The sequence below is a fragment of the Trachypithecus francoisi genome, unplaced genomic scaffold (assembly GCF_009764315.1).
Source record: "Trachypithecus francoisi isolate TF-2019V2 unplaced genomic scaffold, Tfra_2.0 Lachesis_group7, whole genome shotgun sequence".
In the NCBI taxonomy this organism is placed as follows: Eukaryota; Metazoa; Chordata; class Mammalia; order Primates; family Cercopithecidae; genus Trachypithecus; species Trachypithecus francoisi.
In genome coordinates this window covers 48,429,836-48,574,014 of record NW_022681472.1, presented here as the reverse complement: position 1 = coordinate 48,574,014, position 144,179 = coordinate 48,429,836, and the positions used below count along the sequence as shown (strand labels likewise).

Genomic DNA, 144,179 nt, shown 5'->3' with positions numbered 1-144,179 from the left:
TAATTATGTTTCCCTGCAAATTGCACAGTGGAGGTGTAGCTGCTAAATGAGGGGCATCTTCTATTAAAATGGCACAGGAAAGATGTAGGGGCAAAGGGAATGGCCCTCATGACTCTTTGAAATGGATAAAAATACTGTTGCCTTGCCATAGTCAAAATGCTCTGGGACCAGCTTTAGTAATGTAAGACAAAGCCAAGAAGATTGAATTTTTCTTGCTATTTTCACATATGATATGTACATTTTTGGAAATATTCCACTTATGTTAATTTTTCAATACATTAAATATGAATTCAAATGATTGAAATGTAGAAAGTCTTTTGCATTATATTTGAATTTCAGAACCATATGCGTCACTAATTTCCAGCCATACAAAAGGGATTAAAGAGGCAAAGCAGCTTGAAATTATGCCTTCTTTTGTTAAAAAACAAACAAACAAAAAAAGAATCCTAGGCATAGTTTTTTGTAATCCCCAAGGATGAAAATTTTTCTTCTTTTTAAAATAGAAAATATATGATGATTTTCTATCTCTTAATAGTTGCTTGACTACCAAAGGCTAATTTACATGATGACATGTATTTGATTGTGTTTGTGTTAAATATTAAAAGTTGCTTAAAAAAAAAAACTATAGTCAGGGGAACGAATGAATTGATCACCAGTCCAATAAGATTAATGTAGGGTATCTGTATTATTAAGTACGTTTTGATGATTGATATTATAAATCCCAATAGTATATATTGCCTAAACATATATTCTCTATAGATGCAGACTAGGTAAAATAGATAATTTGATCTATATTTGTTTTAGAATATTTAATAACATATTATGATATAATTTATTATTACTATTACTATTATTGCTTTTGCAAGAGTGTCAAGAGATTGATTATCTCAATATTCATTTCCCTGAAGCACACAGAATTTTAAAACATGTTATCATTTGGGGGGTATAATACTTAGAGAAATAGGCCTAATTAAAATAAACATTACAGAAGTTTGTGTTCCCCAAACTCACTCAGTGGAATGTTCTCTTCTTTCTTTGCTTTTTCTTCTATAAGCTGGAGTCCTTTCCTAGAATGAAAGCAAAAATAGCCTTTCACTCTTGAGCAAAGTAAAATCCTGGCCCAATATTTTCTAACTTGTCTAAAAATAAAATTAACTCACACAATTGGCATTTCTTTTGACACGCAGACCTCTGTAGTATGATGTTCTAGTCTTGAGAATTACCATGCATTGTAGCAGACATGTTTACATATGAAATAAGTGAATTTGTGATCATAGAGGGGACACTCTTGCAACTTGTCTGTTTTATGAGCTGTATATAAATGTCTTAGGAACAAACACTAAAGCTTTTTCTGTAGGATCTTATTATTTGCTAATAGTTGCTTGACTACCTAAGACTAATTTTTAGGAAGGCATGTAGTTCATCATGTTTGTATTAAATACTTAAAATTGTCATTTCAAAAAAAAAAAAAAAACTGTGGTTAAGAGAACCAAATGAATGATTGCCTGTAAAATGAAATTGATAGAGTACCTATGTTGCTAAGCGTTTATTGATGATTGATACTATAAACACTACAGATTTGTCGCCAGTATATTTTAACCTCAAATTAAAAGCACTTTGCCTTTTTGCCTTAAAGTTGTAGATGTAGTCCATTAGTTTTTCCTTAAATAATGATTTCAGAATCTTGCCAGGTGTTGAAGGTGTGCCTACATAACTATATAGAGGGGAAAATTGAATGAATCGTTTTCTAATTCAGTGGAAACGTCTAAAAGTAACAAAAATCGGTCTTCTAGGGTCAATGTTTTATTATAGCCCATCTCCATTGGCTGAAAGTAAGAATGAAATTTTCAACTTTAGAGATTTTATTGGCTACATTAGCTTGTTACAAATTCTCAAAAAATTTACATTTAATCAGTTGATTTTGTCTTAATCAGAATGCATGTGTATCAGGGCCCTTCATATGCCATTATATTTTCTGTTACATTTATCAACATACCACAACTTAATAGGCATAGCTTGCAAAAAATGATTTGTAGATTATTTGTTTAAATTGTGGTCATTGGGCTGATTGACTGGCTGTTCTAGAATAAATGTGCCCAGATAAATTACAAACAGAGATGTTCATTAGTAAATTGGGGGCATGAGGGTAGAAGAAGTAAAACCAGCTGAACGCACAGAGCTTAGCTGAGTACGAATGTACTCAGGTACTAACATCTGTTACCTACTCACTAATCTTGAATGAGCATCTTTTTTTCACTAAGTAGCAGTAGAGAAGTCTCCATTTTTATGGCATGTAAGAATGTGCTATATACATAGTGCTATATGTATATATGCATTAAATTGCAAAGCTTTCTGCGTTCCATTGCCACTGTTTCTAAATACTGTATAAAATAAAATGATTAAAATGTCACTGGATCCACATGCATTCCATTTTTGCAATAAGCATTTCTTTCTACAAAACAGAAATGCTGTTTAATTTCAATGTGATTGTGAATTTTGTAAAATGAGGATGTAATAGCATTTTACTTAAACTTATAGCATCTTCTGCTCATATTGTGTTTCAGAATAGTTCCTTCATAATTAAAGTGTCAAAAAACACATTTGTAACAAGACTGATGAAATTCATTCTGAATAATCCGTCAGCAAATAATAACCTGCAGTTTCTGCTCTCAAGCAGAATCATTTAATACCTTGCAATCATTTGGTTCTTCCCTCTGTTTTCTTTTTTTGTTGTTGTTGTTACTCTTAGAAAATAACTTCCTATAATAGCTTAAAACTATTTTGGGGGCTTAATAGAAGTTTTTCTTTAGCTGGAATGTTATATGGTTAGCAAATGTTTCAATAAATATGTAAACTGCTCTTCCCAACTCCCCACTGGATGCCTCCCAATCTAGAGCTTTTCCAAAACAATAAACAAGGCAAACAAAGAATGCTTCAAAATAATCAAACTTCTCATTTCTACCCCCCCAACGTTGTCCATTCACTTTTCTACTTTATTGATGAAAACAGAAATTATATTGGGTGAAGTATTCCTATTATGTTGAAATAAAGTCAGGTTGACATTTAAGTGCCATATAGCATATTATGTTTCTGAAATATTGAAGGAGCAGATCAGATTATTCCATTGAAAGTTTTTCCTTCTAATATCAGGTTTGTATTGTTGCCTTTTGAAAATGACATTGATTTTATGTTTACTCTTAAAAAATTTTAAGTTAGAAAATGTAATATTTACATATATATATATATATATATATGCATGCCTGCCAGAGATTGTAATAAAATGCAACTATGAATAAGCAAGAAATGTCCATCTAAATAACTTAGCCTATATCATGAGAATTGGTATTCTCTTGGCTTAATATGTCCATACTGTATGTGCTTGAAACTTGGCTTTTGGAGAATTTTTGGATCAGGCACTCTTTGTCAAGATGATAAACATATGCATATAGCACATCAATAGTGTGTTTTTGAATATATTTTCTTTGCATTTAGGTTATTACAGTATTCAGATGGTAAAAAGCAAGGAACCATAAATTGTTTTATAATCTATCTTACGATTTTACCCCAATACAGGTCAAGCGTAATTGTAAGAGGGAAAAAGGAAATCTTTTTAAATAATTTATTCTTTTTAAAATGCTTGTGCCATCTACTGCAGCTGCAAAACCATAATGCTTTCATTAAGGATCACATCTGGGCTGAATTAAAACAGGAGCCTTTCCCAACCCTGGAGTGTTTGTCAGGTTGAAAGTTTTTCTCATGGCTCCTGAAGCTTTTCCAAAAATTGAGGGCTAAGACAGAGAACAGACCTTGTCACGAGCTGGTACCGGGTTTTAAGTACATTCCTGCTATGTTATTCACCGTCTGGCTCTAATTTGGAGGTACATCTCCCTTGTGTTCACTTTATTAACTTACATATGACTAGCTCTTTTGTTTAATATGGAAATAAAGAAAACAGGGTTTGTTGGAGAATACTGCTGTAGACTGAGGCTCTTATTTTTCCACACATTTCCTTTTTTCTCCCTATATGTTTGCTCTTTAAAGCAATTTTCATAATAATTTGTAAAAAGATAAATAATTTAGGCAATTCATAATGGACCTTGGTTTCTCCTCCATTTTTTGGAACGGATGGGGGAAACCACACAGATACTAATTCATGACATTTTTTCCATGTCTCTTATCAATTTTGTCTTAGAACTACAAAGAAAAAAATGTCTATTAGTGTTATTCATGGATACATGATATGAAAATAAAAGTATATGAATTTTGGAGAAATTACTTCAACGGTGTATTGTAAAGTTGAATAGAATGTCAGAGAAATTTTGAGATATTATAACATTAAATAAAGAATAGAGATATTTTTACAAAGCTTTCAAAAAATTCTAAGATCTGTTAGGACAAAATAACCCACTAACCAAAGAGAAAGGGAGCTTTAAAAAATGTATTCAGAATATTTTCTGATGACTAGAAAATGTTAAAAGTCCAGATTATTAATGTATAAAATCATTCATCAACTTGTGCAATGCACACAGCTTTATTAAAATCCCACTCTGTTCCAATCTTGGGGCAAAAGGAAAACACAAATTCTGTGAAGCTAAAAATATCCTAGGGGATACAGAGAGGTGAACAAATAATTATAATGCTTTGTGATATGTAGAAGGAGAGGTTAAGTGCACAATGAAAGCAATGATTAACTACGCCTGAGGAGGTCACCTTTGAGCTGGTCTTTGAAGGATGAATAGAAGTTCACCAGACCTAAAATGTACACAGATTTTTAGCAAAAATCTTTAACTGGAATTACCAGTGGATATCCTTTTGAGATTAAGAATGCATCTTGCCATTGCATTAATTTAATTTCCACTCCTATTATTGATCCCCAAACTAAGATTATTCTGACAGATCATTTTCCTAAGTGCCTTAATAGTATTAGATATTAATTATAAGATTGTTTTGCTTTTCCTCCCTGTATGAAATAGAGCTTACTTTCATCAGATACAGCAGGAAAAAAACAAACAAATTAGAGTCAAATTTACCCAGATGATACATGAGAATGACAATTTAATTAATCTCTCTGAACCTTAACTTTCTTATTTAAAATGATGGGAATAATATCTATCTCATGGAGTGATGAAGGTAAAATGAAGTGATTTATTTTGCATAGTTTCTTCCTTATAATAGGATGAATAAACATTGGTTGAAACTAATTCTTGTTTCTAGCTTACTAATGCAGTATTTCAGACTATAATGTAATGTATATATGATAAACATTAATGCTAACAATTGAACAAATGAGTACAAATTGATGATTAGCATGACATAAAATAGATTAATGGAAGAACACAATAAATGATAAAGCCTTCTCTAATTTAACCATGTACATGTTTAGAGTTAATTACTTGATGGGCAACAAGATATGTTCATTTCCATGACTTATTCTTCTCAGTGAAAAACTGTATAAGCTTCCTCAAGTGTAAGACTTGCATCTTCTATTGGTTTCATAGCCGCCTAGTAAATACTCCATCAAAGCCTAGTAGCTAGTAAAATACTCCATCAAAGCCCCTGTGTTCCATAGGTGTTTGTTACATTACTGCCTCTTGTTCTCAAACTCAGACTTAGGATTTCCCAGAGAGCTTTAGCACACGTTTTTCTTGTAGGAAAGATGGAAACCAGAACTTCTAGGTTGAGTCAAGTCACCTGTGTCTATATGTAAAAACATCATGGTTTGTAAAATGTTAAACAAACAAAAGTTTCAAATGTAAAGCAAAAAAATACTCTAGCACCCCTGAGTAATACCTAGGAAATGATATGATCAACCTCCTAGTTATGTGAAATGTATACATTTAAGAGAATATAGGTTGGAAGCCAGATTTTATTCTTTCTCATTCACTGTTCTTTCACTGTACTTCTTTATTAGACTGTGAAGGTAAAAGGACCTGTTTTACTTAACAAAGCCAGCTAGCTGTTTTTATGGAAATTCTTTTTCAGTTTATAACTCATGTAAATGTCAATGTCAAAGTAACAACAGCGCCACTGGGATAAAAGACTCCTGGTCAGATGAAGTTCTCTTTCCATTAAGATTTACCCTTCATGTTTTCCATTAAGTGTTGTCAACTCAGCTTCTTTCTTCATTGAAAGTAGCCAGCTGATGGATGCTTATATACAGTACAGTGCAGGATAGGAAAATATTTCTATTTCCATGTGCTTTTAAAATCATTTTATGAAAAATTAAATTTGACAGTATTTCTAGGCAACATTGTTTTACACATAAATTGTGAAATAGCTCATTTATTAATCATATTTTTGATGGTACATACATATGTGTATATATACTTATAAAAACAATTTAATCTTTTCCATGATTCCATTTGTTTGTAGAGGCAAATATTATACTCTATTCAACCTTACCTTGTATAAAATGCTTGATTTATAAGACTGGATAAATTTCAGAGCCTTGCAAGCTCAGGCTTAAAAACACACTTTAAAGGTGGGATTGGAAACTAAAAAAAATAAGTCCATAATTTAGCACAATTTATTTGCATGTATGCTTCAAATTTTTTCCAGCTTATGAATAAAATACTTAGAATAAAATATTACTTAGAATGAAATGCTGAAAAAGAAAGATTAAACGTTACTTTCTGGAGAGTTAATTTGCCTTTGGTGTAATGGCAATGGGCCTGTGGTTCTATCAACTTCAGTACTAATAATCAAATTCAGAACATGACATTTAGAAATGGAATTTTTCTATAATTAGAATTACAAGAAAAGGTCTATTTCGTTTCTTAGTCAAGAATTGCACTTTTCCTTTTAACAAGGAAAATCTTAAATACAATCTCTGATTATGCTTGATCAGCTTTTGGACTCAAAATTTAATGATGTTTAAAATGATTTTCCATTGGGAGATTGGAAATATCATCAGGAACTATATATTTGAAAATTAAGGAAAATTATATCACATACGATGTTTTGGAAATATGTTTAATCCTATGATGTATTCATGAATATTAAATACATCTGTAAAATCATTCAAAGACACTTAAATAACAAAAGTAAGGGGGCATATTTCTTGTAACTGCAGGAGTTTAGAAAAATAGTTAAAAAGAAAATGTTTTCTTCCTTCTTCAAATTTTCCTAGGATAAATTAGTTACATACTTAGGATAGAATAAAGTATATTTTACTCTAAAAAGATAATAATTAAAGAAATAAACCTACCAAATCAAGGAAAACAGGAAAGCCAAGAAAGAGATTGTTGTAGAAATCTTGTCAAGAGAAGGTGGTAGCTGGATAAACAAGGAAGGACTTAAGAAGTATCTTAAAGTAAATAAACTTTGTGATGTGTTAGATTTGAGGACTTAAAGAGTCGATACAACAACAAAGCTGGCAGCATTGGACACCTGGGAAACCCTGATGATTATGGAAGAAGACCCTCCCTGGGTGCATGGTAGGTGTCCCTGACTGTGAGTTCTCCTTTTCCCTACCCTCCATCCTTGGTTAGTTGCCAAAGAGAGCTGATTTAAACACCTGTATGTTTCCCAAATCTGTCCTTACCTGTTTAGCTTTATAATCGCCACCTGAAATGGCCTTTAAACTAGTCTTCCCTCTTCTATACAGATTCAAGTTTAAGAACGACAACACTGCTGCAGATACTCCAATTTAGAAAATCTAGACATGTCACATCACTTCAGTTGCTCCCCAGGGTCATCAGGACAAAATCAATTTCTTTTCCCTGATCAAAACAAACAAACAAACAAAGAAACAAAAAACCCTTCAGGGTCTCTACCTACTTTCTTGGTTCTTCAATTTCTTGCACTTCCCCAGATACCTAAGGTGATTTTGTAGCTTCTTCCTTACCCATGTGCTACTTACCTCTTAACACCCCTTCCTCAGCCTTCTCCTGGTTAAATGCTATTTATCTTTACAGCGTGATTAGAATATTCAAGCATCATCATTCCCTCTCACCACACCGACCCTGAGCCCTTCTCCCAGCTGGTCTAGGCACCCTCCTCTGTGCTTCTTTATCTTTAGTCACTGACACTGCATTCAACATAGATCAGGATTCTTTGTGTTTTCAAGATAATGAGCTCCTCAAAAGCAGGGACTGTATCTTTTGCATTCCGCAAACCCATGCTGATGTCAAACTCAAGACTTGACCACCAGTGAGTGTTCAAAATATTTATTATTAAAAGCATTTAATGCACTAACTAAGGAATGAGTGACTTGCTGATTAATTACAACACATTTAAGTCAGGGACAATGTGTTTATACGTATTTTCTTATTAGGGTTCATGGGCAGTGCTGAGCACATAAATGTTCAGTACTATGAAGAGAAGGTGTATTTTGGAGACACAAGTTAGGTCTACATGGCATTTTCAGTTTGAAAGTTTTATTCTGTGTAAGGAAAATAAAATGATGTCAACTTCTGCTGTTACCAGCCCTTTGATTCATTATGTTGTTCTGATAAGGCCACGTCATTGTTCAGTGCTTTATATTTCCATCTTGAGAAAGTATACTAATAATTTCAGATTTATTATTTCCTTAAAATAGTGTAATTAACAAATTATGTAGTCTAGTTTTCTGAAAAGTCATGTATCTTTATATATTTTTATATAAAGTACAAATTTATATAGCTAAGTAATAGTATTAATTTCCTGTCATACTCTTATTATTTCAGAACTTCCATCAATCTCGATTGTCTTCCAATGTTTCCTATCCCAGTAAAGGGTATCGCCATGCACCAAGTGCCCCCAACAAACATGACTTTTATTCCCCCTTCTTCATCATGTATTATATTCATTCACGGAGTCTCATCTACCCTATACCCTAAACCATGCTCACTGCCAACTCCCTAGCCCAGGCCTTCATGTGTTCTTAACTGAACCATTGCAATAGACTTCTGATTCCCATGCATCCAGTCATACTCTTTTCAAAAATACTGTTTTCGCTGTAGTCAGAATGACTTTCTAGTAGTCACAGTTTGTATTACTCTATTTAAACCCATTCAGTGGGGTCAATGGCTTCTAATTTCTAAATGGATAAATACCCAACTTTTAAAATCTAACCCTCATCTCTGACATCTCCTCACTTTGTACTGTATACTCTTACTAGATAAAACATTTTTTTCTTGAAATTTCCACCCTCTCTGGAGGGTGGATTTGGGCAGATGCTGTTTCTTTATTCTGACACACTGTTCCTCTGTCTTTTCACTGGACTGACATCCACTTATCCTGTGGTTAGGAGTTAAAACTTCTTTTCTTCCAAGATGCTTTCTGGTTGCTGAACCTTTAGCTACTCAATCTTAGAGAACCTTGTATGTCTCATTAACACTTAGTACACTTCATTGTAATTGCTTGTTTTATATCTATCTTTCTGGATAGACTATAAGCTCCATGAGGACAATGCTCTTTTTCCAATGCCTAGCAAAATGCCTGACACATGAAGTGTACTCAACAAACATTTGTTTATTGAATAAACAAATGCTTAATCAATATGGTGAACTGATTCCATATACACACAATGTTCTTTTTCTGCATTTAGAAAGACTATATAAGTCAGTTGTTTTAGATAATATTATTCACTTGAGCTGGGCATGGTGGGTCACATCTGTAATCACAGTACTTTGGGACGCCAAGGTAGGAGGATCGCTTGAGTCCAGGAGTTCAAGACCAGCCTGGGCAACATAGTAAGATGCTGTCTCTGCAAAAATTAAGAAATCAGCGAAAGCAAATGGCACACGGCTATAGGCCCACCTCAGGAGGCTGAGGTGGAAGGATCACTTGAGCCCAGGAGTCTGAGGCTGCAGTGAGCTTGATGAAAGCCACCACACTGGCATGGAAGACAGAATGAGCTAGATGCCATCTCTAAAGAAGAAAGAATATATATGTTCTTGAATTAGAAGGATAATGATACTTTTATTAAATATCCAGCAAAATGTTTGGTTTCTTGCTGGGAATCAAATACAAAATAATGAAATAATCAACAATCCTTGAGTCCCTGTTGCTTAAGATTATAAGTAATAAAAATGACATTTAAAAATTAAAAATAAAGTTAAAAATATGATTTTACTTAAAAGTGACCCAGCCTTTATACACTGTAGACCCATTATGTATAAAAGCAATTAACCCTGTAGCTTTGAGTACCTACACCTTTTTTTTAAAACTAACTTTTAAATCTAAATGCGTTGACCTTGTTTTCTTTTTTCAAATTGAATTTTGCTTAAGGCGAACTCAAATGCCGAATTATGGTGTGGTGCTCAAACATTCTCCAGTAGTTTCCTTAAAATTCATTCCTACTAGTTTCTATCTCATTGCAACCTCTTTGATTGCAGTGACTGCAAATTACTGAAAATGACTGATCTCCTTCTCTCTGCTAATATTGTTAGAATGAAGCAACAATGGGACCTATCAGGATAACCAAATTAGAACAGTTCACATAAGGCAGACTAGCATACAAATGTACTTATGTAACAAATGTATCCCTCAACAGGAAAATGACAGCCATTCAGATAAAATGCTTTTATTATTTACTTTCAACAAGTATCTATGGCTGTGGCATGACTATTGTTGAATCATTTCAATAATCTTGTTATAGGGCTGGTAATAAAAGAAAAAGCACTTCAGTAGAGAGAAATGACCTACCCCACAACATCTTCAGAGGAACCGGATGACAGTGATATGTAGATTACTTTTCTGTTCAAACAAACAAGAGCATTGCCAGACCTTTTCTAACTTAGTTTATTTCCTTAAAGCACTGACAAGGAAGACAGGAGGCTACTCCTGCAATTTCACCACTGCCAGTAGGTGTAGCAGTTGGTGTAGCTTGACATGGGAAGTAGAAGAGGGAAGCATCTTTGGAAAAAGCTTTATAGTTACCAAAAAATGTAATGACTTCTGAAAAGTCTTCTGTGTCAATCTTCTCCATATAAACAAGCACTGATGAATAACGACGCTTGAAAACATAAAAGGATTTCGACCTTATTAAATTAGCAAGGACAGATATCTCACTATTTATGTTTATACTTTGCCGTTTGAAGCCTAGTATATAAGTATTTTATCCTATAGTGATAGCTGATAGCTGAACGATGGGTGTTTCTTTATCATTCATATCTATACATATACAACTAGGAAGTTTCAAGAAAATTAGCCAATCCTAACAGGTGCAAATTGTATCATTTCCCCCTACTGTCCAATGAGGCCATTATTTCTCAGATAATTTTGATATCAAAAAAAATGAGAGAAACAACTTATGTCATTTTTGTCTAACCCTCCTCCACCCCCAGTAATATTACACTGTTCTAATCAATACATAAAATATTGTCATGTTGAAAAATTTGAAGTCAAGGACCAGTAGAAATGAAACCAGTGCTATCAGATAAAAATCCAGAGCAACAAACAAAAAAGAAGGAATCAGGGAGTTTAAGGTTGCATAACTATGTGTTTGTTTCTTCATTCTTTAAAACATAATGGCAACCAACTCAAAATATACCTCAGATTGAACATTTCCAATCGAATTGGTTCTTGAATATTTATGCTTTATAGCACGATCTAGTCTCCTCATTGCACACACGAAGTAAGTTAATAGTTGGCAAATTGTGATTGCATTCTCCCAAGGCTCTTCTCTGAAACTGTGTCTGCTGGAAGGTTAATTAGCTGAGTGAAATGTCCTTTCCCAAGGCCGGGTTTATAGGTGGGTGAACATAACTTGTCCATAATGGGAAAACAGCCATACTGCTGTAGGAAAGCAGAATAAGTCCAACTAAGAAGTCAGGGGTCAGCCCTAAGGTTCTCTACCATATCTCAAATATTTCTCACTTTCTATATTATCATATTGCATTGTTATTTTATAACAAATATTTTATTTTTGCCTAGTAGAACTATGACTCATAAGATAATGATTTCTCCCAGTATGAGATTTTGAGGCATCTGATCAAGACAAGTCTCACTTAAGAGACTAGATTCCAATATTGCCACACTCGAAGTCAGAAAACTTGGGTTTGATTTCAAGTTTTGCTATTTACTGCCTGTATAATCCTAGGAAGGTCACCATAGGCTCTCTGGGCTTCAATATTTTTTCAAAGGTAAGATGAATACAACAAAATTTTTATGAGGATTAAATGCTATCATTAAGTACATTGTATAGGGTTACACAAATGGTAATTGCTATTATTATTATTACCAAAGTTATTGTGAGAGTGTTAATTCTAATTACATTGACACTCCTTACTGTAAACCAATTCCCCTTGATGGGATTTGTGATTTAAGAAACAGAGGAAGAATATTAAGTTTTACTGGGCACAACCTTGTTCTACAGGCTGTGGTAGTTTCTTTAGTTCTCACGTATTTTTCACAACACACTCCCCCACCCCCAAGTAGATTTTTTTGAGGTGTCGTTTATTTACAGGGAAAGAAACCTAGACCTAGAGTATTCAGTTGCTTTTCTAATCACAGATATACTAATTGATAGAGCCAGGTATGGGCCTCAAAATTTAAGCTACCTTAATTATCTCCTCCTAAATAATAGCCATTCAAGCAGTTGATGAAAAGTAACATGAACTAAAGTGAGATTAACTAGAATAGGTACGTGAACAGTCTTCACTGGAATATTTCCACCAAAAATGCATTAGAGTCCTGACAAATGACTAGTGGAGAACTGATGGTAGACTCACATTATAAGACGGTGTTCTAAAATATACTATTATGCATTATTGGTTAGCTTATATTTCAGCTATTTTATAGCATTAAATAGAATGTTTTATCTCAACTATGAACATATATATGTGTCTGTGTGTATGTATATATGTATATCTAGAGTTATATATACATATATTTGTGTGTGTATATATAATGTATATGTGTGTGTATACATACATATCTATGTGTATACAAACATATCTGTCTGTATACATATACACATATATTTACAGGGAAAGAAAGCCAAACCTGGATCATTCATATATAGAACTCTCTCTACACATATATTGTATACATATATGTGTGTATAATACATATATATGCACACTATGTATGTATATATATAAAATTGTATTTACATAGCAATAAAATATCCAATGCATCTACACAATGGAAAATTATTATTTATATGTTCTACTTGGTAGGTGTTTATTACTGATAGGTGCTTATTAAAATTGAATTATATTAAAATAAAGGTAAGAGATATTTAACATTTATTTTAGTTATTTCCTAAAACTTGAAGTGACTTCATGATGAAGCTACATGTATAAGGAGCAAATCATCTTATTTTATTTGGAACATACTGGGTGGAAGATTGGTGCAGGAACTGGAGCTTTGAGAATATTACGAGATTCATGGCAGGTTTCTTAAAAGGTACTATGGTCTTTCAATTGAACAGCAAGAAAATCTATCAAATTCATATCTTGACCTCATCTGTCTTTCTCTAAGAACATGACTTCATGACTTTTTTTTTTTTAAAGACGGATTCTGTCTCTGTCGCCCAGGCTGTAGTGCAGTGATCTCAGCTCACTGCAAGCTGCCTCCCGGGTTCACGCCATTCTCCTGCCTCAGCCTCCCAAGTAGCTGGGATACAGGCGCTTGCCACCATGCTCGGCCAATTTTTGTATTTTTAGTAGACACTGCGCTCGCCGTGTTAGCCAGGATGGTCTCGATCTCCTGACCTCGTGATCTGCCCGCCTCGGCCTCCCAAAGTGTTGGGATTACAGGCGTGAGCCACCGTGCCAGGCCAGAACATGACTTCTTATGGGAACTCTAATAGGAAGAGCGCTCGTCTCCACAGAGTAAACATAATTACAGCATTAGGAATAACAATTATCTAGGCATGTCCCATGAGCTGGGGATCTAAATGCAAAAGAGATTCCTGAAGTGGCCATCATTTTATGACTTGGGATGCTGGTGGTGTCTCAGAATCCTCCTGTCATAGGGATGTGACTTTATCAGTGACATTGCCAGTTGGAGGCTGTTTTCTCCATCCTGTGCCTGTGCCTTCAGTGTCTTTCCTCACTCACTTGCCTTCCTATAACTCATGAGTAACTTGGCTTTTGGGCCACACTTGGCTGTGTTACTTGAATTTTCCAACCCTGGCTTTAGAGACCAGCTTCTGGAATGTAATAATGGCTTCCCACCTCAACCCTTGTCCCCTATGCTCGTTGCCAATTTGCACTTGACTTCATTTCTGGACTGTCCTCCTTTGAATTAGGCACCCCGGCCTTTTAGTACAAGGAGGATAAGAGGTAGCCCTGCCTCAACCGATGTTACTGCTCAATAATTTTGCACCTGGACCCACCGGTAAAAAGCAACATATTGAAATGAAAATTATCAATACAGTATGTACTGTTTATCTTTCTTCACACAAATCCAGTTAAAAATAGTAATTATAATTTTTTTAAATTACTATCATTTTTGTGCATTTACTTAATAGATTTTAGTCATTGTGTTGAGTGCTTTACCTAAATTAACATTTAATCTCTGCAATAATCCTATATATGGGTACTATTATTGGAGTAAACCGTATGAAACTGCTGATATTTTACTACTTTTGACTTTAAGATTGGTGACTTTCATATGGATGATGCGAATATTAGCCCTATTTGACAGATGAGAAATCTGAGGCATGAATAAATTAACTTTCTTAGGTTACAGTTAGTAACTGGCAGAACCACAAAATGAAATGTATAATGGCTATAACCCCTTCTTGCCCCATCTGATCCATGGTTTTGTAGCATACCAGCTTAACTATATGAACACCCCTCCCCAATTTGAAATTACTTCTTTGATCAACTATGTGGAGCCAACAATCAGCTGTCAAACATGTAATTCCCTCAATGTAAGCAACTTTTACACTGATTGGAATAATTTATGTGGGAAAGAACCATGTAGAGTGGGGCAATTTAACCAACTCAGCAATAAACAAGCCATAGTACCACATATATTGGCTCAAACTATTTCAAATATTCAGCATGTGGGCCATAAATATAGCACTTATTCTAAAAATTAGGAAAAACAGCTATGTAATTTAAACACAGTGTAGATTAGCCAAGTTAGACTATCCCTAATGAGTGAAACGAAATAACTTTCAGCTATCTCCACATGTTGGTAGCAGACTATAAAGTAATTTCCCCTTTGTTGAGAACTTTGAGCACACATTTTCTTGTCAGACTTCCTGACTGTACAGGTTGGAAAAGGAGTCCGACTGAGAATTCTGCAGGTGACGCAATTAGTGTGGGGCACTGTGGTGTCTTTACAGAACTGCCAATTAGCACTTAAAAAAATAATTTGCTTCTGGTACAAAGACAAAGTGATAGACAATACATTTGAAAAAGCTCTCACTGTATTTGAGAATCTTACACTTTGGGAACAAATGAGATATTTTCAGGCTTTCAAAGCTGGTCCTACTAAGTCATATGAATTCAATCAAGTCTCTAGTGTATCTTTAGATAGAACTCACTTGATACAAGGTGTGGTTTTGTTTATAGATTATCATCAAAATTCTTTACACGGGGGTTAAATTTTCCCTATTTATATGCTATAATGGAAAGCTTATAATTGCTTAAAATAATCACAGTTACCTTTTCTGGTATGCAAAAGAGCCATGCTTGTCCTTTTTATCATACTTTCTCCTCTGGCCACATAGTATTTTGTCTCTTCTCAAGAAAGTATTACAAAGTTGAGTCATTCATATGCCCCAAAAATCTGATACTCATGATACATCTAAATATGAAAATGAAAATGAAGTTATCAGTATCCTTCACTAACCTGAATCAACCAGTGACTGAAGTGAAGATCCAAAGCCAGATTATAGTGATTGGATCATTATTTGTTCTTATTTTGTTCTTTAAAAAACGTTTTTGAGGTCTTCAAATAAGAGTCAGATCAGACAATCCCTCCCCGAGGCAGGAGTTCATTGTAGCTTTACCCATTGGCTAGAAAACAGTGCTAATGAAGTTAGAGTCATGGATTTGATCTCGCATGAGTGGGTGTGGCTATGTTTTGTTCTAACTCTATGCTTCTGATAGCTTTAGTAACCAAATTTGTAGACGTGTTGCTAGCTATAGGAGTAGCATGAGAGAGAATTCATGTTTATCAGAAAACATTGTCAGTACTAAAACAAAAGTCACTCAAAGAACACATCTCACTGGTGGTAAGCATCACCTTTGCTTCTGAAGTATTCACAGCTCATAAACTTCCAGAGTGTTTTTTTTTTTCAGAGTGTTTTTTTTAAGTTAGGTGATAATTTAAAATTTACAAGAATCTCTGAGAATTAAGGCAAATGAAGAATTTTATAGTCTTTATTTTTGAGTCAACCATTAAATCATTCTATTTGAAGTATGTATTCATACTTGAATTCATACTCTATTCACACTAATGAATAGAAAAAGTATCCATTCATTAATTTTTACTCCATTATATGTACTGTTTCATTATTGCCTGTTACTTCCTTTTATGAAAAATAAGGAAAAAATACTAAACTCTTCCTTCTTCAATCCCAAAGAGCCTATACTTCAGATCAGCTCTGTAATTTTCAATTAAAATACATTCAAGGAGCACAAAATGTTTTATATTTAATATTTTTCAAGTTACCAAATAATGCCATTGGAATATGAGTACTGTGTACTTGTAAGGAGCTCTGCCTGAAAGACGGGTGCACCTCAAGAAGTTGATTCCAAATCTTATACCCCAAAAGTTTGACAAGGAAGGCAAATCAATATTACATCAATTGTAGACTAATATATGTTGATTGTCAGAATACAGGTCAGCTGTGGAATATTATTCATATTTGTAATAAATAACATCCCTTTCTTTGGATGAAATCCAAGTGCTTCTCAAATCTATTGGAGTTAATTGCATAGACAGGAAACCTAGAGATCAGATTTCTAATCAAGTGACCATTTCACCAAGCCTCCTTTAATTTTCTATAGTTTTAATTAAATTCAATGTTTACTTCAAAAATAGAGCATAATACTGAAGGTTGTGCTCACTGCAATTTATACTAGCCAATAAAAATCCCTGTTATAGTTTTGTGCAATTTCCTTCAAACCCTACCATGAGACAGGAAATCATTTTTCTTGTTAGATATTGAACCAGGCTTTTGACTTGCATATATCCTCTCTTGGATTGATTCTGTGGGATAGATATTACTGCTTACATTGCCAAAATAAGGAAGTGGGCTACAGATCAGGCAACCCATCAGTGCCAAGCCCGAATTTGAATGTAGTTTACTGGAAGCCCCACACTCATTTCTCCTCCATGGCATTGTTCTCTTTCTTTGATAGGTCTGGCATTTCATCCACAACTAGACAGAACCTTGACACTGTCCAGTTCCTATCAACATGCTGCCCACTGGGCCTGCAGTCTGCTGTGTATTATTAATAGTACAGTCCTGACTCGGGTAGTACAGCGGAGTGAGAATATGCAGCACAGTAGTGAAAAACCTAGAGTAGGAGTCAGATCTACTTGAATTTGAATCCTAGTTTTGCACATATTATAAAGTGTAAAATGAGACCAATGAAACCTACATGATAGGTCTGTGGTGGTTCAAAGCCTGGCAAATAGTGGGTTCTCAATGAATGTTTTCTTCTATTAGTATTTCTAATTAACTAATGATAACTAGTACTGATGCTCATTTGACTTCAGGCTTTTTCTTCCATCTGCATTACTACTGCAGTTCCCTACTCACTATTTTGGTCAACCTGAAAAAACTCAATGCTTGCCTGGATCTAACTTTGTTTGCTGTTATTTCCTTTGCATGGAACGACCTCTGAGGCCAGGATGCTCTCCCCGAGTCTCTGCATTATGCTTTCTGTGAGTCTCTGCTTTTCTGGCGGAGCCGTCCTCCTCTTACCCACAGGTCTGGACTTCTAGGCTCCTGCACATCCAGGCCTTGCCTGCCTGATTCATGAGGTTAATCAGCATATTAATGTCCTATGGCTACTGTAACAATTTCCCACAGTCTGGGTGGCTTAAAAGAACAGAAATACATTCCTTCACAGTTCTGGGGGCCAGAAGTCTGAAATCAAAGTGTCAGCAGAGCTGCCCTTTCCCTGGAGGCTCTGGAGGAGAGCTGGTTCCTTTTCTCTTCCAGTTTCTGATGGCCACCTGGCATCGCTGGCCTTCCTAGGTTTGTGGCTACATCTCTCCGATCTCTGCCTCAGTGATCACATTGCCTCCTTCTCTCTGTGTTTGTCTCAAAATTCCTTCTACCTCTGTCTTAGAGTATATGGTTGCATTGAGGGCCTACAGGCTAATGCAGAATAAATTTCTCCAGTCAAGATCTTTAACTTAATCCCATATCTTTTATTATAATAAGGTAATAATCACAGGTCCTGGGGGTTAGGATGTTGACAAATCTTTTGGGGGACCACCATTCGGTCCACTATATCTAGCTTCAAAAAATGTTGAAAAACAAGTGCCAAAAGTCTATTATTTAGTTCATCCAACAGTTATGAAATACCTACTAACTATAATCCTACATAGCATAAGCTACAAATTCCCTCACATGCCCAAGTAAGAGAACTCAAACCACACACGACACACATGTGTGCATGGTGCATGCACAAACACATTTGTTGTTCATTTCTCACAACCACATGTTGGACTGAGAAAAGAATCTGTCGGAGATGAAGAGAAGGAATGACAGACATAAAAAACCTTTTCTGTGTCCTTTAGGCTGACAGTCATTTGTTATAAGCCCTGGACATGTATTATCTTGGTTATCAGAGTGATGCACATTGAAGAACTGTTTTGGTTTTAAAAACAGTCACAATATTAATCCATGTGGACAGCATATGTGCATGTGAAGCCCATGGATTTGTGCATAGAATACCCTTAACACATTAAATACTGTAGCCCTGATCATTCATTAAACGTGTTTTGACAATCGATTGTAAATCAAAGCAAGGGCTATAAATCATAAATGTGGAAGTTGATGTTGTGTCAGAAGATTCTGGCAAGTGAAAGAAACAAAAAACAAAAAACAAGGTTTATTCATTCTGCCATAAGAACTATGTAAAGAAAAACAAAGCTTTTTTTTTTTTTTTTTTCCTTTCCCAGAAGAGAGAAAAGAGAGAACTGGCAAAGAAACAACAGTGTAATGAAGACAATTTCTGGGCCACCCAGCTGCCTAATTACTGGCACCATCTCTGGATTTTTACAGCAGGCCTCTTGTGACACCACCCTTTGAAAAGAAATAATCTTGCATTGCAACAAAAACAAACAAAAAAAATACATACGCCATCACAGAAAAGCAACCCTAAACCTTCTAAGTAGAATAATTCAGCAAAGGATTTCATGTCATGAAAGACAAAGCAAAAGAATAAATAATTACTTTGCAATTTCCGCCCCCTACACACACTCTAGTGTTTTGAGAAGCCTATCCCATGTGTTAAGTTGAAACACCACTTTTTACATTTTAAACTTATTGCAATTTAATCCAGCAAGATGAAAGCTTTGAATATCCCATTTCTTTCAACATTTTATTTAGAAGGACAACAGTGGTGATATTCACATTGTTTTATGCAAAACAAAATACAAAACACAATGAAAAAAAAAAAAAAACAGTGGTCTTATGCAGCCTAGCACTTATGATACTCAAGCAGAACTACTGTGGAATTATTTAGCAATTCCCCTAGGTGTTCTCAGCAATTTCTTATAACGAATTCCTTAACAATATTATTAAAACTTGAGAGGAGGTAAATGGGCTATAGCTGTGTCCCTGTGGAAGCATCTCTGAAAAGACAAAGCAACAGTGTATGCTTCACGGCGACAGCTAGCATGTATTAACATGGCTTCGTGTAAGTTGTAGAGCTTGTTGTTTATTGGCCAGATACCCTCTCCAACAGTGCTTACACACATCTGCAATAAATGAAACAGATGTATTTGATTAAAAAAGCATCTTTTGAAAAGATTTTATTTTGTTTTTAGAATTGTTGGATATTGCCTTATCTTGTCATTGTGGAGGGGGTAACAATATTGTGGCTACTACCTGGAGGAAGCATTGGTGCATGCATTCATTCAATCGTGCATCAGACATTCGAGTAGCTTCCCTGGGTAGATCCTGTGAAGATTCTAGAGACATGAAGGTAAGTATGATGTGCTTTCTATCCATGAGGAGTTTTCAGCCCAGAGATAAAGATAAACATAAAAGCAAATGTTTGCTACCCAACGTTAACCTTGCCATATTGGCAGTAGGAACAAGATAATTAAGCAGCACTGAGGAGGAATGGCCACTTGCTAGGAGGATGAGGAGAAAGTTTGGACCAGAGTTTGGGAAAATCACCGAGTAAATTGTTCTAGACAGAGAAGAAAGTGTATTTTCTTTGGTAACATACCATGTTTAGTAACAAACACACAGAGAAGGAAGTTTTCTTTCACAGCCTTTTTCTTTTTTTTTTTTTGAGACAGAGTCTCACTCTGTCACCCATGCTGGAGTGCAGTGGCATTAGCTCGGCTAACTGCAACCTCCACCTCCTAGGTTCAGGAAATTCTCCTACCTCAGCTTCCCAAGTAGCTGGGATTACAGGCATCTATCACCATGCCCTGTTAATTTTTGCTTTTTTGGTAGACAGGGTTTCACCACGTTGGCCAGGCTGGTCTTGAACTCTTAACCTCAAGCGATCTGCCTGCTTCGGTCTCCCAAAGTGCTGAGATTACAGGTGTGAGTCACTGCGCCCGGCCTCTTTCATAGTCCTTTAAAGCATCAAACCTCTATCATGTGTTGATCTTTTAAAAGGTCAAGTTTCTCATTATCTAATTTTAAGTGCCACATATAGCCTGATCCCGAATATACACTACTTGAGAAAGAGGGAGAAAAAAGGTGATACATGGTATAGGTCTCCTAAGGATAAGAGGCAGGGTGACATAGAGTTTAAAGAATACAACTCTGAAAGAAGACTGCCTTGGTTTGAATTCCTACTTCGGTAGTTATCAGCTGTGTGCTCTTGGGTAAATTACTTAACTTCTCTGTGCCTCAGTTTCTTTGTCTATAAAATAGGGTGGTAATTTTATTTTCTACCTCATAGAGTTGTTATGAATAATGCTTTCATGGTGCATAATAGGCTTTTAATTAAGGTTTACTCTTACAATTTTAATCCCAGATTTTCTATCTTGCTAATCATTCACTGAAAATATTATGGATGATAGAAGATTCTACTGTCTCTTTCGAGATACCGGTAATATATTAGATCCAGTTTGCTTAAATAAACTAAAAGAATTTGTTTTTTATTTTCTGAAGTAGTAACTTTAAGGAGTATTTATATTTATCAATTTGGTACAATGGTCTGTATTTTCTAAGGCAAAAGGGATAAAAAATTAGGCTGATAAATATAAAAGCTCCACATACTTATTAGGGATAAATCCTTAATGAGCACTTTTGACCTATCGGGCTCAGTAAAGTTCCCACCACCTTCTTTCACTAGTAAAATGAAATCTTGATGCTCTCACTCCCAGAAAGTCCTTTCATTCACTAAAATGCATGTTGTCACTCCACGTAGTTTATTGTTGGACTTGGAAATTAAAAGCTTCACTGCATCATACATCCTAGTACAGGCTCTCGGTCAAGTCACAATGTGGGTGATAATTTCCACAGTTCGCAGGGATCTTCACCACACTTTCTCCTTCCCTTCCCGCTATCATAAGCTACTTTTGAATCTTTTTTTTATGCTAAAGCATAAAATAATTGATGCCTATTTAAACTAATAGATTGTCCGTGGGTCATTTGCCTCTTTGATAAGTTGCCATCCCGTAGGCCGGGTGTCCACAAACCCTGGCCCTTGGATAAGATCAGAGATCCAGCTTGTTTCTGTAATTAAAGTTTGTTTGAAGCACAGACACACCCATTTGTTTATATATTGTCTGTAACTGCCTTTATGCTGCCAGGGCAGAGTTGAGGAGTTGAGACAGAGACCTTATGACCCACAAAGACTAAACTATTTCGTATCTGGTCTTTTGCTAAATCCTTTTCTGATTCCTGCCATAAATTCTAGAGTTAATCCTCAGAGGGGAACTTTCAGCAAGTTAGACATAGACTTCCCTATTTGCCCTTTAACATTCTCTCTCTCTCTCCCTGTGTGTATGTGTGTATGTGTCTGTGTGTGTGACACACAACTCCAAGTACATGTATCCCACCTAGTCATAAACTGTATGTCTGGAGCTAAATTAAGAGTTATCATTAGCCAATTGAATGTTCTTAAGAATCAGCTTATTTATTAATATATGGCATGACTAGAAATATATCACCACCATTTTTACCTTTTATTTTAGTATAAAATTGAACCTTCTTTTTTTATATTTTATACTAATACTAACCCCCTTAGTCTGTGGCCTCCTCTATGGTAGGCAGTGGTCATACTGTCTTCATTTTTGGTTCCAGAGCACCCAAAAGGTAACAATATAATACATGTGTTTAAGAAATGAATGGAAAAAGGGGCTGGTCATGGTGGCTCTCGCCTGTAATCCCAACACTTTGGGAGGCCGAAGTAGGCAGACCAGTAGACATCAGGAGTTTGAGATCAGCCTAGCCAATATGATGAAACCCTGTCTCTACTAAAAATAAAAGATTAGCCTGTCATGGTGGTGGGCACCTGTAATCCCAGCTACTCAGGAGGCTGAGGCAGGAGAGTCACTTGAACCCGGGAGGCGGAGGTTGCCGTGTGCTGAGATCATGCCACTGCACTTCAGCCTGGTGACAGAGTGGGGGGAAAAAAAGATAAGGAATAAATATAAACTTTTAATTTCTGTTTTTGTTTTAATCTAAAAATGGATTTGAAATCCATTTTTTAAAAAATCTAAGTATAGGTGTAGGTGAAAAACAAAAGTAATTCTTAATTGCTGATGGACTATAAGCACCTTTTGACATTATCTAGTAAATCTAAAGATATGGGTTACACATAGTTTGAGGAGTAGAATTTTACTGTTCAGTATTTTTACATTCATGGTAAATATCAAAGCCAGGATAATTTCAATTCTGAATGATATTGATCTCTCTAGTTAAGACAACATATAAATGTTGCATACTTGGGTTGAACAGGCAGAAATTCTAATCATCATAGCCAAGACAGTTTCTATTACATCACTATTCTTTAGTTATTTCAATTGCATCATCTCTCTAGAATCACATATGTCTTTCTGTAACAGTCCATTCTCATGCTGCTATAAGGGCATACCCGAGACTGGGTAATTTATAAAGGAAAGAGGTTTAATGAACTCACAATTCAGCATGGCTTCAGAGGCCTCAGGAAACTTACAATCATGGCAGACGGGGAAGTAAACCTCCCTTCTTCACATGGCAGGAGCAAGGAGAAGTACAGAACAAAAGGGGGGAAGCCCTGTATAAAACCATCAGATCTCTTGAGAACTCACCCACTTTCATGAGAACAGTATGAGGGTAACTGACCCCATGATTAAATTACCTCCTACTGGGTCCCTCTCATGACACGTGGGGATTATGGGAACTACTGTTCAAGATGAGATTTGGGTGGGGACACAGCCAAACCATATGACTTTCATACTTTAAAAATTTGATATATTAGACTTTTAAAATATATATGTAGATGGCCAGTTTTAGACAAGATGGGTAAGGAACTGGGATTACCATTCTGCCTGAAACAGTTAAAAAAGCAGACAAAGTATTAAAAAATAGTTTCCAAGATATTTGGATATTAGGTTCTCAAGTGAACTACAAGAGACAGGAAACAAACAGAGTGATGCTGTGATTGTTCAGCTGATTCTCTTAGAGAGTTTCCCAGCATTGGCTCAGCAAGGGAGAGCGCGGGGGCTGGTGGGAAGACCCTTTCAGATTCCCTGAGTTGAGGAGGTGAAACTGAAAGGTTGGCAGTAAAAGTGGCCATACTTTTTAGGGCAAAATGTAACTGAAGAGTGAGCTGCATGGAGAGAAAATTCTTGAGATCTGAATCAGGTGTCTCTTGAATATTCAACAGAGTGCTGATCAGCACATTTACATGAAGAAACTAAGACTGGGAAAAGAATCAAGTGAAATGGTTGGAGGGAAAGTACAGGAAATGCAAACAGGGCTGAAAATAGCCTGCGCCTCACAGCAAAACTGGAAAAACTAATAATTCATAGGACATTGCGTAGAGTAGTCAGGAGGGTCATGCCTCAGCCATGGGGAATACTTAGCCCTAGACTAAACACTACTTTGATCCCACCTAACAAATCTTAAAAGCAATGGTCAAAATGTTTCCAAGTAACTTAACTACATATCAGAAACAAAACTGAAGATATTTATAGAAATACAAAAATACTCAGCACCCAACAAGGTAAAATTTACAATGTCTGGTATCTGATAAAAATTTACAGGCATGCAAAGAAGCAGGAAAATGCAACCCATAATGAGAAAAATCAATCAATTGAAACCAACTCAGAACTGAGCAAGAGAGAACCTTGGAACAGTTTTTATAAATGCATTCCAAATATTCAGGAAGCTAAGGAAAAGATTTAACAGGTTAAGTAAAAACATGAATCATATATATAGATAGATATAGATATAGATAGATATAAATTATATTTCACCAATTGAGATTAACAACAGATTAAGCATTGTTAAAGAAAATAGAAATAAAACTACATAAACACATGGAGAGAAAATTGAAGAAAGTTCTGAAACAATTTCACACATTCTAAAATACATATAGTTTCAGTTATTGAAGGAATGTTTAGGGGGAAATACATGTGAAGAAATGATGGCAAAAACAATTCCAAATTTGATGAAAATTATAAACATATGGTTTCAAGAAGCTCAATGAGCCCCAAGCCCAAGAAATGCAAACTACAAAAGGGCACATCATAATCAAGTTGCTCAAAACCAGTAATGAGAAAAAAATCTTAAAAGCAGCCAGAGAAAAAACAGCACATTAGGTAACAGAGGGACAAAGATAAGAATCACAATAGATTTTTTTTGGGGGGGGGTTTAGAAACAATGTAAGCAACAAACAGTAGAGCAACATCTTTCAAGTGTTGAGAAGAAATATAACACTAGAATTCTATGCCTACTGAGAATATATTTCAAAAATGAAAGGGATGTAAAGACCTATAAAATTTGATATAATTCATCACCAACAGAACTACACTATAAGAAATGTTAAAGATAATCTCTCAGGCAGAAGGAAGATGATACCAGATAAAAATAAGAACCTATGCAAAGTAAAGCCTTAGAAATGTTTACTATGTGGGTATATATCTAAGTTACTTTATTATTTTAAAAAACTCATTAAAAGATAATTGACTATTTAAACAAAAATAGTAACCATGTACTGCAGAGCTTACATCATATGTAGAAATAAAATATATGACACTATAACATATGGCCAAGAGAGAAGAAATGGAAGTATACTACTGTAAAGTTCTTATACTATATGGGAAATGGCATAATATCACTTGAAGGCAGACTGTGCACACTATAAACCCAAAAGCAACCATTAAAATAATAAAACAGGGTTATAGCTAATGTATTAAAATAGATAATATAGAATAATGAAAGATACTCAATTGGAAAACAGGCAAAAACTTTAAAAATAGAAAAAGGAAAACAAAAAGCAAGTAGAAAACAAAATTATAGATTTAAACCTGTCTAAATCAATAATCATGTAAATGGTTACAGTAGGCATAATCCCAAAACGATCCACAAGATATCTCCCCGATAATCTATAGGACTGTGAATATAATGAGATCATAAAATCAGGGATTATATTAAATTATATGGCAAAGGGAGATTATCTGGGAGGGCTTAATCTAATTACTGAACTCTTTAAAAGCAGAAGATTTTCTGCTGGGAATCAAAGATTTAAAGCTCGGAAAAATTGGATATGCCATGGCTGGCTTGAAGACTGAGGGGACCATGAGGTAAGGAACCTGGGCAGCCTCTAGAAGTTGAAAGAAGGTCTTGGTTAACAGCCAACAAGGAAATAGGGACCTCAGTCCTACAATCATAAGTGACAGAATTCTGCCAACAACTGATGACCTGGAAGTAAACTCCTTCACAGATACTACCAGTTAGAGCCCAGCACAACCAACACGTTGATTTTGACCTTATGGCACTAAGCAGAGAAGCCATCTGAGTGCACATGGACTTCTCAGGTACAGATCTGGGATACAGTGAATGGATACTGTTTTAAACAACATTTCTAGTAAATTGTTATGCAGTAATAGAAAACAAATACAAGTGTAAGGGCATCAACACCCTCAAAAAACGGAGATTGTTAAGTCAGATGAAAAAGCCGATACTACCTATATGATGCTGACAAAAAGTGCAATTTAAACATAAAACATTTTTACCATGTAAACACTAATCAAAAGAAAGCTATTGTGCCTGTATTAATTTCAAACAAAGCAAATTTTAGAGTAAAGAATAGTGCCAGGAATTTAAAAAAATTATCTCATAATAAGAAAGAAATAAATTCATACAGAAAATATTATAAACTGAAACACTTATGCTCCTAAAATCAGAACTCCAAAATACAAAGAAGAAACCAAAAGGGAAATTTTAAAATGTTCTGAACTGAATGAAAATGAAAATACACAATATAAAAATTCTGGGATTCCACTATAGCAGGATTTAGAGGATAATTTATATTATTAAACACAAAAATTAAATCAATTATAGAACTAAATGTAAAAGCCAAAGCTATAAAAGTTCTAGAAGAAATACAGCAGAAAGTTTTTAGCTCTAGAGTTAAGCAAAGATTTTTTAAGACATATTACCAAAGGTATAATCCATAAAGAGAAGGCTCTAGTTTGAATTTCATAAAAATTAAAACTTTCTGCTCTTTGAACAAAGCCATTAAAAGAATGAAAGGGAAAGAAATAGACTGGCACATAGTGTTTACAAAATCATGTATCCAACAAAGGATTTGTATCTCGAACATGTAAAGAACTCTCAAAATTCAATAATGAGATAATAAGCAACCCAGTTTAAAAAATGGGCAAAACATTTAAACAGATAATTCATCAAAGAAGATATATGTGTAGCAAGTAAGGACATAAAAATATGGCCAATGTCATTAGTCACTCAGGAAGTGCAAATTAAAACAGAAAGGATATATCAGTTAATATCTATTAGAATGGCTAAAATGAGAAATATTGATCATATTAAGTGTTGGCAAGGATGGCAATTGAAATTTTCATACCTTACTAGTGGGGACATAAAATGGAACAAATATTTTGACAAAAAAATTGGCAATTTCTTAGAAAATTAAAATATGCCTTCTATACTATCCAGACACTTCATTCCTAGGTAATGAAAACATATGTCCATGTAAAGGCTTGCACCTGAATGTTCATAATCACTTTCTTTTTAATAGCTCCAAATTGGAAACAGCACAAATATCCATCAATATAGTTGAATGTATAAAGAAACCATGATCTGTACGTACAATATGTTCAACTTATCAAATTTTATCTTTTAAGTATATGCAGTTTCCTATATGTTAATTATATCTCAATTAAGCTGTTAAATAAATGTGAAAAGGTAAAAAGGTTTACTTGAAGAAAATTTGAACTTCAATTTCAATAAACTATAAAATCAATAAACAGAACACACAGATATACTTGCTCTAGCACATTTTCTGTTAAAATGGAATCTTGCTGGTGTCACTGGGAGTAGAGTGGATTTAGGAAAGAAATTTACCTTGAGATGTGGACACATTTTCTTAAGAGACTTATCTGCATCTCAAAAATAGCTTTAGGATCAGATGATATGGTAGTTGCTATGGAAACTGCGTATTTGAGGCAGAATCACAGTGTGTAAAAGTTGTAAGTTAAAAACACCTTATAGTATAAATCCCTGCAGTTTCTCTCACCCATCCTCCTGCTTTGGGAAGTAAAAATCACTTCTTAATGAACTTAAGAAACGTTTAAAATTATTTTTTCAAAACATTCTTATCTGCTAACTCTATCCCTTACTAGAACTTGACACCTCTGGGTGCATAAGTTAAAGGTAACTAACGTTTTAACTGACAGGAAATGGAGATTTTGCAATTATGAACCATTTACAAGGAACTAGTGTGGAAAATTGCAGGCAACTTCTCTCAGACATGACCAATAGATAAACGACGATTTGATGGTAGTTCGACTTATCCTAATGAATGGGAAAAATGGGAAAGCAGCTAGGGCTTCCATGAGCCTTCCTGCTACCTCCACTCAGATTTCATTATTTTCACCACATATGTAAGAATTAGTTTTCCTCTGGATATTTCACATAAAAATAGGAGTGTGCTTAAGATTGCTATATTTAAGAAGCCAGCAAAGAACCTGCATTCTTAAACCTTAAAAAATAAAGTAGTGACTTTCTGAACCACAAGAATTTCTCATTGTATTTCTGCTGTATCACACTCCAGTCCATATATTTATTGCAGAATCTGTAGTCTTTTTGGCTAGACATCAAACGTAGCCTCAATCAGAGATATTTTTACCACTTGGTTCATTTGCTTTAATTATACCAGGTGTCTGGGATATTTTATTTTATTGAATCTACTAGATTTTCTGAAAGCCACATTAAAAAAAAGCCTATAAAATTGAACTTAAACATGAGCTCATTTCTAATTTTAACAGTTTCAAATTGTCTCTGTTTTGCTAGTTAGGTTTGTTTCATTTTTAGGGGGTAATCAAATTAGAATTTTGTTTAGAGTATTCTGTCTTCAAGTTATTTGCTTGTGATTATGGCAACATGAATTAATATTTTTTATCTTTCCTCTACGGAAAATTCAGCCTTACACTTTCTGCATTTGATTCACACTGTGAAGGCAAATTTCATACTGGGAAAAGTGTGCTTCCTTTCTCAGACCACATTCCCTCTAAAGGATCATACTAAAATGTAAACAGAGCAACTTCGAACATCCTCCATGATCTGTGCAGTTCTTACCTATTTAATTTTCATCAATAACCAGCTCCTCACTGCATATTATCTTAAATAATCTAAACACATATGGAATGACATATTTCCTCAAATCTGTCCTACTCTTTGCTGAAAGACTTTGCACAAGCCCTCTCTGAGAACATTTGACCCCTTTTTCTAAATCTAGAGAATTCCTGAGTGTTTCCTCCTTTGAAGTTTTTTTCTGACTTCCTCAAGGAGAGCTCATCACTCCCACTTACCTCTCTATCTATGCACATACCTTTATTAAAACATTTACTATAGTGTATTGCACATACGCATCCCTTTTACCAGACTGTCAACTCTCTGAGGGCAGGGCTCACTTACCCACCTTTGTACTCTGTCTAAGAGGGAGCTCAGCCCAGGTCATCTACCATCCCTAGTCTGACTCCCCAGGTAGACATTGATTAGAAATATAATTGTTGGCCGGGCGCGGTGGCTCAAGCCTGTAATCCCAGCACTTTGGGAGGCCGAGACGGGCGGATCACGAGGTCAGGAGATCGAGACCATCCTGGCTAACATGGTGAAACCCCGTCTCTACTAAAAAAATACAAAAAAGTAGCCGGGCGAGGTGGCGGGCGCCTATAGTCCCAGCTACTCGGGAGGCTGAGGCAGGAGAATGGCAGAAACCCGGGAGGCAGAGCTTGCAGTGAGCTGAGATCCGGCCACTGCACTCCACCCTGGGTGACAGGGTGAGACTCCGTTTCAAAAAAAAAAGAAAGAAAAAAAAAAAGAAATATAATTGTTAGTTTTCTACTTTATGTGGTGTTTCAGTCAAGGCCACAAAAATGCTAGAATCTTCCCCTATCAGTTTCCCAAGTCATCCTATATTATGCTGAAACAAGAGCAGGACATAAATCAGAGAACTTTAATTGCTATATAAGCACCTGACTCCTAAAAGAATTCTGGTCCAAGACTCTTTTGGAATGCATGGCTTTTACTTAAGGTCTAAGTGAGATCTCTTACTTCCTTCTGACACTTCAGCAAGAAAGCAGTTTAAGACAACAGAGGCTGAAAATTCAGCCTGTCTCCCCACCTAGTTTTATGTAATGGTTGAGAACCTTATTAGTGTAACTGGAGTCCAGTCAATCCGGTCTTTCCTTAAAAGAAATAGGACAGTCTAGGCAGGGAAGACAGAGAAAGAGGCTGGAAAATTAACTCCTCCCTACTCTGTGTGCATTATGAGGTGGCTGCTGTAGTTAACAATACAGTGCAGTTAGATTTTTCTGTCATCTCAGGCCACACAACTCTAATGCCCAGCACTAGATTTCAGTTATTTTTTGTGAACTTCTTGCTGCATCAGGGTAGCAAAAACACAATAAAAATAATTTCCAACTGAAAATAATAGCTAATCTTTAGCAATTCCCATGTGTCTGGCACTTATAGTGCACACTTCGTAAAGATTAACTCATTTAATTCTCACAATAATTCCATGAAATGAAAACAATTATAACCACAATTTTGGGACCAAGAAGTTAAGCAGCTTATCCAAAGTGACACAGGTAGTAAATAATAAAACCCTGGTGGCTTGCTTTGCAGGCCTGGCCCTTAACCACTATATGCTTACTATAATGCACATAGCTGAGCAGCTTCTCAGAACCAGCTACTGCTCTAGTTCCTGGAGACGCGTGGGGAACAACTGAGACATGGCATTGATCCTCAGAAGGCTCACAGTCTAATAAGGTGTATAGGTGGTATAATACAATGTGATAGTAGCACATCGGAGGTTCCCAAACCCATACTTTGAGGAGCAAGTTAAGGTTTGTGGAAGAATTCAAGTTTGATAGGCGGACTAGTTCGGACAGTGTAAGTCAGGAAGGGTTATGGTCCTGTCATTAACAAAGGCCCTGGGGTAACAGAAAGCATGGCATATTCAAGGCAATAACGTTAGAAGCAGGAATACTACAGCCCCCTAAGTCATTTTAACGGGTTTGGATATTATTTTGACATGTTTAGTTTGAGATGCCTGGGGGACATCCAAGTAGAGATTTGTGTCCATAATTCAGAAAAATATGTGGGCTGCAAATATTTATTTGGGAGTTATTAGTATGTAAGTGGAAATGTAAACCATAGGGTGGATGAGAATGTGTGAAAAGAAAGCATACATTAGCCTGAGTAGCACCTCAAATTAAGGAATATCAGTAGATGAGAAACTCAGAGGTTGGGAACACAAAGGAGTCATTGAGAAAAAAGAAGAGAAGATGAAGAACATGATACCAGTGAGGCCCTAGGGTCCCAGAGCATTCCAAGGAGCAGCGAACAGTCACCAGTAGCCAATGCTGCAAACGTAAGGACTGGGAAGTTTTACCGGATTTAGCAATAGGTGGTTTAACTAGATAAGAACAGCTAGAAAGAAATAATGGACATGTAAGCCACTCTACAGTGGGTTGGAAGGGAACGGGGAAATGGGAAGTGAAGACTGTAAGTAGCAACAATTTTCTCAAGAGGCTTGTCTCCCCATGTGGATCGAGTAGAAGGGAATAAAATGATGTAGTCCTGTGGTTCGCCATCTGAACTAAATTATAACCTTACTGAAAGGAAAGATTATGCCTTCTCTTTCTTTCAAACACAATACTCGGATAGTAACCTGCATTCATTAGATACTAAATAAACTTGAAGATGAATTTTGTTTTCTTTTGTTTTTGTCTTTGTTTTTTAAGACAGGGTCTCACTCTCTCACCCAGGGTGGATTACAGTGGTGCGATCTCAGCTTCCTGCATCCTCCGCCTTCGGGGTTCAAAGGATTCTTGTGCCTCAGCCTCCTGAGTAGCTGGGATTACAGGCGTGGATGCCACCATGCCTGGCTAATTTTTTATGTGTTTTTCAGTGGAGACTGGGTTTCGCCATGTTGCCCAGGCTTATCTTGAACTCCTGGCCTCAGGTGATCCACCCACTTTGGCCTCCCAAAGTGCTGGGATTACAGGCATGAGCCACAGCACCCAGCAAAGATGGATTATTGATGGCAATAATTTGTTTTACTAAAAAGCAATATCTAACATATATGATAGTCTTTTTACATTATAAACCTATTGGGTTTTTACTATAATTTTCTATATATCCTATGTGTACATTAGCCATATTGTAATTAATATTGATGATATCCCCATGTTAAGAAAATAGAGACTTCACAAAGAATAAAACATAAGCAGTGTTGGTGTTAAAAATTATAATGCATTCTTTTTTAATTTATAGGTAAAGTGTAATTCAGTTAACTGGCATATTTAGTAAAATAATACTTAATTTCCTAACCTTTTCTAAGGAAGGGAATTGAACTCATATCAATATTTTGTATTTTGAGGATTTGGCAGTGAGAAATTTTAGTCAATATAATATAGTGTATGTGTGACTTGAGAAATTACAATGGTAAGAATCCAACTCATATGTCTAAACTGAATCTTAAAATTCAGAGGTTTGAATATTTTATTTATAAGGTATTGTTTTTATGAGAAAAGTTTGACAGATCTTTGTAAATATAATGGAAATCACTTTGATCTACAATGATAGGTAGGTAGTTTTAATAGAGTTTTTATGACTTCAGATTAAGTTTTTGGTTAACTTACACATATATTATTATTTTCTCCATTTGATGTTTTATTCCATTGCTTTTAAAATTAAAAAGAACTAAAAAGCAAATATATTTGTGAGCGTTTTATGCAATCACTTACTAAATGAGGAAATTGCATTTCAGGCAATCCTCTGCTTATTGAAAATTAGCCAATACAAATGATAGCCCTGGTTGTAAAGACCACATACTGTGTTTTTTAGTATGATGATATGTTTATAATCACATTGAGTCCATTGCTTATGATATTTTGGCTTACAGACTAACTTGTGAAAAGTTACAAGCTGATTACAGTTGACCCTTGAACAACACAGGTTTGAACTGCATGGGTCCACTTACACATAGATTTTCTTCTACCTCTGCGGTCCCTGAGACAGCGAGCCCAACCCATTCTTTTCCTCCTCCTACTCAGTCTATGCAACATGAAGATGATGAAGATGAAGATTTTTATAATAATCCACTTTCACTTAGCGAATAGAGAGAAAAGAGTAAATGTCTTTTCTCTATGATTTCATTAATGATATTGTCCTTTATCTGGCTTACTTTATTATGGGAACACAGTATATAATATATATGAAATACAAAACGTTGTTTATGTTATGGGTAAGGATTTCGTTCAACAATAGGACTATTAGTAGTTAAGTTTTGGGGGAGTCAAAACTTATACTCAAATTTTCTATCCCCACATTGTTGAAGGGTCAACTGTACTTGTATTTCCTAAAAAAAGTTTTGATTATATAGAGAGAGTGCTGATTTTCAAAGAATAAAAGTAACTTAAGCCAAAAAAAAAGTACTACTGAACTTTACAGGGGTTCTAAGGGGAAATAATAGAACTATTCTAAGCTCTCCCTTACTTAAATTATTTCTCTGTTAGCTAATTTTTGCTATGTTCTATTGTGATAATAAATAGCTCAAAATCTCAATAGCTTAAAACATCAAAGACTTGCTTTTTGTTTCTGCTACATACTGTTACATGTATTGGTTTTGTTTTGTTTTGTTTTTTGAGGTGGAGTCTCGCTCTGTTGCCCAGGCTGGAGTGCAGTGGCGTGATCTCAGCTCACTGCAAGCTCTGCCTCCCGGGTTCATGCCATTCTCCTGCTTCAGTCTCCCGAGTAGCTGGGACTACAGGTGCCCACCACCACGCCTGGCTAATATTTTTGTGTTTTTAGTAGAGACGGGGTTTCACCATGTTAGCCAGGATGGTCTCAATCTCCTGACCTCGTGATCTGCCCCCCCTTGGCCTCCCAAAGTGCTGGGATTACAGGCGTGAGCCACTGTGCCAGGCTGCTGTTACATGTATTACATGTTCTGTTACATGTTAAGCTCTGCTTCATATATCTAAGTTTTTTTTTTTTGTCACCCATCTAAAGTAGTAGCCCCTATTTTAGTTTCAAAGCAAATAAAATAAGAGAAATAGCCTATATTATTTCATTTTCACTCTGCTAATAGAGACATACTCAAGACTGGGTAATTCATAAAGGAAAGAGCTTTAATTGACAATTGACTGACAGCATAGCTTGGGAGGCCTCAGGAAACTTACAATCCTGGTATAAGGGGAAGCAAACATGTCCTTCACATTGTGGCAGCAAGGAGAAGTGCAGAGCTAAAGGAGGAAAAGCCCTTTATAAAACCATCAGATCACATGACAACTCACTTACTATCACGAGAACAGAACAGTCCTTCTGCTGAAAATGACTCTCTGCTATTGAAAGTGTCCCAGGCCAGGCTGGGTGCGGTGGCTCACTCCTGTAATTCCAGCAGTTTGGGAGGCCAAGGCCAGAGACTCATTTGAGCTTGGAAGTTCAAGACCACCCTGGGCAACATGCTGAGACTCTGTCTCTACAAAAAATTTTAAAAAATTAGCTGGGCATTGTGGTGCACTCCTCTGGTCCTAGCTACTCAGGAGGCTGGAGTAGAAGAATTGCTTGAGTCTGGCAGGTTGAGGCTGTGGTGAGCTATGATTGTATCACTGCTCTCCAGGCTAGATAACAGAACAAGACCCTATCTCTAAATAAATAAATAAGAAAAAAGGAAAGAAAGTGCATCAATGATCTGGCTAGAAAACAAAGAATTATCAGAGGCCAAAGTAAAAGGTAAATTAAAGTGGGAACCTAGTATGGTGAGCAGAGTTCATATTCTGAGGGTGCTGCTAAACCAAAACCAACTTTCCCAGATTTTTAGGGCGTCATCGGGGGACAGGCAGAGGAAAGAGTCTAGTCCCACCTGGTAGAGCTCATCATAGGGAGCCCACAAAGAATCCGCTTTCAAGAAAGGATGACATAGTCCCCTGAAGACTGAGAAAAGAAAGTTGCCTATTTTGACATTTCCCAGTGGAGGGGAAACAGATACTTCTGAAGAATCGGTAATCACTTCTTCATCAAGTTTGTAGGAACAGTTCACACTGATTGGCTTAACTAGCAAACCTCTTATTCCTCATGCTTCAATATGGTCTGTCTGTTCTCTGGTTCTAGAGTTTGTCTTCATTACTCTACTCTCCTTCTTCTGGGTCTTAAATCCCATAGTGTGTCCTCGTTCTTGCTTTACTCCCTCATTTTGCTGAAGTGTAACTTTCAATAATTTTCTAAGAACCGATCATTGAAAGTATATATGCCCATCTTTGTTGGGCAAAGACGACTGCTATTTGTTTACTGAAGTCCATTTCCTCTTCTTTCTAAGTATATGGTTATAATTCTTATCTTCCATGTAGCTCAATTATGTTCAATGGAATGTACAAAGTGATATGCCACTTCCAGACCTGGCTTGTAAAAACCTCTCATGCGTGGCCCCTCAAGTTTGTTCCCCCTCTGTGTCCTCTGTGTACTTGTTGGAGGTGGCAGTGCCTTTTTGGCCTGAGTTCCCTGAGTGGCCACATGAAGAGCAACATCTAGTAGCATGGATTGATACCATGGTCCATTAGAAGAGCAAGAAATCATCTTCAAATACACACACACACACACACACACACACACACACACGTTTACATATGTATATATACACATCATAATAGTATTCCTTTATTTTAGCATATGCTGCTATCCTACTAATGTTATATACTTTGCATGCTTACAAATATCTTTATCTTTACATTTTGGCAATATATTATACAGAATTTTAGGTTAAAAATATTTTTTTCCTTAGAATGTTGAAGACCTGACTACATTGTCTTCTAGGATCCAGCATTGCTGTTGAGGGGTCTGATGTTATTTGATTTCTGTTCCTCCTTTGGAGACTACTTTCCTCTGGGAGCTTTTCTTGTAGAACATCCAATTCTGAAATTTCAAGGTGGTGTCATTTAGATTCATCCTTTTATTTTATTCACTTTTTTGTGTACTTAGTGAGCTAGTCAAATTTAAGGGTTTATGTCTTTTAGCTTTAAAATTATTTATTGGATTTTATATGTGATAATTCTCTCCTCTTTATTTTCTCTGTTCTCTTACTAGAAGTATTACTCTAAAGATATTGGAAATGTTTATTCCTTTTTATTTTATATTTTCCATATTTTTGACTTTTTATTTTACCTTCTGTGAGGTTTCCTTGAATTTTTATTGTAAATATAATTTTCTATATCAAGATTCATATTCGGTAAGTTTCTAAAGTCATTATTTTTTTCCTGTTCTATTTTCCAAGCATCCTTCTCCTCCTATTATTGCCCTGGTAGATTAATACAATTTGAAACACATTTACTATTCTTTTAGCAGGGGTTTGGTAGAAGAAATAAATCTAAAATCCATCCGATATATTTGGTAAGGAGATCTTTATGAACAAAGTAGAAGGTAAAATACAACTAGAAATTGGGTATCACTGAAGCCTAGTGATGTTATGTTTACAACGAGGTAATTTCAGTGTTTATACTGCTCAGTGCCACTCACCCAGAGAGTTCCAGGGCTATGGTAAGAGCCACAGTAAAGCTGTGGACAGTTTCTCTTTGTGTTATCTAAGACATCCGGTGTCAGGCCCTTCATGGGTAACATTAGTTATACATAATAACCTGTATTAAGTTCAGAGAACCAAGCAGCAGTATGCCTGGCTTTTAAAACTACAGGCTGTAAAGTGATGAAGAACTTAGTTCAAATCCTGCTCTGGTATTTCCTAACAGTCAGACTTTGGTTACGTTTCTTAATTTCTCTGAGCTTCTGAATTCTCATCTGAAACATGGAGATTAATTATTGTCCCTACATCCTAGGCCTGTTGTGAGGATTAGTTGAGATAATGTATGTGATATAGTTAGCACAGTGTCAGGTATAGGAGGTTCTGAATGAATGACAGTTATTCTTATTTTAATGGTACATCATTACACATGAACACAAGCTGTAACATTCCACAAATTAGGATCATCTAGAATGAATTAAGATATGCATGTACTCTTGAAATGAAGAAATATAATAACTATATAAAATATTACTTGCTTACAATAAGTATTTAATTTGTAGTGAAAGAATTCACCAGAAAATAAGAGGCTTGAAAGATTTACTCAAATTTATAGGTGTGCCAAAGGTCCTGGAGAGAAGCTGAAAGACCCTTTACTGATATGTATAATTTATATAATGTGAAGGCTTAAACCTATTGTAAATAAATAATAAGTTTTGATAAATCATTTTTCTTTGATTCCTTCTTATTTTAATTTCTATGAAACCTGGTTTCATTTTTTTATTCACAGAAGTAAGCAAACATTTTCCTCTAATGTAGATTCTTTAAACAAAAGTTGCAAATGAATGTAGCCTTCATCTATTGTAAAATTAAAAGTAGGTAATTCATTATATTAACACTCTTCTCCTAGTATAACAAAAACAGAAGGATGTATTATATTATAATTACACTTTAATAACCTTCTCCACTTAAATCTCACATCAAAATAAATGAAATATTTTAAACACTTTTTTAAGCACAAAAGAAGAGAAAATGTAGAATTCAGTTTATTACCCTGAATAAACTGTGTCCCCACAATTGGAGCCATGCCAGGGATGAATATTTTTAAATGTTTCTTCTAGAAGAGGCTATTTTGAAGCCTTGAGGGTTGTGTAGGCATCTAGAAGCAACAGAACTCAACTACAACAAATGAAGCCTTTATTATATGTGTGTATGTGTGTGTTTGTGTAGGTGTGTAAAGCTTATACTTTTAATTCCTCAGTAATATTTAATTGTATGAATATAAAACATTTTGTTTATTCTTTCATTGGTTGATAGACATTTGAATTGTTTTCACTCTTTGGGTATTATGAATAATGTGAATAATGGTGCTATGAATGTCCGTGTACAATTCTTTGTGAGGAAATGCGTTTTTATTCCCCTTGGGTAAATATATTGAAGTATAACTACTAAAATATATTGAAGTATAACTACTCATAGAGTAGGTATAGATACAACTTACTAAAAACCTGTCAAATTGTTTCCTAAAGTTCTTAAATTTTCACCCTACCAGTGATGTCTGAGAATTGCAGGTCTACCGCATCCTCCTCAACATTTGGTGTTGTCAACACTTTTCGTTGTAGCCATTCTAGTGATGGGAAAGGGAATCTCTTTCTGGTTTTGGTTTGCATGTCCATCATTACTAATTATGCTGAGAACTTTTCATGTATTAACTGTTGATATATCTTCCTTTGGATGCCAATTCTTTTGTCCATTTGTAATTGATTATTTGTGGTTTGGTTAATTATGTGCAAGAGTTCTTTACTTATATATAAAGATTATAGACATATAATTTGAGAATACTTTCTCCGAGTCTATGTATTGCCATTTATATTTTTATGGAGTGTTTTTTAGCTAATTTTGGTTAATTTTGATGAGGTAATGTTTTCTAGTTGAATTTTAATTTTGATGAGGTACACGTATCTCTTTTTATGTTAATATGTTACTATTTTATGTTAATTTTATGTTACTACATGTCTTTTTAAAGAAATCGTTGCCAAACATAAGGTTACTAAAGTGTTTTACTATGTTTTCTTCTAGAAGTTTTATAATTTTAGCTCTCATATTTAGGACTGTGATACATTTCAAATTAATATGTGTATATGGTGTCAAATAAGGATTGAAATTCATGTTATCCAGTTATTGCAATAACATTTGTTGAAACAATTTTCCTTTCCCCATTGCATTTAACTTACATTTTTGTCAAAAACTAACTGCCTGTGTATATTTGGGTCTATTTCATTTAATTTTTGTCTGTCTTATGTCAATATCACGTTGTCTTGATGCTGTAACTATAAAAGTAATTTGGAAAACAGGCATTGTGAGTCATTCAAGTTTGCTCTTTTTAAATATAGTTACAACTATTCTTGGTCTTTTGTTTTTTTATAACAATTTTAAAATTAATTTCTCAATTTCTTTAATAACATGCCTGTTGGGATTACACTGCATCTATGGATTAATTCAGGAAGAATCGATGTGTTAACATTATTGAATCTTCTACTCTTTGAACATGACATTATTGCATTTATATAGGCCTCCTTTAATTTCTCTCTGTTTTTTATTGTAGAGGTCTTTCATATCTTACGTTAATTTTATTTTTAAGTATTTTATGGTTTTGATGTTATAAGTAATCTTGCTTTGGAAATTTTATTTTCCAATTATTTTTTTCTAATAATGTGTAGAAATAAAAGTGATTTTTAAATACTGATTTTTAATTTTGCCACATTGTGAAGTTCTCCTGAGTAGTTGTATTGAGGATTCCTTAGGATACTCTGTATTGTCTATGAATAGAGGCAATTTACGTCTTCCATTTCGTTCTTTATGCATATTAATTCTTCTTCTTGCCTTATTGCACCCTCTAGGACATCACTAGTGAAAGCAGGCCATGCCAATCTGATCCTCAAAATCCTTAAATGAACCTTTATAAAACTTAGAAAAGAATCCAAAGTCCTTGCCTTAGCCCACCAGATCTGGTCCTAGCTCCCCTTTTCTGTCTGATACCACCAGTGGTACCGTCTAGTGAGTCTGGCCTTTCGGATTCAGAAGGAGCCACACTTCCTGCTGCTACAGGGCCTTTTCTTAGGTTTTTCTCTGTGCCACCAACTCTTGGGCTGTTTGGCACTCCCTCATCTCTTCTGAGATGCCCAGAGCTATTGTCTTGACCAACCTATCTAAAACAGAGAGACTATAGTTTCTGCAGAACTTGTATCTCAATTTGTAAGTATACATTTACTTTCTTGTGTAACTGGTGCACTGAACCAGCAGAAAGCATCTTGTTTCCTACTGTGCCTTTGATTTGCTAATTTTCTCTTGCTTCTGGACGAAAAATTTGGCAGCATCCATATCTCTTAAATGATAAAAAAGACCTGTGATCATCATGTTAAGGCACAAAACACAGGCTAAACTTGGTACCATCAGCTCTCCTTATACACAACCCTCACGCCTCTCCTTCACCTGCCTGATGTGGCTCCTGACCCCAACAGAAATGAGGCTGATGGTTGTGCTGGGAAGGGAGGAAGGATGAAAGACAAGGCAGCAGTGTAGTCTTCGTTGGCTGGTACTGGGATAAGAGAACTTCATAGTTTGTGGGCCTGGAAGCGGTTTAAAGCTGACTCTTTCTTGGACTCTTTATTTTTTTATTTTTCAGGGTCTTCCTCTAGGGACATTCCCTGAAAAGTCAGGATTAGGGTGAGGAAAGTGAGGCAGGGATATGTAAGTCCAGGGTTGAGTACTGTCTTAAAGAAATAACATTTTGTTCATCATAAATTCTTTGGCATTAATTCTGACTTTTTTTTTTTTGAAATGGTGCATTAAAATTTTACTTATCTTGATTACTGAATTTTTGCTTTTTGGTGCTTCTTAAATTTTGTGCCTAAGATGAGTATTTTATTCACATCACCTAGTCACAACCTTGTACTTCTTGTGACATAGGAGATTCATTTTTCTCTTGCTAGTCATACATACTTCAACTCCTCCTTCTTTTTTCTACAGCACATAAAATATACCTTTGGGTTCCTGTCAACCTCCTAGATTGTCCTCTAAGGTAGAATTTAAAACAGCTCCGGGACAGCTCTCGCACCTTCTGCGTGCGTCTGGTTCACTGAAGTCTCAGTTTCCTTTACTGGACAAATTCTGGAAGAACGGACCAATCCGAATACAGAATCAACTCTTCTTTGTTCTGTTATAGAAACAGCTGGCTGGCCTGTTTCCGCAATTTAGTTTTCTAGGTTGTAGTTAGACATCGGTTCATTGCATCTGAAGGACTAAGATAGGGGGGCAGCCACACTCAAATGCTCACTTTTTTTTTTTTTTTTTTTTGTCTGGGGAACTCATTGCATAACATTATTTGAAGGAACCCTTCCAACAAAGCTTTTTCCAGTCTCCAACATGATAGTTGTCACTGTGGATGAATGGCTTTAAGGGTGAGGAAACTTTGGCTGGATCACTTATGTTTTTATTAAGAGATGCTTTATTCATTAGTCATCAGGAAAATGAAAATCAAAACAACAATTACATACATTTTAAACTCATAACATTGGCAGAATTTAAGTCTTGCAATATGAAGTGTGGGCACAGATTAACATAACTCTTCTATGTTGTTGGTAGAAGTATAAGTTGGTACAAGCATTATGGAGAATGATTTGGCAATATGTTGTAAATTAGAATGTGTTCATGCTGTAATGCTAAGCAATTCCATTCCTGTGGATGTGTCTTAGAAAACTCTTTGTGTAAGTGCACTTGTGTATTTGCACAGAGAAACAAGTATAACAATGGTATAAGAATATTATTTGTAACATCATTTGTTAAAGGAAGAAATTAGAAAAAATATTGCCCATTAACAGAATGGCTAAATTAATCATAGCCTAGTCATCATGCAATTCTGAAGCTGGCGTGTGGTATGAGCTCAAGAAATTTTAGTTTATACTCCCCACTTAGCATCAACATATGGCTAAATCATTTATTAATTCCGCTTGTGATCTAATACATCCTGTGAAATGCAGCATTTAATATACTTTGGTACTGTGGTTAAAATTCCAATGTGATACCCAGTTTCTCTGCCTCTCCATTGAACCATAAACTTCATGAAGGCAGCGATCATTTCTGTTTTGATCACTCTTCTATCTCCTGCACCCAGCACATTGCCTGGAAAATTTCAGAGGCTTCATAAAATTTTGTTGATGGAACAATTGAGTAAATATATGAACCCTTTTTCCATAACTGTTGTAAAGCATATCCGAAAATAACGAGCTATTTAATGTATTTTATTATTTTGTAACAACATAAATTCTCGCTTTGTAATACTGATGAAGAGTTAGGAATACAGAGTGGATCGTAAAAGACATTGGGAAAAAGTAAAATGCATGTGATTCAGCAAAGATCAGTAAGAAATGTTCAATGAAATGAAGTCTTGCTTATATTCTCCAAGTCAGAACATGAAACGCTTTAGAAAATAGCATGGAAGTGGCTAGTGGCAGGTTTTTGCTATATTCTGTAATAGCCTCTGCACCTCTCTATCCTGAAACGATAAACCTTATTCTCTGTGGATTTACCTGGATGAAAACCAATCAGGCAACTGTACAAATACTACAAACACCTGCACATCAGAAAAATTTAACAGTGCCAGCACCAAATAGTTCTTTTAGTTTATCTCAAAGAATGTTCCCAGCTAATCCTCTCTTGGGGACATAGATAAACACTCTGAAGCTAATACAATCTTAACATAAATTAAAAATAATGCAGAAAAGACATTTTAGAGAATACAGTATTTTGTTACCTTTGGATTTCTATTCCCATTTTGTGAGTCTCATTGTTGAAAAGAAAACATTTTCATATTATTGTTCTGAAGAGGCCAGTAACCTCAGCACTACACACTGTGGTAGATTTTTTTCCTTTTTCCTCCCTTGGTAACAACTTAGAAAACCCAGATGCTAAGCTATGGAAGAGATTCCCACAAAGCACCTGGCTTCTTGGCAGATACCTCAGGTAGCTGGGCGGGTAGCTGCTTTTCCATCTGAATTTTTTAAAGTTGGTTTTAGATCCAAGATTTACTTCTAAATTTAGAATATCTAGATTCTTGTCATATTGTCATTTTAAAACATTGAAATTGTAGTGAAATGGTATCAAAGTAAAATTACGTGTAAAAGTATATACTATATTATTGTATAATATATCAACTATGATATATAGTACAAATAATATATTTGCCTCCTAATGTATTTTTCTTGGGTTTACTTGCATCATAACTATAAAAATAATTCCAGGGTTATATTTTCAATAAATATTTTTCTTCTTATAATAATCTAAAATAGCCATTTTCTCTAACATTGCTTCTAAAAATACAAATTTAATCAATCAAGCATCTAAGTAAGAGTTATCATTTCAGAATATCTCCTAATTAATTAGTGATTGCTTATATCCTGCCTAATCTAGAAGTGATTTGAAATAAGATAATACAATCTACAAGTTCTGTTTTTGTGTATCTCTCCCAATGTAAGAACAGTTTTTTACTTACCTTTTCTATGATTTCTAGTTTATTTCTGTACATTTCTAAAATTCTGCACCAATGCTATTTGAAAGGCTTTTTGTTAGTAACTCCATTTATCTCCAAAATATCTTGACATTTTGAGTGACTCTTTTTACTAGAACTCTGACAATGTTTTCTTTTCATCTCATGTATATCTAAATTTTGATATTATTTTTTTCATTTGTTATTTTGTATGAAATCTATTTTTCTTTTTCTTTGCCCCTACCACACTTTAGTAATACTACCTTCTTAAGCCATGCTTAACTTTCTAATGAGTGTTTAGGTTTGTTTTATATATATAAAGCCATATAATATAAATTTCATAGATTTTTTCCCCAGAGCCTAAATGGTATATTTCTAGCACATTTCTGTTGTCCTGTATTTCAGAGAGTTTCACTCAAGAGCATCTCAATAACATAAACATATTTGGTTAGATGCAATAAAGATTTGCTGTCTAACTGCATCCAATTGGAATCTTATACTCTATAAAGTAAGAAGAAATTAATTTGAATGGTTATGTAACTTCACTACTGAGTTTGCCTCTTCCTTCTGTTTATTGTATGTTAGCAATTGAATGTTTGCCACTGCTTCTTACCCTTAAACATCAACACATAGCTCTTATTATTTTTAAAATGAGGCAATATGGTGATTTAAAAAAAAAGCTCTTATCTTCTGGCAATAAAGAAGCAAGATAAGAATATTCCCCAAAGTGATCAAATTGCATCTGGAAATAGACCATCCCATGAGTAGAAAAAGTAGGAAGAAGCACTCACAGGGCAAACCGTGCAAATACCGAAAGATTGGGCTCACTTTGTGTCTAAGAACTTTCCAGAATAAACATCCTAGCTTGTGTAACCACTACCCACACCAACCTTAGCCCTTCTTCATGGTGTAGAGCACTCAAAATGCCTCAAACAAGCACAAAATATTATTGGATTGATTTGTCACTGTTGCTAAATGCTCATAAAATGTACTTTAAATATCTAATTTTTAACTTGACATTATTTTATTTTTAAAATACATATTCTGAAGCTCAGAACACTGAAGGATGACTACAGTTGTGAAGTTTCACCTTGGGCAATATAAACTATGAACTGTCATTTGTTATCTTTGACTCTGATCGAACTATGTGGCCTTTCTTGTCTGCTTTCCTCAAACACGCTTTAGCTTTTTTTCAGTCGCATAATAACTTTGCGTAGCTTGTAAGCTAAGAAGTCAATCCAAGGTTAAGCTGTTGCTTGATGGAGAAGAAATAAGTAATTCAATATGAATGTTGTGTGTGACAAGGGCATGTGATTTCAATAAAAGTGACTGGGATATGTGATATAGATCGATTCTTATTCCAGAATCTTTGAGAGTTCTAAGACTAACTGAAGCAGATCCTGAGAGGGAGCTGTCTGTAATGCTGCTTTTTGGTTTTGAAGATCAATGTCTATGCTGGTGGTATGGCTTGCTATAATCAGGCATGTGAGCACCCGTATTGACTCTTTTTATTGTTGTTGTTTGTTTGTTTTTTGCGACGGGGTCCCGCTCTGTTGCTCAGGCTGGAGTGCAGTAGCAGGATCCAGGCTTACTGCAACCTCTGCCTCCTGGGTTCAAGCGACTCTTCTGCCTCAGCCTCCCATGTTGAAGCGACTCTCCTACCTCAGCCTACCAAGTAGCTGGGATTAAAGGCGTCTACCAACACTCCCGGTTACTTTTTATTTTATTTTATTTTATTTTATTTTTATTTTTAGTAGAGATGGGGCTTCACCATGTTGGCCAGGATGGTCTGGAATTTCCAACCTCAAGTGATCCACCCCACTTCTGCTTCCCAAAGTGCTGAGACTACAGGTGTGAGCTACCGCACCTGGCCTCTTATTGCCTCTTAAAGCATTAAGTTGTCTTAGAGAATCACAAAGACAGGAGAACCTTGAAGAAAAGTTAAATAATAAAGTATAGATAAATAAATCTACACTTTGAGAAGACCTATAAATTTGCTACCCTTTCTAAGATCTTCCTGAGTTAATTGGGTTCCATAGGTCTGTAGATGCATAATTTGATCAAGTCCCACTTATTTAGAGAGGGCAATGGTGCTATGGAAATTACGTATGTTTTTATATTTGTGTCACAAATATTTTGTGAATGAATATAGGCACGCATGGCTCTATCAGTAAAAACGTTTAAAAGAAAATGAGAAGCTATGCTGAAATAATCCAACTTGGAAGGGAACCATGTCTTATCTGCCCCTAATCAGCAGCTCACATTCACAGAAACCCGAATCCTGAAGTAGAACTCTTCATTTTCCTGAGACCTCTTTCCACTTTTATTTGATCTTTTTCTTCTTTTCGAATCCCTTCATTTCCTTCCCTGGAATTTACTTCTGTCTCTTCATTATATTTCTATGATCTTCCACTTTCCTTTTTTTCCTCATTGTTTGCCTTCCTTAAACTCAGTAGGGAACTCTCACGTGTTCCTATGTGTTTTATTTTTGTTACAGTAATGATAAAAATGATTCTTAGTTCACTTAAATCTAAGTGATATTATAATTCCTTTTGAATTATTTATATAATTTTAGTAATGAGAATTCCAGTTGATTTTAAACAATTTAATCATTAAGAGATATTTCCTTTGTATCCAATATTCTTCATAATGCTTGCCATTTCTCTAAGCATTGCTGCCAGATTTTTAAATATACATTTTTTTACAACTTTATCAACATATATTTCACATACCATAAAATTCACCTGTTCAAAATGTACAGCTCAATGACTTTTAGTATATTCACAGGGTTGCACAAACATCACCACAATCTAACTTAGAATGTCTCAAACTCCCCCAAAGAAACACACATGCATTAGCAGTCATTCCGCATCCCTACACCATCCCAGCCTCAGGAACTCCCAATCCTTTTATCTCTGTAGTTTTACCAGAGATTCGGATAGTTCTTATGAATTGAATCATACAACACGTGGTATTTTGTGACTGGTTTACTTAGCATAATGTTTTCAAGGTTCATCTTCATTGTAGCATGTATTAATGCTTCATGCCTTTTTATAATATAATAATAATTTTACATTAGTAAGTACAAATAACTTTATAATGTTATTATACATCAATTCTGTCTTAGTCACATAATAAAGCTCAAAATGATTTAAGAAATAACTTCACCTTTAATGATGAAGCAGAGTATGTGAATGTGTATCTCCTAATTCTAATGAATAATTATCTTATTATCTAAATGGGTAATTAAAGAAGAAGAATAGATATGTTCCCTTCTGTCAAAACCAGCTTTCTACTTTTTGTCCGCTGAGTTTCCTCACCTAATATTCTCCTCAAACTTATTGTTTTAGTAAAACTTCCCAGATAAGACATATATTTGTGAGTAGAATAGCTGATATCCTTTTTTAAAAACTTCTGTCTCTTTATAACAAAAATTTCTCTGTTTTGGGAAGAAATGGAAACATATATCTGGTCTATTTCTGTCAGGATGAATTAGACAGCAGAGATATTTCAACTATTAATTTGTTGTAGCACATAATTCAAGTATCAATTGATTAAATCCAGCATTCAGTTACTCCATGAGCATTTATCAATCCTGATGCTCTCATGGAATTAGTTTTGTATGAAATTAACTTTGTGTCGGATGATAAAATTCAAGCTTAAAAATAAACCATAACAAAGACCCGTTATAAAATACCAGATGCTCTTTTCAATTTTTGGTTCTGAAATGGATACATGTCAGCCAAGGCCAAGAGAAATTTTCTCCAGCTATATAAAATTTGTCCAGCTGCAACCCAATAGATGCTTTGTTTCATAATGTTTTTCTATTTGGATAAAATAGTTTTTCTTTTTGGTTTGTCCCTGCAGTCTGGAGTTAAGAAGAAGAATCAGACTTGCCATCTTTCTCAGGTTTCATGAGTTTGCAAGTGTACAGGAACAATTAGCATGTTGATGGCAACACCAGATCAGGAACCTAGAATAGCATCTAAAAATAGAGAAAACTAAAAATGTTTTCAATATGGTGGAAGACTGATTACATTAATGGCCAAATCTATCATGCTGCCTGTAGCTACATCCATTACTGTATAACTGGAATGTCTCCTCACTTGTGGCTCAGGGTTTGATCACATGACTGACTTTGGACAAGGGGATGATAGAAGATGTGATCTAAGCAGAGTATTTCTGCTGGCACTCTTCCCTCTGAAATCACCATGAGAATGTGGCCACATGACCAGGTAGTCCGCTGGTGAATGAGATATGGGAAAAACCCCAGTAGCTACAATCTACCCCGCTATGATGGAATGTGACACTCACTATTAGAGATGTAGGCAAGCTCATCCAATAGCCAGATGTTCCCAGCCAAGTCCAACCTAAATTTCTGACCCACAGACTCATGAACTTAATAAACATTCACTAGTTTGCTAATAAGTTCTTTTGGTCCTTCATAATGTGGCATTATCATAGTAATCAATAATTGATACATGTATAGATTCTCAAAAACTCATCATACTTATATTGTTAATGCTCTCAGAATACCTTCTAGTCTATATAGTAAGGCAGGTAGAATTTAGAAATATTTCATATGTAATAATATCAAATTTATCTGCTGTCATGGTGAATAACATGTTGAATTTTGGATGAGGATTTCTTCAGATCATTGAAACTTAGCATTTAAACATATTAATTAACTTAAAGGTTTAAAAATAAACCTCTGTGTAAAAATTGGGATACTTATCTAAATTTTGTTAAAGGAAGTACTTAAAAATAAGCGTTTATGGTTTTGTTTATTATAAAAATAGAATATTATCATTATGGAAAATTTGAAACACAGACGGAAAAATAAAAGGAAGATAATCGTCTATCGTTCCAACATTCAAAGCTGATTGATGGTTGCTAATATTTTACATATTTTAATGCATTTCTTTCTAGTCTATTTCTTTGCATAGAACTTATTTTACATAGCTATGAGTATATTGTTAGGACAGTTTTGTATAAGCATTTTTAAGTTATTATAAGTTATTAATAAATATTATCATAATGGCTGTTTATCACAGCTTGGAGGTAGTTTTACCATAATTTCTACAAGCATTCAATTTTCATTGGATATTTAGTTTCATGCTTCACTTTATTGAATTGCTAGTATGAGTAATATGTTGGTAAACATTAAGGTACACTGGTCCTTTTTTTATATGAGAATTACTTATTTTAACATAAGAGTCCAAAAAGTGAAATTATAGAGTTAAAAGGTATAATATTTTAAGGCTCCAGGTATATTGCAGAATTATTTTTCCAAAGGGTTATACAAGGTTACAATATAGTGAATACAAAATAGTGAATACAATTCACTAGTAATGTATACTTTTGAAGCCAAGTTATTTGAGTGTGAATTAACCTTTACTTGATGACTCGTGGCCATCGCTATGAATATTCGTTATTGCATAGTACCCAGGGATGATTTCAGGAGCTATTGAGGACTATAAGGCTCTTTTCTCTAATATGTCTCCCCCATCGTAGTTTTAGTTGGTGTTAGTTTCTTTTTTATTGTTTTCTGTCTTTTTACTTTATTTCTATGCCTGAAATCCAAATGAAAATATCCAGTTTTGGGAAGGTAGTCCTTGGGACAATGGGAATTCATGTATAATGTTGATAGGAATATAAATTGATATATTTTAAGAAGTATTATTTGAAACAGTAAGCCACATTCCAAAGCATTTTATACTAAGTATTTATAGTCATGCATTACACTAAGAAATAATATGGGTATAGAGGGAAAATTCATCAACAAGGATGTTTATTAAATAATTTTAATAATAAAAATTCTAAAAAACTAGAGCAAATAATGATATATGTATATGATAGAGTATTACAGATATTAAAAACCATGTAAAAAATATAATAACGTGGGGGAAAATTAAGATGCATTAATGACAAAGAGATATTATAAAAGACGATCTGTACTACATTTATGTATGTATACAACATAGTACCAATGTTATTTTTAAAAATACTATAAACAGTATTCCAAAATTATGCTACAGAGCTATAGTAACAAAAACCGCATTGTACTGGCATAAAAATGGACACATAGACCAATGGAACAGAATAGTGAACCAGAAACAAATCCACACATCTATGGTGAACTCATTTTCAACAAAGACGCCAATTGTATGTTCTTGGCGTCTTTGTTGAAATTGAGTTTGCTGAGGTGAAATACCGTATATGTATATATTATTGTTTATTTGGCCTAGCTTTGAGAGAAAAGGTCTCTTCAATAAATGGTGCTAGGAAAACTGAATATCCATATGCAGAAGAATGAAACTAGACCCCCATATCTTTCCATATACAAAAATCAAATCAAAATGGATTAAAGACTTAAATCTAAGACTTCAAACTATGAAAATGATGCAAAAAAATATTGGGGAAGCTCTCCAGGACATCGATCTGGGCAAAGATTGCTTGAATAATATCCCACAAGCACAGGCAAAAAATGCAGAAACAGACAAATGGGATCACATCAAGTTAAAAAGCTTCTGCACAGCAAAGGAACCAATCAACCAAGTTGAAGAGACAACCCACAGAATGGGAGAAAATATATGCAAACTAACCATATGACAATAACTAGAATACATAAGGAGCTCAAACAACTCCAAAGGAAAAATCTAATAAACCAATTAAAATGGACAAAAGACCTAACTAGACATTTCTCAAAAGAAGACATACAAATGGCAAATGGGCATATGAAAAGATGCTTAACATCACTGATCATCAGAGAAATGTAAATCTAAATTACAATAAGGTATTATTTCAACCCAGTTAAAATGACTTTTATCCAAAAGACAGGCAATAACACATTTTGGTGAGGATGTGGAGAAAGGGAACCCTTGTACACTGTTGGTGGAAATGAAGATTACTACAACCACTTTGAAGAGCAGTTTGGAGCAGTTTCCTCCATAAACTAAAAATAGAGCTACCAGACAACCCAGTAATCGCACTACTGGGTGTGTACCCAAAATAAAGGAAATCAGAATATCAAAGAGATCTCTGCACTCCCTTGTTTGTTGCCGCACTGTTCACAATATCTAGATTTGGAAGCAACCTGAGTGTCCATCAACAGATGAATGAATAAAGAAAAATGTGGTACTTATACACAATGGGGTACTATTCAGCTCTAAAAAAGAATGAGATTCTGTCATTTGCAACAACATGATGAAACTGGAGATCATTATGTCAAGTGAAATAAGGCAGGCACAGAGTGACAAACTTCACATGTTCTCACTTGTTTGTGGGACCTAAGAGTCAAGTCAATTGCACTCAGAGAGGTAGACAGTAGAAGCAAGGTTTTGAGGCTGGGAAAGGTACTGGGAGTTTGGGGTAGCATGTGAATGGTTAATGGATACCCCCCAAAAATAGAAAGAATGAATAAGACCTAGAATTTGATAGCGCAACAGGGTGACTATAGTTTATAATAATTTAATTGTACATTGAAAAATAACCAAAATAGTATAATTGGATTGTTTGTAGCACAATGGGTAAATGCTTGAGGAGATGGATACCCCATTTTCCATGATGTGTTTATTAGGCATTGCATGCCTGTATCAAAATATCTCATGTACTCCATAAATATATATATACCTATTATGTACCCATAAAAAGTAAAAATTAATATAAAACAAATAAAACAGTATTCTGTATGAAAGGATTAGGGATTATTTGTGAAATCTTTGTTGTTCTTTCTAAGCTTTCAACTTGTATAATCTAAAGAATAAATGGGTGTTGAATGAGGGTTTAAGGTATTCACCCTTGAGTAAAGTGCATGAGTTCTAATGTGTGAATATTACGCCGTATCTTTAGGCTCCTCAGATGTTTCTTTATTTCTCTTCACAATCCTAGCCATGTATTTGGGTTGACAAATGAATTATCATGAAATGGCTCTACTATTACTCCTGGGTGATCATACATTGAGTAGCTCTCTTGATGTTTTCAATTGTTCCCCTATATTTCGATAGATGTGCCAATTATAACATATGCCCCATTATTACTCATCATTCAATCAGCTGAATATTTGAGATATAAAATTTATTAAGTGTCCCAGACTTAATGCCCTTTGAGACCAAGGAGTTTATGTAAAATAAAAGTAAAGTAGATTAGCCACTGGCTGAGTAGAAAGAAAACAGCTACCACTTACCATCGTCTGATTATTGGCAGAAGCAACATGAGCCTTGTGATGCCGGCTCTGATGATTTTTCAAGTGAAGCTAGAAATCCAATTTTTAAAGCTATCATTCTACTTTTATATCTTAGCTATTAATTCAAAATGTACAGGCCATAGAAACATGACTGCAAGTTGCATGAGTCCTGTGAGCAGCCAATTTGTGATTTCTGATGTTTAGACATGTCAACACGTCAGATTTGAGGCACCTACAAGCAAAGAATTCTAATATAAAGACCAATAATTTTGCAGCAAATAATCAATTCAGTTATTAAAGAGACATGTAAGCATAATGTGACTGCAAGGTTGTCAAGGTGGCTGAGATGACAAACCAGTACACCAACATTTTTCCGTTTTATACCCAGGATCTGTAAGTGAATAGTTTTAGTTTTCCTACATATGTCCTTTGCGTAGAAATAATGTCGAAATTATAAACCTCAGTGTGTACAATTCTCTATTATCAAAATAAATGGGATTCTAAAGGACCTTGAGAAAGGAAATATGGGAATATGAGCAAAGGGTGGCCTGATTTAGGGTTACTAGATGTGGGGCTATGTGTAGTGTGAGTCTGTGTTCTGGGGCAGGGATATTTTTTCCTAGTGATCTCCAGTGTTGAGATCAAGTGTGACAGGGACACACAAACTGCTTAGAAAGCAAGGAGTTCAGACTTGGGTGCTCATTATTTATTAGGAGTTGTCTAATAATGAAGGGTGACCAGTACCTGGGGACTTTGAGACTTTGGAAAAATTACTTACACCTCCTCTCATTGGGAGGGGTTGTAATTGTCCACATTGATTCTGTGAACAGCTGAATGTGGGTGCAACCCCTACCATGGGGACAAGAGTGGGGACTAATCCCATTTAGAGTCCTCCTAAAAGAAAGGAGCTTGGCCTGGCGCGGTGGCTCAAGCCTGCAATCCCAGCACTTTGGGAGGCCGAGACGGGCGGATCACGAGGTCAGGAGATCGAGACCATCCTGGCTAACACGGTGAAACCCCGTCTCTACTAAAAAAATACAAAAAAAACCTAGCTGGGCAAGGTGGCGGGTGCCTGTAGTTCCAGCTACTCGGGAGGTTGAGGCAGGAGAATGGCGTGAACTCGGGAGGCGGAGCTTGCAGTGAGCTGAGATCCAGCCACTGCACTCCAGCCTGGGCCACAGAGCGAGACTCCGCCTCAAAAAAAAAAAAAAAAAGAGGTGCTTGATCCCATCATTCAGGTAGTTCAGCTTGAGCTTCCAGGGTCACTTGGAAACAATTCTCACTGCACCGCAATCAAAGACCTTCTTGAAGATGGAGTGGGGCTAGAATCTGTTGCAATTTAGGGAAAAGGAAATTCAGTTAAGGAAAACTATCTTTGAGTGGGGGTAGCATGTCAAGTAATTTTAGGTGGCCCTCAGATTTGTTCCTAGAAAAGGTCCACAGACTATAGTTTGAGAAACATTGCTCTGTGTGTGTGTTTGTATGTGTGTATAATATACATAAACATTCAATAGAGTCATATATTCAATACATTCAAACATCTATATCTACCTATCCATATTTGGAAATACCTGTCTGTGACTCACTGTATATTCCGAACAGGTCCAAAATAATCCTGTATGCTATTCCTGAACCTTGACACTTTCTTAGGAAAAGGTACAGTTTAATTCCTTTCTTGAATCTGAGGGGGATGGTGACTTTATTGTAATCAACAGAATGTGGTGGAAGTAATGCTGTATGACTTCTGATGCTTGATAATTGTGAAGATTAATTGTGATGGTTAATACTGAGGGCCAACTTGACTGAATGGAAAGATATGAAGTATTGATCCTGGGTGTGTCTGTGAGGGTGTTACTAAAGGAGAGTAACATTTGAGTCAGTGGGGTGGGAAAGACAGATACACCCATAATCTGGGTGGGCACAATCTAATCAGCTTCCAGCATGGCTAGAATATAAGGAGGCAGAAAAATGTGAAAAGAGAGACTGGCCTAGCCTCTCAGCTTACATCCTTCTCCCATGCTGGATGCTTCCTGCCCTCAAACATCAGACTCCAAGTTCTTCAGTTTTGGAACTTGGACTGGCTCTCCTCCCTCCTCAGCCTGCAGATAGCCTATTGTGGGACCTTGTGATCTTGTGAGTTAATACTTAATAAACTCCTATATATATATATACACACACACACACACACATATATATACACACGTATATATGTATACATATATATATACACACATACGTGTGTGTGTGTGTGTGTGTGTGTGTATTGCATTAGTTCTGTCCCTCTAGAGAACCCTAATCCAGATTTTGGTACCAGGAATGGTGCTAGAGGAACAGAATATGAAGGATGGTGTTCTTTCATTTGTTTTGGGGTTTCTGGAGTTGGCTGTTTAATATGATTAGACCCCAAAATGCTAAGGGTTCTACTCCTAATAATATAGAGAATGCTGATTGTCCTTGGTGTGAACTGCTTAGAGAGTTATGCAAAATAAATGCATTTGACACTCCTGATCCACTGCTCATGAGAGGCAAGGAGTCTAGTGACTCTATACGTAATACCTTTGACCATATGTGGAGAACCAAGGAACATAATGAAGCTGGTTGGTTGCTCCTAAGTTCAGTGGACACAGTGATGAAAGAAAATGATGAAATCAAGGATTCTATCTTCCAGCTTCAGAAGCTTCAAATCTGCTAAGATTGCCTTCAGTGAGAGTCTTACCTCCTGTAGAGAAAGAGCTGAAATTGTGGAAAAACAGACACAAGGTCTTATCATGTTAGTGGCTGACCTGCAACAAAAGGTGCATGCACAGCGTTGCTAGGTGTCCACTGTTAAAGCGAGGGCATTGATTGGAAAATAATGATACTCAGCAACTTGGAATAGGGATATGTGGGAGGACCCTGATGAAGCTAGGGACACTGAATTTGTAAACTCTGATGAACCTCTTTTTGCCAGAAGAAACAGGTTCCCCATCCTCAGTAGTGGCAACATCTTCTCTCTGACCTATGCTGCCATCAGCCTTTCCACCTTTGTCTGAGGAGATAAACCCTGCATTGCCTGAGACAACAGTGATGGCCTCCCCCTGAGGCAGTTGCCCCACAAAATAATGTTGATACTCCTCAGGAGCCACCCCCATCACCCCTGTTTGCTTCTAGACCTGTAACTAGACTACAATTTCAGCAGGCCTCTAGGAGGTGAGGTTGAGAGTGTGACCCATGAAGAGGTTGCATGGTGACTTGATGACCCTACACTAAAACAAAACAAAACAAAACAAAAACTGCTTGAGTTTTCTAATTTATATAAACAGAAATCTGGAGAACAGGCATGGGAATGGATATTAAGGGTGTGGAATAATAGTGGAAAAAAATACAAAGTTGGGTCATGCTGAATTTTTTTACTTGGGCCCACTAAGTAGGGACTCTCTATTTAATGTTGCAGCTTGGAGAGTTCAAAAAGGTTTAATAGTTTATTTGTTTTGTTAGCTGAAATATGGATTAAAAAATGGTCCACGTGAGTCAGCTGGAAATGGCTGACCTCCCTTGATTTAATGTAGAGGAAAGGATCCAAAGGTTTAGGGAGATTGGGATGGTGGATTGGATTAGTCACTGTAGACCTACTTATCCCATCTGGGAGGGTTCAGAAGATATACCCTTGACCAATGCCTTGAAAAATAGATTTGTGAGGGCAGCACCTGCATCTCTGAAGAGCCCTATAATTGCTCTTCTCTGTATGTCAGATCTAACAGTGGGAACCACAGTCACCCAACTACAAAATTTAAATACAGTGGGAATAATTGGATCCTGAGGTGACAGGGGCCAAGTGGCGGCACTCAACTGTCAAAAGCAAGGTGGACGTAGCTACTATAATGGACAGCAGAGGCAAAGCAACAATCAGAATAGTCTGACTCATGTAGAGCTCTGGCATTGGCTAATTAATCATGGTGTTCCTAGAACTGAAATTGATAGGAAACCTACTACATTCCTACTTAATTTATAAAAGCTGAAAACTTCTAGGTGGAATGGAGAAAAGACTAATTTGAGCTATAAAACAGAGAATCACGGCCCCTCAATCAATGTCCAAAGTTGAGCCAGTTTGCAGACCCAGAACCCCTTGAGTGAAGGGAGACCGGGTCCCCTTGAGGAAGGACTCCACTACATTACCAATAATTTATACAATGAATCTTTCTCCCATCCTTACCCAAGAAGACCTCTGGCCTTTTACCAGAGTAACCATGCATAAGGGAAAGGGAAATGTTTAGACATTTGGGGGACTACTGGACACTGGCTCTGAGCTGATACTGATTCCAAGGGAATGAAAATGTCATTTTAGTCCTCCAGTTAAAGTAGGGACTTATGGAGGTCAGGTAATTAATGGAGTTTTAGCTCAGGTCCAACTTACAGTGGGTCCAGTGGGTCCCTGGACTTATCCTATAGTCATTTCCCCAGTATCAGAATGCATAATTGGCATAGACATACTTAGCAGCTGGCAGAATCTCCACACTGGCTCCCTGACTGGTAGGGTGAGGGCTATTATGGTGGGAAGGCCAAATGGAAGCCATGAGAGCTGCCTCTACCTAGAAAAATAGTAAATGAAAAACAGTATCACACCCCTGGAGGGATTGTGGAGATTAGTGCTACCATCAAAAACTTGAAAGACACAGGGGTAGTGATTCCCACCACATCCCCATTCAACTCTCCCATTTGGCCTGTGCAGAAGACAGATGGATCTTGGAGAATGACAGTGGATTATTGTAAGCTTAACCAAGTGGTGATTCCAATTGCAGCTGCTGTGCCAGGTGTGTTTTCATTGCTTAAGCACATTAACAATCTCCTGGTACCTGGTATGCAGCCATGGACATGGTAAATGTCTTTTTCTTCATTCCTGTTCATAAGGTCCACCAGAAGCAATTTGCCATCAGCTGACAAGACCACCAATATACCTTTATTGTCTTACCTCAGGGGCATATAAACTCTTCAGCTTTGTGTAATAATCTTATTTAGAAAGACCTTGACAGCTTTTCACTTCCATAAGATATCACACTGGTCCATTATATTAATGATGTTATACCGATTGGTTCCAATGATCAAGAAGTAGCAAACACACTGGACTTATTGGTGAGGCATTTGCATACCAGAGGATGGGAAATAGATCAGACTAAAATTCAGGGACTTCTACCTTAGTAAAGTTTCTAGGGGTCCAGTGGTGTGGGGCCTGTCAAGCTATTCCTTCTAAGGTGAGGGATATGTTGCTGCATTTGGCCCGTCCTATAAGCAAGAAAGAGGCACAATGCCTAGAGAGCCTATTTAGATTTTAGTGGCAACACATTCCTTATTTGGGTGTGTTACTCCAGCCCATTTATCAAGTGACCTGAAAGGCTGCCTGTTTTGAGTGGGGTCCAGAACAGGAAAAGGCTCTACAACAGGTCCAGGCTGCTGTGCAAGCTGCTCTGCCACTTACTTGGGCCATATGACCCAGCATATCCAATGGTGCTTGAGGTGTCAGTGGCAGACAGGATGCTGTTTGGAGCCTTTGGCAGGCCCCCATAGGTGAATCACAGCAGAGGCCTCCAGGATTTTGGAGGAAGGCCATGACATCTTCTGTAGATGACTACTCTCCTTTTGAGACAGCTCTTGACCTGTTACTGGGCTTTGGGGGAAACTGAACGTTTGACTATGGGTTATCAAGTCACCATGCAACTTGAACTACCTATAGTGAATTGGGTGCTTTCTGACCCATCTAGCCATAAAGTGGGTCATGCACAGCAGCATTCCATCATCAGATGGAAGTGGTATATACATGATACGTCTCCACTCCTGCCACCCTGCCTTCTCTCCCCCAGCCAGCATGGATGGTCTCATGGGGAGTTCCCTATGATAAGTTGGCAGAGGAAGAGAAGACTAGGGCCTGGTTCACAGATGGTTCTGCACGATGTTCAGTCACCACCTGAAAGTGGACAGCTGCAGTACTACAGCGCCTTTCTAGGACAACCCTGAAGGACAGCAGTGAAGGGAAATCTTCCCAGTGGGCAGAACTTCGAGCAGTGCACCTGGTTGTGCACTTTGCGTGGAAGGAGAAATGGCTAGATGTGCAATTATAAACTGATCTATGGGCTGGAGCCAACAGTTTGGCTGGATAGTCAGGGACTTGGAAGAAGCACGATTGGAAAATTGGTGACAAAGAAGTTTCGGGAAGAGGAATGCACATGGAACTCTCCAAGTGGTAAAAAACTGTGAAGATGTTTGTATCTTATGTGAGTGCTCACCAATGTGTGACTTCAGCAGAGGAGGATTTTAATAATCAAGTGGATAGGATGACCCATTCTGTAGACACCACTCAGCCTCTTCCCCAGCCACCCCTGTCGTTGTCCAATGGGCCTATGAGCAAAATGACCATGGTGGCAGGGATGGAGGTCATGCATGGGCTCAGCAACATGGACTTCCACTCACCAATGCTGACCTGGCTACGGCCACTGCTGAATGCCCAATTTGCCAGCAGCAGAGACCAACACTGAGCCCTCAATATGGCACCATTCCTCAGGGAGATCAGCCAGCTACCTGGTGGCAGGTTGATTATATTGGACCTCTTCCATCATGGAAAGGGCAGAGTTTTGTCTTCACTGGACTAGACACTTACTCTGGATATGGGCCTGCCTATCTTGTACGCGATGCTTCTGTCAAGACTACCATTCGTGGACTCATGGAATGTCTTATCCACCATCGTGGTATTCCACACAGCATTGCTTCTGACCAAGGCACTCAATTTATGGTTTAAAAAGTGTGGCAGTGGGCTTATGCTCATGGAATTCACTGGTCTTACCATGTTCTTCATCATCCTGAAGCAGCTGAATTAATAAAATCGTGGAATGGCCTTTTGAAGTCACAATTACAATGCCAACCAGGTAACAATACTTTGCAGAACTGGGGCAAAGTTCTCCAGAAGACTGTGTATGCTCTGAATCAATATTCCATATATGGCACTGTGTCTCCCATAGCCAGGACTCATGGCTTCAGGAATCAAGGGGTGGAAATGGAAGTGACACCACTCACCGTCATCTCCAGTGATCTGCTAGCAAAATTTTTGCTTCCTGTTTCCACGACATTACATTCTGTTCTGCTGGCCTAGAGGTCTTAGTTCCAGAGGGAGAATGCTGCCACCAGGAGACACAACAATGACTCCGTTAAGCTGGAAGTTAAGATTGCCTCCTGGAAACTTTGGGATCCTCTTACCTTCAAGGCAACAGGCTAAGAAAGGAGTTACAGTGTTATCTGGGGTGATTGACCAGGACTATGAAGATGAAATCCATCTACTACTCCACAATGGAGGTAAGGAAGAGTATGCATGGAATACAGGAGATCCATTAGGGCATCTCGTAGTATTACCATGCCCTGTGATTAAAGTCAGTGGGAAACTACAATAGTCCAATCCAGGCAGGACTACAAATGACCCAGACCTTTCAGGAATGAAGGTTTGGGTCACTCCACCAGGAAAAAAGCCATGACCTGCTGAGGTGTTTGCTGAAGGCAAAGGGAATACAGGATGGGTAGTAGAAGAAGGTAGTCATCAATACTAGCTACGACCATGTGACCAGCTGCAGAAACGAGGACTGTAATTGTCATGAGTATGTTCTCTTTCTTTTGATAAAAATATGTTTTCTTCTAGAGATTTTATGGTTTTAGGTCTTATGTTTAAGTCTTGAGTTAATTTTTGTATAAGGTATAAGGAAGGGCTCCAGTTTCAGTTTTCTGCATATGGCTCGCCAGTTTTCAACACCATTTATTAAATAGGGAATCCTTTCCCCATTGCTTGTTTTTGTCAGGTTTGTCAAAGATCAGATGGTTGTAGATGTGTAGTGTTATTTCTGAGGTCTCTGTTCTGTTCCATTGGTCTATATGTCTGTTTTGATACCAGTACCATGCTGTTTTGGTTACTGTAGCCTTGCAGTATAGTTTGAAGTCAGATAGTGGGTTGTCTCCAGCTTTGTTCTTTTTGCTTAGGATTGTCTGGCTATACAGGCTCTTTTTTAGTTTCATATGAAATTTAAAGTTTTTTTAAAAAAAAATTCTGTGAAGAAAGTCAATGGTAGCTTGTTGGGGATAGCACTGAATCTATAAATTACTTTGGGCAGTATGGCCATTTTCACAACACCGATTCTTCCTATCCATGAGAATGGAATGGATTCCCATTATTTGTGTTCTCTCTTCCTTGTGCAGTGGTTTGTAGTTCCCCTTGAAGAGCTCCTTCACATCCCTTGTAAGTTGCATTCCTAGGTATTTTATTCTCTTTGTAGAAATTGTGAATATGAGTTCACTCATGATTCGGAACTCTGTTTGCCTATATTGGCATATAAGAATGCTTGTGATTTTTGCACATTAATTTTGTATCCTGAGACTTTGCTGAAGTTGCTTATTGGCTTAAAAATATTTTGGACTGAGATGAGGGGTTTTCTAAATATACAATCATGTCATCTGCAAACAGAGACAATTTGACTTCCTCTCTTCCAATTTGAATATCCTCTATTTCTTTCTCTTGCCTGGTTGCCCTGGCCAGAACTTCCAATACTATGTTGAATAGAAGTGGTGAGAGAGGGGCATCCTTGTCTTGGGCCTGTTTTCAAAGGGAATGCTTCCAGCTTTTGCCCATTCAGTAGGACATTGGCTGTGGGTTTGTCATAAATAGCTCTTGTTATTTTAAGATACATTCCATCAGTACCTAGTTTATTGAGAGTTTTTAGCATGAAGTGCTGTTGAATTTTATCAAAGGCCTTTTCTGCATCTGTTGAGATAATCATGTGGTTTTTGTCATTGGTTCTGTTTATGTGATGGATTATGTTTATTGATTTGCATATGTTGAACCAGCCTTGCATCCCAGGGATGAAGCCAACTTGATCATGGTGGATAAGCTTTTCAATGTGCTACTGTATTCAATTTGTCTGTATTGCCAGTATTTTATTGAGGATTTTTGCATCGATGTTCATCACGGATATTGGCCTGAAATTTTCTTTTTCTTTTTTTCTTTTTTTTTTGGTGTCTCTTCCAAGTTTTGGTATTGGGATGATGCTGGCCTCATGAAATGAGTTATGGAGGAATCCCTCTTTTTCTATTGTTTGAAGTAGTTTCAGAAGGAATGGTGCCAGCTCCTCTTTGTACCTGTGTTAGAATTCGGCTGTGAATCCATCTGGTCCTGGGCTTTTTTTAGTTGGTAGGCTATTAATTACTGCCTCAGTTTCAGAACTTGTTATTGGTCTGTTCAGGGTTTTGAATTCTTCCTAGTGTAGACTTGGGAGGGTGTATGTGTCTAGCAATGTATCCATTTCTTCTATATTTTCTAGTTTATTTATGTAGAAGTGTTTATAGTATTCTCTGATGATAGTTTGCATTTCTGTGGGATCAGTGGTGAGAAAATCTAGGCAATACAACTCAGGACATAGGCATGGGCAAAGAATTCATTACTAAAAGACCAAAAGCAATGGCAACAAAAGCCAAAATTGACAAATGAAATCTAATTAAACTAAAGAGCTTCTGCACACTAAAAAGAATTATCATCAGAGTGAACAGGCAACCTACAGAATGAGAGAAAATTTTTGCAACCTATCAATCTGACAAAGGGCTAATATCAGGAATTACAAGGAAGTTGAACAAGTTTACAAGGAAAAAACAAACAGCCACATCAAAAAGTGGCTGAAGGATATAAACAGACACTTCTCAGCAGAAGACATTTATGCAGCCTACAAACATATGAAAAAAAGCTCATCATCGCTGGTCATTAGAGAAATGCAAATCAAAACCACAATCAGAGACAGATCATCTCATGCCAGTTAGAATGGCAATCATGAAGAAGTCAGGAAACAACAGATGCTGGAGAGGATGTGGAGAAATAGAAAAACTTTTACACTGTTGGTGGGACTGTAAACTAGTTCAACCATTGTGGAAGACAGTGTGGCGATTCCTCAAGGATCTAGAACCAGAAATACCATTTGATCTAGCAATCCCTTTACTAGGTATAAATCATTCTACTATAAAGACACATGCACACGTATGTTTATTGCAGCACTGTTCACAATAGGAAAGACTTGGAACCAACACAAATGCCCATTAATGATAGACTAGATAAAGAAAACATGGCACATATACACCATGGAATACTATGCAGCCATAAAAAAGGATGAGTTAATGTCCTTTGCAGGGACATGGATGAAGCTGGAAACTATCATTCTCAGCAAAGTAACACAGGAATGAAAACCAAACACTACATGTTCTCACTCATAAGTTGGAGATGAACAATGAGAACACATGGACACAGGAAGGGGAACATCACACACCAGGGCCTGTCAGGGGGTCGGGGGCTATGTGAGGGATAGCATTAGGATAAATACCTAATATAGATGACAGGTTGATGGGTGAAGCAAACCACCATGGCATGTGTATACCTATCTAACAAACCTGAACTTTCTGCACATGTATCCCAGAACTTAAAATATAGTTAAAAAATTAAATGTTAGTTGATCTTTCAAAATCTACATTTAACTCCATGTTTAAGTGATATTGACTTATAGTAAAAATGAGCAGAACAAAAAATTGAAAGAAAAAAAAAGACATGTTTGTGCAGGCCGGGCATAGTGGCTTACGCCTGTAATCCTAGCACTTTGGGAGGCCGAGGTGGGTGGATCACCTGAGGTCATGAGTTCAAGACCAGCCTGGCCAACATCGTGAAACCCCATCTCTACTAAAAATACAAAAAATTAGCTGGGCTTGTGACAGGCACTTGTAATCCCAGCTACTTGGGATGCTGAGGCAGGAGAATCACTTGAACCCGGGAGGTGGAGGTTGCGGTGAGCCATGATCGCAACATTGCACTCCAGCCTGGGCAACAAGAGTGAAACACTCTCAAAAATAATAATAATAATAAAATAACATGTTTGTGCATGTGTACACTTGTACTAAGAAAATATCTTCATTTTATTTCCTTTCTCCTTTATCACATGACATAAGATTTATTGACTTCACATCAACATTTAAGTATTGTTAATTTTATGCAATAGTGTTTGGGTTGGGGATTGGTGCCTTTCCAGTTGTATGAAGGATAGTTGTATTATGTTAGACATAATTATGACCTTATTATTGTCTTTATTTGAAGACTATGTATAATCTCAGGTGATGTGTATATGTTCAAGTTGACAAGGGGAGGACTTTTGATGGTTAATACTGAGTATCAACTTGACTGGATTGAAGGATACAAAGTATTGATCCTGGGTGTGTCTGTGAGGGTGTTACCAAAGGAGATTAACATTTGAGTCAGTGGGCTGGGAAAGGCAGACCCACGCTTAATCTGGATGGGCACAATCTAATCAGCTTTCAGCATGGCTAGAATACAAGCAGGCAGAAAAATGTGAAAAGAGAGACCGGCCTAGCCTCCCAGCCTACATCTTTCTCCTAAGCTGGATGCATCCTGCCCTCAAACATCAACTTCAAGTTCTTCAGTTTTAGAACTTAGACTGGCTCTCCTTGCACCTCAACCTGCAGATGACCTATTATGGGACCTTGTGATCTTGTGAGTTAATACTTAATAAACTCTCTCCTACTTATATATGAGATACACACGATATATCATATACATATAAATATGATATATATAGTATATACTATACACACACACACATATATATATATATATATTCCATTAGTTCTGTCCCCCTAGAGAATCCTGACTAATACAATAATAATAGGCAATAGCTCTTCAGCCTGGGAGCTGGAACACCTGTCCTGGTACACAAATCTTCATTGGAAGCAGTGCTACTGCCGTGAGGCTGACACGCTGTGAAAGTCCAAACTGGTCTATGTGGAGAGACCACATGGAGAATCCCTGTGGTTAAATGAAGAGAGAAGCCCTGCCAGTCCCCAGATGCTGCATTCCTATCACCATCTGACTGCAACTGCGTGAGACCTTGAACCGTTAGCAGCCATCCAAGCAAGTTCTTCTCACATTTATGATTCAAGAACAAATTACTGCTGTTGGTTTAAGCCACTGAGTTTTAAGATGATTAGTTATGCAATGATATAACAGAAGTCACCTTTCTTCAAAGAGAATCTTTAAAAGAAGAGAAATCCTCATGTAGAGATGACCTCACGACCAGATCTACTTGGCCTCTTTCTTTTATCCAAGGCACCTCAATAAGCCCTAAGGAGTGTGTGGAGCAAAGTTGTAATCAAATGGCATTTTTGAAAAATAAGAAAGGTATTGAATCTCTACTGTTTGTAAACAAGTCACAAAGAGAGAAGAAGCAAGAGTAAGAAAAGTGGGATCAATTGGGAGCTCATTTAGAAGGATGAAAAGCAACGGATTTTCTTTCTTGAATAGTATAAGGAGTCACTGCATCTTTCAGAAATACTGATAGGGAAAGCAAAACAAATACCAAGTAATTCATCATGGTTCAGATAAAAAAAAAAAAAAAACTAGGAGTAAGCTCTCACCTGTAAGCCTACCAAGACTTTCCTAGACCCGGATAACTATCTTGGTACATGGAGAAACTGAACCCCACTATGTAAATTAAAAGCATGTTGTTTTTAGAAAATTAATCAGCATTGGTAGCTTTACTACCACGTATCATAGTAATTTATTTACATTATCTCATGCAATGTTTTAAAATTCTTGAAATAGAATTATATTATCTCTAGAGTCCAAATGTGAAAATTGAGACTCCTAGAGATTGAATGTTACAGTGTCACCCAGATAAGAAGGAATAGAAATTTGAACTCGGATTTGCCTCCTGCCAAAGCCTGTGCATTGTCTCCACATTATTGCTCTTCATAATAAGATGCTGTGGGCCTGAAAGAAATTTGGCAGAAAAAAAAAGAAAAAAAAAGAGATTGCTCTAGCTCTGTCATCCATTGCATTGCATAACATGTGATCAGCAAGTTACAATTCTCACCAGCCTGTGGGGCATCAAGGTATATTTCCTTCAGCACCTCAAATCTCTATTCCTTTGCCACATCTATCCCTTTTCACTTCCTGGGTCTGAGAAACAAGTTCGTCAGATATAGCACCACTCCCTTAATGTCACATTAAGACTAGGATGAGTATCTTGTCAATGAGTCCACTTGTCTTTTTTGTTGCCAGACCTCCCAAATCCATCATAGTTTCATATCAATAGAGAGTGGATCCCAGTCTCTTTCCTCCCAGGAGTTTTCAACATGGACATAATTATTAAGAGAAAACACAAAAGTCTCTCTCCGTGGATTCAAATACCTGCTCTGTTACTTCCTGGTCAACTGATCTTAGCTTTGTTTAATGATCTCTGATAATATGGTTAATCAACGAGTGTCAGTTCAAGTACTATGAGAAGACGATGCAAGACATATACAGGTATGCAAGACATTGGGAGAAGCATCTATGTAGCATAAAATGGAGAGAGAGCAAGCATAGCATGGAGAGCCTTCAGATTACAAGGTAAGTCTAACATCCACGAAAGGAGAGTGGGAAGAAAGAATTGTGAAGGAAGAGCCTCATACCATAAGGCACTTCGGAGAAAATCCTGACCAGGCTAATGAGAAGTCCCTGAGCAAATATTGCCCATTAGAAGTATGTTTGACACAGTCCTTTGGCTCTGATGCCCTCAGCTGTGCTCAGTTATTGGGACAGTGTAGCTTGAGAGTTAGCATAGGAGTGGGTTTAGAATGTCTCATGAAAGGAGATCTAAGTAGTGCACACCCTTGCTGTGGCACATATTTATTGTATAATAAGGCTATTGCTATGATGAAATGGTTTTATCCACAAGATGCATTTAGAACAATGCTCTACGCATAGAGAAATTCAAAATAATACAGCAGTTATTATCACCTATAAGGAAACACAAGGATGCACTTAAATGCCTGAGTTAAGTATGTTATCCAGCTTCATCGGGCAGCCTCAAGTCTTCAATTGCAAATGGATACCTTGAAGATTGGATGGGTCTTGAATCCATGAGTCAAAATCCTGCAAAATGTCTATTAACGAATGCTGGAAACTGGACTAGAAACTGCTCAATCTCAGTAGCTATTCATGCATGATCTTCTCTTGGCAGTACTTCAAACCGCAACTTCCTAAAATTACAACTTTAAATCTTTTGTTGGTGTCTTCTTTATTCTTTCCCTGTGTCTCTCACCCTCAGTGTCACCATTGCAATGATTGGCTTGGCACAGATGTCCTATACGCTTAAATTCATCATCCTATTTCAATTTGGCTTAGTGATCATTCAACACCTGACCTGGAGGAATTCAGAATTCAGCGGGGCTGCATTCTCAGCTGGTGAGTCATACTTCTTCTGTCAGATTCTCAGTCCTTTTCTTTTTTTCTGTTAACATCTGCCTCTACTTTGCCTTCACCTAGCACTAGTCCTGTAACTTTGTCTTTGGTGACATCAAGAGGAAATTCTTTCTTTCTTCCTTCCACTATTTTATTTGCCACCAGCTAGAGGTAAGGGTAATAAAAAGAGGCTATTCAAACTACTATTGAATGCAATCTGTCTGAGGGCAGAAACGAAGAAATGAAAAGTAACAAGACAGCCCAATTAAAAGTCTTTCAGGCCTCCAGGAGACATCTCAGACGTGAATTGCAGAATTGTATACAAGTGCAGACAGCCCTCCACTTATGATGGTTTGACTTACAATTTTTCAACTTTACAATATGCATTCGGTAGAAACCGAACTTTGAATTGTGAATTTTTGATCTTTCCCTGGGCTAGCAATATGTGGTATGATACTCTTGCAATACTGGGAAGCGAGTTTTAACTCCCAGTCAGCCATGCGATCATGAGAGTAAACAACCTACATTCTACAATACACTGTGTTGCCAGATGATTTTGTCTAACTGAAATCTAATGTAAGATTTCTGAGCACATTTGAGGTAGCTGGGGCTAATTCATGGTGTTTGGAAGGTTAGGGGTATTTAATGCTTTTCACCTTTCACTGTTTTCAACTTATGATGATGGTTTTGTTGGGACCTAACCCCATCATAAGTCCAGGGGTATATCTGCCACTGTCCCAAGTCCAGTGCCCTGCTCACACTGGCATACGGTGAACATATATTGAATTAGTGAGAAGAAGCACTTATTTAAATCATGTTTATTTAAGTAATAGTATCATGCATGCTTTTTGTTGTGGACTCATTTTCGTCTCTAGCCAAGGAGTTTTTAAATAACACCGATGCCTGGGACCACTCCAGACCAACTGAACCATAATCTGTGTAGGTAAAGCCTATACATGGGTAAGTTTTTTTTTTTTTTTTTTTAACAAAACATCCCTGGTAATACTAATATATGGGCAGATTCGGGCACCACCAGTTTGGATGAGTCAGCGTCCCTTCTGGTATCCACGGTCTGTTTTCCTCACTGAGCTACCCACTCATGGCAGAGTGAAAGGCAGGAACTCCTCCCATGACAGGGTAGCCATGCATGCATGCAGTTACTTGAGTTCTTTTAGTTTTTTAATTAAAAGTTATATTCTTACGATTTCTACTCCATAATACATCCTGTTTGTTTTAGTGTAACATATTTTTCACATACAAAAATTCTTCAAATAAAAAAGTCTTGCGTGATGCACCATGACAATTCTCTGGCTTCTTGCCCTTCAAGCCTACCACCTCTTCCCCAGGAGGCACAGCTCTAGCATTGGATTCAGAAGCTCAAATGTGAATATCAGATATGCCCAGGTTGAGATTTCATCTCTGCCACTTACATTTGTGAGTCCTAAGAAGCCTCTTCACCTCCACAAGGCTTAGTTTTCTCAGCTGTCTAATGGAAGTGTTGTAAGGATTAAACATAACAAAGTGTTTAGATAATGGGTCTAGGAAATAAGTCTCCAGTTATGCTCATGTTGTAATATTTTAATTGATGAGCATGTGTTTTTATTCTATGTTGCCATTGGAACTGGGCACAGCTGGTGCCATCACATATCTGGTTGTATGAAGAGTCTGAAAGAGGTGAGAAGAGGAGGCACTAGAAGGTCAAAGAAGACAAAAATAGTGGGACCAAGACTGGAGGACAGAGTAGAGCAGAATCTCTTTGCCCCACAGCCATCACCCACCTCTTGTGTGTGGAGCCTTGGTGGACTTTGCCATAGGAGGTAGGGCTGGAGTGAGAAGACAGGAGAGAGCTTCTAAAGTTAATTAGGCCTTCAGTTCTGCCATTTCAGGAAGCTGCCCTAGGTTGATACTTAGTTTCTTCCCTGGAATTTTAGACAAGATTTTCCATTGAGGTTTAAACTCTGAACAGCTTTCAAGTTGCAAGACTTACCTGAATGCAAATGAGGACTGTGGTCACTGAGAACCCAAATGTGCTGATTTAGGTTTATGAAGCTCGTCAGTTGACCTGGCAGCTCTGGTGTGAGATGAGGTGGAACTTAAATGTGCAAAGTGGTCATTTTCTAGGCATCTGCCATTTGGAGTCAGACTTTCCTGATGAGAGTCTTGCCTGTCCCTTTTCTGTTAACAAAAGTGCTTGGGCCATGGCTGGCAATAAAGGGTGATAATAATGCTTATGAAAAGTCACCTTACATTTGTGTTGCATGCCACATTGAACAACGCAGTGTCATATCCATTATTGTATTTGATCCTTGAATAATTCAGTGAACTAGAAAACTTACTGCAGCCTGAGATTAGGCATATTCTTAAAGGACACATGGTCACTAGCATCCATTTAGCATGTATGCCTGTGCTTCTCTATACTGTGACCCCCTTTCTGCTCTCAATGTATATGCTCTATTTAAAATTGTATTTTTAAAATCCATTTTTATAAAAAATGTTGCTATTTTCCGATATTTTCCATCTTTCTCTGATATCTCTCTAGCTTTAACAAAACTAATTGTTGAAAAGAAATGCATATTTGAGACTGCACTTTTGGTTGAATTTCTGTTTGAAATGTTCCCATCGCAGGTGTTAACATATTAAGTCCCTTCCCTTCCCTCCCCTCCCCTCCGCCTCCCTCCTCTTTCCTTCCCTTCCCTTCCTTCCTTTTTTTTCAGTCTCTCCTTCCCTTCCCTCCCTCCCTCCTTCCCTCTTTCCTTCCTTCCTTCCTTCCTTCCTTCCTTCCTTCCTTCCTTCCTTCCTTCCTTCCTTCTTTCCTTCCTTCCTCCCTGCCTTCCCTTCCTCCCTCCTTTCTTTTGTTGTTACTAGGAAAATCTATGTGCCTTGGATGGGGTGAAGGTGAGGAACAGAATGATTTTGAACTAATCAAAGGGAAGAAAATCATTTTAAAAGTCTGAAAATAGATCATGTAGGAGTTAAGGCAGAATCTACATAAGTGTAAATTCAAGGTAACTGTAATTTTAGGGAATACATTTCTTTTGGTGAAGCAATGCTGTTAGGATCTGATTGTGTTGCTTAAACTATCTCACTGTATGCAGTGATAGCTGATATCATTTATAACTTTTTTTAGTAATTTTATGTTTAGAGAATGTATTCTTTCCCTAGTTTTAGTTGTTAATGTTTATCAGGTGAATTAGCATTCTCAAATGTGAGTGTGATAAATATTGCACTACCGTTATCATTATCCTTTCCCTAAATGATTGAGCCTTCTACTTCAGGATCTTTATTTTGCCAGATGGTGTCGAGATCACTGATACAGCAGTCAGGAGTTCCCATATATGCAGAAATGTAACCATCAGAAATGGGTGTTAACAGAGTGAGAATTATATTTTTTATATTTGAGAATTTGAGGGTCCTTAGTGAGACACGTATGGTTTATGTACAATAGAATGTAAATGTATTTTAAGTAAGTAAAAGTAAAGTTAAACACATACCTGCCCCAAGCCCTTAACTTAATAATAATCATAAAGCAATTATAATAGTTTGATGAACAGGAAACTTTTGAAATAAAACCTAACATATGGTAGATTCATACACCTATTAGTCTGACACTTCTTCCATTTAATTTAGGCTGAATTTACCAAATATTTTGATAGAGGAGAGGCCATTTAATGTTGTGATTAAAAACTTAGGCTCTGGAGTCAGATAGAGCGGGATTTGACTCTTGCTTTTCATGCTTACTGACTAAACTTCCAGAACCGGTTCTCTCATCCATACAATGATAGTCCTATTACTAATTAAGAGGGTTGCTAAAGTTATAAAATAAGAATGTGAAATGCTTAGCAAACTATTTAGTATAGAGTTGATATTCAGTAAACAGTACTGTTAATATTACCTATTTTCAGTAATACTAATTCAGTTATATTAATCAATATTTGGTATATCTCATATATTCTGAAATATATTTATTGTTTCTCTTAGACTACCTAAAAGCAGCATTTTCTCTGTGTTTATTCATTCATTGATATATTACATATTTATTGAGTAGCCACTGTGTGCTAGATATGTTGCTAGAAGCTAGATTGAGAAAGTTTAGACAAGTAGATTCTTTTTTTTCATGGAAATTGTAGTCAGCGAAAAATGGAAAATAAACCAGCAAACTAACAAATTGTATCTATTTGTCTGTTTAGCAGTGGAGAGCTGATTAGAGTTTCCTGTCCACCAGAAATCAGGCTCAGAGCGACAGGAAACTGCGTGAAGAATTACCAGTGGAAATGAAGCTAGAAACTTCACCGTTTCACCTGAAAGCTGTGAGCTCTGAGGCCATTGGCCGTTGTACACACATAGCTTATGCCTCCTCTCCGGCCATGCCTCAAGGCAGAGTTGGGGTGTGTGTGTGTGTGTGTGCACGCGCGTGTGTGTGTGTGCATGTGTGTCTGTTCTTGTGTGTGTGTTTCCTTCAATTCACCTCATCAGTACCCAGCAAATAATATGGAAATAATAAGTCAGTGAAGGATCATTTTCCATAAAGGGCCATAGTTCAAAAATGCTCAGCATCTCTGAGGCATGCTGAGTGTAGACAGTGATAAAACAAATCCATTCTTCCATCTTCATTAAATTCCTGGGAGAACAAGATGACCTCCCCCTCATCACTCCCTCTACCTATTTGAATCTTAGTATTCAAAGTCTTAATGGAAATAAGAAAGAACTCTTAAAAGACAACCCTCTGGAGCATTGGTGCATATAGAGTGGAGGACTTTGGTTTCTGTTGATCTGGTAAAAACATGAGGGGATTCTTCCCAGGTATGATGTTCACAGAAGCTTCCTAGAGTTCTTGGCCTCTGAGCTAGAGTCAAGTTTCTTCTAATTCCGTGGGTGCTCACTTCAAAAGACCCTAAGAAAAGCACTCAGAAGGAAGGAAAAAGTTTTCCTCCTGGCTCTCTATAGTGAATTACAAACTGGCATTCTCTCCTCCCATTCTTAAAACTCGAAGGGTGGTACAGGCAGCGATGCTGACAGTGTGCATTCGCAGATGCCACCATATGGGTCTCGAAAAACTAGTTGCACTGATGATTCCCTGCACATGTAGGAGACAGTTTGCATTGTTGGCATCGTCCCTGCACAGAAACAAGCACAGCTTAGCAAGGCTGAGCAGATGGCACTAGATCTGGTGCCAGGGAAGCAGTGAATTAAAGGTTATACCCACCAGGTTTGATGCGGTGCCAGTTTGAATTGGTACAGAAGCTTCGGCCCACCTGCTTATTGGCCTCATGACATCTGGCATCTTTTTATTTTATTTTATTTTTTTTTGATTTGGACTGAATTGAAGGCAGCAAGGAAAAATGTCATTTTAAAAGCCAGTTACAAGTCAATGGATTTAAACTCTTAACAACAACAACAAAAAGGCCTACAGACCTTCCACATTAATGTTTTATATTAATGAATTTTATAAAACCTTGGGGGAAATTACATGTTGATGTGCAGAATTGTGTTGCAATTTATAACCTCATACAATGGAGAGGGTGGACTGCTAAAAACTGGCTCAAAGTTACTAAATAGTGACAACAGAAAAAGGCCATTATCTGTAGCCTGTATATTGTAATTAGGAATCAGGCAGGAAAATAAATTTGCTTCTATTTATTCTAATGATTTTCACATTGTAATAATTAGAAAACATTGTGTCGTTTCACATAGAAGCTCACTCTAAAAGGTGGTTTGCACCTTTAGTTTGCTCCTGTCAAGATATTTTCTGCAGTAGTGTATTAAGTTTTGCTGTGTTTCAGCTGCAATCCCCACTTGCTCTGCACACATTCATATACTGTGTACACAAATAGGCAACATACCCAGCCCCAGGGTAGCAGTGTGTGCATACTGAAACCTGTTTGTATATCTCCTCCATTTGGGATTTTCATGCCTGCTCCCTGGGTGTGAAATGAAAGCATGCAGCAGAGTTGCATTTGGGAGGTGATTAGCTTTGTATCTAAGCTTCTAATTCAAGTGTATGTATGGCCTGACATACATAGGGCATCCACTGTCTAATTTTTAAAAATTGACTTCTAGTGACATTGTATCAACCCTCCATCAGCATGAGAGATAAAAGAAATCATCATTAAGCAAATGTGTTAAATGTCTAACATAGTATCAACTTTTATCCTACAAATCTGACACATACCATGTCGATATTGACATTTTTTTCTACTGGAATTGGCTTGGTTAGCTTTTCACTTCCTTTGTTATAGAATGACAACAACTCTAAAGTTTTTCATATAGTCTTTTCCTTTCAGAAAAAAAAAATAGACGAGGCATTGATAGAGGTAAAAGAAGTAGGAAGTGTTTCTAAATTGTACTCAAATAATTTGGAGGAAGTAAACAGTAGAAATCAGGGGTAAACTCTAGTTGTAAATGCAAAAAATAGGTTGGAAAGCCCATAATCTATTCTTGTTTCAAACTCAGAAATCTACAGACAGACAACGAAGAACTGATAATACCTATTTGGCTGGTGCAAAAGTAATTGCGGTTTTTGCTGTTACTTTTAGTTACCGCAATTACTTTTGCACTGACCTAATAGTTCTGAGAATATAGATGTCTAAGAAAGCTACATCCATTCTGGCAGTTCTGGAAATAATCTGGAAATCTGTCTTCTGTTTTGAAGCATTTAACAGAATATTGTAATGACTTTTAATATTAAAAGTATCATTAATTATTAATGCTAAAGAATTAAAGCACATTAAAATCATTTTAAAATATTAACATATTATAAATATTAAAATATTAATTAGCTTCTAATTCTGAATGCCATGAATTATAAGTACATATTTTTCCAATGTAAAATCTGGGTAAAATAACTGCTTCCCAAGGAGAAGAAATTACTATGGAAAATATGAAGTAAAAAAGGAAAATCTAAGCAACAAGAATGAAAATGATGTTAGAGTTTTATAGACCGATTTGTTCTCATCAAATTCCTTAAGTTCATCTTAAACATAAGGCGGGAAAAAAAAATCTCAAATTCATTTGACTTCATTTAAAGGTATATCAGCCAACATTTCAACACCAGATACAGACAGGAAAAAATAAAACCACCCACATTGCAGAGCTGTCCTATCACTGAAGCCACTTAGAGCTTCCTCCTGTTGACGTGACTAACTCATTTATATCTGATGCTTCTTCATAACTCTATTGGACTGGAATTTCTTTCACAAGCTTCTACGGTATTCTTCTATAATAATGCTCCTTCGTTATTGCTATCCAAAGACATTTACTGTTGTCACAGTCAAAACTTATACGTTATTCAGCGTTGTTATAAATAATTCTTGTTATATACCAGGTACTAAATTGCTACCTTGTATTCACTGTAATGAAAGAATCTGTTTCAAAGTTCTCCAGATAAATAGGTGGCCCAAAATATTCCAAGGGAAGTAAAAGAAATATGTTGTTCTATTTCTTCAACTGAATAGTTTTAATGAGGCAATGGTTTAAAAAAATTCCAATGAGAGATGGCAATAAAAATTGTGAAGTTGTAATAACAATAAGATGAGTTTAGTATATTATAATTTCAGGCTGTTGATTTGGGAGGATATCCAAGAGTAATTTTATTTACAATGTATCTAACATTGCCTTCCGGGATATCTGTATTTTGTTAAGTACATCTTCTCAATATGTTTACAATCTAATACTCATTGTCAATGGACACAAGGGTTGGTAAAAACTGGTTTGAAAAGTAAGTGAAGAGCTCTAAGTAAGGGTTAGTGGGGAGGCAAGATCTTATTAACTCTTTCTTCCCTATGCAAACCACATAGTGGATTTCACATTTATTTTTTAAAGATACGTCTATCATCTATGTATGAAATAGTCAACTGAAGGTTTGAATTAATGCCCATGTCTCAGGTTTTCAGATGTGATGTTTTATTTTCCTAATCATAATAATGGGCCATTCTGTAAACTCCTAATTATATTCCGGTATCTTAATATAATTATCTTTTATGTGGCCTCTATTCTTTCTTAATACCCATAATATTTCAGGGTTCTTAATTAGATCAACAGAAATACACATCTTTAGATTTTTCTTTCCTAGAAAAAGTATATATTTTAAGTGTATTTCTTCAGGGAAATGGTATCTCTTAAATTTCTGGGCACTAAAGTACCTTACATTTATCAATTTGGAATTCTCTTTATAGAGAAAGTAATCCATTTTGTTATTAATAGTTAGTATTGATTTTTACAATTTATGGCCGAAGGTTTACTTTAGGTGCTTTAAAAAATAAATCCAGAAAAATCAATAATTTATCCTTAAGTTAATGAAATAAAAGGTAAAGTTCCCAAAGATTTCATTTACATGGAGTCTGCATTGAGGATAATGATCTCATAGATTTAGCTGAGTCAAACTCTGCTCTCCAGCTACCATCATCAGTGTATATTTTTTCATTGCCTAAGACACTATTATGTTGTCTATAAAATACAGGTCTAGCACAAAATAGAAACTCAAAAATATTTGTTTAATGGATTTATGAACCATGAAGTGAATCATTCATTCATTTATTCTACTTTCAGTCAGTAAATATTGATGGAACATATATTGTAGAAGTGGCTAAGGACACAGATTCTGAACTGTCAACGTTCAAAGTGGCTCTGCCTCTTGCTTGCTGTGTGAATCTAGACAAGTTACTAAACCTCTCAGTGACTCGGTTTCCTCCTCTGCAAAATGGAGAAACTCTGAGTACAGAAGATACATAATGATATGTACTTTATAAAGCATTTTTAAAAGTAAATTATATTTATTTAGAATTCAGAGCAATGCTGGGCACATTTTAAGTTCCTCATAGGTATTTGATCAACACATAGATAAATAAAGATAAGTAGATGATAAATTTCCCAGCACAGAAAACAGAGCATGGTATAGTCTGTGTTCTCAACATACTCAAAATATTTGGATATTCTTCTAGCCTGCATTAGACTAACATGTATGAAATAAACTTTTAATTTGAATGAAAGTTTAAAATTTGAGCTTGGAGAGATGGAATTTACCAAATGATCTGGGTAATGATCAATATTCCTTCAAATCAACATGGCCTCTCTTTATTATTGTAGGGAAAATTATGAAGTCATTGAGATGTGCTCATCATTCTCAATGCATTCTTTCTTTGTGATGGTGCTTCTCATTTAAAAGAGAAATGAGCTAATATCAACTTTTCTTTATTCTCATTAATTTGCACATGTGAATGATTTCCACTATTATTCCTCAACCAGGCATTTTAAAATTTCAAGCACTTTTCGATAGCAATAAAGGGAAAGCATTTGCGCTCTTCTAAAGAGTTTTAGGTAGTGCCAGATAGGTGGAGGATTTAGGGGTGGAGCAAAGGGCCCCCTGAAGACTTAACATAAAAATGATGTGTTCCATAACCTATCAGTCTCGAAGACCTATTGATTTTCCATTTCTTTTCTCTACATCCCCAGTGCTACCATATTGCCTTGGTTCCACCAAAAGTGCTGAATAGTCTCCTTCCTTGCTTCCTAACTTCCTTTTTCTTCTCCTAAACCCAATCATATGCACTGTGGCCAGAGTGAGCATTCAAAATGACATCCATGATCATGTTATTTTCCTGCTCAAAAAGCTTCTAATGGTATCTCATTGCCTTGGGAGAAGTTCCAAGCCTGGTTGCCCATCAGTCTCCCCTGGTAGAACTCCTGTCTCTGAAGATGTTAGTTCAGTAGGCTTATGATGGGCTCAGAGTTTAATCCCTGGGGGAGTTTGATAAAGCTATTTAGTGGACAAATGTTGGAGAGCCAGCAGCCAAGTATAAAGGTACCCAAACACTCTCCAGATTTGTCCCTACCTGTCTCTCTCCACTTTGCACACCCCCTCTTTCCTCCAGTTGGAGTGAACTACGTGAGTTCCCACCTCCATAACTTGTAGATGCTTCACTATTGGTTCAACAGTCAGCTCCTCCTTATGACCCCTGGTGACTACCCTGTGCCAGCTGGTAGCTCCTTCTGTAGATCTCTCAGGAACGCTCTGCCAAGATATATTTCACATTTTCTTACATTTATGATTATAAGAACTTCTACCCCATGTGGTGCTGGGATAGTGGCACTAAATGATGCACAGTTAAAATGGGCAATGAAAAAATACTTATTTTTTTCTTATGTCTATCAGAGAATATTAAAGAAAATTCTAATACATAGTGCCTCTCCTCTCAAACTTTTCTCTTCTTCCAATTTTCTCATTGCCTCTCCCCCAACCCCTGTCCAGCTACTGCATCTCTCTCTTCCAAACTCCCTGGAGATTCTTCCACATGCCCTGTCCCATTTTGACTTTTATCCTTTTTGTCCATTCCTTTTCCTTTTGATGTGACACTTTAAAAGTTTCAAAGTTAACACTTTTCTTAAGTATCCAGGAGGGCAAATCCCTAAACTGTGTTAGTCTTTAGTGCTTAGGAATTGTTCCTAGCAGATACAGAGATTGGAAATCTGGGGCCATTAATACAAGAACCTGCCTCTCCTATTTCTGTTTGAGATCCTTAAAAACAACAATGATATCTTAGTGATTATGATTTCTCTGCATAAACACAGATCATGAAACATATTAGAATATTAAGTGACCACTGTATTTTGAGTGAATATTATACCGACTTTAAGAGAAATCTAATTTATTTGCTTTAGGGTGATATTGAATCCATAAGATAGGAAGATATTTTGTCTCTATCATAATTTTCTCTTCTTTCTACCACCATCCTGTTTATCTGTGTTCCAATTACTGTAGTTATATAACAAATTACTTGAAAATCAGTGATATAGAAGTCATTTATTATGCTTGCAGATTCTTTAGGATAGGTATTCAGAAATGGCATGACAGGGCAGTTCTTACTAGGATTATCTAGTTGAAGTCAGAGGGGCTGCCGCCCTCTTTGAACATGGCTGGGACTGAGGGTCCACTTTCAAGGGGTGTATTGACTAGCAGCCTATGCACAGGGTGGCTTGGGTTCCCTCACAATATGGCAGCTGGCTTCCTCAAGCACATGATCTGCAAGAACTCAAATAAGAAGTTGCAATGCCTTTTATGACTTTGCCTCAGGAGTCATATATTGTCACTTCTGTCCTGTTTCTTGGTTACACAGGGCCAGTGTTGGTTCATTTTGAGATAGTACTACAAAAGGTAATGAATACCAGAAGTATGGATCATTGGGGAGCATCTTGGGGGCTGGCTGCCCCATGAATGTCCACTCTTTCCCATGAGATGAAGTGTGCAGTAGCCTAGTTACCTCTACTGATATAAGTAACAGAGAGTACAAGTTATTGAAAAACAACATTTTATGGCTGGAAAAGATTGAGGAATTATAGTCTAATTCGAGTATCCTTGAATCATATCTAGACCTAGTTTTAGGGATTCATTAATTCAACCATTTAGTTGATAGATAAGAAAACAGAGGCTCAGAAAGAACATTAGTGACAAATATGAGACAAGAGGTCAGAACTACTGTATCCCAGACCAGTAAGCAATCAAATGAGGCAAGCAAGCAAGCAAACAAAAAAACTCCATGGAAAAAATCTGAGGAAGGAAACTGCAAATATGTTCTTTTGATGTGTAAAAGTAATCTGAATTTGAGTCAATGTTATAAATTGCATAATTTTTGTAGCTAACTAGATGCAATATAGTCATGATTTTGCTTGTTGGTAAAGTGTGCTGAACACTAATTTGCGTGAGTTTTATTTGCCCAAAACATTATCCTCTATTCATGTTTCTAACCATACTAATTTACTAGTTGTACAATGTGGTCACTTGCTGAGAAATTAAAATTAAATGAAACATTATCCATCCATTTATCTCTTAAGAATTATGGACATATTAAAATAGAACATACTTTAAAATAAGATATAGAGTTATAGAAGAAAGTTTAAAATTGATCAATCGAGTTAATCTTTAACATTAAACACAATCTTAGAAAACACTCAATTAGAAGGCAAATTGTACAAAGTAAAATGTGCTGATTTCTGTTTTTTCTTGTTTAGAAATTAAGACTAGGTAAAGTTTATTTATTAATGTAGTTTCTTTTAATAATGAAGTTCTTTTACCCACTCTAATGAAAGTCACAGACAAGTCTATTTTTAAACTTCAGCCATTCCTTCATTATTTTGACAACTTGAATGGAATATTCAAGGTACAGAGTGCAACTGTTTTATAGACTTTCTTTGCAATTGGAATACAAGAGAAATAAAAGTAGACATAAAAAGGGTCATTTGATTTTGAAAGTTTTACTGCTGCAGTTACAGATTGGCATACATAGGGATAAAAATACTGGGCCTTACATTAGTTCGGCCATATATTTTGCTTTGGCTCTTTAAGAGAATAGGATGTGACAGGGAAGAAATATACATTTCCAATCTATTTTTTCTTTAGAGAAAATACACCTTATTTCTGACCTGTAAGAACATCGTGCTCTAACAGGACAATGTATCAATGCTGAGGAGTAACTGCAGTGCTTGGACTTAACCTGGGATGGGAAAGCCTGGTAGTTTATTTACATTCTATCCACATCTCCAAGTGTTTCTCCAGGAGGTTTCTTTCTTTCTTTCTTTTCAGTCTAAAATAGGGATAACCAGATAATTATCCAACCTATTTTTCTGAATTTAACATATATATGGATGATTTTAAACATTCTTTTCCTTGAATTGCCATCACTAATAATTACCTATTGTTATTAGAAATTCAGCTAAATGGTAAATGCAGCAGGAACTATGCAGAGTCCAAATGTGAATAATCATTTAATTCTAGATTATTTATTATCCTTGTATCTTAAAAGCATTACACATAAAATGTTAGAATTATATTTTACATATCTATTATTTAATGCCCCTCGCTGCTGTGTCCTACCCTCCTGTTATTATGCAAGCAAACCACCTACCGGGTTTTCTCTGTGTAATTGAAGGCCCTGAGCATGCTCTTTCTGAGGCTATCATAACTGTGGAAAATATGAGTCTTTCAGGGCAAAGGAAATGACAGTAAGGAGAATGAACAGTTTTAACTGAAACTCTCATTTTAGTTGGGGCCTGTTCATAAGATAATTTTAGAACTAGTGTTTTGTAAAGCTCATAATTAATGAAGGCAAAAATATATATATCATTAATGGAATAATGATTAATTTTTAGGTGAAATTTCTAATAAAAAAATGCATGTCTAACAGAAAATCTAAAATTATAAGATATGTATGTCTTTTATGTTCTTGTAATTTTAACATAAACTTTATTACTTGTCTCTCATTTTAGGGCTGTTTATTTTCACTTTATTACTTCATTATTGTGAATTGATTGCCATCAGCTTAGTATCAGTTTTAAAAAGTATAAAATTTTTTAAAATTTTAATGTGTGTAATACTGGTACTCATTTTGTAAAATCCCCAAATGCACCCTTCATCCCTCTTGTTTGTGCTTTATTTCTTTCCCTCCTTCCATGTTTGCTTTGGCTTGCAAACTTGTCCCTGCCAAGCGAGTCAGTTAAAATGGGAACATTAATTTTTATGCGTGGAAGCATGTCAGCTACATAGGGAGAGGAGGGGGTGGTGAGGAGGGAGGATTCAAAACAACTGGGCTTGTATATTGCGCCAGGCTGGGCTGTCACAAGAAAAGGCTCTGACAATCATAACACAATGCAAGCTTTTACCAGAGATGCTGTGGATGAAGGATTTCAGAACTTTTTGCAAAAATCCTCTTTCTTGGCTTGGCAACTCTTCTTAACATTGGCCCATTTAGGATGCTCACCTACCCTACACTCTACCTGACTCTTGTGCTGAAGCCCTAACATCAACTTCTGCTAAAGGGATATTAACAATAAATAAACAACAACAACAAAATGTAAGAAGACAGACAAAATTAAAATTGCAAGAGTACTGAGTACCACTTTTGTGGTATCCACATATAGGGCCTAGGAATACACCTACTAGAGTATAAGCTCCTCTATGGCAGGGCCTGTGCTTTATTCTTGGTGCTACTCATCTAGATCATTGCCAGGCATTTCATAGATGATTAATAATGTTTGCCAATAAATGACTAACTGAACATGATAGGCAATCATAGATGAGTTAGATTTGCATTCTATGATTTCAAGAAGTAAAACTAGTCTAATAATCAAATGCTACAAATAAATGGATACGGGACCAATATAAAAAAGATAAAAATTAAACCTTAGAGGAAACCCCAAATGGAACAGGATACCTCTGAAATAACGCCTTTGCTATCACTGAATTTTGTTTTTAATCAGAGCTTATTGTGCCCATCAGAAAAAGCTAGGAGATGCTACAATAGCAGACAACCCCAAAATTCAGGAGTGGCGAACAATATTGTTCATGTTCTATATCTATCATTAGTTGGTGGGGATTCTTTGACCATTTGAGTCACCCCAGGCACAGGTTGAGGGAATAGCCATTATCTTAATGCTGCTAGTTATTATGACTGAAGGAAAAGGAATATGCTGCGGAGGTTTCTGAATGGGCTATTAAATGTTGCAGCATATGAGTGACACATTATTTCCACTCCACAACTCACTGGCCAGAGCTAGACATTTAGCCCCAAGCATTATGAAACCAGGCAGTACAATCCTGCACAGTATCAGAATATAACAATTTTGGTGACCACCATACCCAATCATTTAATAAAGATGTTGTAAAAAGGATTAAATAAGGGTACAAGGAAGGCTGATCTACTAGCATGTCAGTCCGTGAATTGATGATTCTGCAAATATACTTAATTTCCAACCCCTCTGCAACATCTGCAAGCTTCATTTTCATACAGAAAATCTCACATATCTACATTGATGTTTACAATGATTTGTACAATAGGAGGCCAGTAAATTCTGAATATTACTGTGTCTAACTGCTTCTTATAATTGCTTACTTAATTTCAATTGAATTGTATTTGTATCTGTCACTCTTTTCTAGGTTGTTTGCTGTTTGGGGGCTTTGTCAAATACTAATTATATTCTACCATGATTCCACAGCTTTCATTATAGAAGTGCCCACCAACTCTTCCAAACATATTTTCCTGTTTAAATAAGTGTACTTCAAGGCAACTTCTCACTGTAAGGCTACTTCTCACTGGCCATAATGAAAAATATTTCCTGGACAACTAGGATGTACCTTTAAGAAGGGTTGACATAGCCGGGCTCGGTAGCTCATGCCTGTAATCCCAGCACTTTGGGAGGCTAAGGCGGGCTGATCACGAGGTCAGGAGATCGAGACCATCCTGGCTAATACGGTGAAACCCCGTCTCTACTAAAAATACAAAAACAAAAAATTAGCCAGGCATGGTGGCGGGCGCCTGTAGTCCCAGCCTACAGAGGCTAAGGCAGGAGAATGGCATGAATCCGGGAGGCAGAGCTGGCAGTGAGTGGACATCCACTGCACTACAGCCTGGGTGACAGAGCCAGACTCCATTTAAAAAAAAAAAAATAAAAAAGAAGGGTTGACATTAAATGGATACTGATTAAGATGGAACACTGAAATTCCAGGTCACATAATGGGAAAGTGCAGGCTTCTTCTAAGATGACAACCTAGGGAGCCATTCTCATAACAGATTGTTATTTGTGGTGCTGTATTCTAACTTCCTTATATACCTTGCACCAGCATGAGTCTGCGTGTACATGATGAGCAGAAACAGATCTTTGTGGCTTGATTAGTTGTTTCATGAAGGCTCCAAGGTACAAGTGAAGCTGTGTACTGCCTCGTGTACAATGGAAATTCATAGTCAGCGTATACAAACTGGTGTTCTGGTGAATGTGCAGTCTGTGTTGTTTTGTTTGATGTTGGGGGTGGTTTGTGTGTTGCGGAGTGGTTATGAAAAACATAACTAAAATCAGGTTGAGTGTCAGAACTCTTCTTGTTTGTCTATGGCTAAATGTTACGGTGTTTTAAAGAAGAGCAAGGAGTATAGTGGGATGCAGCAATAAAATGCATTTTATTACAATCCTCACAAATAATGGATTTGGTTACAGTGGTAGTTAAATCAGTGCTCCACTCTCAATGTATAGTGGCTCTTGCTGTGTTATTTTGTCTGTAACGTTGTGGTTTTCTTTGCTGGTGACACTGGAGTGATTATAGGGTTCTACCTTCCCATTCTTGCTTGCTGGTCTTTAGTGAGAAAACTTAGCCATTTGTCTAGGCTACCCTGAATGAGAAGCAGTTTTTCTCCTTTGCCTTGCTGAATAGTAATGAGGTAATGAGTGTATTCCTCTTGGAAAGACATGTGGACCTGTTCTTGCTGAAAGTTTGATGTGTCTAACAATGACTCTCATGAGACTATAGAGAAAGTAGGGCAAGAAAATATCTTTTGGGTGACTACAAATACACAAATACGAGGGATTCACAGTAGAATTTGGATGGTTCTCTTCAGTGACTGTCATGTGAGACAGAAATGTGACAGAAGTACCACGCCATCCTGAGCAAAGCATGTCACAGCTGATAGGAAAGGACATCATTGTCTAAGGGCCCTGGTGTAAGCTGAGCAGTATTCGGGAATTTTCAGATTGATAAAGAATGGCTTAGTTTGAAGCCAGTCTATCTTGGTGCGTTTGTCTCAATCAGGCAGAGAAAATCAATTTCTTATTTGATATTTTTCTCTGATGTGAATGAGACTCAGAAGAAATAAATGTGAAATCCTTATTGGCCCAACTGATTCATTCTTACTCGTGGTATGTGACTTCATTGTGCCAAACCATGGGGTTGAGTAATTATAATATAGTTGATAAATGTCAGGCCGCTTGTGACTGAGGAGAAGCCAGAATATGGCAGTAAAACAGGTCACAAGTATTAAATTCAGAACGTGGTGTGCCAGATAAAAAGACCTAGCTAGCCGAGGAGCTTCATATGCTTAGAGTGGTACACAAATAATTTTGAAGGGTGAGCTTTTGCTCCATTTTATATTTAAAATGTCCCACACATCTGTTAAAGCTTTTACTGTTAATAACAAGATTGTATAACTTATATAGTGTATGCATATCCATGTGCACTTAGCTCATGTTATAGTAGGGTTTTTTTTAATTAAAAAGCACCATGCTTCATTTTTTCACATTTTATTTATTGGTTTTGCCCGTACCTTGTTTTTTGGTTCCACACAAGACCCCCAAAGGTCCTAAAACATAATTGGAATCATCTGGGGTTTATGTTTCTAATGAATATTTTGATATTATGTACTTAGGACATATTTCGATGGGCTTAAATATGTTTTAGTACCTTTCAGAAAGTGGACTTTGAATCTGAAAGGTGATACTGCTGCTAAAGATCCCTCTCAGAATACAAATCTTTCTCAGCACAAGAGTTACGGGCCCACAAGATGTGTAACGTTCCCTTGGTTTATTATATCCAGTCCACTGCTGCACATGAGTGCTTTGTAGAATTCAGTGAAGATCACTGGTGTAAACCCACTCCAAAGCTAAACGCAATCAGTAGGTCACAATCCTTGGTTCTCTAACTCCCTAGCACCCTTCGGGGCATCCTGTTGTAATTATCCCCATTTCACATACACATAGTTGAATTCAGGTCACAATTCCAGTCAACTGCTCTGGAATATCAACTTGCAAGTATCACTCAACAAGAGAATATGTCTTTATTCTGCACAGAGGATACAGAGAGACTGAGGTTTAGCCTGTGTGACATACTATGCTGCCGAATACCAGTGGTATCTGCTATTAAAAGAACTTCTCCAAAGGAAAGAAGCATAACTTTTTCAGAGACAAGAATCCTTAAAATAAAAGCAGTGGCTCATACCTTCCAATATGTTGGTGGGTGTTTAATTCTGGTTAGTGGCCTGCAGTTAAGAAATCAGGTTTCCTTGTGGTTCAGCATCATAATCACATGTCCAGCTTTGCCTATAAATCACAGGCATTTGTTGTTTCTGCTAATTGGTGAATTAAGCTATTATCAAGTCTCTTAAATGTTACATAATTCAGATATTTGAGCAGAGATATCTGCTATATTAGGAACTCTTGAAATTTGTATTACCCGCATACGAAGGATAGAGAAAAATATCTGCCTGAAGATTGCTATACTGTGTTACATTTCAAACCAAAAGAAGGCATTTGCTTTTGTCATCACCAGCTCTCATTCTTAAGTATAACAGACTTGTGCAGGCTATGGGGTGTCATACTAGAGTGCTGTTAGCATTCAACAAAGGTCTTATGCACAGTAATTCAAAGCAACTGATACAGTAGTAAGTAGACATTTAAACAACAGAAGACAAGTTGAGCTGAACCTTTTGAGATGCATAGTCTGAAAAAAGAGGTTAACCTTTTTGAACTTTGAATACAAAGCCTTTAAATGAATGTTATATGAATCTGAGAGACAAAGAAAAGCACCACTCAAGGAAAAGACTCATTAATTGAATTGCTTTTTATTATGCATGACAACATGATGAAAATATATTTATCAATGCACTTTTTAGTCACACAAAATGGACATAACTTAATCCAAAATAGAGAATCGGGGATGCACAAAGGGATTGTTGGCTGTCTTCTGATGATGGTTTCTTGAGTGAAACGTAAAGCCCGGATTTACAAATATTACACAAGTGAACACTGTTACTGCACTCAGGCTGAAAAATCCTGTTCAAATCCAATAAGTGGTTTAAGATGTGCAAATAGAGGCTTCTGCAGGGAGTCAGGCATTAGAAGCCACCTGGAGCATGTGGTGGAGATTGTATCCATCAATACAGCAGCTGGGCTGAAATTATAAAGAGAGCTGCTTTTCATCACGCTTGTTTTAATGCATACATTTCTCCTGTCACTGGCACCCCAGGAAAACTACTAAGCACAAAAATGAATGGTGCCCATTACCTGATATTCATACTTGTGACAACAGAGGAAAGAATCACAACACAACAGTAAGCAAAAAAATTGATATCCAAATTATTTTTAAGTTGCTGCAGTAGGAGAAAATCTCGAGTACCAATTGGCGATATTTTAATATGACAGGTGGGGAGAGAAACATAGTCATTTCATATCTGATCATTCATTTCCTTTTCCTGACATGATGTGGACAGTCTCTCCGCTATTATTTTCTAAGTAGGGTCACATTTTTTTTCTCAGGGTCACGTTTTAAAATACATTTCATACTAAAAGAGAGAAAAGATGTCCTCTCTAATGTGACACTTCATGTAAAATCCTGGTTAGGGAAAAGATCAGGAGCCTGTGTTTGGATCAAACCCATTCTGATATTAAGGACAGAGATCACATTCCCTGCAGGCGGTTCTATAACTGTCGGGCTGATGGACTGGTGTTCAGACCTTTCTAGCATTTTATGTGGCTCATAACTGAATAGCAAATGCCATCTATTGCCTAATTGTGCTTTCATGATGATAGTACAATCTATATAACATACTATTAAACTGATGCCTTTGGGACAACATGGCAGCTACCTCAATAATAGCTAATTATTAAAAAGGCAAAACAAATCTATGGTAACAAAAAGGATATCTGTGGTGCCTTAGGTCTGGGGTGGGACGAGGTTGACTGGAAAGGGGCATGAGGAAAATTTTAGGGGAATGCAAATGTTCTCTGTCTATATTGTGGCAAAGTTACACAGGTGTCTACTTTTACCAAAGCTCATTTGACTATGCCATTCAAATAGGGGCATTTCATTGAATGTAAATGACACCTCAGTAAAGTCCATTTTTAAACAAAGCTTGATATCAGAAATATTTCAGTGTTGCAATTCGATTATGTAAGTGATATTTTATACAACCAACCTCAATTTTCTCTTCCCTTTCTCAATTTGTAGAAAGTTGTAAATACTCATTTCACTGTGTGAGAGGGCTTGATAATTTGGTGAGGCAAATTTTTTAGGCTTTACTCAAAGGCGAATTTAGTTTTCTAAAGGAAACTTTCTGAATTCTGAATGGGTTTAGGTGAATTAAATAAGGGTACAGGTCCTGACATGACATTTAAAACTCTCAGTTAAATTGATGTGATTATTTTTCCCTAGCACAAAGTAATATGTGCTTCTAGAGGCAGATGGTGCAGTACTTCAGGGAGTAGCATATCTTTAGGAGTAGTAGAAAAAAATGTTGAACTGGGAATATTAAGGGCCCTAAAATATTTCTACAGTACTTCCATTAAGATCAATGTACAATGGGAGGCTAAGGGGAGTGGATCACCGGAGGCCAGGAGTTTGAGACCAGCCTGGACAACAAGGTGAAACCCTATCTCTACTAAAAATACAAAAGATTAGCCAGGTGTGGTGGTGCGTGCCTGTAATCCCAGCTACTCAGGAGGCTGAGGCAGGAGAATCACTTGAACCCAGGAGCTGGAGGTTGCAGTGAGCCGAGATTGCGCCACTGCACTCCAGCTTGGGTGACAAAGCAAGACTCTGTCTCAAAAAAAAGAAAAAAAAAAAAAAGTACAACCCTGGGTCAATTTGCTTTTCCAAGCCTCAGTTTCTTCGTCTATATCTTAAATGAGTTTTTGCTCAAGCTTGTCTTTAGTGGTAGAATTCTTATTTTAAAACAATCTATTTTGGAGAAACACAGTAAATAAAATACATAAGAATAAAGCTATTCTGATTGAATTGCACTTTACTGATTATACACAAACAAACAGGCACACTTTTGAACTCCTAAGCTTCCTCAGAAAAGTGTGAAAATCACCATTTTATTATTTATATTCCAACTGTAGTATTTTAAATTCTATCAAAAAATACCTTGAATATTAACAGTTTAATAATATAAACAGTTTACTGTTTCATATAAATTTTTAAATCTATGTTTGATAGTGAAAGAATGTAAATTTGTTCCAGAGAAAAAACATGGGAGATTTGATAAGTGAAAAAAGGTCTTCCTTTTTTTTTTTGTTTTAATCAGTTTTTTTCTATACACATTTTTAGACAGTAATGGTGATCGTGAATGCAAAATATTCCTTTTCCCATAATATCATATTATTAGTACTTTTCTACAAATTATAAAAACTGTATGATATTCTATTGAATGAATTAATTATCTTTCGGTTGTTGGACAATTGTTTATATATTTTACTTTCAGTTCAAAGTAGCACTACATTGAAACATTTATTCATAAAAATGTTTAAGTATTTCAGATGTATAAAATACATAGCTTACCCAACTGCAAGCTTTCCAAAAGCCTGTACTCACGCATTCTTACCACCAATAAACAAGAAATTCTAAACAACATTCTTCAGGTCACTAAGGATGAACAGATATGCCACATATTTTTCTCATTCTGAGTCTTGGATAATCTTTAAATCTTACATTTTTGAGATTTAATATCATTTCAGAAACCTCTGAAATGGTTTACACTCCCCACATTTGGGTCAAATAATTTTTTTTTTTTTTTTGAGACGGAGTCTGGCTCTATCGCCCAGGCTGGAGTGCAGTGGCCGGATCTCAGCTCACTGGAAGCTCCGCCTCCTGGGTTTACGCCATTCTCCTGCCTCAGCCTCCCGAGTAGCTGGGACTACAGGCGCCCGCCACCTCGCCCGGCTAGTTTTTTGTATTTTTTAGTAGAGACGGGGTTTCACGGTGTTAGCCAGGATGGTCTGGATCTTCTGACCTCGTGATCCGACCGTCTCGGCCTCCCAAAGTGCTGGGATTACAGGCTTGAGCCACCGCGCCCGGCCTTGGGTCAAATAATTAAAAGGCCAAAAGATCTTGGGACACACCTTCAAGCAAAACCAAGTACTTGAGGTTTTTCTCATTCATTCATTCATGCTACCTTTTATACATTGGTTAAGCATCAAATATGTGCCAAGAATCTGCAATAGGCCATTGAGGTACAAAGTTAAATTCAACATGGTCCATTGCCATTGAAAAGTCATAGCTTGGCAATGGGACTAGAAAGGTACATGCTGTTAAGAACAAATTGTCTTGGTAGCTCAGAGGGGGATCCAGGAAACAGTTCTGCCCAGGGCAGTTGGAGTAGCCTTCATGTAGAAAACAACAACTGGTTTGTGCTTTTGCTACTGAACCAGATGGATCCTGGGATTGGGTATCTTGGGTTGACTCTGGTGGTCACAGTATTTAGTGAGAGAGATTAGCATCCATAAAGGTGAGAAGCCATAGAAGTCCATTGTGTGATTGAAGACGAGTGCCAGCATCACCTGACTGGGGTGTATGGCTGACCTGTCCTTGAAATGAATTGGGAGAAAGGAGGCAAGCCTCACATTGTCTGCAAGGATTACTGAGGGTTATTGAAAACACAACTTTCCTTTTTCTTTATAGTACATTTCCTAGGATTTTCTTTTATAAAATTGAAATGAAGTACTTGATTTCCACTCTCAATTTCTTTCACATCAAAAAGATAAAAGGCCGGGCGCGGTGGCTCAAGCCTGTAATCCCAGCACTTTGGGAGGCCGAAACGGGTGGATCATGAGGTCAGGAGATCGAGACCATCCTGGCTAACATGGTGAAACCCCTTCTCTACTAAAAAAATACAAAAAACTAGCCGGGCGAGGTGGCGGGCGCCTGTAGTCCCAGCTACCGGGAGGCTGAGGCAGGAGAATGGCATAAACCCGGGAGGCGGAGCTTGCAGTGAGCTGAGATCCGGCCATTGCACTCCAGCCTGGGCGACAGAGCGAGACTCCGTCTCAAAAAAAAAAAAAAAGATAAAAAAGTAACTTACCAATGTATTTTTTTTACTCTTCCCAACCTGTATATTAAAGGTCTTTAAAATACTTTTATGAAATAGATAACAGTGTTCCATTTAATCTAGCCTAAAGATAATTTTAATAATATCTCTAATAAATTTTTTCTGAAGATTCAAAGTGTTAATGTTAGTTAAATATTTTTAAAGTGTTAAATATTTAGAATAGCCTCATAGAAAAGCCTTCATTTGGTTCTTATGGTTCTAATTTGACTTTAAATAATATGATCGTATATTTAACTTCTGTGAATCAAAGATCCTGAAGTGTTTGTAAACTTGTCCTGTTAATACTGAGTTAGAAGTAGGTACAAGCACAGCTCAAGAGTAGAGAGATGAGACTTGGCTTTGGATCTCATAAATTTCTAGAATCTGTCTTCTTGAAATTTAACCATTCCATAGCGTAAATCAATCACAATATGATTAATCTTTAAGTTTCATTTTACCCTTCTATACCAGTAATTAAAAAAAAATCCACTTGTCCATAATACACAAATCAAAGAATCTAAAATTGTAGATTTTCTAACGCTTTAATACTTCTTCAAATTTGGCTATGAATTAATTTTACAGTGCACGAAGTATAACATGTGCATTTCAGCTACCGTATAAGCAGGCATTAAACATAAGACCCTAGCTATTCATCTCCTTGATTTAACAACTGAAGAATCTGAGCACAGGTTTAGTAAAGTGAACATCTATTCCTCCTTAAGTCATTTCCCCTTGTTACATGAAATAGAGTAATTCCAATTATTGCTTTGGGGGGAAGCACTAGAAAAGCCTAGGAGGACTTGTTTACTAAAAATAAAATCATCAGACCTAATGGAGAAAACATATTGTGCCTATCATGTATGGTGACTACCGGCTGCAAATTCTATTACCCCAAAAGAGGGAAATTGAAGAGAATTACAAACTTTCGTGTTTCTGTCTTGCCTTGACTGGTTCCATGTGATTTTCTTATTCTGTATTATTTTTAGCTGACAGTTAATAATGTAGATTCCCTAGCCAGGATAATTCAAATTTAATCTAAGAAGGACAAGCTTTAAAATAAACAAGTTATCTAAACATCTGCTTGGGAAAGAAAGGGTTTCTCTATGGGACAGTTTCTGGATCCTTTGGTTCAGAATTTAATGTATTTTTAAACAAACACATTGAATTTCTGTAGTGGAAATTTGCCATTAAGTTTCTTAAATCAGTTACAGTTTAAGCCATTGATTCATGAATCATTCAAAGTAGGAAGCCAGAGTTACCAATGTATGACAGCAAGTGCTGGATTTTCAGAGGAAATGGAACTGTGGCTTGTTTATCTTGGAGAGTATTCTTGTCATAATTTTTACTGCGCACATATATTTTGTGGGCAATTTTGTCTGTTTTTCCTATTCTCAGGTAGAATAAACCAAAAAAGAAAAAAAGATATTGCTCCCTAGTCCTGGTAAAGTTATTAAAGGATTAAAATCTCCTCCATTTAGAGGTGCAGACACCCTTTCCTATGGTATAGGGTACTGAGGGAATATATGATGTGCTCTGTGTGCAGGAAGGGAAGAAAAGCACTCACCATAATTTTACACCAGCACCCATTCAGTCCTCCAAACCAGCAAGCTCTTTTTCAGATAGCTAAGAAGGTGACTGGCCTCACTCACTCAAATAAAATGCTGCTGAGTGTAACATGCCAGAGTTGAGCAACTGGACCCGGCACTGGTGCAGAGGTCCGGCTCCAAAATGGAAGCCTTTGGAGTAGAGCGAGGATGCACAGAGCAAATGATGCCTCAATCCTCCACTCCAGTGAAGGAGATTAAAGGAAACCCACAAGCTCTGAAACTGATAACAGATAGTTATCTCTGGACGATATCATATTAAATGTGAAAGTCTGGATTTCATTATTGTTAAAACCAGAAGGACCACTCATAGAATCATTTGGAGAGGGTGAGAGGAGACTTTGAAAAGTTATTTGAATCACTTTATGTTCATGAAACTCTGGGTTTCTTCCCACACTTGAGTGGGAGAATGCCTAAAGGAAGATGAAAATGACTGTTTTCTCATTTGAAAAAATAAGAGTGTGAAACAGATTCCAGTATGAGAAAGGATTAGAGGAATGTATAAAAACTATTGGGTAACAAAACATACTGGCTTAATTGTCTCAGAAGCAAAGTTCAAATGCCATTTGGGCTTTAGGTTGGATATGGAATCTTTCAGAGTCTGTGAAATAGAGATACTCTTAATGTCTTCATAAGAACATTAGAGGTCTAAGTGACATAATGTGGGTGACTATAATTTATGAAGTGTTATTTGAAATGTCATTATCAAGTGCAACCCTCAAGTCATAACATATGTGTGCAAATTGCTCATATAGACACTGGCCTCAAATCTGTCATTTAATGTTTAGGGAAATTCATCAAATAACATACACATTTCTTGAGTTCTCCTGCATCTTTTTCATATGTATTTTGTTTGTGCCAAATTAGACACTAGCTGTCTACTCCTTTAAACCTTTGGGAAGACTTTCCAAAAACTTTTGTATTCAACAAATGTCTATTAAGTGCAAGACTCTATGCTAGGTGCTTGAAATTTTTATAAATTACTTTAAAATTGCTCATATTATCTTAAAAGTTAATTTTTTGTATCTCTTTGGGGGATGCATTTTTAAAGGTTGCTATGAGTTCATTTATTTTTGTCTTCCTTTTCTTGAAATAATCCATTGAAGAATAGCCTAAAAAAGAAAAACACGAGACAGGTTCCATTACAATTATACTACTTTACTGGAAATTTTAAAAAATGATTTTTGAGATTAATGCTGCAAGTGTTTTGTACTTTAGGCACCTAATTTATAAATGTATTATCTACTTTGTTTCTGTATTTACTTATATAGATAGATCAATACAAAATTTACTTACCGAAAGCTGTGTTTGGTTCCAGCAAGACTTAAGTCGTATGTGGATTTTTCTTCATCGCTAGATGTATTTTTATTTTCAAAAAGGTTTTCCACACAGAACACAGAGGCTTCACAATACTTACATGGGGGCAATGCTGCTTTTCAATTTTCAAGAAACCATTTCCACTTTTCTCTTACTTCAGGTTTTCTGATCACCAAGAATTTTCCCAATCAGTTGAAATAAGGAGTAGTTGTCTCATGAATTTAAGAAGCACTGAAAATCTCTACCAGTGTTCATAATCTGGGGACGAGTGGCAAACGTTTCACTTTAGCTCCACTTACTATATTTGAGTTCTTTGACAAATACCCCTAAGGAAACATGGTGACACCATTGTGTGTCTGTTACTATTACATTTCCAAGAAAGATCAGATTTTTCTTTAGTTGGTCCGCTTAGAAAACAGTGTGACTTTGTAATAATTAGAGCAAGTAATTCCAGAAACAGTAAAGCAGTGAGTATCAGTGTGGCTCTATAGTCAGAGATGTGAATGTGAGTACTGGTTCCAATACGCTAGTTGTAGAATTTGAAAAGTTTCTGAGCCACCTGTGTCTTGGTTTTCTCGTTTGTAAAATGCAAACAGTTATACTACATTCCTCATAGGTATTTTTAAGTATTGAGGGAGCGATGCATGTAAATTCATAGAAGGGTTATGGCTAGTAAGCACTCAATAAATATTAGATATTATTATTATCATTAATTGAGACCAACTTCTCAGATAATCCAATTCTACTATTGATCCTCTCTCACACTGGTAATTGATTACACTATATTATTAAAATAGGTTTTGAAACCTGTTTGTATTAATCTATCAATACTGTAATATGTTGCTGCTTTTCTTTCCCAAAGTGATTAGAAAATTCCTGCATTACATCATGGCCAACAGCAATATGCATGCCTATTACAAAGAAATAAATATCAACAAGGAGATGTATCCTACAAATATATCCTTTAGCTGTGTTTTTTTTTTTTCTAAAGGTGTAGAAAAGAAAAGCAAGGTGAAGAAAGCATTCTGCTTACTTGAGTGACTCAGATAAAGCTTGTGGACTTGGGGGTGAAAGCCTTTTCAAATCTTTGAGCTGGGCTTCATCTCCTAGACATTATCCTCAATGCAGTGGTTTCTGGTCCTGAGGCTTTGTAGTAAGTAGGGTTACCCACACCTACTGCTACTGAGATCATTCTTCAAGAGCATGGTTTCTCAACCTTGCCACTCCTGTGTGGTCTGGATTATTCCTTGTTGCAACTGTGGTCCTGTACATTGTAGGATGTTCAGCAGCATCTCTACCCACTAGACGCCAGTAGTACCTCCCTCAGGTTGTGAAAATCAAAAATGTTTCCATGCATGTGCAAATGTTCCTTGGGTGGCAAAAGCACCCTGAGTTGAGAGCAACTGCCCTAGAACACCTTGACTGGGACATAAGCACGTTCCACCCATCAGTTCTTCTGCCTAATGCTCTGATTCATATTATATTTCATTAGAACAACAAGCCAACATTAAATCAATAAGCCTTTTCATTCCCCAGTCTCCTATCTGGCCCTCCTTTAATTCAGGCACTCATTCATTACTCTTTATGCACACACACACACACACACACACACGTATGTATGTATTATTGAGTGCCTCCAATGTGTTAGTTCAGGCCCTCGTCAGTCTTGCTTGCACTTATCGTAGCATTTCCTAACTGGTTTCTCTCTCTTTACCAGCCCCCTAACCAACCCCTGGAATGAAGTCTACATTCCACTTGTTCAAAGGATTTCTCTAAAACCCAAACCCGATCTTATCTCTACTTTCTAAAGAATGATTCAATAGTTTCTTACTGCCCTCAGGATGAAGTCCAAACACTTAAACCTAGCACACAAACATTCATACTCCTTATTAATAATAAACATGTGTCTCTAAATGTACATAATTGCCTAAATTTCTATGCTTTTGCATGTCTATCAGCAATGCTCTTTAACTTTGTAACCATTTGAATTAATTTTTGTTGTTTTTTCAACAGTCCACTCGGTTATCCTTTGCTTTCAAAAGTCTTCTTCACACCCTTGGGTAACATCAGAATATTTCCCTATTCTATTGATCACAGATAGTTTATTATAGTACTTGCCAGTCTGTTGTGATTGTTTAGATCTTTCTCTTTCTGATGGAATGTGAGTTCTGCTAAGGTATAAGTGAAACTTATCCACCTTTGTAGTCCCATTATCAAACAAGGACTGGCTCAGAGTTAGTGTGTAAAATAAAATACAAATTAATTGAACTGAATTTAAAAAAGAAACTGGGATATTCACTTGACTTAGTTTCTTCCTATCTTATTACCCGGTTTGTTTATTTCATATCACTTACCCTTATGATGAGTCATATCTGTTTTTATTTATCAGTTTATTCACTCATTTATTGTCTGCTTCCACCCTTTCCTACTATGAAGATGTAATTTGTATGAGAACAAGGAACATTTTTCTATGTTTTTTGAATGCTATTTACCAGCACCTATGAGGGTGCTGTAAAGATACTAAGAACTCAAAAACAAGTTGCTGAATGAATAAACGCAAGAAGTAGGCTGAAAAACAGAAGCTAGTTAATGAAACCAAGGATGAGTGGTCACAGATGTAGGAAATGAAGTGAGAGAATATATTTAAATATAAGAAATAAAATTTTATTAATCTGTTATGTTTTACTTGAAAATAAATGCACATGGTTTGAGGAAGTATACAATAACAATAAAGCCAAACCTAGAAAGAAGAAAAAGAAAGAGCTTCCAGTTTTTTCCTGCCACCTATAGGAAACAGACTGGCAGCTGCTGTTACAAGCAAAAAGAAAAATTGTCATGCACAAGGTTCATGTTCTCATGATTGATGGACATTTCCTTTTGAAAATATGCCTATTTATAATCACAAATAAAATTCCTGTTTGTCTCATGAACAACAGACCATGAGTCTTATGGATTTGCCTCCTAAGAGTTAAATAACCTACTAATGCCACTTGACAGTGAGGATAAAGCTACTGTTCTACTGTGATAGATAATCCTCCACATGGGGTGGTGGGACTGGAGAAGCAACAAGAGAGACAGGAGAGAGGAGACATCTATCTTGCTAAGCAATTTATGAATTGAACCCTAAATCCTTAAGGTACTAGATGGTGTGCTAATGCAGAGTTGATTGGATTTAGTTTAAAATACTGAGTTAAAATGTGCAGGTGTCTTGAGCAGGTGCACAGTATTCTGCTAATAAACAGAAGACATTAAACCTGAAGCAAGGCTTACTTTTCTGCATTATAGAAATTTCACAGACCTATAGAAAGTACAAGAAATATTGCATGAGCGAGGACTATTCATTCAGTATCTCTTCAAACCAAGTAAATCAAGAAAACAATGTGCTAGTTCAAATTTGTGCCATGAGGTTTTTCTTTTCTAAACATTTAAAATGAAATATAATGATAATTCCCCCTCTATTTGAGTATCATCATATTTATATAAGTGGGTCTGAAAAATGCTGTGCTTTCTTGCAACCTCAAAAAATATATAGATGTACGGAAATCATATCATGCTCTATTTTTTCTGACACACGCTCACAGTTGGAGTCCCAGTGTCATAATGAAAAATTGCTGTTAATTTTCAGCTTATGGATGTGAAGAGCTGGGAGCTCTGGCCACACTGGGAATTAGCTGGTGCAAGCTACAGAGATCCATTATTTAGGGTGCGGCAAGATTTAAAATAGCCTTGACATTCCAGAAAGAGGATTGACTGGCAAAGGAGCATAGTACTTTGGGAGTGGTGACTTTCTCTGGGAAATAATTCCATATGAGAGAGGTATTTGAATAACTCTGGCATATTTTTCATCTAGCTCCAAATAGGTTTGAATAAGATGTCATTCAAGAACTTTTTCACATAAAATATTTTAGTTTGGATGTCTACTCCTTATGTTGTTTATTAAAATATCACTATGGGGGTAACAGCTAGTTTCATATGTACCGTTCATCATGGAGCTAATTTGTTCCTATGTATTGGGCACTATACTTTAAATAAATATACTGTATATTGTTATAGACTAACTTCTTTGGTTTCTGTGGTGCATATTATAATCTATTGTGGATGTCTTATGTTGGATGTTAATATATGTTACATTTTTCTTTTACATTTTTGGGAAGATGGAATGATGTATGAAGATGAATTCACAATGTAGAAGTGAGATTCCTGTTTGCTGATAAAAATCTCCTCTGAACTCTTAGGGTTGTCTGTGAACTACAGCTTGGCAAACAGTTTCAGTTGCAATCTAATTAAGGTTTATAAGCAAGGTTTATAATGTCTTCTACTTTTTGCTTTCAAGGTTGAAACAATACTTAATATCTTCTTATCCTCCTGACCTAGCCTGTAAATAAAAGACAACCTAATGTCTGCTCACTAAATCAAGGAATAGGTACACATGCCAGATTCTAAACTATAGTAAATATTATTAAACACCTCATATTTTTTCACACCTTAAAATAATCCCATCTAATCAGTGCCATAGTAAAATTACTTACAGAAACAAAGTGAAAATGACTTTCTTCCATTTGCCAGTGTTGATACTAAACCCAGAGATGGTCTTGTCCTCAATTTGCACAGCAGTACTTCTGTCTTTCCACCATGGCTCATTTTATTTATTAATTTACTTATTTAATGTATTTCCAAGATATTCAGTAATATGTCAACTGGAAGCCCATTTTTACATTTGAGCCTTGCCTGCCTATTTATTTGATTAGGAAATCTAATCAATCATACAGGTGATTGATGTATAAATGGATATTTGGAGGTTTCAAATAAAGATACGTTTTAATTGTGATCAGAATCACATTATCTTAATCCATAAACCTCAAGATGTTTTGGTAAGGAGGGGAATTAGCCTTAAAAGCCAAACTCGCTCTTTTAGGATTATTATTAATCATAAATAATCTTTGAAAATTTTATTTTGGTGAATCCATTATTCCAAAGTAGGATTCTTATCATTTTCTCTCTAAATTTCTGACTAGTTTTTTCACCTCACTGAATAAATCTAGAGTTAAGAGATACTAGCTGATTGCTAAATTCCTGTCTTATTCATAAGGCTTTATAACTATTTGGGCAAATAAATGGGGCTTTAAGTAACCATCTTAGATCTGGGACTGGGAGAGTGGGAGGGAAGCTATTTCTTTTATGTAGCCTGACTTCTTATGCTAAATCTTAGAACTATTGTTGTCTTGATTCACTGAGGGTGAATGAGGAAAGAGGGAGCATTCTGTATTAAAGATCTTGATTGTGATGGACTTGGAATCTGTCAAATATATCAGAAGGTGTTGAGTTCACACTTTCGTATATTTTTTTGTATGTTGTCCTTTGAGTTCCTTTGATGCTTTCTTCCATGCAGCACGTCTTAGTGATTTAATGCAGGATTAGCCCACAGTGATTTTACACTAAAAGAATTACTGTCTTGTGGAAAACCTGCTATTCTTACCTCTATTTATTGTTTCCTCAATAGAAAAAGGTCTAGTAAACTAGTAGCTTTTCTGCTTTACTGTTCACTCTGTCCTTTTAGGAACTAAACTGGCTCTAAAGAGCGTAATTCAAGGGTTTTTGTTCAATAGTTTTTAATCTTTTTGCTGACAGTCCTGCAACAGGTCATCCAGGTTTAGAATCATTAAGGATGCTTAAATACAGTACTTGATCACTGATCATTTGAGAGAGTACATACTGCATTTCAGTATCCAAAACCAGAATTTGTGGTCTTTACTGAGGAATCAGTAGTCATCTACATAAGTTTGCAGCTAAATCTTCAGAGTTTACATCCCACATATAACCTTACTTTGGAATATAATTATTTTTTAACATGCACATAAGTTGAGATCACCCTTACCTAGCTTGGTGTTATTCTAACACAGTGGTTCTTAAACTTAACGGGCATCAGAATCACCTGGAGGACTTGTGAAACCCAGATTGCAGGGCCTCCCTCTAGAGTTCTGTCTCAGTAGATCTAAAGTGGTAAGCTGGTATTTCTAACAAGCTCACAGGTGATGGGGATGATGCTTCTAGCCCAGGACTGCTCTCTGGGGACTTCTGTTCAGCATTACCCTAGTGGAAAACATTACAATGATGTGAAGAGTTAATGCAGCAATCTAAAGTGTTTCCTCTGTAGACAATTCGTTGATAATTCCAAGGGAAGTTTCAGTTTCCTTTCCCAGTAGGTTTAGAGCTGGCAGTTACACTTGGCTTTGCAAGTTTTTCTTTGCTTGTCTATTTTCTTTATTTGACTTCAATCCTTGATGTCCAGAACTGTGTTTTGTTCACCATAGTCATCTCAAGATACATTGAATTTTAACAGAGCGCAATGTATGTATCATGGACTTAAAGGTATATTAGAGGATTATAAATGAGGGCAAATTTTTCTCTTATACTTTGCTTAGACAACATTCACTATTTGTTATTGTCATTTGAATGCTAAAATGATCCTCAAAAGTATGATATGGAGCCAGAAGAGTAAAACGAAAATGCTAAATCCAATCAGATGTCACTTAATACCTTAAAAGACCCAAGAAAATTTGTAAAAGTTAAACTGCAATATGAAGGAAGTTAGCTAAAATTTTAAAATGATTTACCAACTTCCTTAAGTGAAATGAAGAATTTGGTGAACTGTAACTTTACTATGGACCCAGAAGGAGAGACCATTTCATCTGTTGCTCTGTCTGTCTCTCCCAATTTTGTGGACAATGTCCCCAGATGTCTGCAGTTCTGGCTTTACACAGGCCAAAATCTCTAGTTGATGCGCAACTCTGGCTGACTGAGAAGGCAATTCTAAGAATTTGTCTAGAAAGGGAAGCTCAAATTATTTGAAATTGTATAATTAGTTTCCTGAGAGGAATTTTTTAACCCTGAAAAAATATAGAGTTAAATGGAGAAATGATGAACCAAATCAAACTTATTTCATTAACTTGTGTTTTTAGTGGAAAGTTGAGACTTTGATGCATCAGAGAGTACTGTAATATTTAAGATAAATTATGATTCACCATACCCACAAACCTAACATATATTTCCTACAAATGTTATTTAATTACTCAGCAAATTTTATTTAATCAGAAAAGGTAAAATACAAAAGAAATAAAAATCTAAATGTATAAAGGCAGCTCAAAACCTTTAAATAAGATGAATAACTCATGTTTTAAAAGTCCTCTTGACAGTAATTATTAAAATACAATAAAATTTTATGTGAATTGAAATCAGATAAAGAACTGGATTTATGAGTTTATATCTTTAAAAATTTAGTGTTAATTTTTAAAACAAAAGTAATTATTGAGTAATGATTTTGTGTCTAAAAGCCACTGATTAAGAATATGAACACTTCAGCCTTCCAGAAGGACAGACATTTGTGGTTGTATAAGTTTGGCTGCATGTAGTAGCTTATTATATAAATTGGCTGAGCCAGTCACAGAAAGGTTGTGGGGAACACGTAACTTTTGGCCATTGGAGAACCAACAGAATGGGAGTCAGAGTCTAAAATTATAATGATAAAATATTGCTTCAAAACACTAGCATCAAGTTCATGCTTTTTACTGTCCAGATATTGGACAGAATTACATCTGTTAAAAAGGCTTGGGTAACTTGTCCCCACTTGCCAATAATTAACTTCTTGCTTAATTATTTTTTAAAAAATGATGTAGTCATGGAAGGACAGGTCTATGATGAGAATGGCCCGTAGACAACAGGTACCCATTCTTTAAAAACAGCTTTTGTTATATTGTGACCGACACTCTCAAAAACATTCTTATTTTCTGCCTCATTGAATCTAGAACAACGTGCCTCATTTTCAGAATCTTTGAGTATCCATCTCAAACACGAATATACTGTCTTAATTTTCTCCATATTCCATGAAATATCACCAGGAGACTTCTGTGAACTTTCTCACTTTTCCAAGGACACATTTATTCCCTCAACTTTGTTTTTGCTTCTGTTGTCCTCTTATTTAACTTAGAATTTCCCATCCTTAGATTTGTCTGTTGTAATTTCTCTGAGTTCCTAGGTCTTCTAGGAAAACTTTCCTAATTTCCTGACTCTCACTAAATTCTTCCTTCTCTGTGACATTCTAGACCATTTATCCCTGTGCCACACAGTTTAGTACTGCTGTGCATTGTGTAAATATTATACCACCACTATATAGACTGTGGTGGTATAATATCTACCAAAGATGTTTATTAATCCCTGTAATCCTTTTGTTTACCCCAACCCTGACATATTCTCTCTCTCTGTCTCTTTCTCTCTCTCCCTCTCTCAAACTACACCTTGGACTCTAGCACTATAGAGAGGTGAGGTGCATCCAAATGCAAAGGAAAATAAATGAAGTTTATTGTTGTCTTTCAAAGATACAAGCTCATATTGTTGTGTAAATCATGGATTTGGGGAAAAATTCTTTTATAATCAGTTTTATCTCTCCTATGCCATAGAGAGAAGACAGAAATAAAACTAAGAGCTAATTCTCTCTGGACTTGGAGAGGAAGGAGTATCAGAGAAGCAGAGAAGAGAAAAAAGCTTAGAAAGCAGGAAGGAAGCTAGTCTCTGGGACCTCGGTGCCATAACCAAGGGGACCAATGAGTGGAGGCTTTCAAAAGGCAGTCATGTCACCAGAATCCAAATGGGAGGGATGGTCACACCCAAGGATCTCCATGCACCCCAAACCACAATCTCTCTGTTTCTTACTCTGTAATGCTGTATAAAACAGTTGCTTAATATAAAATAATCTTAAAGAAAAGTATCATAAAATATTAAAGTATTGAAAATTAAAAAAATTTCACAAAGAGGATCTAATACCTAGGGAGGAAAGGTTTAGAAAAGAAGGAGGAATCCTTAAGTGACTTAAAAAGAAAATAAGAAAATCTGGAGTTGACTACATTAAGATTTTGTCCAGGAAGAAAAGACACAGATTAGATTGCACTACAGGAAATATACAGATTGCATATCATTGCATGCCTGAGAATAGATTGAAAAGTATGTTCTCTTTAATAGTATCTTGAGTAACTCGATTTATGATGACAAACATCCCACAAACCCTGTCACCCTATTTTTTTTTTCTTTTCTAAGTGTCATCCAGATACTTCTGGAACTTTCTATTATGCTGCAATCCTTGTTGCTGGTTGTAGTCCCTCTGCTTCTTCCATTCCACCTGCTTTGTCAGGTAGCTCTCTCTGTAGCTAATGACGCTCCTGCTGCACATAGTTATACTTTGCTGGTGACAGTGGCTGTGGGAGTCAGGATATTATCCTCTTCCAGACCTGATTAGGTCTATCTCTAATTCACCCATACTACTACTGCCTTTACAAGACTTTATTGAATGTTTGAACTTGGTGGAAAGAAAATACAGAGCTCACAGTGTCTTTGGTCTTTGGTTCCATTTTTTGTCATTCTCTTGCCTCTAATCTTCTCTATGTGTTCTCCATACTTTCAAAATGGCTCCTCTCATCACAAGATGACTGCCAACAGATTCCAGAGACATGTATTTCCTGGTTCACATCCAAGGAGACATTGATATCTTCTCTTTCTCTGCCAAACAGAAATCCTGTGCTTCTTTATAATTAGAATAATTTGAATCAAATGCCCTCCCCTGAAGCAGACCATACAACTAGAAAAATATTATGACTGATTGTTTAGGCCTAGCTCACAAGCCCATTTCTGAACCAATAATTTTGGTAAAAGAAGACCATTCTTAGAGTTTAGGCCAATTAAGGCTCTCTGTGAGAGCTAAGCAGGAATTAAATCCATTTCATCCACAAGGTTGCTACACATCAAGAGAGAATAAAATGGAAGACAACCACAATTGTCCCACACTTGCCCTGGAATCTTGTAATGATCTCTGCCCTGCCTAGCTCCCTTGCTAGTCCCGGACAAAACTCCGCATGACCAAGGGTAGTCACTTCATGATGTTGGTGTTACCACCAGAACAATAGCAGTTTATTCTTTATATAAAGTTTAAGCTAAGCTGTACTGCTGACTCCCTCTCCCAGAGAAAACAAAGATGTTTCAAAATCCCAATATAAGGTCAATTTTTCCAAAATTCTCATTTGAATTTACATGCATGATACATCTATTCCTTTCAGAGGACATTTTACACTCATTCACAGGTTGATCTTGCTCTTTAGGTCTATGTATAAGATAAGCTCAGAAAATATTTTTGGTTTATTCAGTTGTAGTCAATATATTACTTATAATAAGATTTCAAAAGTATACAGAAGACATACTTACCTACTTGTTTCATTTGTATCCAAATAGATTTTAGGCTTGTTTAGAGCAATGCCTTCATCTTACAGTTTTTTAGATTTTATCAGGCAATTTCATGGGGTTCATTCTAATACATTTCTTTGTATTTGCAAGAATGTGGAAGACATCGTGAACTCCTTGAAGGCAGAAACTAAATGAAATTCACCTTCATATTTACAGGGACCAGCACAACCTCTGGAATAGAATGGGTGCTCAAATCAATATTTCTTTGAAAGAATAAATGAATGAATAAATAAATGAATGCAAGTGGAAGATAATTATTGATGACATATTTTTAAAATACAATAAATAAATTGATGTATCTTGTATATCAAAAAGTATACAAATTTTTCTCTAGTTTGTGAGATAGTCCCATTTCTGGCACTAACAGATTATTATTTTTTATTTCAACTGTTATTTTATGTTCAGGAGGTACATGGGCAAGTTTGTTACATGGTTAAATTGCACGTCACTGGAGTTTGGTGTACAAATGATTCTGTTACTTAAATAGCGAACATGGTACCCAATAGGTAGTTTTTTGACCTTCACTCTCCTCCTAGCCTCTCTCCTCAAGTAGGTCGCTGTATTTGCTGTTTCCCTTTTTGTGTCCATGTGTATTCAATGTTTAGCTCACATTTTTAAGTAAGAACATGCAAGATTTGGTTTTCTGATCCTGAGATGGTTGGCTTAGGATAATGACCTCCAGCTGCATCAATGTTGCTGTAAAGGACATAATTTAATTTTTTAATGGCTACATAGTATTCCATGGCATATATGTATCACATTTTCTTTATCTAGTTCACAGTTGATGGACATCTAGGTTGAGTTCATGATTTTTGCTATTGTGAACAGTGCTACAATGACCACATGCATGCATGCATTTTTATGGTAGAATGATTTCTATTCCTTTGGGTATATAACCAGTAATGGGATGGCTGGGTCAAATGGTAGTCCTGTTTTTTAAATTCTTTGAATAAGCCTTCAAGCTGATTTCGTTGGCTGAACAAATTTACATTCCCACTAGAAGTGTGTAAGCATTCTCTTTTCTTCACAACCTTGCCAAAATCACTTATGTTTTGATTTGTTTGTAATAGCCATTCAAACTGGTGTAAGGTGGTATCTCGTAGTGGTTTTGATTTACATTTCTCTAATTGGTTAGTGGTGTTGAGCATTTTTCTTGTTTGTTGGCCATGTGTACGTCTTTTTTTGAGAAGTGTCTGTTTATGTCCTTTGTCCATTTTTAAATGGAGTGGTTTTTTGCTTGTTGATTTATCTAAGCTCCTCATAGATTCTGGATACTAGACCTTTGTCAGATACATAGTTTGTGAATATTTTCTCCCATTCTGTAGGTTGTCTGTTTATTCTGTTGATGACAGTTTATTTTACTGTGCAGGAGCTCTTTAATTTAATTAGGTGCCATTTGTCTGTTTTGTTTTTGTTGAAGTTGCTTTTGGAGATTTCATCACAAAATCTTTGCCAAGGCCTATGTCTAGAATGGTATTGCTTAGGTTTTCTTCTAGGATTTTTATAGTTTTAGGTCTTACATTTAAGTCTTTAAATCATTTTGAGTTGACTTTTGTATATGGTGAAAGGAAGAGGTCCATGTTCAATCTTCTGCATATGGCTAACCAGTTATTCCAAAACTATTTTATTAAATAGAGACTCCTTTCTCCATTTCTTGCTATTGTCAACTTTGTCAAAGATCAGATGGTTGTAAATATGAAGCTTTTTTCCTGGGTTCTCTAACCTAGTCCATTGGTCTATGTGTTTGTTTTTGTACCGGTACTGTGCCATTTTGGTTACTGTAGCATTGTAGTATAATCTGAAGTCAGACAGTGTGACGACTCCAGCTTTGTTCCTTTTGCTTAGAATTGGTTTGGTGATTTGAGCTCTTTTAGTGGTTCCATATGAATTTTAGAATAGTTTTTTTCTAATTCAGTGGAAAATGTCATTAGTAGTTTGACAGGAAAAGCATTGAGTCTGTAAATTGCTTTGGGTAGGGTGGCCATTTGAACATACTGATTTTTTCTGTACATGAGCATGGAATGTTTTTCCATTTGTTTGTGTCATCTCTGATTTTTTTCAACACTACAACTGAGATATATACCCTACATCATTTAGGGTTTAAATCTGCTGTGCATAAAATTTCAGGTAGTTTTTGGGTAGGTATATACACACATTACTTGACTCTGGCTCATTTAGCACACATTTATTTTAAAATATATGTATATCCTATATACTTTTTCTATATATTAAAAAATAATAAAGTATTTCTTCTTTCAATGCATCAAACATTTGGATAAATTATTCTGTGAACATGGGTTGCAATATCCTGTTTGTATCACCCAGTAGGCACAATCATTGTCTTTGTTCTTCCTATATATTAGCCACTCCTAATTATTGCTCTGTATTAGGTGTACAAGGAAATCAGTGTTATTTTCTAGGAAACAATTGTTTTTACTGAAATTAGAAATTAGAGCTTGCATTCTGCCAAATGAAAAGTGGATTTATTGCTATTGTTTTTTAGCGCATACACTCTCCTCCAAGGTAAGACACTGATCTAAAATTTCATAATGATTGCTGAATACTTTGAAAGTTTTTTCTTTATGCATCCCAACTTATCATAAGAAATGAGTCATCTATTATAATATCTAGAATATTGAATTATTAAGCATCCATGCAGATAATTACTGGTAAAATTTATTATTCAATTTTTTTAAAGTATCTTAGGTTCACATATTTGAAATGCTTTGAAATTTACAAAACTAATATACATATATTATTTCCTTCAAACCACACAACAAACATAAGGATATGTTATTGTCTTTAATTTATCAAAGAGGATAAAAATTAGCTCATTATGTGACTTGCCATGACCCTGTTAATTCCAGGAGAACTCTTACTATTATCAGGACCAGGAACACTGGCATATGGTAAGTGGACAACTAATAAATATTTGCCAAAATAAATTATTAAATATCATACAGCCAGAATCAGAAGCCTAACTCAAACCTCCTAAATTTAATATATTTCTCTACCACATCAGACTAACTTTATTATTTTTCCCTTGTTTAACTTTAAGAGAGGTATATATTCAAATAATGTTAATTAAGATTAATTGTCACTGTAGCTCACCCACTATTTGAGCACAGAGTTGAAGTGTCGACATTGCACAAATTAAAGTCCTTTCAATTCAACAGTACTGAGTGTCTATGATATAGGGACAATGTACTAAAAACTGAAAATGTGAAGATGAGTGAGACATCTGTGTTCTCAAGAAAATTGTAAACTAATAACTGGGAGAGAATGTAAGTGCAATTTAAATGGTTAAGTACTGTGATCAAAGTGTGGTAGCTATAAAGTCAAGTATGGGCATCTATGCTAAGACTGAAATAAATAGCAGTAGTGCAGTAATCAAGATGTGCTAGAGTATGCTGAAATAACAAAAAGCACAAAAACCTCAGAAAGAACTTTATTTCTTGCTACTGCTACATGACCAACATATGTCAGTTCTGGGTTCTTTACTGGGTTCTAGGTTCTTCCTTGATTTCACTTTAGGATCTAAGCTGATGGATCACCCCCAGTTTTGAACATTATTGGTTGGCCAGAGGGTAGTGTGGGTAAAGGGATCTGGAATGTTTCCCATTAGCCATTGAACATCATTTCTACTTATGAATCATTCATCAGAAATGTCACATGGACACACCTAAGCAGAAGAGGGCCAGAAAGTACAACCCTATCATGTCCAAGGAAGGCAGAGAACTATTTCACCAACCATGCTAATGACTACTACAAAGACTAAAATAGGAATCAATACATTCTAAGTAGTGTTTAATGCAGTGAAGCACATGTTCTAATCCTGCATATGGCTCAAATATTTAAATTAGAGTTACTTCTAAAATATGCCTCTTGCTTCAGCCCTTTAAATTATACCCTCTCATTCATGGTATATCGAAAATAGAAAAAATTCACAAGCTCTAAATGCATATAGATGCCTGCATATGGGAATTGAGGAAACTAGGGATCCCTAATCAGGCACTTCCCCTGCCAGAACCACTGTGTTTACAGTGCCAGCTTTTCTTTTTTTTTTTTTGAGACGGAGTCTCGCTCTGTCACCCAGGCTGGAGTGCAGTGGCCGGATCTCAGCTCACTGCAAGCTCCGCCTCCCGGGTTTACGCCATTTTCTCGCCTCAGCCTCCCGAGTAGCTGGGACTACAGGCGCCCGCCATCTCGCCCGGCTAATTTTTTGTATTTTTTTAGTAGAGACGGGGTTTCACCGAGTGCCAGCTTTTCTTAGCTGAAAGTCCTTCTTACCCACTCCACTAAAGGACTTCAGTTGGCTTTCTGTTCCAAAGCAGCAATAAATAAACAGTATAGCCCTGTTATTATTTAGAGCTTCCAGTTCTTACAGCCGGAAAGTTACAGCCAGTAAGCAGGCAATCTCCAGGAAAGCAAGTAAACAAAGTTTGGAGGGCAATAATACCATAGTTCCTGCAGAAGTAAGAGAACCTATGCATGAGGAAGAGCTGTGATCATGGCACAGAGTGGAGACCATGGGTCCTCCTGTGACAGACACTGCTGTAGGAAGACAATTAATACATTTTTGCTGATAATGATCAGAGGGAGAGGAGCCTGTGGAGTTTGTGTATGAGCTCGCGATTCTCCTAACTGTGGAATCCGTATTCCAAGCCACAATAAATGTCAGATATTTTTATTGAATGACAATGTTGTCCAAACACTATGGAGCTAACTGTAGTTGATTTCTCTTTGTTTTATTTTTCAAACAATTGATAAATTGCTTGGTTTTTGAAAATGTTCTGGACTGCTAAAGAAATAAAAATTAAATCCAAAACCAGAAACAAAAACTCACACATAATAGATTTATTCATTATAAAGATGGTTAGATGTATGTAGGTCAGAGAAAGAGTTCTACTAATTTTTTTTCTTTCACCTAAAAATCTACTCTTCTAGATGGAGATGGTCAAGGGGTTACCACCAGTCTGTTTCTTGCACTGATAATTTTTCCAGACATTAAATCTCTCCATCTGTTCCCAATAGAAAAAGAAAGACAGGACCACCAGACTCTACAGGGTACGTGGACTCTGCTTATTTTAATTCCCTATAATACATAAGTGCACAAGAGTCTGACAGCATTAAACTCTGCAGTCTCTAGCATGTTGATTTTGCTACTCTATATATTTAATTTTCTTTTAAAATTTCTCTGAGCATTCATTTGCTTTTCAAATTATGGCTGCCTAGCTGAGGCTTATGTACCAGGTGCCATGTAAAAGCATGTTAAAAGTAGATAAAAGCAATTTACCCTGCCCTCTAATTAGAGATGTCTCATCTTTACTACTGACAATAGCAGTATGCAGCTGTGGCAGTGGAGAGATAATGGGAGCTGGAGTGGGGAGAAATTGAAGATATGCTGGCTGAGGCAGAGTGTTACCTCTCCATTGCTCAGCTTGGGTGGGCTTCAGAATGAAGACAGAGTTTTAGTATTTCTTCTTTCCTAGCTCTGTTCATTTATTTTACATTAATAATTGAGCTTTTTATAAAAGGGAGTATGTGGGGGTGGGGAAGCAGATTATAGGGGGAAAGACTGGGATTTTCTTAATGACTTATTATATGGAATTTATTGTTGCCTAATTCTATAGCTCCTCTACCAATTAACATTTGTTGGGTGCACATCACTGCACTTAATATCATAAGGTTTAAAATGGAGAAAACACGCTACTTGCCCCTGGAGTTTGCAATTTAGAAGGGTTCTTCTTCATAGAGATAATATTTGGAATGTTATAATCATGCACAGAGAAAAGATAAAACTAAATTGTGGTCATCTTAGATTATACATGTTCAGACTAGGCTGTTTAGAATGAGTAAATGTTGAGAATAACTTTGGTGAAACAGTCATTCTGAGTGAGGGACACAGAATAAACCATCATTCCAGGAAATGTACCATGACTGGAGGTAGTAGGTAGCAGCGTAGGTAAGAACTGTTGAGGCCAGTTCTACTGAAGGGGAAGAACGATTCACAAAGGAACTTAAGTGTTGAGAGTACGCTAAAATGGCAATGTAAATTTAATACAATCACATGCATTGATTTGATTTAACTTGAATTTGAGAAAACATACACTGGTGAATGTATGTTGATTGTACTGGAGGAGAGGTAAGTGTACATAAAGAAAAATTTAATTAGCAGTTTCTGAATGCTGATTAGTATGAGAAATTATGCTACAAATGAGAGCATATAGAGACTAAAATGTGTAGTAATTTGGTGTGGTCTAGAGTAGTTGCTGTAGAAATGGTGATGAAGAAAGATTAAACTTAAGTAATGTGGTAGGTAAAGAAATAGCCTGTAAGACTTGATGAATTTGAAAGAATAAAGGTATCAAAATAAATGTATCAGGCAAGAATAGGGACAATAAAGAAATAAGTACAATATACAACAAACATTTGTACAAGAAAGTAATGATTTCATTGCTTCACACTTTAAGGAGCATCAAGGGGGTTGAAATATAAGATTGAAAAGATGTTAAGCAACCAAGGCTGGAGTGTAGATTTAGGAATTGTTTGACTAGTGGTAGTAGTTGGAGCAGAACAAACTGATGAATTCTTTATGAGTGAGAATAAAAGTACAAAACATTTTATAGAATGAAATTTCAGGAAGTGGGAAAAATATGTGGAATGATGAAAAACAAGAACTTGAAATCAAGCAGGGGGTAACCACCAGTGCCAAATGCTGAAGAAACTCCAGTGGAGGAGAGCTTCAAGAAGAAAAGTGTTTCCATAAAGAAAAAAAGAAAAGATTTTCTTAGAAGTAGAACATTGGTGAATCCCTTCAGCAGAGTGGTAGCAATGGAAGCCAAGTTGAGAGGATTAAGGAAGGACAAGACGGTAAAGAGAAGTGGCAGCAGAATGCTCAATCATTAAATGCAAGCAAAAAATAGACTGATAGTAGAAGGAAGTGTTAGTATCATCAACTTAGTAATTTAAATAAAGCTTAGGGAAATCTGAACATTTACATTTTTTAGCAGGAATTAACCATACAAGAGTGAAATGCTAGAGGGTGGAATAAAAGTGAAATATATGTGTGTGTGTATTTCATGTATATGTTTGTATAACCTTCGGAAACATACATCTAGTCTGGGGAGAAAAGCCTGTTCATTCAGATATGGCATCAGAATGATCTTAGAAAAGATAATTTTATTTTGTTTCTCAAAATAACATATGGATTTATATTGGTTCTGCTGTGATATCCCTCAGAACATTGCTAGGATGCAGTAAGAGTTTACAAAAAGAACTGTGTTGCTCTGCATAATATATATTTTTTCATTTCTGGAGGAATCCAAGAGGAAGAAGGGAAGGAGCCCAGAAATGGAGAGAAGCTGGACTCTAGGGATGGATCTGGGGATGCTCCACAAAGAGCAGCTGTGGAGGATGCAGAAGAGTTGGCTAGTGGGACATTCCCACTGAGGAGCGTGGCAGAGGGAATGTCTAATATTCACTAAGAAAATGCTTGAAATGTAACATTTAAATGAAGCTCCTCAAGTTTCCTTAAAATACAAATTCATGACTCTCTTTCTCTCTCTCTCTCTCTCTGTCTCTCTCTCTCTGTCTTTGGTATGTTAAAGTAATCAAGGAAAGGGATTTTGTTTTATAACTGGGTTACACAGGGGAGAGACCAGAATAGCTGAAAGCTGTGAGACATGAAGAAAATTCAAGATTTAGGAGACATGCAGAACATCAGTGTCTAGGCAAAATGGCAGACTGACCAACCCCCACACACTGAATCCCTAGAGATATTAGGACAGGGATATTGAGAAAAATTTACCCTTAAATTGTAAAGGACAAGGCAACACAGCATATTGAATGCCTTGCTGGCAAACAGGGGCTAATATTTGGGATGCATATTGGGCATAGATACACAGAAAATAATTTATCAGTGACATTAATAATGTAACATCTCTTTGTTGAGAATATACTGCTGTCTTAATATCACAATTCTAAGGGGTCAACATCCAGACTAAACTTCTTATCTTACACATTTAAAATTATTTGCTAGGCTACATTTTTCTTAGAAAAATGCATATCTGAAATGGAATATTGATTTTTTTTCCTGGATCATACATAAAGACCATCAGAAATTAATTTTTTGATAAAACACTGCTATACTCATTAGAGATATATTTTAATAAGATTAATTTTGCCTTAACAGTCCGTGAGAAGTTACAAGTAACTTGCAATGAGACATTAACATGCATCATTCTTGATATAAGTAAAAATTGAAATGATTAGAAGTATACAAATATAAAATATGTTGCTGGTATATGCAAGCTCAAAAAACTTTTACCTGATAGAATTAGCAAGAGCAGCTATGTTGAGCTTCTTTCAGTTAAAAGTCATTTTTGGCTATGTCTCTCTAAGGATAGAAATATCACTGCTTTTGATCTCATTTAGAATTCTGCTCACTTTTAGGAAAGTGGGGCTGTTTGGAAATGGTCAGCCATATCCTTACCGAATTTCCTAGGACTTGACTGCACCCATTCTAGTTCACAAGTAAGATATAATTATATATTGTATTATGACTTCTCAAAGAACTTATATTTTAATTTTCCTTCTTTTATGTTCATTATCTTCATTTGGACTACTCCACGTTACAAAAGCAGTTATGTTTCTTCTATCCCCTAAACTGGACCACATAAATGCTCTTAGTTCCAAATCATATTCTTTAAGAAACAAGTGTTCACTGAATGATTTACTGCTTTATGTAATAGGTACTGTACAAGATACATGAGGCCCCCCACACCCTGAAAACAGATGTTTCTTCCTGGAGCTTGCGCAATAGGAGAGAAACTTTTAATTTACCCTTTCTCAGTAAACCATTATACAAAACAGAAGTGAAATTGTGGACCCATTGAACTCAATCTGGCTGACTTGTGACCCCTACGTGCTCATAAACTCACTGAAATATATAACTTGCTGTTTATATTAAATATGCACCCAAGCATGATTAGATAAACACTGAAAGTAAATTTTAATTTTAACCATCAATGGAAGTATATGGGGTGATTTAAGTCATTCATATTAGTTTATTTTTATCAGGTGTTCCTCCTTGTCCATAGTGAAACACAATACAGAGATTATAGCCTATGGCTTGACAGGACATCTTATAGTTGGTAACAGGACTAAATTAAAAGGAACAAAAGGAATAAAACAATAAATGGGGATGTCTAATTTTAAGATAAAGAAAGCAAATTCACTCACTCTTCCAGGATAACATCAGAGACAACGTTAGAACCAAGAGTCTCAAAATCTTGCCTTGGATGGTTTGCATGATGCCATGATTAAAGAAAAGGGGGTGGGGAACTAAGAGAGGAAGCCAAAGAGAAATAATTCAGTACCTAACAGCAATATTCAGATATTTTATTAAAGAAAAGGAGGTTTTGACCTTGCTGGTGAATAAAGGTGATCCGAAACATTTGCCAGATACAATTAAGGCCATAAGGCAATAATTACAAAAGTCAAGGATATCTTGCCATCTCCAAAGCATCATGTGCGGATGCAGGAACCATTATTAAGAACATGGGTAGTCAAGGAGAAAGCAGATACAATAAAGCTGTACACAGCAATATAAAGGGACATGCAAGTGGGTGTTGAACTTAGGGAAAAAGGCTCCCCATGACCTCAAGAAACGTTTCTGGATCTGAGATATCTATTAGCACATTTAGAAGGTACCTATTTCCATTATTGTGAAAGAGTTGTAAATGAAATAAACAACTTTAAATAATACCTCCCTTGGTCAAACTGGATCAAGTATTCCCTGATGGAATTCATTCATCATCATTCAAACAGAATGGTTTGCAACTCAACCTGCCTAGTGTGGGGTTTGGAATTCCCACCACAGTCACTGTGCCTTAAGCACTGTTGCAGCAGAAGGACTTGAAGTAACACATGAATATATAATGCCAATTTGCATGTCAGCATGGATTGTTGAAATTGAAGTTAGTTAATTGTCACATTGTAACAGGAAAAGAATCCAAGTTTTGGAGCTGGGTGGAACTGAGCTTTCATCTTCTTTCTCTGCTACTTAACTATGCTATCCTGAACAAGATACTCAACCTCCATGAGACATAGTGACCATGTAAAATATATATGTAAAATGCCTGGCAAGCATCTGATTCATGTAGGTACCCAAAATTTGATCACTTTCATTTTCTTTTGCTTCTTTGGAAGTTCAAAACAAAATTCTGAGGTAAGTTTCAATTAAAGTGAGTCAGGCAGACTGATTCCAGCAAGGTCAAAGCATCTCGTTTTCTTTAATAAAATATCTAAATATCTGAACAAGAAACAACTTCTGTTTCTCAAGGTTGAAATGATGAATTATTGAACTTTCATTGCTGTTTGTTTTCTCTCTTACCTCCTAACTACTACATATAAATGAGATATCTTGGTTTCCCCCTGATATCTCAAATTCAATATTTCCTAAATAAAACAATCTTTTCTGATAAAAAAAAACTCTTTCTCATAAGTTCTCCATGGCTATTAATGGACCAACAGCCTTTCAGTTCTCTACCATATCCAAACATAAGTTAAAATAGAGTCACAGTGATTGTGTTTGTGATGGTGGATGGAGCAAGGTCCAGTATTCACCATCCTCTAGGGAGAAATTGAGAATGTGTGAGATTTTTGGATTGTCACAATCGCTGGAAGATGCTATTCAGATTTAGTGGATATGGACCAGAGATGCTAACATACCTGCATTGCTAGGAACAGTCCTTAACATTGAAGAATTGGGAGCCCCAAATGTCACTGGAAGCCCACTTTGAAATGCAAATAGAATCCACCCTCTTCAAATGCCTATTCTTATTTTCTACTTTCATTACTATTTCCATTCTATCAGTCCAGGCTCTGCATTACTTTGAATCATAGCATGTTATTGTTGGAGAGAACTTTAAGGTCATCCACATCATGGAACTGAGGCCAAAAGGTTAGTGAACTGTCCAAGTTATGTAACTACTTGGTTACAGAGTTTGACCTGAGATCTGTTACCCTAGTAGACTTGCCTAAGATTATATTATCGAACTGTGCTCCACTTTCAAATTCATCCTCTACAGGACAGAGCTGACCACTAAATCTTAAAGAACCACTCCCACAATATCATTTTTCTACCCATAACAGCCCCCCATGTTTTCCCATTGCCTAGTACGTACACATTCCTCAGCCTGGCATCCTAGACCACTCATGATCTGGGCCAACCAGGCCTTTTACTGGTATTCCACCCTACTCTCCTTCTGCCTTTTTTGAGTGACAAACTGTCCCCCTGGCTAACTCCCAAGCACATATTGGGCATTTATATCTTCCCTCAAGCTGTTCCCTTTGCCTAAAATATTCTCCACATTCTTTCCCTGTCAAATCTCTACTGACATTCAAATGTCTCCTCTCCATGAAACTTAAAAAAAAATTTCCTCAACCTGAAATGTTCTTTTCTCTTTATCACCTTTAATACTTTAAAGTTGTTACTGGAATTACTATGGTTTGCTAGGTACTATAGCTATTTGAATATTTTGTTGTTTTTGAGGACAGAGACCAGCTAATATGCATAACATTAGCTGTATGATACTTTGCACATATAAGGTGCACAGTAAAAAGTTTGGAGATAGACACACAAAAGATCTAGCAGCAAATTTGGGAGAAAAAAAAAATCAGAAGACAAGACAAAGCTTTCTGCTCTTAATTGTTCACCCAGGGAAAGCTTTAAAGCACTTCTCTTCACACTCTCTTCAAGACTCCTTTTAGCATTATAATGGAAATTCATTGGAAATGTGTTTCAATTTAAACAACAACAACAAAGAAACAGAAGGGAATGACATCATTCTTGTTCTTTCTGTTGCCCTTAATGAAAGTTTCATTTATCTTTGTCATCAAACCTATGCTGTCAGCAGTAAGGATGGAAGCTTCATTAATAAAAATCAGAGCAAGCCTTCTACCTTGTAGATGAAAATTCCTATATCAAACTGCAACTAACAGCCCGGAGAATTAATATGTAATCTTAAATGGGCACAACCAGTTGATATAGAATTTGGTTTAGAACCACAATTGTCGAAGCACAAATCTTTTTTTAAACAAAAACAGAAGAGGGTCTCACTCTGTCACCCAGGCTGGCAGATAGTGGCATGCTTATAGCCCACTGCGGCCTCTAACTTCTCAAGCAGTCCTCCCACCTCAGCCTCCTGAGTTGGCCAAATCTTTATAACATTTTTCTAACTACTCCCCACTGTACAATCTGAAGCTCAGCTAAAAATTACCGATACCGTAGTGCTAGGGAGCAGAATCTAGCCTTCCTGACACTGGCCACTCAGTTCCAACTGAAATGCTTGGTACATGTAAGTATATAATTATAAGTACGTATCATATATCATATATAATTAAGTATATAAAGAGTATATAAGTATGTAACATTTTTGTCAGTGTGTGTGTGTTAAGAGTAATTCTGGACATGTCTTCTATATAGTTGTACATTTTCTTAATCACATGATTAATTAGGTCAAGTATAAATAAACTAAACTATATGGCCAGAATTTTAGGGTTTAAGAAGAGGATCAAATAAACAAAAATATGCAAAAAGCCTAGAGTTCAAATTAGAAGAACAAAGGTTTTTTTTTGTTTTGTTTTGTTTTTTTGAGACAGTCTCACTCTTTCGCCAGGCTGGAGTGCAGAGGTGCAATCTCAGCTCACTGTAACCTCCACCTCCTGGGTTGAAGTGATTCTCATGCCTCAGCCTCCTGAGTGGCTGGGATTACAGGCACATGCCAGCATACCCAGCTAATTTTTGTATTTTTAGTAGAAACGGGGTTTCACCATGTTGGCCAGGATGGTCTCTATCTCCTGACCTCGTGATCTATGCACCTTGGCCTCCCAAAGTGCTGGGATTACAGGCATGAGCCACTGCACCCAGTCCGAAGAAAGAATCTTAATCTTTAAATCATGAAGCTAAGTAGTCCATTGTTTTATACTAATCTTTTAATATTGGTAATGCACAAAAATGAAGTGTCTGTGCCACAATTAAAAGTTTCTCAAAAGTTATTATAATTTTTGTACAACGAAACTTTTTTATAGTACTTGAACTAAAGTTATCTCATTTTTACGTAGTTGATTAGATTGTCATTTTTAGACTAGAGAGTAATTTTATAAAGCTGTTTTCTCTGAATTGAGAATAGAATAGAAGAATTTGTTTTTTAGAGCTGAAAGGATATGATAAAAGGTAATCATTATACTATGCTGTAATTTAATTTTTTCCTACCAAAAATTACACATCCACTTTTACAAAGTTATGGCACAAACCCCAAAGCTGTATTCTTTCAATATGCAATTTATAATAATTTACGCTACTAGGTTTGCTGTCCAACTTTAGATATATGAAAGATAATGTTATACCCATGTCATTATATACATTATGTCTTAAGATATTAGGTTGCATTATAGTATATCCTATCATATTTAAATAGAGTTAAACAGTAAATAGGCAATTCGAAAAATTATTCTGTAGTTCATTAATAGCTTACATTATTTCCTGAAAATTCCTTTTTTTGGTAGAAAAAGGGCATGCCATTTCTCTGCTGGATGCTCCTTCAAGTCATGTTTACTGTAACCAGGAGATGAAATTTCCAAACAAACCCTGGTGTTTACAGCACTTGGAGAGGCATGTGGCCTGCCATTCCAGTCTCTGACAAGCATGTGCCCCACCTGCTTTTTGCTTTGGCTTAACAAGTTAGTTGGGCCACAACACAAGTGTGAGAACATGAGAATGTGAGATGCCACAGGCCAGGTGACATGCCAGTGCTGAAAAGCTGGTACATGGCAGGGTATCATTGTGTACATAGAAAGGCCACATGCCACCCCAAAATGTAGCAGCCACTTCTCCCAAATTAGATGAATAATTTTCCTTCCATTATGTTCTCACAAACATGTTGTAAAACAATGAGCCTTGAGCTACACTAAGTCCAAAAGTTCAGGGTTTCAAATGAGTGACAAGTGAATATTCATGTTTATTTCTGAGTTGATTGACAGGTAGAGTTTTTTTTCAACTGTGCTTATGCATGATTTGAAACATACTATTTTAAGGCAACAAAAATTCTTCTCATAGGTATGAGTCTTCTGAGATGGCCAAAAGCTACAGAGCAGCAAATAACATTTTCTTATTTGTCTAATATAGCAGGAGAGAAGTTACTAGAATAAATGGCCTAGACTCTCACACAGTGCTTCCTAGTTTTCTCTGAATTTCATACTTCTGTGTGTGATCACCAGGCCTACGCTACTAATGCAACTGCAGTTGAATTCATTTCAAGCGTTGGCAGGAAAGGATAAGGAAAAAAAATTACATTTTAAAAATTCTGTTGGGTCTAGTATGGGATACAGAATTCATAAATGTGCAGTGTCAGGTAACCCAAGGTATTTTCTAAGTTTTGACTCTACTGCTGAATAAGTAGATGAACATAAAAGTTGAATAAAAGTTTTATATTCTCTTCCTCTTAACGGTGGAAGACTCGATCTAAGGCCAAAATACTTCCAAAATTTTTGAAGAATTACTAATGAGAATTTCTTTCCTAAGAATTAGCAGAGATCCTGAAAGAATATGAAGGGCTTTTGTCCCTGTTTTCCAAATTGTAAGCAAGAAAATAATTGTGGGATTTGTGAAAATTAGCATTTTTTTCTAGCATGATATATTTTCAAACTTACAGTTTTTAAAAGAAGAAAAATTGTTTTTCATCTGTTTAACCACAAACCATGAGTTTTCAAGGAGCTGTATCAATCTATTTATATCCTTTTTCATGGATTTCACATAATGGCAGAAGGGAATCAAACACAGGTTTTAAGAAACCAAAAATTATATGAATATGTGGAAAGCTGTATGATTTCAGTCTGTAATTTAGATTTACATCCTATAGTTTTTGGCTTTTACAATTGCTTCCTGACTTTCCTAAAATAATTCCCAGGTTTCAGTGTGGGATGGAGAATACCCTGCAGGGCCATAGTCCAGTTTTAGATTAATGGACTCCTGGCGTAATTTGCTGCAGCCAAGCATTGTTCACCTTCACTGGGAACATGGCATCTTCATCATTTATATAAAAGAGAGACCACTGAAACTGTGCTATGCTTTTAATGTTATGTTGCTTAATAAAGGTATTTTGAGTTTATTTATTCCCTTTCTGTTTGCTGAGTAAATTATTGCTTGTGAAAGGTTATGCTTCTCCAGAGAGCATTAGAAATGAAGTCCCAGTTCTTTTTACCCAATGTCTGGGTAATTTCCAACATCTTTTAAGCCTAGAGTTCTAATAAGAATGTTATCCTTTGAAACAGTCTGCTAAAATAGAGATTTAAAGCTCAGGTGCTGCCTCTTGATGAACATATGGACTGAGAAGACAGGGAGGGGAATCCTGAGACCACGTGGAGACAGTTTCCCCTTACAGCTCAGGTATTAGCATTAAATGGAGTGTGGGTGAAGCCTTAGGAGACGAAGTATGATTTTTAATGCTGGATCTCCAAACATATATATATTCAGCATACACACACACACACACACACACACACACATATTCTGTGTATACATATATATTCAGTTGTATATATATATATTCAGTAGAGAATCTATAGGGAAAAAGTATAGTATCCTTGCTTCAAAATATTAAGTGTCACGTAGACTCCCTACATGAATTTTATAATTTCTAGAATTGTAGCTCTAAAATATTTTGCTAGTAATATGGAAGTCAAAATATCAAACCAAATAAAATAAATGAAATAAAACCAAACCAAATAAAAATACACCTAAATAAAATATGATGTTTTATTCCTGACATTTTTGTTCTTCTCATCTTTTGGTCTTTATTCTGTTTTATTTTCCAGTCACATTTTTCCATATTCTTACACATAATAATAATCCCCTCTCTTCACACACCATGTACATTCCCAATAGGTCATCAAGATGCTCTCTATCATCTACTGATTTTCCTTTATTGTGTTTCTTTTAGTTCATTCTCTCTGAGACCTGAGAAATGAGATGGAGGTAAAATTAGGGAGGTATTCATAATTGAAAGATGGAGTGATATTAAATGATCACATCTTATTTCACATCTGCTTAAAGCTCAAGCAATGTTGATCTCGTCCATTGAGACTGAATTGGTGATTTAGTGTCAATTGTGCCATTTTAACAATGGTATGTAGATTAGAGTGAGACAGGCAGAGCAGCCTACCATTACTGTTCATGACCCACAGTAGGCCATTAATAAATATTTGATTGAGTTGACTTGAAAAATTGTCATTGTGAAATGTGAAATGCTAGCTTGGAATTATTGCACTATGTCTACAGCTAGGAGAAAAACACAAAAAGAGAATAACTTCTGTCCTGAGGCTAGAAATTATAACAAAAAATAATTTTATAAAAATAAATCGGGAAAAGAAGAGAAAAATATTTTCAATTAGTGAGAGTCCACTGTTCAACACAAAGAACAAAGTTGCCCTAGTGCCATCTCAAGGAAATAATGGTTGAAGCTATTTGAAATATGTAGAAAAGATATGTTCATAATATAATCTTATATAATAATCATTTGTCGAACCCTACCTTCAATTTTTTAACATTAAAAATGGAAAGGAATTTGAAGATGAAAGCATAAATTTTTCATGTTAAAGTTCATACCTCACTGTAATATTTTCAGAGGTTACACGATGAATTTAAAACCAAAAATGGGGTCTACAAGAAAATAAAAATGTGTTTAGATTTTGTTAGGCCTGCCAAAGTCATAAGGAAGCATAACTACCGAGTTATTTTTTTCAGTTGCATGGGAAAATGTTCTTATACTGCCCTAGCGAATACTATTTAAAATGTATTGAGCCTGACAAAAGTGTAGGTGAAGGTGAATCGGGGGCACAATGTCGGGAAATGAAGTATAATATTTTGCTAAGGAAAAATCAAGATTGATCTGTGATAAAAAGGAAACTGATAGCAGCATGAAACTCAATGGTTTCTGAATTTCATCATTGCATCAAAAATACTATAATCCTGGAACTTAATTTATCATTACATTTTAAAAATTTCTGATTCTCAAAGTTTAAAAAAATGTGGTTGAATTATACTCAGAACACATCTGAGTAATACTTGAGAGACATTTGTAAAGCATCAAAAATATTAGTAAATTTTGTACACTTCATTACAAGACAGTTTTAACCCATTTCATGGGACATCAGCATTGATAAAGATTTTTTCACGAGTATATTCTTACTTTAACGATATGATTTGCCAAACCACACATAAAAGTTTAAAAAGAGAGAGATTTTTCTTTGACCTGAAAGGAAGACCACACATCTATTTCAGTGAATTGATAACAGCTGTGCACAGTCTTTGGCACAGGAAAATTTTTAAAATATTACATCTGTGTGGTCAGTTTGGATTTTGATACAATGACTTTTAATGTACTTGTATACAAATATAAAGATATGTTGAACTGCTCACCAATATTTTTAAGAGTTGAGACATTCACTCCTTGAATTGTGTATCTTTTTCTTATTTTTCTTGCATTCTACTACTTATGAAATTTGAACAAAGTGTTCACATACAAATATTGACAAATATTGATCATGAAATTGGAAGGAATGATAGTACATTTAAAACAATTCTTTTTCTTTTTCTTTTTCTTTTTTGATACCGAGTCTCACTCTGTCACCAGGCTGGAGTGCAGTGGCACAATCTTGGCTCACTGCAAACTCCACCTCCTGGGTTCAAGCAATTCTCCTGCCTCAGCCTCCCAAAGTAACTGGGACTACAGAAGCGTGCCACCACACCCGGCTAATTTTTGTATTTTTAGTAGAGAAGGGGGTTTCACCATGTTAACCAGGATGGTCTCTATCTCTTGACCTCATGATCCACCCACTTTGGCCTCCCAAAGTGCTGGGATTACAGGCATGAGCCACCACGCCCGGCGTAAACAATTCTAAATATTAAGAAATTTTTGAAGTGTACACTTGACTGTACAATTAAGTCTATCCTTGATTGTACAATTTACTGAATGATACTTTGCAAATGAATTAGTGCAGATATTGCTCAGTTTTCTTGTATAGTAGGGATAACAATACTTTCACTTGCTGGAATTATTTTAGAAGGAATCAAATTATATGAAGTTGTGAAAAGGTTTCTATATTTATATAATGTTTTATAATTAGAGTCAACATTTCTGCTTTTGCCAATTTTCAGAATGTGTTGCATCCTTGTGTTTGGAAAATTAATGTAATTTATTTTATTTTGGTTCCATAAACTGAAATGAGTAGGCACTAATTTGAAGTGAAAAAGTGTAAACAAAATGAATTTATCACATGAAAAATTTTCCTCTATTATTCTTATTTTTATGATGTTCTGACAAGTGGCAACTCAAGACAGCATTTGTTAGTTTTGACTGAAATGTAATAGTCATATGAAATATATTTGTGAGTCCCATTTTAAGACATCTTCTTTGAGTCTAACCCTAAATTTTAAAGCAATAACCTGGGAATCGTTTTGAATATCTAAAGATGTAGGAGGGACTTTCAAAGGATTTCCTGCTTCACCTTCCTGTTTCCTATAGAAAGAACTAAAAAGGACTGAAGATATCAATTCAATACATGTATTTTTTTCCTAGGCATCAATTTTCTCAGAAGTAAATCTAGAGGTAGAAATTATAATTTAGTTTAGGCATGGATATTTGCTGTAAGAACTTTCACCATGATGGAAAGTGAATGGAAAGGTTAAGTAGAAGACGTGCATCATTGCTGTAATTTGTAAACTGATGTGATAACCTCATGTTTAATATTTTATGGAGTAGAAGGTGAATGCTACAGGGAGAAATGTCACTTGGAGATAAGGGAAATCGTATGCTAAGAATGTGTATAAATGTGACTGAGAATTAACTTGAGTCTTTCTTTATTAATTGATAGGCCGGTGTAACATGACAATGAAATAATGAAGGTATCCTAGCAACCATATTTTCATAACAACTGTGGCCTATAAGACTATGATGACTGTCAGCCACATTTTATTAATTCAGGAGGGTGAGCAAAGATAATTTCCAATCATAAAACCTTTCTGTAAACAAAATATGATACAGATTTGATCACACCCAATTGGAATCCTTTTATTTAAAAAAATCATAAATCTAGATTAATAAATCATCTTGTGTTTATAATATTGCAATTCAGTTTGAAATTGTACTAAGAGATTTTGTCATTTATTTGCTATGTAACCTGAAAAAATAATTCTAAAAAATATCCACAAAGATCTTTTAATATTATGATATCTATTTTTAATATAAAATATCAACTTATCAAAATAGGCATTTATTTGTAAGTTATTCCTATTTTTTAATCAGCTTTATTTATTCTTATAATACCAAGCCAAGGACATTGTATCTATGTCCTTGTTTTGATGTCCCGGAAACTGGTTTATTTTCTGTTTTTTTTAAAATTGTATTTTGAATTTTTTTTTTTTTTTTTTTGAGATGAAGTCTCACCCTTGACCCCCAGGCTGGAGTGCAATGGCACGATCTCGGCTCACTGCAACCTCCACCTCCCAGGTTCAAGTGATTCTCCTGCTTCAGCCTCCCTAGTAGCTGGGATTATAAGTGCCTGCCAACACAGCCAGCTAATTTTTGTATTTTTAGTAGAGATGGAGTTTCACCATATTGGCCAGGATGGTCTCGAACTCCTGACCTCAGGTGATCTGCCAGCCTCAGCCTCCCAAAGTGCCAGGATTACAGGCGTGAGCCACCATACTGGGCCTAAAATTTTTAATTGACAAAGATTTTTTATATTTTTTAAGTGTACAACATGATGATTTGATAAGTATACTTTGTGGACTTATTACCACAGATTAATATGTCCACCATCACACACAGTTACCATTTATGTGTGTGTGTGCATTTGTGTGTCTGTGTGGTAAAGACACTTGAAATCTACTTTCTTATCAAGTTTCAAGTAAACAGTGCATTTTAAAATTATCAGTGAGACACTTCTGTCCCACAGACTGAATCTATTCAAATACTTTTCCTTTAGTGAATTTAAAAAGAAGGAAGGAGTGCTTATTAAGTACCTACTGTTAGTATAACTTGATCACAGAAATACTTCTACTCAATTTTGGGGTCTACTATTTTCTCAATTTCCATCTCCTCTGATTTATTATAAAAATAATTTATCTGTCCAAGTCCTGTCGGGAAAGCAGAAACATCTCTGTGTATTTGAAGTAAGCAGAAAGAGATTTAATACAGGGAAATACTGGAAGGTGTGAGGCAGAGATAAAGTGCAGCTACCGCCACATTTCACCACTACTCCAAGGACTCAGGAAGGGACAGAAACTTCCAGAAACTTTAGACAATGATCACTGTTGCCTCCAGCAATGGTTCAAGAGAAATTATCTAGGGACTGCTGAAAATGTCACCTGCCCAAAAACACTTATCTGCCCATTGCAGCCAGAGGAGTGTTAACATGGCTAATGCCTGTCATGTGTTGTGCCTCTCACAGGCAGGGTTTTACCTGGAGCCCTACTGACAGAAACTCCAAGAAATCTAGTTCTCAGGCTTCCAGCTTCTTTAACACAGAACAGCCAAGAGGAGGAGGAAAAGTGCTGAGCTCCAAACAGACAATTTGGCACAAATATTAAGTCAGAGAACTTTCCCATAAGTGACAACATAGCAATTCCAAATATAACAGAAAAATTGTAGGAGGGATCTCTAGCTTGTAATTATCTAGAATATTTTAGCAACTATAATTGAAGAACTAAACAATACCTAAGGTACTAATAGTTCTCCAATTATATTATTATTCCCCACACCTATTTTGTCTGTGTTCTAATAAAGCTTAAATTTTATTTTGTCTTTTTAGTAAGATATTAATGTGATTGTTAATCTGAATAGATCTTTGGAAATTTGGAATCAGTTAACCTTCTTTACCTGCCTAATTAGAAATAATATTGATATACAGGCAGAATAGTTTATGAACACTAGAGATTTTTTAAAAAGCAAACACAAAAGTGAAAGTTAACTAGCAGAATGTATCCTAAGCAATAACAGCTTTTATAGATTTTTTTTTTTTTTTTGAGACGGAGTCTCGCTCTGTCGCCCAGGCTGGAGTGCAGTGGCGGGATCTCGGCTCACTGCAAGCTCCGCCTCCGGGGTTCCCGCCATTATCCTGCCTCAGCCTCCTGCTGGGACTACAGGCGCCCGCCACCACGCCCGGCTAGTTTTTTTGTATTTTTAGTAGAGACAGGGTTTCACCGTGTTAGCCAGGAGGGTCTCGATCTCCTGACCTCGTGATCCGCCCGCCTCGGCCTCCCAAAGTGCTGGGATTACAGGCTTGAGCCACCGCGCCCGGCCTAGCTTTTATAGATTTTAAATTTAGATGTCAGGTGCTCTCCCTGTTCTCTGCATTAAGATAGGAATTCACATTTTTTACTTTTAGCTACTATGGAACAATTAATAAATTGTATAAATGAAAGAATTAGAGCTTTCTGAGACACACTTGGTTGTGATAATGCAAATAGACCTCTCTCGGGGCAGAGATGCATCTGCCTTCTTTACAATTCTGTGCCAGCTCTTTGTACATTGCTTTATACATGTGAAGAACCCAGAAAGTATGTGCTGAAAAATACATGACTAGTATTTACTTTGTTACATTTAACTCAGATATCATTTTAGAAGTTGTATATTTTCCCTTAAAGAATCATGCTGTCAGCACTTTGGGAGACCTAGGTGGAAGGATCATTTGAACCCAAGAGTTTGAGACCAGACTGGGCAACACAGAGTGACCCTGTTTTTACAAAAGTTTTTTTTTTTTTTTTTTTTTTTTTTTTTTAGCTGTGCATGGTGGTGCATGCCTGTGGTCCCAGCTACAAGGGGGGCTAAAGCAGGAGGATCACTTGAGCCCAGGGAGTCAAGGCTGCAGTGAGAGGTGTCTGTGCCACTTCACTCCAGCTTGGGCAACAGAGCAAGACCCTGCCTCAAAAAAAAGAAAAAAGAAAAAAGTTGTTATAAAGGAAGGAACTTCAAAACACAGCCATTTTCAAATTCTTGACAAGTGCTGAATCTGAGCAAAGTAGCATACAGGAATTCATTATCTTTTCTCTCTGCTTTTGATGTTTTTGCGTATTTAAAAATTCTTTCCGTATAAATTTGCTTTTAAAATGTTATCTGTCCAGGTGATCTGACACTAACAACTTAACAGCCATTCTACTGAGTCAACAAATTTCTCCTCCGTGTACAGACTTCAACCAAGGACTCTAATACCACTCAATTGTGAAGTGCTGCTGGGCGGGACACACGTTCAGGAGACACAGTAGGGGAACAGATGAGGCCAGAGTGGCCCACAGCCTGGGTGAAGAGCCCCCAATGATTTGTAAAGTATTTGCTGCCTCATTTATGGAAATAAATGCTAAAAAAACTGTTACAAGTATTACATTTTTACATCAAATTAAACATTTCAAAATTAGTGTCACAACTTTTACTGGGAGCAACTTTTGAGGGGCATTTTATCTAATAACAGCAACATGGTTATTTAGAGAATAGACCTAGAATATTTCTTAAATGGAAAGCATACTCAGCAATAAAGTCATCTGGTCCTTACAGCCGACTTGGGTTTGTACTGCCACTCCAGCCATCCCCAAATGGACAGGGAACTTCCATCCATTGAGTCACCACTGTCCTACTCTCCCTCCCTGCCAAGTGTAGATTACAAAGACTAACGGCTGCAGCCTCTCTTCTGCAAACACTCGTCTCCTCTTATTTCATAGCACTCTTCTGGCAAAACCACAATCTTGATCATAATCATCCCTCCCCCACTCTATGCCTGCAACCAGGTGGCTGAAAATTGCTAGGAAATTCTCACATCCACAAGGACTGGTCTCTTTCGTAGAATAAATGACAAAATCATCAAGCAGCACGAAAGCTCCTCCCATATTCCACAGTAAATATTTTTTGTCACTTACTCTTCCAGACAATTATTTCATATTTTCTCCTCTTCAAACATCTGTGATAAAACTCAGCTGATGACTTCACACTTCCTTAGTAAAAGATACAGCCAGATGAGAATTATTTCATCTGGCACACACCCACCAAATGTATTTTTTTGTTAACTCCTTTGTCTCATACACCTGGCACAATTTTTCATGAATGCATTGAGCTAACCTACATTTTAAAACTGTTGTTATAATAGAATAACTGTCCCAGCTCCTGTTTAATTCCAGCCATCCCTCACCCACATAAGGATTTTATTCTTGCAGTTTTGCCAGCTCCTGCATCATCAGTTTTTTCTACTAAAATGGGTCATTCCTACTAGCATGCCAGAGTAGCTCCCATAGTACAAATAAACAAATGAAAATATCCCTTGGCTTCTTGAACTCCAGTCACAGTTCTTGTTCTCTGTTCATCTGCATGGCAAAACTCCTTAAAGGAAGTGCCTACGTTAAGTGTCTCTGTTTTCTCATCTCCGTCCTCCCTTCAGCTCACTCAAAGTTGGCTTCTATTCTTATCTTTGCACCGAAAAAGCACTAGTTTGTGTCAATCACAATTTTCATTAGATTTGGTCATGTTAAGCACTTGAAATAAATTCTAACATAGTTTTAATATATGTAGATATGTGTAAACATAGATACTGCTTTAATATCTACAGATAAGGAAACTGACGCTTAAAGTGTGCCTGAAGTTACACACTACATGAGTGATAGATCCAGTCTTCCAACAGAGGCAGTCTGACTCCAATTTCTGTGATCTCAACTACAGAGAAAACCTCCTTTAGGGAGAACCTCCCTCTTGACATTTTCTTCCCCCAGCACCCACTAGGTTGGGAATCCCTTTATTAGCTGCCTTGTAACTCGGTATGCCTCCTTTGCAGTATTTGCATCACAGTTTGTAATTATATGTTTATTGTTGATATTTTGACATCTGCTTTTCCTACTAAGCTGTAAGCTTCTGAAGGCAGAAGGAAGATCTTTTTTTGGTTATTGTTTTATCCCTCTACTGTGAACATGATTTTGAATGAATGGATGGATTAAAATGAATTTAAACAACTTTGGGACAAATTCTCATACAAATTATGTATTTGCAATATGTCCCAATATTGAAGTCCAGTTAGAGTTTTTATTTATTTATTTATTTATTTATTTATTTTATTTTATTTTATTTTTGAGATGGAGTTTCTCTCTTGTTGCCCAGGCTGAAGTACAATGGCACTATCTTGGCTCACTGTAACCTCTGCCTCCTCTAGGGTTCAAGCAATTCTCTTGCCTCAGCCTCCCAAGTAGCTGGGATTACAGGCATGCACCACCACACTCAGCTAATTTTTGTATTTTTAGTAGAGATGGGGTTTCACCATGATGCCCAGGCTGGTCTGGAAATCCCGACCTCAATTGATCCACCTGGCTGGGCCTCCCAAAGTGCTGGAATTACAGGCATGAGCCACTGCACTCGGCCCAGTTAGAGTTTTGACAGACATGTATACACCCATGTACTTACCACCTTATGCCAGAGTAGAACACTTCCATCACCCCAGTAAGTTCCTTCATGCTTTTCTTCAATCAACGCTCCTCATCCTGCAACCACTGAGCTGATGTGTTTTACCATTACTCAGTTTTTCCTTGTCTGAAATTCAAGTAAATGTAATTATCATGAGCATATCTTTTGTCTCAGGCATTTTCCCTTAATATTGTATCTGTGAGATTTATTCATGATGTCTTATGTATCAGTAATTTGAGGCATTTTATTTCTGAGTAGTATACCATTGTGTGAATGTATGACAATTTCTTTATGTCTTCATCAGCTCATGGACATTTGGTTGTTTCCAGTTTGGTCTATCATGAATAAAGCTGATATCAACACAGCAGCATTTTGATGTGTATATACCTTCATTGCTCTTGGGTAAATGCCTACTAGTGAAGTTGCTGAGATATAGTCTATACATTTAATATTTTAAGAAACGGTTAGATAATTTTCCAGCAATATATGAGAATTACGTTTGGTTCGTCCACATTTTTCACCAGCACTTTGTGTTGTCAGTGTTTCTGATTTTAGCCATTCTAATAGGGTGGTCTAATGGTATCCCATTGTGATTTTAATTTGCATTTCCCTGATGATTAATGTTACTGAACAGCTTTTCTTTGCTTATTGGTTTTTGTGAAGTATCTTCTCAGGTCTTTAAAAGCAGTGAAAGTTGATGAGATCACCTATGGATTTGTGATGTATGCATGAGGACAAAAAATATGTCCTAAGATGAGTTCTTTCAATATTAAGAGTGAAACATAACAATTATGTTTCACTCTTAATATTCTAAATAAATCTTAATTCAAAATGAATTTAGAATTTATTTAACACATAGAATCATGTAAAATTAATTTAATTCCACATGAATCTCTGTGTTATTTAGAATTTTTGATGTTTTCACAATCTGAAAAATTTGTGAAAGATTTTTATTGTATTTCTTTACTGTTTTATATCAGTTTGATATGACCTTAATAAAAGTGACCTCAGATGCATGTAGTATTTTCCTTATGATCCTTGATGCTCAGTAAAACTGAATTTTTTTGATAATGAAATTTTGTGATACACAACCGTGTCTTGTCTTACTACTCACAAAAAATAGTTCTTTTCTCAAAAATTCTATGCCCATTATTAAATATGTAAAGTAAGATATATGCATTTCTGTAAGTATAACCCAAAGAAAATGTTTAACCAAAGATAAATTTATAGCTCTTAAGAAAAACGTGTTTTTCATTTTTCTCCTCTGCACTTATTAGTAATATCAAGGAATCAGAAGCATTGATTTATAAAATACCATATGACAAAATTACAGGATTCAAAAGTGATTAATAGTCTGAACAGTATTAGTAAAACTACAATTGTTCAGAGATTAGGTTTTCAGAATTATCAGGCTCCTGGAACAATTTCTTATCTAAAGTCACCAAAACTAAGCCAAACAAAACCTTTTTATTGATAAAGAAATAATCAAAGGCAATGAACAAACCTAGTCAAAAGAGGAAAAGCTCTCAGATCAAATGGTGGTATAAAAAGAAAATATTGCAGTACCTTGTAATGACGGAAGTGTTTTTTCCTGATCTTTTTACAACATGGTTCTTACAGGGAATAATGCACACGTAAAATATTAAGAGGCTCATTGGGGGTACTTAGCACCTTACTAAGGTCAGGCACGCTCCTAAAGCCTATATGGAAATTAATTCACTTGCTCCTCTTGACAACCGTTAGGTCTTTGTAAACTTTATTCACAAGGGATAAGAAAAGTTATGTTACATTTCCAAAGTCACAAAAGCAGTTGGTGACGGAGCTGGGTTTCAAACATGTGTCTTTCTTACTCCAAAGATTTGCTCTCAACCATTAGTTTGTAATTATTTATTGAGGGAATAATTATAATAGTGCTTTATTTGTAAGCTATATCATAGAAAGAATACCTCTGCTGAGTCAAAAGAAAAATCTACTTGAACCTCACAGTTGTAGTCCCTTAGGAATAGAAAAATGAAATCACCATGGTAGAGAAATGGAGAAAAAAAGAATATGATTAGACAATGAAATCATCATGGTGGAGAAAGGGGGAAAAAGAATATGATTAGAAAATATCACCAGTATTATGTTCATTCAGTCCATAAATATTGGATGGCTACTATGTGTTAGAAGCCACAATGGCTCTAGTTAGATAAAGTTGAATACAACATGGTTCCCAATCACAAGAAACTTATGGTTTAGTCCCTGAAGATATACAAATTCACTATAGTCCAACAATTTGGAAGATTATTTACTTTGCCCTTCTAATAAAACTACAAACAAACAAAACAAACAAAACAAAAACTAAAAAGAGGCAGCATGGAAACCTGTGCAATGTCAAGTACAAATGCAGCACATTGGAGGGGACTTCAGAATTCACTATTAAACAAACATTTTTTTACCAGCTATATGTCAATCACTCCACTAAGCTGTAGACATAATTCTCTCAAATATCAGAGGAAAGAAACCTCAAAAATTGTAATAATCTTAAAGGAAGAAACAAACATTCATGCACAGGAAGAATTGTGTAACATGTTAATGGGTCAATGCAATAATGACTAATTTGTCTTATTTATTATTAGAGCCACTGAATATTTCTGTTTAGTTCTTTTGCAAGTGTTGAATTACAATAAAGTTGTAGTATAACACCATACAGCCCATTCATTGAAATTAGTCTTCTTAATTCTTTTTTGTTTTAGATAGTTCTCAAATGATACAAGGATGGCTTAACTCTAACACAAAGTTTACCAAAAAAGATTAAGAATCTGTAGAAATTGTGGTTGTAGTCAAAATAAGTAGTAGCAGCAATTAGTACTATTTCTTGGGGTATTTATGCGGAGAACTGTGCTAAATACTTCACACAGTATGTACACTTACAGAATAAACTTTTAACAATTTGACTCATTTTTAAGCATGGTCTATGCCCTGAAAAATTTCAGATGAACAAAACTCAGTCTATTTTGAAGATATTTGCTATGTTCTAGCTGGAACTCAGTGGGTTAACTCAAAGCCATCTGGAACATTCAGCTGTTCAGAATAACTCATTTTCAGGGAGCTCTGTATAGTTGAGCACTTACTATACGTGTTTTCACATAATGTGAATAGAAATGTGACTATTTGTAACATTTAAACACCCACAATTTCCACAAATGAAAGAAAGTTCAGCGTGATATTTATCATGACTCAGTTTTTTCTCCTTCCTCAGAATGGCACTTGCATCTTTTGGGGAGCTTTTGAATAGGCGCTGCTGCAAAATGCAGTAGGTGACAGTTAAACATACTCTTCAGCATTTGCACAAGATGAATCATGTTCTTTCCCAGTCATTTGGCTTTTCAAGATCTCTGTTAAAGAGGAGATGCAAAAACTCTCTCTTGCGACTCTTTCATCAGTCATCAAACTTGTGGCTTTTAGAGCACATTGGTTTTGAGAAGCTTTTCATGAAGCACCTTGAAACAGCTTGCCATGGAAACAGAAAAAAAAGGAAGGCAGATGCCTGAAAAAGAGATTTTTTCTTTTAGTTAACATATCACAGGATGGGCCCTATGCCCAAACTTGAGAATTCAGAATTCTCATTGACATGAAAAGGAGTTTTCTATCGTTTTCTGTAAAGCTGTTGGATTAGTCCTTAGTTTTGAATAAAATGTTCACTCTTCTTCTTGCTCTCTCTCTTTTTTTCCCCACTTTTGTTTTATAGGCATTTTCCTTTAAAAAAAAAATCTGGATATCTCTTTTCATATTGAGTAATTGTGTCTCTCTAGATGGTTCCAGAAAAGTTAGATTTAATGGGTTCCTAAGAAAATACACGTAAGAGTAACCTTCTTATCAGACATGAAGTGGCAGAAGACAGAGTTAGGGCTGTCTTTCATCAAGGTAATATTTATAGCTAAGCAAATCAACATTTCAGCTCTGCAAATTCTAAATTTGTTGCCAGACAGTATCTGGAGATTGTTTTGTGTGTTTTGATTAAATACAGGTTCCTTGAACTTTTTTTTTCCTAACAAAACCTGAATCCTGCGTTAGTTCTTGTTCTTTGTTTTTTCTAGTTAGGCCTTGTGATAAATGAGATGTCTAATTAATGACTCACATCACTGAGTGTAAAGAGTCTCTTTCTTTATAATCATAGTCACTGATATTAACTTTTCTATAGTTTGTAATTGAAAATTTAGTAATAATATTTGAAAAAAAGCATTTCAATTTATTCAAAATAAAACTTCACCTGGCAGAAACCAAAGTAGAAAAAATAAGGCAGTAAATTGTTGCTTCCAAAATTATGCTTCTCTGCGTGTACATTGGAAAGAACAGTCTGTGTATACTTAACAAACATTTGAGTACATTCTATGTTTCAGGCACTGTGGTAGATGCTGAAAATGTAAATAGGGTGTCCACCCTGGAAACTTTATGGTGAAATCAAGAAATGGGGGGGTGAAATGATGAAGACTGTAAATGTATATGCAAACTAAGTTACAGGCCTTAATAAGGTGCACAAAGACGTCCCCAAAAAAGAGTGAGGAGGGAAGAGTAGTTTCCTGGAGGGATTTTTTTTTTTTTTAAAAGAAGAAATAAAGAAAACTGGATAATTAATCTGATAAAAATACAATCTAATATTATGGAATAAGCTTAAAGGTCCCAGACCTGACTTGAATCTCTGTGGCAGAGTGGAAAACATTGTGAAATCCTTGATACGGACAAAAGAACTTCCCCAGTAGGAAAGATAAGAACAATAGAACTGTTTCTGACAGCAGCCATGGCCAAGAAGAATGTTCATGAGCTCACATGAAGCAGTCCCAAGGACACACAAAAAAACTCACATTGAGTGAGGTTTTTTAGGAGGAATAGAAATTAGCATGTGTGGACATAGATTTATAAAATACAATTGATTATTAAGAGTATAACCCCATTTAGGTCAGGAGATCGAGCCCATCCTGGCAAAAATGGTGAAACCCCGTCTCTACTAAAAAATGCAAAAAACTAGCCGGGCGAGGTGGCGGGCGCCTGTAGTCCCAGCTACTTGGGAGGCTGAGGCAGGAGAATGGCGTAAGCCCGGGAGGCGGAGTTTGCAGTGAGCCGAGATCTGGCCACTGCACTCCAGCCTGGGCGACAGAGCGAGACTCCGTCTCAAAAAAACAAAAACAAAAACAAAACAAAAACAAAAACAAAAAAAGAGTATAACCCCATTCATCTTTACAAGTGGTTACAGCTTGAAGACTCTAACAATGTAAAAGTTCTTACATTAACCTCCATTTATGAAAGCAAGAAATAGTGAGGGTAGATAGTCAACTGGAGACCAAACTAGAGATAGTTGTATAAGCCATGCTAAGAATTTTTAATGTCATCTATCAGATTTGACAATTTTGTTTGAGCAGATTTGAATTTTTAAAAGATTATTGGCCAGGCGTGGTGGCTCACGCCTATAATCCCAGCTTCTCGGGGGGCTGAGGCAGGAGAATCACTTGAACCTGGGAGGCGGAGGTCGCAGTGAGCCGAGATTGTGCCACTGCACTCCAGCCTGGGTGACAGAGATTCTGGAAAAAAAAAAAAAAAAGCAAGGTTATCATGGCAGCAGTGCAGAGAATGAATGGACTTGAGAGAAAGGCAAATTTGAAGGTTAGGCTCTGAAGAGACAGAGGAATAGAAAGAACAGCCTGGAGCAAAGCAAGTCTCAAAATAGGGTAATCACTGTGGCAACAAAAAGTAAGAATGAAATAATACCTGTTTGAGAACATGATTTGAAAGGACACAGGTTGATTGAATGTGTTTAGGGGAGGGATTTTGGTGGAGATAAAATATAAAAAAGAAGTGTCCATGGTTTCCAGGTTTCTGACTTGGGTGCTCGGTGGATGGCCATGCCAGTCACTGAAACAATGATTACAGAAAAAGGAAAACATTTGGATGAGGAGGATGAGATTGGTTAGGCATGAGACTGGCTAGATATAGATATAGATGGGTTTGTAAGTGTTGCTTTAGACTTCTGGGTATAAGTTGGAGTTGTAAGTATAGACTTGCTGTTTCTGTCCTCTTATGTTTTGCACAGAGATACTTTACTAAAATAGCAGTGCTATTAATTATATCATGTTTGGATTCCTGGCCAAGTAGCTTAATTTTGTTTTGTTTGTGTTTTGTTTTGTTTTGTTTTTTGAGATGGAGTTTTGCTCTTGTCACCCAGGCTGGAGTGCAGTGGCGTGATCTCAGGTCACTTCAACCTCCGCCTCCCGGGTTCAAGTGATCCTCCTGCCTCAGCCTCCCGAGTAGCTGGGACTATGGGTACCCACCACCACGCCTGACTAATTTTTGTATTTTTAGTAGAGACGGGATTTCATCATGTTGGCCAGGATGGTCTCGATCTCTTGACCTCGTGATCCGCCCGCCTCGGCATCCCAAAGTGCTAGAATTACAGGCGTGAGCCACAGTGCCGGGCCATAGCTTAGTTTTTAAGAGGAGAATGTTCATGGGAAGTTGAACTATGGAGGACTAGCTCTATATGAACTAGTTATTTTGTCTGAACACCATGAATTTAAATATGTAACAAAAAATATGTAACAGATTTGGAAACACATTGTTTAAAGAAAATTGCTTATAATGTGATTTAGGTTGTCTGAATCAAAAATATTTATGCCCCATCTCACTTGACATAACATTACTACAAGCCAAGATACGTTTATTTTTAAGAGTTCTAGCATTGATCTGCCTATTGCTGTCTGGTACAGAATGTCTTTGAAATTAGGTTTAAGAAGTTAACCATACTTGGCTTTAAAATTAAATGTTAATTAGAAAAGTGTGGTGGTTAAGAGCAACTTTGAATCTCAGATTTGATTCTTAGTTGCTATTATACCCTTTGCCAATTTACTTGTATTTCTGGGAACTTAAATTCATCATCTGCAAAATAAAAGTCATGGTAATATTATCTAAGTCATGATAATACATAGAGCTCAATTATGAAACAGGCTAAGCATGGTACCCAGCATGTTAGTAAGCATCAAAAATGTTATCGTTTATTAATATACAACATCACTGATAAATTGAGAATAATAAAAAAAACACTGTGGGAATGAAAGTTAAAAATGGAAATGTAAAGAACAATTGAAACACTTACTAATAGAGCAAACCTCTTAAAGTCGGGAACTGTGACTTGTTCTTTTTGTTTTGGCATTATCTGAGCATATGCAACATTCTAAAAAAAGGGGGGCACTTAAAATATTAGAAGACATTATTTAAGGTAAACTTTAAGATAATATAAAAGTATAAACTATTACAAAATTTGTCATTAATTCTACTTAATAAAATACCCCAAGATTTGAAAACAATAAAAAACTAAAGTGTCATAAGAGTGAAATTAGGTGAAGTAAAAATTAAGTAAGCTTAAGAAAATATATTAAGAAAATAAAATTTAAAGTTTGAATTTAAAATATGTGAAAATGATGTTCTAATAAATGTACAAATTTAAAGAATACAAATGGAATAAATATACTAGTTCTCCAGATTTCGCCATCCTTCACTGTGTAGTTTTCAAATAACATTCTTCCAGCAGAGAGCTGGGAAGCAGAGTTCAGTTTAGTATAACCCTTCCCTTGGTTTCAGGCCCCTGGAGACCTCTGAGAAAGTATCCAGAGGTGTGGGCTTCCCCTCTGGGCTATGACAGAGATGTTACACTTTGTGCTGAAAATTGTAGCACTGTGGGGAGAACATTCTTAGAAAGATAGAAATTAACAAAAATGACACAAGAGGAAATAATCACAATAGACTCATAACCAAAAGAAGTGATTAAATGAGTAACCAAAAACTTTCCACAAAGAAAAACCCAGGACCAGATGGCTTCACTGCTGAGTTCTACCAAACAGTTAAAGAATTAACTCCAATTCTTCACGAATCAAAAAAAAAAAAAGAAAGAAAGAAAGAAAGAAAACAAGGAAACTCCTTTCAACTCATTTTCAAAACCAAAGTCACAAAGACACATTACACGAAAGAAAGCTATATACATATAGACATAAAAATTCTCAAGAAAATACTAGTACACTGATTTGGTGACATATAAAGTAGTATATACACCATGACCAAGTGAAATTTATCCCAGAAACACAAGGTTGGGAAAATTAGACAGGAGAAAGAAATGAAAAGCAACCAGATTGGAAAGAAAAAACAAAATTATCTGTTTGTAGATGACAGGATCTTGTACGCAGAAAATCCTAAGGAATTTCTATGCAAAAAAATTCCAAAACTATTATAGCTAATAAGTCAGTTCAGCAAGCTTAAAAGATACAAGAACCACATACAAAAATCAATTCACTTCTATATACAGATAATGAATAATATAAAAACAAAATTTAGAAACAAATTCCATTTATAATTGCATCCAAAAAAATACTTAGGAATAAATGTAACAAAGAAGTACAAGACTTGTAGAATCTCAAGAAAGTGAAAAGCAACTCACATGTGGGAGACAATATTTGCAAATAATGTACCTGAGAAGAGAATAGTATTAGAATATATAAAGAGCTTTTCCAACTCAATAAGTAGATTAGTAACTCAATTAGAAATTAACACAAGTATTTGAATAGACTTTTTTTCCAAAGAAAATACACAAATAGCAAACAAATACATGAAAAGATGCTCAATATCATTAATCACTAGGGAAATGCAAATCAAAACCACACTGAAATGGCATTTCATACCCACTAGGGAGGCTATGATAAAAAATGACAGAATATAAAAAGTGTTGGTAACGATGTGGAAAAACTCAAACTCTCATGCACTGCAGGTAGGAATGTGAAATAGCACAGATACTTAGGAAAACAGTTTGGTAGTTCCTTAAAAAACTAGACATAGAGTTGCCATATGACCCAGCAATTCCATGTCTAAGTATCCACTCAGGGGAACTGAAAATGTATGCCCATGCAAAAACTTGGATACAAATGTTCACAGCAGTACAGTAGATAATAGCCAATGAGTTGAAAACAGCACAAATGTTCATAAACAGAGGAATAGATAAATACAACCTAGTATATCAATACAGTGGAATATTATTTGGGCTCAAAAAGGATTGAAACATTGATGCATGCAAGAACATGGATAAACCTTGAAAGCATTCTAAGTGAAAGAAGCCAACCAACACAAAAGGCCAAATATTACATGATCCATATGAAATGTCCTGAATGAGCATATCCATAGAAATAGTGGATTCATGATTGACAGGGGCTGGGGCTAACAGGGAGCAAGGAGTGACTGCTACCAGTGCAGGTTTTCTTTTAGAGGTGATGAAAATGTTTGGAACTCTATAGTGGTGATGGTTGCACAATCTTATATTAACATACACTGAATTATAGACTTTAAAATGATGAAATTTATAGTATGTGAGTTATATCTAAATAAATAAATAAATTGCATATAAAGATTATAAAATAGCAGTTGACCTTAAATATGGATTTAGCATCAAAGTGGTAAAGCTTAAACTTCAGGATGCCTCACTTGCATGAGTCCACCCAAAGCCTTAGGAGGAAGCCCTGTTCATGTGGTGTTTTGTAAAGTTTGCAAAAGTAAAGTATTTTAACTCTAACTGGTTATCCTTTTCTACTCCAATTTCCCCTTCAGCTCCTTCTCCTTATGTTGGGCGGCATTGGAGCAGAAATTTAAACTGATATATTTTAACTGCTTTATCTAGGGGCCACAAGTGGCCTGAGACCCAGAGAAGAATCTCAATGTCACACTAACTTCTTGGTAAGATACTTCTAATTGTCCTGGTATCTGAATGGCTTACAGGAATACTCATGTTACAAACTGCCTAATTCGCCCTGTGTCATGATGTAATGGTGCAGGGACAAAGACTGACTGCAAAAGAGATATGTCCTACAATTTTTGTCACCAAGAAGGAAATGGGTAATGGAGGAGAACAAGGGCACAGGGCCACAATCTCATCTGTGGAAAATCCTTATGGATCTTATAGCTCATTGATAGAGGTTTGAAAGAGAGGGCACAGGGCCAGGGCTAGAATCTCATCTGTGGAAAATCCTTATGGATCTTATAGCTCATTGAAAGAAAATCAATAGAGGTTTCCCCATAACAATTTATATCATGTTACTACAGTGATTTTGAACCTAAAAAAATGTTGTCAACTATCAATAATACAAAAACAATAACAATACATTTCAATCAACCACACTATGTGAAAAGCAGAATCATCTTTCTATTCTCTGCAGGAAATGACATCACATTGTTCAATATGAGTGTATTAGTCTGTTCTCACACTGCTATAAAGAACTACTTGAGACTGGGTAATTCTAAAAGAAAAGTGTTTTAATTGCCTCATGGTTCTGCAGTCTGTACAGGAAGCATGGCTGGGGAGGACTCAGGGAAATTACAACCATAGAAGAAGGAGAAGGGGAAGCAAGCATCTTCTTCACATGGTAGAGCATGAAAGAGAGTGCGAAGGGAGAAGTGCCACACACTTTTAAACAACAAGATCTCGTGAGAACTCCATCATGAGGCAACACCAGGGGGATGATGCTAAACCATCAGAAACAACCACCCCCATGATCCAGTCACTACCTCTGGGGTCACCCCTAGATCCCACCTCCAATACTAGGGATCACAATTCAACATGAGATTTGGGTGGGGAGGCAGAACCAAACCATATCAAAGAAGCACTCAAAGAGGGCAACCAAAATACAAAGAAATATTACAGTGGTATGACAGGCAGTTAATTGATAAAAATATGCTATTTTTCTAAATTTTGTGGTGTTTGTGACATTTATCAGATCTTTAAAATGTATAATTTGTTGTGATTTCTTTTTCTCTTGCAAAATAAAATTAATAATAATATTTGTTATTAATTTTGTGATCTTTTTCTTAAAAGGATAGAGGTTTATTTTGAATATTAATATAAAATATATCAGAGAAAAGGAAAAAGTGATAAACATATGATCCCATGCTAACATTTTTATATTATTTTCAGAGAGTTCCCCAGGAAAACTTTGCTACAGAAGTTATATTTACATATGAAGTGATACAAGGATAGGAAAAGCAACATTTTTTATATTGTTCATTTCTTGGGATCTTCATGTTAGTGAGAAATCCTTTAGAATATATGGCTTTTAGAGCATGAGCTTAATGCTTTTTTCTTAAAAAGACTACCCCAATGGGATAGCTGTAGACACCTCAAAACCTGAGATCTGTCCGCATATGATACTCAGAACATGTTAGGCATTATACTAGAAAAAGAGAAAAACATACTCCTCTTGGAAATGCTTTAGCTTTTCCTCTCATTGTTCTTGCATGCAAGAACAAGGTTTATCAGGACAGTGAGTGTCACCAGATACACTCACATTGAATGAATCAGGTCATTCGTGCTCAGCATGGCTAGCATACACAGGTAGCACGTTTACCTCTTCAAACCTGGCTTATCATGATGTCAAAAAAATCAGCAAATTAGAATATCCCTGTTCTCTGAGAGTTGAAGACCTGATTCCTCTGTCACCTTCACTCAAAAATGGAGAGAAGAAATCCATTTAGGGTTACTCTTCCTTTCATCTATCTTGTACATTTCAACCAGAATTTTGAATTTAAAACCCCTCGCCTAAAAAGATTTGGTGTCTAAAATAGTCTGTGTCTTACAAATAATTTTAGCACTAGCCAAAATAATTTTTTTCAATATATCAGTGTCTTTATAGTTGTCAAAAACTTTGTATTCAATAAAATGATAATTAATAAAAATAATTTGCTGTGTATTCAATAACTTGAATTAATAAACTGAATTGAAAAAATATAGATTTACTTTGGATATTAATGTCAAAGATACAGAGGAAAAGAAAAGAGGCTCAACATATGATCTCATATGAACATTTCCACATTATTTCAGATGGTTCCTCCAAAAAAATTTGTTAGGAAAGGTATATTTGCATATGCAGTGACATTTATAAAGGTAGCAAAAGCAACATTTTTTATATTGTTCATTGCTTTGGGCCTTCATGTTAGTGAGAAATCCTTTAGAATACATGGCTTTCAGAGAATAAGCATAATGCTAACAGCCATGTGTGGGAAGCAAGTCCAATGTTGAGAACATAAAGCAATGAGGTTTTCAAAGCTACACCCCGTGGTGTTTCATCCAGGAGGTGAGGACTTGATGATGGATCTTCTAAGGCTGACAGCAGTCAAGGATACCTAATATCAGCTCAAGCTGAGAAGCTACAAAGTCACAAGAGAATCCTCTGAACTTGTCTCCTTGAGTATTCAAGCATTACTTAAAAGCTACAACTTTCCTAACTAAAAAGTTGGGGTGGGGTGAAAAGGGGGAGGCAGGGAATTGAGCCAAGCCTTGCAATGGTATTCCTAAAGAGAAGATTCTGTCTCTCCTGCTCTCTTTCATTTGTACAAGAGATGTTGAAAAGGAAGAATGCCAGGCATTTAGGATAGAAGCTTGTGTGGCATATTACACAATTTGCTAGCTTACCGCACCACATTCTACCTCCATGTATTTACTTCTGTGCTCAGGACTTTGGACCTCCTTTGCCTCTCCTTTTAGAACCATAGTCTAAAAGAAAAAGGGAAATTACATATAAAGATATATGCAAAGAAACAGCCGCTACTACCAAAGGATAGGGAACATTGCATACAAAATAAACACACTACCCTTATTATTGTAAACGTATGCAAAATCCCTTCCTTTTTTTCTTGCATTAAATACGGTGATGTCATCTCACTTCAGAAACTGCTATTACATGCCATGACACTCTTAGGAAAGTCAAAGGTAGGGATGGAAAAGTAGACACTGTAAAGCCCTTTTATCTTCCACTAGCTCTTTTTGAGTAATTATTGTGACCTCATTTCCCCAACTTCAAGAGGGATTGAGTTGTACTTTGACTTGCTACTATTTTTAAATCGAAGCATCATTCAAAACATATGTTTTAATCAAATCAAGCAAAGATGTCTGGGGTGATTAGCCTGGGATTTTCATTCCTTGAATTCTTTTGGCCGTGGATACTCAATTCCTCCTTTTTTACATTCCCCAGATACTGTTGATTTCTCCAGCTATAAGCTTTACATCGTTCGTGTTTATTTTAGCTTGTTTGTGTGAAAGTTGACACCATTCAGTGACAGGAATCACATTCTGAGCCTAAATGTTTAACATGTAACAGGGATTTTTAACTAAGAGACCCAGTGATGCCAACTGTAAAATAATCTGTCACTTTTAGATGATCTGCTTTGTTTAATTAGAGTAAAGGTCAGAGTGGCCAATCATGTTTTAAGAGAAACTGTCCCGTAATGGAGTTGGCAGAAAAGATGGACAAAACAGAAAATCAGAAAAACATGATGATAAAAGAAAAATAGAAGCACTGGTAAATTTACCTATGTATCTCATATTTGTTGTCATCTATTAAACTACTATCCGTTCCTCATTCTAGGTGGGCAGTAAGGATATAGTTTGAAATGATTAAGCATCAGTTTACAGGCAGGCATGGCAGGGAGGGTTTTCTGGTGTATAAATGATAATGTCAAACATTCAAATTAAGAATGGGAAGTAGCAAGGGACTTTTGGTCATTTTCTCATACAAAATTAATTTTCTTCTACCTAGAATGATTGATTTAAATCTGGAAGCAAGATTTAAACTTAAGACACAAAGAGAACAATCAGTGAATCAAATCCATAGTGGTACATAGAGAACGAAAGTACAATATTTGTTTAATAAATAATTTCCTTTACATAATGATACTGAAACCATCCAGGCTGCTCAATTCTTGAGCCAGAGTTGCACTGGTGGGACTACTAGAGGCAAAGAATCTTTTATTAGATTTCTCACTAAAATCTGAGGAAGGCCATAATCTCCTCCCCCTGCACATTTTGCTGGAGTGTCCTGTAACCTATATACATGTCTTCCTATAACCTCATAATACAAACCAAGCCTCCTGATAGTCTTCATGCACACGTTAATTCACATAGAAACAAACACATAAACCTACTACTGCTAGGTTACTTTGCAATGAACAGCATATTTTGCTCACTGAGGGGAAAAGGCAGGAGGCAGCCTATTGTATTGTAACAGTTATCTCTGAATGAATAGAAGGAATTGCTTCCAAATGCAATGACAGAAGTACTGTAGATTAGTGTAGCATTTGAGTGTTAGTGCAGAGGTAAAATTGTTTTCTCTATTGCACAACCATGATCTTGAAAGTTTTTATTTTATTCCAATAATGGAGATGCTTGATCACATACTGAGCCAGGTAAATCACAAAGCCAGCTCTTTAGCAGTCCTGGGCAGGCCCTAACTAATGTCATAGCTGAGGACTGCATTAACCACAATTCTGATGAATAAAATCCAACACAAGCTCATTTGATTTGGTACAGTGGGAATAGGGGCTTTTATTCAAAAATACAATAATGCAACAATAATAAATGCTGTCATTCCACACTGTAGAAAAAGAAGCCCAGGCACTATTCATGGTAGTCTGTAGTCTTTCGTTATGAAGGACAGCATGCTCAGTTCATGAACACTAGAAGAAATAGTAACTTGTGTAAAAGAAAGAGAAATTTGTGAACTAAGAAAAAAAATATATACATATATACACACATTTGTATATGTTGTATATTGAGATATATTGTGAATGAGAGAGTCAAGGAACAGCAGCATTGTGGTATCAATTACAATGCCAAACGTGTGGCCACTTAAAAGTTTTAACTTGAAACAAGAAAAGAGATTGTAATTCAGTACAACATAGCCCATTAATAACTTATAGCTTTGCCTTTGAAGTCAGTGATCCACTTTTCCTTCTTATGCACCCATTAAAAATAGGTAGCACCTTGCTTAAAATATTGACAATTTTGAGATAGCATATAAAGTTGAATAGATGCCATAAATTTACCCTTTAAATGAACAGATTGGGACATAATTATATTTTTATGTTAGACATAACTTAAGTAAGAACTAGGTCTCTCTACCTTCATAGGTTTGTAGTGAAAGTAAGAGTCAACAGCAGATGATAGATTTGAAATTCTGCTAACAAAAACCCTCCATAATAATAATTTTTAAAAATAAGCATGTAATTCCTTAAAAAATGCCAACCAAAATTCCAGGAAAACAAATAAGAAAAAGTTATTAAAGAATATGGTTTTACTATTACCAAACCCAAACCAATTGGTATTCCCATCCAATCATTTTACACTAGAAAGATTTTCTGGTAAGAAGGCTTAGGGATAGAACTAATTGCACCTGCTAAGCTCAGTCAAAGAATTAAGAGATTTCTGTATTTGCTATTCTCAATACTGAAAATAAGATGGTCCTATTCTGTTTTTAGGAATCAATGTTAGTTTGGACGATCTTAGAATATTCTAGAATCAAGGGATTTAGAATTTCCAACTTCTACTTCTGTCCCTCACCTCTTTTTCCCAACGAAACTTCCAAGAAATCATGAACCAAAAGGGGGAGGACAAGTGCTAAATTTAAAAGTGCCTCAGTTCCTGTCAGCTGCCCCCCCATGTTCTGTCACAAAGCTCTCTGGACAGCTGGGCTGTGCCCTTGGCTCAGGCTCACAGCTCGAGAGAAGTCTCTGGATTCATTTGTCTTCGTCTTAGCTGCCGCTGCCTACCAGAAGCAGAGCTGGTGCTCCCAGGGAAGGAGGGATTGGAGGACCTTGCTCTGGTGTCTCCCTCAACTAGGGGCTGGCAAGCGTGCCTTCATCAGGATTCCCTCAGGCTTATCAGGCCAGCTTCACCTTCTCCCACAACATAGGATGGGAGTTGAGGGAGGCAAGAAAAAGAGTGAGAAAAAAGCAGCTCCCGTGGAAAGAGAATGGTGCTGAGAGTTCTCCTTCTGTCCAAAGGCAGATAGCTCTGCTCAGAAAACACGATCATTCAATTCCACGCGCATCTATGTTCTACAGGACCTGGAAAGGAGGAAGGGGTGGACAGTTAGACATGGTTCTTGTCCTTAAAAGGACTCAGATGTAGCAGAAAAAATGGGCTCTAATCACAAAACAAGGTATTCAGGGCTTTATGTGTTTAAAAACCAACTTACATAGATAGTCAAAAAAGGCAATTACTTCCACTGTGAATGCAAGCGGTTAGAAGTGATTAAAACAGAGACATTCAGTTAAGGCATTGAATAACTAAAAGTAATTTTAGCAAAGTATTGAAATGAGAAAACAATATCAATGAAAGGGAAAGGGGAATAGGTAAAGAAAGCAACAAGAATTCAGGAGATAGGAAATTATGTGGCATCTGTGGTGAGTGCTGTGGTTAAAGATCTGGGGGAAGAGACGGGGCAAGAGGGAAACATCTGGAAAGGATACAAGAATGGTATGTTGTTGCTAATTTTGGAAGGGCTTTGAGTGTCCTGCTAAGAAATTAAGAGTTTTATGAAGAGAAATAACATAATCAGGTCTGTTTTTGCGGAGATGATTCTGACAACACTGTGAAAGGCAGACTTGAGGTGAGAAAGATAAAGGTAGAGACACCAATAAGGAGGCTCAGGCAGCTGTCAAGGAGGCAGCTGCATCGGATATTAAGTCCAGCAATGTTGGGTCACTCAGTAGACACTGAGGCTGCCTGCAAATGGAGCTACTGAAAATAGTTTTTGAATAATTCAACATTTTAGAGTTCAAAAATGTTAAAGTTGTCATTACGGGAAAAATCAGATTTTTGTTAGACTTTATAGTGACTCTAGGAATAGTTTGTAAAGTATGTATGCTTAGTGGGAGTAAGGGCCACATCATTATTTTCTCCATATTTAGGGCTTCCAGAGGTCCTAATCAGTGATGAATTCTGTTGCTTAGGCAGTTGAATGTACTGGTACCATTAACTGAAATAAAGAACACAAGAACAGAGCAGATTTTGAAGGAAACAAGTTTAGTTTTGGGATTTTAGAAGTTAAGGCAACAGAGGGACTTCTAAGTGGTGATGTCCAGTAAGATTTGGCACTCAGTGGGTGGGACTGCATGTATAGACAAACAATATCTGGAGAGAATTTACAAAGTTCCTCCACATGCATTATGAAACAGAAGGTAATGGTGAAAATGTCATTGCAAACACAGAAAAAAGGGGAGGCTGTGTGATTGTTTAATAGCACTAAACAGACTTATTTTCTGTTAAAAAAAAAAAAAAGAAAGAAAGAAAAGAAACTTGTTTTATTTCTGGATAAGAAGACTTACAGAATTTTTTTTTTTTTTTAAGAGACAGGGTCTCACTGTGTTTCCCAGGCTGGAGTGCAGTGACTATTGACAGGTGTGATAATAGCACACTACAGCCTCAAGCTTCTGGGCTCAAGTTATCCTACTGCCTCAGTCTCCCACGTAACTGCGACTATAGGCACATGCTACTGCACCCTGCTGACTTAAGGATTTTATAGGCTGTTATGGATCAGTCAGCTATTCAAAAGAGATGCCATTCTGTTTCCTGGTCAATTTTGTTATGAAAAGCTTACATTTGTGAATTTTCTGGTTTTAGTTCATTGTACAGTTTGAAGCTACAAAAGAGAACTTGACTGACAAACATATAATGGAATCAAGTGTTACTGTACCAGGTACATAGTAGTTATTCAATAAATATTTGTTGGGTATAAGTTTGTGAGATGGTTCTGCCTGCCTCACATACCACTCTCTTCAACTGAATGTAAGGTGTGAAGCAACCATGAGTTTTTCACAATTCTAAACTTCAACTTTCCCTTCTAAATGAGACTAACAGGGATGTTATAAAATAAATAGGAAAACAAGTGCATTTTTTCCCCATAACATGTACTGCAGTTTGCATGATATGATTTTTCCTCTTCTTATAGAATATGGCGACTCATTCGCAGAATGGTTGAACATATCTCCTGCTGATTTTGTTTTATTTTTAGAATATATTCAAATGGCATCAAAATCTGTTCTATTCTACTGAACAAAGCGAAGTCCTATCAATGCAATTTAAAATAGGATACATTAATTATCAGGCAAATAATAATAATAACACCTAATGAAAGTATTTTGACAAGTCCTATGATAAGGACTTGTAAGGACTTTCCATACATTATTTCAGTTTTAATATGAGGGAGGCGCTTTTATTACACTCAGTTTTCATATGTAAAACCCCAAGAGGTTAAGTAGCATGCCCAAGGTCATACAGCCAGTAATAGGCAGAGCCGAGATTTGAACCAGTCAAGGGAACTCCAGATCCCATGCATTTAATTCACAAAATTACATTGCATCATTTCATGCCTTAGTTGCCATAAGGGAGGATTTTTTTTTTTTTTTTATCAATCCAGCCTAAACGAAAGTAGGTTTCTGAATATGCTTATTCTTCCCTAATTTGTTTTTTGTTTTAGTGAAACTTTTTAAAGGCCTCATTTTACAGTTTCTGGTAAGATTAAAACTTCTCCTTTGTCTTAGCCACAAAGGAAATTATCAGGAAATAATCTTGAAATTTTCTCAGCAATTGAAGCTGAAACCATAGAACAAAGAAATTACGCAGATAAACAAAATCAATCATGTATAAGTTTTAGGAATGCATTTTAAGATTTTAGCCTCACTTAGAAATTAAGAGTTTACCTGTTAGTAGCACTCGCATTTGGCCATGCAAGAGAATGG

The 144,179-nt window shown here is 36.3% G+C and overlaps 1 long non-coding RNA gene across 1 annotated transcript; it reads left to right on the top strand.

Moving 5' to 3' along the window:
• The first annotated feature begins 37,083 nt into the window (after positions 1–37,083).
• Positions 37,084–111,588, top strand: LOC117078924. The gene is made up of 3 exons (XR_004435199.1): positions 37,084–37,168; positions 106,054–106,173; positions 108,427–111,588. It is a non-coding gene; the product is annotated as an uncharacterized LOC117078924 (long non-coding RNA).
• The last annotated feature ends 32,591 nt before the right edge of the window (positions 111,589–144,179 follow it).